At 49.7% G+C, this 138,787-nt stretch overlaps 10 protein-coding genes across 11 annotated transcripts; 7 read left to right on the top strand and 3 right to left on the bottom strand.

The window, feature by feature from the left end:
* Positions 1 to 17,768: 17,768 nt before the first annotated feature.
* On the top strand, positions 17,769 to 20,021 carry LOC136057479 (uncharacterized). The gene is made up of 3 exons (XM_065750203.1): positions 17,769 to 18,010; positions 18,384 to 18,582; positions 19,548 to 20,021. The coding sequence occupies exons 2-3, from the start codon at positions 18,419 to 18,421 to the stop codon at positions 19,996 to 19,998; spliced, it is 615 nt and encodes a 204-aa protein (XP_065606275.1). The 5' UTR covers positions 17,769 to 18,010; positions 18,384 to 18,418; the 3' UTR covers positions 19,999 to 20,021.
* Positions 20,022 to 21,152: 1,131 nt separating this feature from the next.
* Positions 21,153 to 27,396, bottom strand: LIG1 (DNA ligase 1). Its single transcript, XM_065750207.1, has 23 exons — positions 27,339 to 27,396; positions 27,197 to 27,238; positions 27,005 to 27,080; positions 26,216 to 26,427; positions 26,039 to 26,125; positions 25,537 to 25,593; positions 24,849 to 25,021; positions 24,610 to 24,776; positions 24,458 to 24,534; positions 24,275 to 24,366; positions 24,101 to 24,200; positions 23,547 to 23,632; positions 23,353 to 23,468; positions 23,182 to 23,277; positions 22,966 to 23,076; positions 22,814 to 22,885; positions 22,604 to 22,748; positions 22,448 to 22,530; positions 22,214 to 22,366; positions 22,049 to 22,102; positions 21,819 to 21,962; positions 21,653 to 21,745; positions 21,153 to 21,584 (listed from the first exon to the last, which is right to left on the bottom strand). The coding sequence occupies exons 1-23, from the start codon at positions 27,353 to 27,355 to the stop codon at positions 21,507 to 21,509; spliced, it is 2,331 nt and encodes a 776-aa protein (XP_065606279.1). The 5' UTR covers positions 27,356 to 27,396; the 3' UTR covers positions 21,153 to 21,506.
* Positions 27,397 to 28,815: 1,419 nt separating this feature from the next.
* ZNF628 (zinc finger protein 628) lies at positions 28,816 to 33,894 on the top strand. 2 transcript variants are annotated; one of them, XM_065750195.1, is made up of 4 exons: positions 28,816 to 28,888; positions 29,953 to 32,248; positions 32,621 to 32,710; positions 33,281 to 33,894. In XM_065750195.1, exons 2-4 carry the CDS (start codon positions 29,963 to 29,965, stop codon positions 33,707 to 33,709), a joined length of 2,805 nt encoding a protein of 934 aa, XP_065606267.1. In that variant the 5' UTR covers positions 28,816 to 28,888; positions 29,953 to 29,962; the 3' UTR covers positions 33,710 to 33,894. The 2 variants fall into 2 exon arrangements, with proteins under 2 accessions (XP_065606267.1, XP_065606266.1); XM_065750194.1 differs by having other exon boundaries at positions 32,621 to 33,894.
* Positions 33,895 to 37,532: 3,638 nt separating this feature from the next.
* LOC136057464 (soluble scavenger receptor cysteine-rich domain-containing protein SSC5D-like) lies at positions 37,533 to 46,044 on the top strand. Its single transcript, XM_065750191.1, has 8 exons — positions 37,533 to 38,209; positions 38,282 to 38,347; positions 39,176 to 39,490; positions 39,946 to 40,116; positions 40,400 to 40,714; positions 40,968 to 41,993; positions 44,740 to 44,943; positions 45,746 to 46,044. Exons 1-8 carry the CDS (start codon positions 37,999 to 38,001, stop codon positions 46,042 to 46,044), a joined length of 2,607 nt encoding a protein of 868 aa, XP_065606263.1. The 5' UTR covers positions 37,533 to 37,998.
* Positions 46,045 to 46,674: 630 nt separating this feature from the next.
* Positions 46,675 to 48,976, top strand: LOC136057463 (CD5 antigen-like). Its single transcript, XM_065750189.1, has 4 exons — positions 46,675 to 46,750; positions 47,457 to 47,771; positions 48,537 to 48,853; positions 48,939 to 48,976. The coding sequence occupies exons 1-4, from the start codon at positions 46,675 to 46,677 to the stop codon at positions 48,945 to 48,947; spliced, it is 717 nt and encodes a 238-aa protein (XP_065606261.1). The 3' UTR covers positions 48,948 to 48,976.
* Positions 48,977 to 53,048: 4,072 nt separating this feature from the next.
* LOC136057476 (uncharacterized serine/threonine-protein kinase SBK3-like) lies at positions 53,049 to 55,067 on the top strand. The gene is made up of 3 exons (XM_065750199.1): positions 53,049 to 53,220; positions 53,405 to 53,607; positions 54,156 to 55,067. Exons 1-3 carry the CDS (start codon positions 53,049 to 53,051, stop codon positions 54,918 to 54,920), a joined length of 1,140 nt encoding a protein of 379 aa, XP_065606271.1. The 3' UTR covers positions 54,921 to 55,067.
* Positions 55,068 to 65,193: 10,126 nt separating this feature from the next.
* LOC136057480 (uncharacterized) lies at positions 65,194 to 67,158 on the bottom strand. The gene is made up of 3 exons (XM_065750204.1): positions 67,122 to 67,158; positions 66,549 to 66,747; positions 65,194 to 65,878 (listed from the first exon to the last, which is right to left on the bottom strand). The coding sequence occupies exons 2-3, from the start codon at positions 66,710 to 66,712 to the stop codon at positions 65,428 to 65,430; spliced, it is 615 nt and encodes a 204-aa protein (XP_065606276.1). The 5' UTR covers positions 66,713 to 66,747; positions 67,122 to 67,158; the 3' UTR covers positions 65,194 to 65,427.
* Positions 67,159 to 75,017: 7,859 nt separating this feature from the next.
* LOC136057462 (deleted in malignant brain tumors 1 protein-like) lies at positions 75,018 to 99,172 on the top strand. The gene is made up of 14 exons (XM_065750188.1): positions 75,018 to 75,030; positions 75,653 to 75,856; positions 76,824 to 77,153; positions 77,602 to 77,916; positions 79,533 to 79,775; positions 80,730 to 81,044; positions 82,167 to 82,481; positions 83,216 to 83,530; positions 84,612 to 84,926; positions 87,222 to 87,290; positions 94,241 to 94,588; positions 95,576 to 95,908; positions 96,708 to 97,037; positions 98,832 to 99,172. Exons 1-14 carry the CDS (start codon positions 75,018 to 75,020, stop codon positions 99,170 to 99,172), a joined length of 3,786 nt encoding a protein of 1,261 aa, XP_065606260.1.
* A 7,297-nt stretch (positions 99,173 to 106,469) lies between these two features.
* On the top strand, positions 106,470 to 127,279 carry LOC136057482 (deleted in malignant brain tumors 1 protein-like). Its single transcript, XM_065750205.1, has 18 exons — positions 106,470 to 106,675; positions 109,981 to 110,310; positions 110,418 to 110,747; positions 111,493 to 111,819; positions 112,218 to 112,532; positions 113,060 to 113,389; positions 113,763 to 114,092; positions 114,653 to 114,991; positions 116,113 to 116,442; positions 117,168 to 117,497; positions 118,116 to 118,439; positions 119,798 to 120,127; positions 120,309 to 120,638; positions 122,710 to 123,042; positions 124,145 to 124,498; positions 124,829 to 125,158; positions 125,920 to 126,036; positions 126,186 to 127,279. The coding sequence occupies exons 1-18, from the start codon at positions 106,561 to 106,563 to the stop codon at positions 126,326 to 126,328; spliced, it is 5,337 nt and encodes a 1,778-aa protein (XP_065606277.1). The 5' UTR covers positions 106,470 to 106,560; the 3' UTR covers positions 126,329 to 127,279.
* Positions 127,280 to 130,603: 3,324 nt separating this feature from the next.
* On the bottom strand, positions 130,604 to 133,855 carry LOC136057474 (zinc finger protein 70-like). The gene is made up of 2 exons (XM_065750197.1): positions 133,664 to 133,855; positions 130,604 to 132,623 (listed from the first exon to the last, which is right to left on the bottom strand). The coding sequence occupies exon 2, from the start codon at positions 132,584 to 132,586 to the stop codon at positions 130,937 to 130,939; it is 1,650 nt and encodes a 549-aa protein (XP_065606269.1). The 5' UTR covers positions 132,587 to 132,623; positions 133,664 to 133,855; the 3' UTR covers positions 130,604 to 130,936.
* Between the last annotated feature and the right edge of the window lie 4,932 nt (positions 133,856 to 138,787).

Raw genomic sequence — 138,787 nt, 5'->3', positions numbered from 1 at the left:
CTCTCTAAACACCCATCTTTCTGAATGTGTTTTGAGAGATTTAAAACTGACAACAGTATTGTCATCCCAAATGGGATGTTCAGGCTCAAACACATTCAAACTTTAAAAGATGACCACTTGGCAGAGATACTGTGGGCAAGTAAGAATGGGAGTGGATGACGGATTATTGGAAATCACTGGGTAGTAATATCAGAAACTGATAAAAAAGATAACGAATGCATGAATAGGAAAGACAGCCAAGAGCAGAATGTCAAAGTTCCCTCCCTCTCTGGCCGCATGCCCATGAGCTCTTTCCTTAATGATGTTATATGCAGCTTGTTGGCAATGATAGTAGCTCCCACTTCACCAGGGAAAGCAGATAAGAGAAGATGGCTTTTAGACAGTCACTCATTCCCATCACTAAGGCTTCACCAGTGTGTTATGGATGTGCTAAATTTCTTGTGCTACTCACTGTACATCTACTCCCAGATGCCAAGGAAATTGTGACAAGATCAGTTGTTGGTTCTGGTAACAGAAAGGTGCTGTTTCCTTTAGATAAATAATTCCCCACTTATATCCAAGATACCCTTTTCTCTCTTGTCTGCAAGCTCTCTTACATATATATATACATTAACGGAAGCTGAGAAAACAGAAAGCAAGGTCTCTTAAGCACATAATTGTTTTCTGTTCATATGTCTTCTCAAGCTTTAGTTCTAAAAGCTTTAATCAAGAAATACCTTAAGACGTGCAACACACAAGAGACAGAATGTGCAGTGCCCTCAGTGTGAGAAGAGCTTCAGCCAGAGCTCTGCCATGGCCCATCCACCTGTGCTTTGTGAGCTGATGAACTTTAGAAATCCCTTGAGTAGAGGAAGACCTTCATAGCAAACTCATCTTTAAAGCATCCCTAAGAGCATAATCCTTCCCTTGAGAAGTGAAGCTGTGGTTTAATGCAGTGCAGGCAGCAGGGGGCGCTCACTGTAAAGGAGATGTGCCTCATAGTCTGTTAACTGGGAGGTATCACCGTGAGACCAGCAGGGAATGGTGCATGTATTGTCCTTGGGAGTCACGTTTCCCACTCCATTGCTCTGAGGAAATGTTCACATGTTCACTTGTGTTCATTCAAAGAGACAGCCTCTGTTGTGGCTCCTTACCTGCACAATCAACTGGTGAGGGGTCTGGAGCACAAGTCTTATGAGGAGCGGCTGAGGGAGCTGGGATTGTTTAGTCTGCAGAAGAGGAGGCTCAGAGGAGACCTTAGTGCACTCTACCACTTCCTGAAGGGGGGTTGTGGTGAGGAGGGGGTGGGCCTCTTCTCCCTGATAAATAATGACAGGACGAGAGGGAATGGCCAGAAGTTGCGCCGGGGAAGATTTAGATTAGACCTGAGGAAACATTTTTTTTCTGAAAGAGTGGTCAGGCACTGGGATGGCCTGCCTAGGGAGGTGGTTGAGGCACCATCCCTAGCGCTGTTCAAGAAGCGTTTAGATGAGGTGCTAAGGGATTTGATTTAGTAGTTGGGTAGGGATAGTGATAGGAGGATGGTTGGACTAGATGATCTTGTAGGTCCTTTCCAACCTTATGAACCTATGAACCTATCTGGGAGTATTCCAGGTTGACAAGACCACGGACCAAGTTCTGACAGACCAATGAGAGTGTTCCCCCTCTGATAAATGAGGATGGAGAATTGGCTTCCTCAGATATGGAAAAAACTGAGGTGCTCAGTAAATGCTTTGCCTCGGTCTTCACTGGTGGTCAGACTCCCCATGTCTGCCAGGACCGTGATCCTCTAGGTGTGGATGAAAGGAGTGGATTTTGTCCCACTGTAACAGTAGAACAAGTCCAAGACCTCCTCATGAAGCTGAATGTAAGTCACTTCTTCACAGTAAGGTTTATGGAGCACTGGAACAGGTTGCCCAGAGAGGTTGTGGAGTCTCCTTCTCTGGAGACATCTAAGATCATCCAGTCCAACCGTCCACCTATCACCAGTAGTTCTCCATGTCCCTCAACACAATGTTTAAATGTTCCTTGAGCACCTCCAGGGTCAGTGACTCTACCGCCTCCCTGGGCCACCCATTCCAGTGCCTGACCACTCTTTCAGAGAAGTAATAGTAGTATTTCCTAACATCCAGTCTGAATCTCCCCAGGCACAACTTGAAGCCATTCCCTCTAGTCTTATCACTAGTTACATGAGAGAAGAGGCTGACCCCCCAGCTCACCATAAGCTCCCTTTCAGACAGTTGTAGAGAGCAGTAAGGTCTCCCCTGAGCCTACTCTTCTCCACACTGAACAACCCCAGCTCCATCAGCCACTCCCCATAAGATTTGTGCTCCAGACCCCTCACAGCTTTGTTTCCCTTCTCTGGACATGCTCCAGGGCCCTTTCAGTGAGGGCTCAAAACTGAACACATCAGTAGAGGTGAAGCCTCACCAGAGCTGAGTCCAGGGGGACAATTACTTCCCTGCTCCTGCTGGCTGCACTGTTTCTGACACAAGCCAGGATACAAGCCATTGGCCTTTTTGGCTACCTGGGCACACTGCTGGCTCATGTTCAGCTGAGCATTGTCCAATATCCCCAGGTTCATGTCTTTCTAAACAGTCTTTCAGCCACTCTGCCCCAGGCCTGTAGCGTTGCCTGGGGTTGTTGTAGCCAGAGTGCAGGACCAGGCACTTGGTCTTGCTGAACTTCATCCCATTAGCTTCAGCCCAGCAATCCTGCCTGTCCACATCCTTCTGTAGGGCCTCGCTACCCCCAGTCAGATGGACATTCCCAGCCAACATGGTGTCATCTGCAAACTGACTGAGGGTGCACTCAATGCCCTCATCCAGGTCATCAATAAAGATACTGAAGGGGACAGGCCCCAGTATTGACCCCAGGGGAACACCACTCATGCCAGCTGGATTTAACTCCATTCACCATGGACTGCTGGATGGATTAAGAGCTGGTTGGCTGGTCACGGCCAAAGGATTGTAATCAATGGTTCCATGTCACCCTCTGGGTGGAGGCCAGTCACAAGTGGTGTCCCCCAAGGGTCATTCTTGAGACTGGTGCTCTTCAACATCTTCATTAGTGACATAGAAAATGGAATCAAGTGCACCCTCAGCAAGTTTGTGAACAGCACCAAGCTGAGCTGTGCAGTTGATATGGTGAAGGGAAGGGAAGCCATCCAGAGGGACCAGGACAAGTTGGAGAAGTGGGCCCCTGTGAACATAATGAGGTTCAACAAGGCCAAGTGCAAGGTGTTGCACTTGGGCTGGGGCAGTCCCAGGTATTTATACAGGCAGGGGGAAGGAATTCTGGAGAGAGCAGCTATGTGAGAAAGGACTTGGGGGTCCTGGTGGCTGAGAAGCTGGACATAAGTCAACAGTGCACAACTGCAGCCCAGAAAGCCAACCAAATCCTGGGCTGCATTAAGAAAGATGTGGCCAGCAGGGAGAGGGAGGGGATTGTCCCCCTCTACTCAACTCTTGTGAGGCCCCATCTGGAGTACTGCATCCAGGCCTGAGGCCCCCAGCACAATGAAAACACAGAGCTCTTGGAATCAAGTGATTTTTCTTCATGGTGCTTGGTACAATGGTATGTTTTGCCTTGAGGTTGACAACATTCATAACAGATGTTTTAGCCATTGCTGAGCAGCACTCTACAGAGCCAACTAGGGACATCTCAGTTTTAACATTTCTTGTACTGTCCTGCCAGAAGGTAGCTGAGGGGGCTCAAAGATTTGGGAGGGGAAAGAACGATGAGAAATCTATGGGGAATTGGCTGGAGCGGCAGCCAATGCACAGGGATTGTCTGGGCATCAGTTGGTGAGTGGTGAGAAATTACATTGTGTATCAATTGTTTTGCATATATATATAAATATATATTATGCATGTATATATGTGTGTGTGTGTATATATATAGCATATGCAGAAATGATAAATATACACAATTATATACTTACATACATAATGATATATGCACGTAATGATAATTACAAATAAATCTTTTCCTCAACTATTTCTATTTTAGCAAATAGTTTTTATCTCAACCCATGAGTTCTGCTTTTTTGTTGTTGTTCATTTTTTCTTAATTCTTTTCCCATGGGGAAAGGGGAATGGGAAAGAAAAGAGGAATGGGAAAGAGAAGGAGAAGTGAGGGAATGACTGTATGGTGCTTAGCTGCCTGCTGAGATAAACCACAACATTTGCTGCCTGCTAGACCAGATTGCCACAGCCACATCCAACACTTCCAAGGACGAGCCACCTCTCTGGGAAACATGTGCCCCACCGTTCTTTACTCTCTAAGTAAAGAATTTTCTCCTAATGCCTGGTCTAAATCTACCCTCTTTTAACTTTAAATCACTACTCCTTGTCTCATCACTACCTACCCATGTAAAAAGTTAACCTTCCTCTTAATTATAAGCTCCCTTTAAGTGCTTGAAGTCTGCAAACCCCAGAACCCTCTCGCCTCCAGGCTGAAGAAAACCAACTCCCTCAACCTTTCTTCATAGATGAGGTGCTCCAGCCCTACGAGCATCTTCATGGTGCTCTTCTGGACCCTCTCTATGCCTTTTTTGTGGGCCCCAGACCTGGATGTAATATTCCAGGTGAGGCCTCACAAAGTCAGAATCATCACCCTTGCCCTTGCCCTGCTGGCCACCTCTCTTTTAATGGGGATTTCTATGTCCCAAACTCACAGTGCTGACTTGAGTCAAGCTTTTTATTCACCTGAACCTCCAACTCCTTTCCAGCAGGAATGCTTTCTGTGTGTTCTTCTCTCAGCCTGTACACATACATGGGACTACCCTGACACACCTCACAATTGTTCTTGTTGAACCCCATTGGGTTCTCATTAGCCCACTTTTCAAGCCTACCCAGGTCCCCCTCTGGACGCCATCCCTTCCTTCTGTTATGTCAGTGGCACCATTCAGTTTGGTGTTGTCTTGCAAACTTGCTGAGGGTGCACTTGATCCTGTCATCTACATTAATGATGAAGATATTAAAGAATTCTGGTCCCAAGACAGACTCCTGGGGGACATCACTTGTCACCAGACCCACTTGGACTTGGAGCTGTGGAGTTCAGCCCTCTTTTTTTCCAGGTCTAATGTAATGTCTCATATCCTCTGCATTCTCTACTCCAAAACCCTATGGGTCAACCTCAAGTGTCCCTTTTGGCTTTCTACTTAGAGGCTCCAAGTGGAGCTATTATCCCCCGCTGCAGTGTAAAGTCTTTTCTTTACATCTGGTCCTGCTTGGGCTGACCCAAGGTCTACTGCATGAACTGTCTCCTGTTTAATTTGTTCAAAGGCTTTTTGTTGCTCAGTACTCCATGTGATGCCAATTTTCCTCTAGGTCACTTGGCAGAGGGGGTTTACAATCAGGCCATAATTGGGAATATTCTCCAGAAACACACCTGAGAAAGCTTTCAGAAGGATTTTTACTGTTTTTTTCCCTTCCTCAAAAACTTCCTCTGCTATGCTGCCCCACACAGTGATGTCATCAATGTATCACAGGTGTTCAGGAGCTGTCCCAGTGCAGTCTGGATCAATCCATGATAAATGGTGGAACTGTTTCCACCCCTGGGGCAGTCAATTCCAGGTGTACTGAGTGCCCCTCCAACTGAAGGCCAACTGCGGCCTGCACCCTGCCGCCACAGGGACTGAGAAATGAATTCACAGTCTCAGTTGTGGCATGCTACTTGGCTGCCTTTGAATTCAGTTCGTGTTGAAGTTCTAGAACATCTGGCACAGCAGCATTTCACAGTGGTGTTTCTTTATTCAGACCACAATAGTCCACCAGCAGCCTCCATTGGACTTTCACAATGACCTTGAGGAACTGTTAAAGGGTGAGTGAGTCTTGCTGGTTACTCCTTCACTCTCCAGTTGATGAATCAGTTTGTAGATGAGAGCTGTGAAGTCTTATTTGGTGCATTATTGCTGCCTGTGCACCACTGTAGAGATTGGCACCTGTTCTACTTTCAGCAACCCCAATACAAAAGGGTCCTCTGAGAGATTCAGTCAAGGTAAACAAAGGCCCTGTAGTCCTGGTTATTGTATTCATGGCTCACTTCTCATTAATGCAAACCAAAAGGCTCATTATCAAACTCAGAAATAGGATCAGATCATATTCTGTCTGGGAGACTGCCCACTGTAAACTGGAACAGCCATTTTCCTGAAAAAAACCTCTCTTATTGTCCTTTTTCACAGCTCTCATGACTCTAGATGGGTTTTCTCTCTCATTTCCACTTATCTTCTCTGTGGTCACACAGATTAAACCATAGGATGGGAAGTGGTGTGCACCCACTGTATCCTCTCTTGGAAGCAGAGAAACGCTTACTTCTAACAGGTGAGATGCAGGTGTGTATAGGTGAGGGGTAGGACAGTATGTCCTGAAATTGCTGAAAGTCCTTGGACAGTTTCTCCACAGGTGAGACATGAGCCAGGAGGGAGGAAGAGATCTCCATCATGTACACTAGACAGTTCATCCACCAGTGTATTTTCTTCAGCTTTCCAGGCCATTGCTTCCAGTGTGTGGTATACAATAATGATGCACACCACCATTAATTTTCACCACATAGATCGCAGTCACCTGCCATCATCTGGATCTTGGGATAACTGCTCATTGTCCAGGTCAGTATGGTACATCACCTCCAGCTCAGCCGGCTTCCTCAGGTATTGGGTACCTTTCTGCATGGTAGTCAACTTGCCTGGCTACTATCAGATCTTCCTTGAAGGGGTATCTTTCCTTCACAGCTGTCAAGACTCACCTCCATAAAGTATTGTGTCAGTTTTCCAATCCCTTTGTCAATGCTGCTTTCCCTAGAGAGGCATAACAGTCCTGCCCATTAAGCTCAGGATCCTGGGCCCATTATCCCAGTGCCAGAGCAGACAGGTGACAGTAGGTACACCTGGATGATTGTCCAAGTCTTTTTGCTCATCTTGCAGCTGACCCATAGTTGGGACTTGGACAGTTATTGACTCCTTTATGAGTTCTGCCTCCTCTTCCTCCTGTTCTTGCAATGACCCTGCTTCATCCTCATCCTATTCTTCCATCCTCACCCTAGTAGAAATTTCTTTCCTTAGTTGATTTCCTTAGTCTTTCCTGAGTTGATTTGTTTATAGGGGTGACTGGCACAGTTTGGTTATAAAGTTATAAAGTTTGGTTATAAAAAGTTTTGATTACAAAGCAGGGCCTGGAGCAATCACAGAGCCTGTTGCATTGCCATCAAATCTCTTGTCCTTTGAGGGTCTGAGTCATGTTGCAAAGGATTCAGCAGGCATAGACCAGGCCCCAGCATGTTGATTTGTGTCTCTCTAGGCTTGTAAGGGTGATCTCATGCCCTTTCTCCCTCTCTATGGTGATTGCTAAGTTACCTTGGTATAGCACTTGGCGCTCGGTATAGCACTGTTTGTAGATCTTACCCAACAGAGGTATCTCTAAGGGGAAAAGACAAGCTCAGATAATTGTTCCCAGCAGTCAGCAGTGTCCTCCTGACTGATCTGCAATGGTATCTTTCCTAAATTTCCTTCCATAGAGCCACTGACCTCAGCTCCCTGGCCACAACTGCAGTGTCTCGGGCACGGACTCAGATGCGAACGATCCAAATCCTTTATTACAGATTTTAACATCCCTTATATACTTTCACAAGTTCTCTCTTGTAACTTTCCCACCCGCCTTTACATATCAACAATGTAACTTCCCAAAACAGTCCTTAACCGTGCATACAGGCGATGATCCAATCAGGGCTGTGAATCTTCCCAAACCACGCACTCTTCCTCCAATTAGGGCCTGCCATCACGCAGCTTACTTGAACTTGTTTTCCTCTTCTTCTGGAAGTGTCCTTGGTTCTCAGCCTTCCTTTCTCATGCTGTTTATCCTGTTCCACAGCTGCAGCTCTAAATATACTTTTTGTATTCCCACAATTCCCCCTTTTTTATTTATTAGCAAACTATTAACATAGTACAAATGAATAGCACTCTGTAACAGTATTTATGAAGGCATTTAGGCTATCACAATTTAATCAAGGCTTCAATTAATAAAATGCTGAATGTAAGGAAAGAGACAAGGTTATCATATCGTAAAGACAAGAAATATTTTTAAACTTAATAAGAAGTGAACAAACACACCTTTCACCCATGGCTTTAGGTTCCTGCAACCTGGAAAAGAATCCCTGAGGGTCCCATTCTTTGTGTACCAGTAATTGATTGGAAGATATAAAGTTGCATGTCAAATGGGATCAACATCAGTGGGTAGGTCTGCTAGAGTATCACTAGGGGTATTGCTTTCCTTTGCCAGCTAACATCCTAACTTGGTGATTGTGGCTGAAGCTTGAGTGGTGCTGTTTCAGGGTATCCTGGATCTGAGAGACAAGACATCTCAAGAGCAGAAACAAGCAAATTGTGTATTCAGAGCAACACAGATGGTTAGGGTTTTAGTCAACATACACACACTTACACACATGCAGACATCCATTTTAGATAAGCAAGAAACAGAAACTCCCTAAGCAAACACATTATTAGCTATTGACCCTTGAGAAATGGCAAACCACCAGAAAGAAGAGAGAAAAGGAACATGCCAGCGGTGGACGTGATAGGTAGTGCCAGCAGGGCGTCCCCTGCTTCAAGGTGCACTTTTCCTCTCCCATCCACCACAGACTCCCCTCTGCTCCCACTCTCCTCAGGGTCTGCAGAGTTTTTTCCATTTGTACACCGAATCCGCGTGGCCAGTGCATGATGCGGAGCCCAAGTGGAACACCTGCTTGCAAAACAGAATAAACTATCAAGGTTAGCTCTCTTAGCATATGCCTTTGTCTCAAATGATGCATGGTTATAAAAAACTATTTTGATTAGTGAATTGAAAGAGAGTTGATCATTCTAAAACACAAAATCAACCCTTTGCCTAGGATTCTTTTCCAGGTTTTTGTCTTTGCAAATTAGAAAAAAGGCTAATTGATGGGCTAATAACATCATAACTGCACATTAAAAGTGCTATTTCCATAAACTCCAGCGTTGGCAACATCAAATCCTATCTTATTTACACTTGATCTACTACTGAAACAGAAAAAGCACACAACAACCTAGATAATGCCCAATAATTCTTCACACTCGATCTACCACTAAAATAGAAGAAACACACAATCCCAGTAATCATAAAGGCTGGATGCTATTTTCTGCCTTGAGATGAGGCCGAACATATCGTGCTGGAACCCATGTAGGACCAGTCCCTGTGGAAACACAAGCATATCCACGACCCCAAGTTATCAGTGGTAAGGGACCTTCCCAATGCCCTGTGGCCATATTCCGAACGTTAACCATTGGCCGTTCCTTGAGCATTGGGGAGGCCCCAAAATGATGGTCCACACGAGTTCTATCTGTGTGATCACGATTCAAAAAATTCAGCACAAGCAAAGCTTTACATAATCTTTCTTGTGGTGTATCCCCCGTATTCCCCCTCTTTTGTTTATTAAGAATGGATTTCAGTGTTTGATGAGCACGCTCAATGATAGCTTGTCCAGTGGGAGAATGAGGAATGCCTGTAATATGTTTAATGCCCCATTCTTGGAGGAAAGTTCGAGTGGCCTTAGAAGTGTACGCAGGCCCATTATCTGTTTTTATAGTATGTGGGATTCCCATAGCAGCATAGGCAGATAACCAGTGTTTACGGGCATCGCGACTGCGTTCACCTGTATGTGCTGTGGCGAATATGTATGAAGAATGAGTATCTATTGTTACATGGACAAATTTTAGACGGCCAAATTCGGGAACATGAGTAACATCTGTCTGCCACAGTTGAAGAGGCGCTGTGCCACAGGGATTTGTCCCAATTTGAGGCAAAGGGGCAATTGCCTGGCAGTCTGGGCATGTTAGAATAATGTTACGGGCCTGATCTGCTGTCAGTTGAAATTGTTTTTGTAAAGCTCTCCTATTCTGATGAAAAAATTGATGAGAGAGTTGCGCTTGCTGGAACAATTGAGGTGTAGCAAAGGCGACAGTGGCTTGATCAGCCTTATGGTTGCCCTCAGCTATAGGACCAGGCAATGTAGTGTGTGATCGAATATGCATAATAAAATAAGGGAGCGTACGGTGAGAGACATAATGTAAAACTCGCTTGAGCTGCGCAAACAAAGCAGGGTTGTTAACTTCCTTAAGAAAAGATCCTTCAATCCGCTGAATGATACCTGTAACGTACAAAGAATCAGTTATTATATTAAGCTTTTGATTCGAAAAAAGTTGAAAAGCTCGGGCTACGGCAGCGAGTTCTACAACTTGAGGTGATCCATTAACAACATGTACATCTGACTGCCACTGAGTAGCAGTCGCACGCCAGAGAACCACTGCTCGATGTGTCTTGCCGGAGCCATCTGTAAATACAGTAACAGCATTAGGTATTGGAACATGTGAAAGTAAAATATTAGGACAAAGGGATAGATCACTCAAATTATGCAGTAACTGATGTTTGGGGGGATGGGTGGAGATCTGTCCTCTATATCCTGCCATAGCAGTTTGTAAAGTGAGTGACTGTGCAAGCAACCAATCTAAATCTTTTTTAGTAGCAGGTATGTAGATGCAATCAGGGTCAAGAGCTCGTAAAATTTGTAAACGATGACGACCTCGCTGTATTAGCATTGCAAACATCTCTACCCGTGATGTAATGGTTTTTGAAAAGGTATGTGGTAAGAATATCCATTCCAGGATAATGAGAGGATCTTTTCTTGAGGTATCCCACTGACATAACAGGCTATATGGCTGATACGTATTTGATATTATTACAAGAGATACTGGTAGTGATAAACAAACACGATGGCAATATCGATGTTGCAGTGATGTTATTACAGAGTCTAAGCACTGTAACGCTTGTGGTGTTAGCTGTCTTTTAGAGGTTAAATCCGGGTCTCCTTTGAGTAGCTGGAACAGAGGGTGCAACTCTTGAGTAGTAATACCCAAAAGCGGTCGTAACCAGTTGATGGTTCCTAACAACTTTTGCAGATCATTCAATGTCTGTACGTGAGGTATTATTTTGAGGATTTGTGGCTGAATGGTGTGAGATGTAATTTTCCATCCTAAGTATTTCCATGGAGAACTAAGTTGCACCTTTTCTTCTGCTATTTGTAAGCCAACAGATTGAACTGCCTGCCTTACAAGCATTAAAGTGTCCTTTAGACTCTCTTCTCGTTCTGCTGCTATTAATATATCGTCCATGTAATGATAAATAAGGACGTGGGGTCTAGCTTTTCGTACTGGTTGTAATGCATTTGCTACAGTCAGTTGACATATCGTTGGACTATTAAGCATTCCTTGTGGTAACACAGTCCAGTGATAGCGCTGAGCAGGGCTTTGTTGGTTGATGGAGGGCACTGAGAAAGCAAATCGTGGTGCGTCTTTTGGATGAAGCGAAATGGTAAAAAAACAGTCTTTTAAGTCAATGACTGCTATAAGCCAATTCGATGGTAACATTGAAGGTGAAGGGAGACCAGGCTGCAATGCCCCCATGGGCTCAATTACCGCATTGACAGCACGCAGGTCCTGTAGAAGCCTCCATTTTCCACTCTTCTTGAGGATAACAAACACTGGAGTATTCCAAGGGCTGGTGGTAGGCACTATGTGACCAGCAGCCAGTTGTTCTTGAACTAGCTCATGTAAATGCAGCAACTTTTCCTTTGTTAAGGGCCATTGATCTACCCAGATTGGTTGTTCTGTTTTCCAAACTAGGGGTATAGGTTGCTGCCAATCAATGGCCCTTATTGAAAATTTGTTTGCAAAATCATGCCCCATTGACTTAAAAGATCACGACCCCACAGAGTATAGGGAACTGGCAAGATGTAAGGAGCAGTGTGAGCAATGCGACCATCAGGCCCTTCAAAAGATAAAATTCGGGCACTTTGTTTGGGCTGCTGTAAGCCCCCAACTCCTACAATAGCAGAACTAGGGTATTTTAGCGGCCATTCAGAGGGCCAATCGCTTGACTTAATGATGGTAACATCAGCTCCGGTATCCACTAGGCCTAATAACTGCCTGCCATTTACTAGACATGATAATAATGGTTTGTCTTTTGATACTTGTGTAGTCCATAGCACGGCAGGCTTGTCCGTGCTTCCAAATCCCCCAATTCGATCCCCAATACCAGGTTTAGTCATAGAATGAAAAGGGATTAATTGTGCTATTTTTTGGCCTTTGGGGATAAAGCAGGGGGGGGAGGGTGTCCATGCCATTATCTTAATTTCCCCAGTGTGGTCAGCATCTATAACTCCTGGTAAAACAAAAAGTCCCATCCGTGTAACAGAAGAACGTCCTATCAGAAGGGCACTGCGCCCGTCCCCAAGGGGGCCCATTACTCCTGTTGGAATAAGAGTTACGTCGGTATCAGTCAGCGTCACTGACTGGGCGGTGGCCAAATCCACTCCTGCGCTGCCGGCAGTGGCTGGTCTGAGTGCGCCTGATTCGGGACCGTATTTACTGTCATAGCGCGCGGTCTCGCGCTCTTCTTCCCGTTTCCCGGGAGATAGCAGGGCCGTGCAGCAACAGGGAGCTTAGATCGGCAGTCTCTCGCCCAGTGTAGCCCCTTCCCGCACCGGGGACAGGGTCGAGTAGGAAGAGCAGAAGCATTTTTATCTGCTTTTTTAGGCTTTTTACAGTCCCTTTGTACATGACCAGGTTCCCCACAGTTGTAGCACTTTATATTTTGAGCTGTCCCTGCACCAAGTCGGGCTGCCAGGGTGTCTGCTAGCGATGCCATTTTATAGCTTTCTGTCCCTACATCTTGACAGGCCTTAATCATGTCAGTAATGGATGGATCTGCATTCTTTAAGGATTGTAGGACCTTTCTACAGTCTGCATTTGCATTTTCTATTGCTAATTGCTTAAGCAAAGCCTCCCGAGCAGCTTGATTTTCTACTTGTCTCTCTAGCGTATTTTGTAAACGGTCAAGAAATTTTATGTAGGGCTCGGCAGCCTCCTGCCTAATTGATGTAAATGATGTGTTAGATGAATTAGTGTCGGGTATCCGACGGATAGCACGCAACACCAAAGTCTTAACTTGTTCAAAGCATTGCCTGTCCATTTGTGCCTGAGCCTGAGGTGTTGCCCGGACCCCCTCCCCCATGAGTTCCTCTATGCCAATGTGATTAAGGTTATTCAGATTATTCATAGTCTGGATGGTAGCCAGTTCCCGATACTCTGTCATAAACACGGGGTATTGCATGGGAGACAGAATTGTTCGTAACAAAATTTTCCAATCGTGAGGGGTCATAACGTAACTGTCACCAATTGCAGTCAAAAGATGATATGTAAAAGGAGACTGAATTCCATAATCTCTCACTGACTTCCTTAGTTCCTTCACTGCCTGGTAAGGCAGGGAGTCCCACTGGGGGGGCTGATTTGCATGATACAACACAGGGAAGGCTTGCAACGTATCAGCATCACCCTGTAATATTGCTTCTTTTCTGCACTGCTCTAAAGCACCATAGTATGCTGTAGGAAAATTTTTCTTTCCCACTCCCTTCAAATTATCATCAGGGGGGGAAATGTTCGATTTGTCGTCCGTATCTACTGAACCAGGATCTGAAAGATCCTCTGGTTCTGGTTCGTTCTCATTTTTTACCAAGTTACAGGCAGGCTGCGGAGCAGCAGCAGTAAGCGACGCAACAGGGGCGGAAGGCGGCAGGGGAGCGGCAACCATCGGGGGCGGAGCGGAGGGCGGGAGCGGCGCGACGAGCGACGAGGGCGGAACATAGGGCGGGAGCGCGGGGAGCGTCGGAGGCGGAGCGGAGGGCGGAGCGGAGGGCGGAGCGGAGGGCGGAGCGGAGGGCGGAGCGGAGATGAACGACGGACGCGTGGGGGAGGGCGGGAGCGCGGGGGGAGATTGCGATTTCTCTTCTCCCCCGTCGCGGGGGGGCTCGGAGCCGCGGATCGGGTCCGGGCAGGGGCTGCTTCCCGAATCGGAAGGCAGAGGCGGGGGTGGGAAGGAGGGCGACAGAGAATAGCCAGAAGAACTTCTTCCTTGTCGAATCTGTTTAAGCCCTTCCATTATTTGGTGCCAAGCAGGTAGAAGTTTGGCAGCCGTTCTGTCTTTAGTAACAGAAGCCTCCCACAGCTTTGTGCCAATTTTGTCCCAGAGTTCTGCATCAAGAGAGAACCCAGTTTTCGGAAACTCGGGGACATTTTTGCTTATCCATTTAAGAAAAGTAGCTAGTTCCGAATTAGATACAGGCTGATCCTGGAAGTTTAAAACTAACCGTAGTACTTCGAGATTTACTTGTTGCTTCTTCGTTAGTGAACTCCCCATGGTTCCCGACTGCTCACCTTCTGTCCTGCAGAACGGAGCGGGCGCGCGCGAAACAATCTCTCTGAAGTTCAGTGGGGCGACGCTGCCGGACCGGGCTCGCTCAGCCGCGGCTTGATTTGCACCACGCAGTGGGCGCCATTTGCAGTGTCTCGGGCACGGACTCAGATGCGAACGATCCAAATCCTTTATTACAGATTTTAACATCCCTTATATACTTTCACAAGTTCTCTCTTGTAACTTTCCCACCCGCCTTTACATATCAACAATGTAACTTCCCAAAACAGTCCTTAACCGTGCATACAGGCGATGATCCAATCAGGGCTGTGAATCTTCCCAAACCACGCACTCTTCCTCCAATTAGGGCCTGCCATCACGCAGCTTACTTGAACTTGTTTTCCTCTTCTTCTGGAAGTGTCCTTGGTTCTCAGCCTTCCTTTCTCATGCTGTTTATCCTGTTCCACAGCTGCAGCTCTAAATATACTTTTTGTATTCCCACACACAACCATACAAAACCTTCTCGCTATGGTTTAACACAGCAGGTGGCTTAGTACCACACAGTCATTCACTCTCATTTCCCCCCACTTCCCAATGGAGCGGAGGAGAGAATTGGAAAACAAAGTGAAACTCGTGGGTTGAGATACAGTTATTTACTGATAGAAAAAAGGCAGAGGAAAAAAATATAAGGATGATAGTTATGAAAACTATATATATACATATAAATAACAAGTGATGTAAAAAGCAATTGCTCACCACCCATGCCCAGCTAGTCCCCAAGCAATGGCTGCTTACCCAATCAACTCCCTGATTTTCAAGCTTTTATTTTTCCCATATGATATCACATGATATGGAATATTCGTGTGGCCAGTTTAGCTCAGCTGTCCCGATTTCTGTATTCATCAAGCAGGAATTATCTTGAACCTCCATTCTGCTTCCCTGTGCTCCCAGCTGCTTTTATGGACTATCTCCACCTGCCAGCACCCAGCGCACACAGTGTTTTTCCTCCCTCAGACTCATCCCGATGCATCAGGGAACTTTTCAAGCCAGGTTTGTCTGCTGTACAAACCTGGCATTGCAGAGGATCACACTTGTCTTGTTGGTGATCTCAATTCCCACACTCTGGGATTTGGGTGTGCTGAGGAGGATCTGCTTGATGTATGTGTGCTTCTCCATGGGGTCAGGATGCTGTAACATGGAGAAGGAGCTGAGAGACACTGGAAAGGCCAAAGGAGAAATGCAGTAGTGTCTGAGGGTTGTGAGTGCCCACAGAGGGTTCATAGGTTCATAAGGTTGGAAAGGACCTACAAGATCATCTAGTCCAACCATCCTCCTATCACTATCCCTACCCAACTACTAAATCAAATCCCTTAGCACCTCATCTAAACGCTTCTTGAACAGCGCTAGGGATGGTGCCTCACCCACCTCCCTAGGCAGGCCATTCCAGTGCCTGACAACTCTTTCAGAAAAAAAAATGTTTCCTCAGGTCTAATCTAAATCTTCCCCGGCACAACTTGTGGCCATTCCCTCTCGTCCTGTCATTATTTATCAGGGAGAAGAGGCCCACCCCCTCCTCACCACAACCTCCCTTCAGGAAGTGGTAGAGTGCAATAAGGTCTCCTCTGAGCCTCCTCTTCTGCAGACTAAACAATCCCAGCTCCCTCAGCCGCTCCTCATAAGACTTGTGCTCCAGACCCCTCACCAGTTTTGTTGCCCTTCTCTGAACACGCTCCAGGGCCTAAGGGCCTGGGCCATAGGGACCACCATGGATGACCACTTGGAGGAAACCAGCGTTCAAGTCACACCTTGGCTAAATTAATGCGACATATCTAAGTGACAGATAAAAGATAGATTAAAAGTCTTACTGATGGCAGAAGCAATTTTGGCATCTTGGCCCTTCCAGGAGTCTACTGCACAGCTCAGTGCTGGCAATATGTAGCCAGAAGCAATTTCCATGGTGTGCAGAATGGGAGGGAGCTGTGCTGAATGGCTTTGGGGGGAAAAAAAAGAAAAGAAGAAAAAAAACCCAAATAATTAGAAAAAAAATCCATTTTTACACCAATCACTGCAGAGGTTGCTAAAATAACAACTAAACAGCTCTCCCTAGAAGCACAGGGGACTCATTTCTCTTCCTCTCTTCCTCTAGCTGATGAGTTTCCTTCCTCAGAGCATAATGCAGCACTCAGTGCTGGAGCCAAAATATGTCAGGATAGGAAGGGAGAATGCTTCGTGACTGTACAGCTACTGTGTTTGTTGGAGGAGAAGCTCCCAAAGCCAATGCTTTGAGGAAAAGATGAAACCAAAACATTTCAGAGGGGCTGAAAAGCAGAAAATCAATGCAAGAATCATGCAGTTGTCAGCTTAAGGTGTTGCACAGGGGGTGTGTGCTCATTTCAGGATGCTTTGTTTTATGTTAAAGGCTCTGCCATAAACAGGTCGGTTGTGCATTAGCACACAGCAGGGCAGCAGGGCCACTCTGTGTACTTGGGATCCTGCACAAGGTCAGATCCCTCCTCTCTGCAAACTGTGATTCTGCTGCATGATATGGCTGATATAGGAAATAAAAAAGGAAAAAAAAAAGTTTTGGGGCAAAAGCATGAATAACAAGTTATAAGAAGTGAACTGAAGGTATTAAGAAGCAAACACTGCTCCCTGTACCCCCTTTTCCAGGAAGGACTTTGGTCCTAGATCAGAGCTGTACCTTTTTCTCTTCCACAAAGACCCCCCAAACCCTTGGCCAGGGGTTGTCTCTGAGCTACAGCAAGGCAGCAGGACACATTCTGTGCATCCCATGTCCCCTTGTCAGGCTGATGGTGCCATCCTGTGGATACAGCTTCTTTCAATAACACTGTGCCATCCTGCTGCATTAAAGGGTCAGTTGCCAGTTTGGCACTGGTCTGGTCACATCCAGGTGGGCTCACATAGAGGGAAGGAGTTTGTTCACACTCAGAGGGAACTCTCGTGGCTGCATTAGTGAGTAGTGCTGGTTACTGAAGCATCAGATTGCAGATTCTTCTCTATGGTGATAAATACACTGTCTGCAGAGCACGTGTGAGCATCAGTGATGTGAACAATACAGCCAGCTGAAAACATGCTAAATCATGGAATAACCCCATAGGGATTTCTAAGTTACCCAGGGAAGCATTTGGTACTACTGAGTATGTGAATCTCACGCAAGAGGTGTCCCTGCGGGGGAAGAGAGGTTCAGCTCATCGACTGGTCCCAGCAGCATCCTCCTGAGTGGTCTGTGGTGGTATCTTCCCCAAAACTCTGTCTCTTTTAAGCTGTCTGTATTATTTTCTGACTTCCAGGTGGAGCTTGAGTCAAAAAACACGTGTGTTTTTTTTTTAAAGTTTACTTGTTGAACATGTTTTTGACAGAAATGTGGAAAACTGACAGCTCAGGGCAACAACTCCGAACTTATCAGTCCTGTGGCACCACAACATTCACATCCGTGCAGTGTTATCACAGCACTTGGCTGTGATGTTCCCACTCTGCTCTACTATCCACCTCTCTGCCGCTAATCTAAGGTTTGCAGGTCCTATGTTGCTTAGGGAACTATCAAGGAACTGAAGAGCCACTGCATTCCACCCGAGAGGTTTCCTTCTCTCAAAGAATGGACATTCCAGTAGGTCATCTTCTGTGAAAATTCAATATAATCCACCCAGAGTCAGCACTCACTGAAGCATCATAATATTTAGTAGCAATTGCAGAGCTCCCATGAAGTTATGAGGATTAGAGCTCATGGGGCTCTCGGTCTGCTCACTGTTTGTGGGGTAAGATAAACAGCTGATACATCATACTATGTGGCAGGGCAGCATTATGTCCTGATGCTTGGGGCAGCAGGGGAAACAATGTCAGGATGTGGGAGCACTCCTTGTTCTCTGAGCATCAGCAAAACCTCAGCCCTGGAACTGTGGGCAGATGGATCCTTCCAGAGCCAGAGCTGGGGAAGAAGCAAGAGAACACAGCCCTCTGCTCCGCTCCACCCAGGAATTCCTCGTGCAAGAGCTGCACTTCATGAGACCTGCAGAGCCCTACAGGATGTGGGGGAGGAGCACCGCATGCCCTGCTCTGAGCTCCCATACCGGTAGTTGGCCTTACCCACCCCTTTTTGCTATTTTATGCACCACTGCACCACTTTTGCAGCTTCACAGCATTGCTCCCAGGACAGAAGGGAGAAGATGCCACTCAAGGAGAAAGAAAAGGAGAAGCCTCGCAATGACAGCTATCACCCCAAACGACAGGGTGAGAGCGTGGAGAGCCTGATGAGGAACATCAACGTGTGTCGCAGCGTGGGCCTGGAGATCATCAACAGGACCAAGACAGTGACACTGAGGAACTTCAGGTGGGTACCCCCCACTCCCCTGCTGCTTTCTGTCATCTCTGAAGTGCCCTTGGTGTTAGAAAACCAATGGAGAGAGGCTCAGTGCCAATTGCCACAGCGATTCCCTGCACGTCCCTCCAGCTCGTGGTGGACCTTCCTCTGTTTGCACTGTACTGCTGCACACAGTTCCCGCAATTCCTTCCTTGTCCTCACCCTTTCCCAGTTCTTTCCTTTCCTTATCTTTAGTTTTTCCTTATTCCTTTGGAGGCCTTGCTCAGATGATCGGATGTCCTCAGGGTGAGCTCTCATCCCTTCCAGCTTGGAGAGCCAGTCATGAGCACACATTTAAACCATGCAAGCATTACTGCTCCTTTTCCTAACCCCCTCTCCCCCTCATCAGATACCTATACCATTGCTGAGAATCCCTCTTCTCCTGGATCGAAGGTTCCAGCTCTCCCAATGGGACAGGTTCTCCTGTTCCTTCACTGTCTGTGGACCTCTATAGAATTATTCACGTGTCTGCCTTGTACTGGGGGCAAGAACTGGGCACAGCACCAAGGACACACTGCTGGTCTGTCCTTTTCTGACACCTGCTTCCAGCTGGGTGCCCCCAGCACATCCCTGTTCTGGGGTTATTCCTCCCCAGCTGCAGAACCTCCACTTCTCCTCCTAGGACTGCATGAGGTTCCCATCAGCCAAACAGGTCTTCTTATTTATAGCAGTAGAAGACGCACAGACGGCACAGCTTGGGTCCATCAAGGCTGGGTAAAGAGGCTTGGGAGGGACACTGAGCTCCCTGCTGTCATGCTTGCTCTGGTGATGCTGGGAGTGGTAATTCTGGCTGTGGTGATGCTTGGCATTGGCAACACTTGCACTGATGTTGCTTGCTCGTTAGAGACCCATTCAGCACCTCTGCAAATGAACTCTCCTTGTGCCTCCATCCACTGGGCTCCAGCTGCCCTTCCTCACCACCCCTCATCCTACAGGAGTTATTGCTTCAGTGGTAAGAACGTGGACCCTCCGCCCTTTGACATTGGCCCAGACTCCAGGGGAACGTGTACCTTTGCAAAAACTCCCTACAGCCTGCGAGGGAGTGTGGGGATTGTGGTCTGCAAGGCTGACACTTTCTTGTTGGGAATCACATTCTCCAACCCCTTGGACTACATCCTTTACAAGATTGAGTTTGCCTTGGAGCTCTTCTCAGTGGAAAACCACCTGGGAAATCTCAGTGAAGTCTTGTCCAGAATGTTGAAGAACAAACCACACTGCGGCTCCTCGCTCTTTCAGCGAGCCGTGCTTGGGTATGAACATGAAACCCTGGAGGTCTCCAAGGGGAACATTCGTGTGCAAGCCAAGATGTCTAACAACCAGAAAGCCATCCTGAAAGTCCAGGTTGAAGAAATGGATCCACCACCACCCTACCACCAAGACATGTGAGGGAAGATGGGCACCGCTGCTGCCAAGAGCCCATGAGTGATATTCAGCAAGGATGCAGCAAGGCTCCTCCAGAGGTGGTGGACGGTGATGATGGATCCCATGGGATACAGAGCCACCACCTTGCTGGCTTTGCCATAGAGTTAACAGTGCTCTCCAGCTTGCAAACTAGCTCACGATTTCACATAACCAATAAATATGTTCTTACCCTCACAAGTTGCATATATTCTTGCAGAAAGGCTTGGTGTATGGAGAAAGACTCCGACACTGTCACTGTGTTCCTCCCTTTCTGGTGTCCTGGCTCTTCTTGGGATGACTTAGATCAGCATAAATGCTGATGGAGAGCAGCTCCAGGGGGAGGTGGAATTTAAAGTTAGAGTTTGGGTTAAGATTAGGAGTAGAGGAAAGGATTGCATTTGGCACCAGGAGTTGGGTTAAGAGCATGGTTAGGTAAGTCTAGGGCAACGGTTACGGGCATTAGGGGTAGGCTCTGGGCCAGGAGGGGATTCCCTGCTCAACAAGGCATGACTCTGCCACCCCCACACACCTCCTTTTGCTCCTTGCACTGGGAAGGAGCCACTACACCCCTCAGTTTGGGTGTAGTGGCTTTTATCACTTTTATCAATGTTGCCATTTTTTTTCTTGTTCAAGTTATTTAACACCACTCTCCACCTCTTTCTCGGAAATCAGGCATTAGAGGAGAAGTGGGAGGTCAGAATGTGCTCTCTTTTGAAAAAAAAAACAAACAAACAAACAAAAAAACCCACATCCGGACCAAGACATAAATCAATTTGTAGTAGAAAACAAAATGTGTGGGACCAGCTGATGCGCAGCTCAGGCAAAAGAGAAACCACACTCCTTCCTGGAGAACACATTTCCTGCTCTCCTCCCACTTCCTCCAATTTTCCCTCTGGGATGCCAAGCATGGCTTGTGCTGGGAAAGCAATGACCCATGGAGGTGCATGATGCCCTCCTTCACCCCATAGGGCTACACAGTCCCACAGGGCACCCTATGGAGGAGTACAGCCCCAGCTGGGATCAATGGGGCAGGCACAGGCATGGCCCCACCCAAACCCTCTCCAAACTCACAGCATTCCTGTGCCTTGCTGGAGTTCCACCCCATGACCACAGCTCCACCCAGGACAAAGGGTAGACAGTTTATTGGGGAGTGGACACGTGAGCACCTGTAGGGATGAGGCAGAAAGGACTGGGAACTCCATGCCATAGGTGACATTGGATATGGGGTGGGGGCATACAATGGATGGTTATCACATCCTAGCACCACAGGGGGGCACATGGGGACCCTGGATGTGAGGCAGGGGTTGACAACAGATGGAAGGTAGCAAGGGCTTGGGGACACTGGGAAATAGGGGAAAAATGGGTGTGGGGTGGACTGAAAGGATGGAGGTTGACAATGTCCTGGGGTCCCCATGCCATAGGGGAACACAAGGGGATACTTGCTATAAGTCCCCAGACAGCACTGCCCATGTCCCTGTCCCCGTAGGGTGCCATCAATAGAACTCCTCGTCGCCTTTCTCTGCCTGCTGCTGGTTCTGGATCTGCTGCTGCTTCTTGTAGAGCTCAGCCACCTGCGGAGGAAACAGGTGTGGGATCCCCCTCCCTGCTTTGTGTCCCCTCCCTGCTCCCAGCCTGTCACCTGTATGCTGCTGGTGGCCTCCTCAGGTTTCTTGTCCCCGCGCACACGCAGGAACCGTGGGAAGCGCAGCGAGATTCCCTTGTCTTCATCCACCTTGACAGAACATTGTAGTCAAAGTGCCACCAAGGACACGTGTCCCCTCTCCACATCCCTCTGTCACACTCACCAGCCCCACAGCTGCCCTATAGACAGGGGAAATGGAGAGGTCTCCACATTTCACCTCCCAGACCTGCACGGCCGCCAGCCAACGGTCGGGGGCCACTGCACTGTCCCAGCGGTAATAGGGACGTGGTTGAGTCAACACGTGTTCCTGGAGGGGACAACATCATCAGATGGCCCAAATTGTCACCAAATGGCCCAAGTTGTCCCCAGGGTGCTACAGCTTCAGCACTTCACCTTGAGGAAGTTATAGTGTTTCTCCAAGCTCTCCTCGGTGAAACCAGTGCCTATCTGCAGTGGGACAACAGTTAGGGACAGCCCCCAGCAGTGTCCCCAAGCCCGCAGGTGCTTCAGGATGGTCACCAATGGTGTCTCCAAGCCTGTAGGTGGCCCCTGTGGTACCTTGCAGATGCTCTGGTACTCCTCACTCTCATCGTCATAGCAGGCCAGCAGGAAGCCTCCATACATGCCTGCACGCTTGCCCTTGCCTAGGTAGGCACCTATGACAACGAGGTCCAGCGTGTCCCCAAGGCCATCCAGGTAGTCCTTCTTCAGCTGTTGAGACAAGCAGGGGATTGGGAACATGGGCAAATCCACACGGGGGGGGACAGAGAGACAACAGGCTCCAGTGCTCACCTTCAGCCACTTGTGGGACCGCTTAGCAATCTCATAAGTGGCCTCCACCTCCAGTGTCTTCACCATGAGGCCCTCGCAGGAGGCTGAGGACAACCTGCGGTCACCCAAGGATGGGGACGTAGTAGGGAGTGGCACTCACTTGGTGGTATTGCTTACCCTTGATGGCTTTGTCGAGGAAATCAGAGACCTCATCAGCACTGCAGGTGTCCATCGAGGTGGCAAAGAGGAATTCACCCTCCACTTCCTCAAATGACTGTCGTAACAACCGACGTCGCATGGCCAAGGGCTCCCGCACCAGTGGCTGTTGGGGACACAGTGTCATCCCATCTGGGGACAAGATGTCAACCCTCTGGGGCATGCACTCACCTCCCCATTGAGGTACAGCAGATCAAAGGCATAGACACACACTTGCACCTTAATGGCAGCAGCATCCACATCCTGCAAGCAGCATGAGACACAGTGAGGGCATCACTGCACCGTCCAGCTGCCGTCCCTCACGTCCCCAAGCCTGCTCTCACCTTCCTCTTCCTCGTCATCAGCACCTGGAAGGGCTGCAGCTGCTTGGTGACCTTGTCCCAAGCCACCGCTTCCGCATCCAGGATGCACGAGCGCACGCCAGGCTTCAGCATCTTTGAGGCGATTCCAGAGCTCAGCACTGCATCATCACCTCTGTCCCCATGTCCCACATGTTTCCCTTGGTACCCTCACACTCCCCCTTGAAGACCCCAACTTGCCTTGGGGATGCGCTGGACGAGGTCAGGGTACTTGGTGGTTGTGTTCTCCTGGTTGCGGCTGTAGATGAAGACAGCCCCGCTCTCCAGGACGTGGATCTAGGAGTGGACACCGAGGTGACACAAAGGTGACAAAAGGGTGAAGGGTACCCTGTGACACCCCCAAAACTCTACCTGAGTTCGTTCTCCATCGTATTTGTACTCGCAGGTGAAAGCAGCCTCCTCAAAGCGCTTCAGCAGCTCGCTGACGCAGCGGGCAGGTTGGGCCAGCATGGGCTTCAAGGGAACACCTGGGGACAAAAGGGGACACAGTGATGGTGATGGGGACAGGATGAGGCCGGGACCACCCGCCTCAGGCCCCACGGTACCTGGAGTGATGCCACAGTGCTTGGGGAGCTGCTCCAGGCCGTGCTCCAGCAGCACTGGGACGATGGCGGCGTAGTCTGGCAGCTCGCTGTGGGAACAAGGGGACAGACACAGTGTCACTCTCTGTTCCCATGTCACCAAGACTTGGCCCTAATGAGCTCACAGGGTGGTTATTAAACCCAGGAGGGTTCAGTGGGCTGGTAACATCACCCAGCAGCACCCACAAGAAGCAGAGACTCCATAAAATTAAAAGGTACCAAGGGGGACACTAAGGGACACCCAAAACAAGGGCCCCAGAAGAATCAAGAGGGAGCCTATGGAGAAAGGGATGTAAAGGCGACTCAGAGGGACAAAAGGAGACCTACAAGGATGACGGGACAAAAGGGGACCACAAGGAACAGGAACCCCAAAAGAACCAAAGGGGACTCCAGGTGACACAACAGGATGAAAACTCCAAGATAACAGCCTACTCAAAGAGCGGGGACCCCAAATAAACAAAGACAACCCAGGGAACCTAAGAGGGAACCTATGGGAACCCATGGAGGACAGGCCTCACCAGAAAGTCTGCTTGAGGATGCGGCTCTGCTCCTCCAACCAAGTTTTGCGGGCGTCAGGTGCCATGCTCTGCCCAGCATCCACCACAGCCAGCGGCCACTCTGCCACACGACACAGCCCCAGGGTCACCACCCCAGTATCCCCACACCTTCCCCAGCATCCTCACAGCTCTCACCTTGCCATGGTGGGGTGAGAGCAACGGCGTGTGCCAGCGCAGTGAGCACTGACTGCTCAGCCAGCCCAATGCGCAGCTTCCCACTGAGCGATCTGGAATAGGGGACACCAAAGGACACCAGTGTCGCTATGAGGTCAGTACAAGGCGATCCCACAGCTCCCCAGTGGCCCTTCTTGTCCTCACCGGACAAGGTATCGAGCCTCCGAGTGTCGGCAGGCAACGAACAGCCCCTTAATGATGTCAATCTTCTTGCTGGAAGACTGTAAAAACCAAAGCAATGTTAGCAAAGCAGGGAGGTGACAGACAAGTGCCACACTCACAGTCCCCAAACTCACCGCGCTGCCCGACATGGCAGCCATCTCCCGCAGCTTGCCAAGGACACCGCTGGCACTCAGCGGGGCCGGCGGCACCACCGTGCGTTGAGTGCAGCGACTACTTTCGGCCACCAACCCCAAGTCCCCTTTGTCCTGAGCTTCACTGCGGATCTGAGCCAGTTGACGGCCTGTGGGGGTGTCAATGCCATCGTCAGAGCCAACGCCATCATCAACGCCGTGGGGAAGACCCCAGGTCTTACCAGTGGCCTGGGCGAGGGCACGGGTGAGCAGGGTCTCGCCGATGCCCAGCTCCAGCCCCTCAGAGGCAGCACCGGGACGGTTGAGGCACAGAAGAAGGCAGGGGAGCAGCTCGGAGGGGGACAGGGCCACCACGGAGCGCAGGAAATTGGTGAGGATCTCAATGATCTTCAGCCTAGAGTGGAGGTTGGGGGGTGGGGAAAGCAAAGCTCAAAAGTTTGGGGTAAAGGTTGGAGACAGAGGGGAAACTGAGTTGTCTCCATGAACCCCAAATCTTTGTAGTTTGGAGGAGGAGTGGAGAATGCGTCATGTCCCCCAGCCTAAAATTATCAGGGTTTGGAGGAGAGGTGAAATGGGGTCATTCTTCCCCATCTAAAAATCACTGTGGGTCAGGCACTGGGGTTAGGGGGAGATGAGGTCATTCTCCAACCTAAAATCATTGGGGTTTGGGGTAGTGCAGAGATGAGATCATATCCCCCAGCTCAAGATTACTGGGCTTTGGTGTAGGGGGGAGCTGAGGTTGTTGCCTCAACCCTAAATTATTAGGGCTTGGGGTAGAGGGGGGATTAAGATCATCCCACATATCCAAAATCACTGGGGTCTTGTGTGTGGGGTCAGTGTTGGGGTTTGGGGAAAGATGGGGCTGTGCCTTCCCAGAAAAAAAAAAAACCTAAAAAAGTGAGGTCTTACCGGGCTGAGGCTTCTTCAATGTGCTCAAAGGTGCGAGCCACTGCCAAGTAGGGGACACTGAGAGGGAGAGGGTGACATCTCCAGAGCCACCCCAACACCCACATCCTGTCTTCCCATCACCCATCACGACACCAATGTCCTCATGTCCCCCATCACACCCCCCCATGAACCAGCCCAGTGTCCCCACGACCCAATGTTCCCCCCACCACCACACATCCCACCCTGTGACCCTTCATCCCCCATGACCCCCCCCAAGTCCCCCAGCACCCACCACGTCCTCCTATCTCCCTCCTCAACCCACCCCATGTTCCCCGATAACCTCATTTCCCACCCCATGTCCCAGTGTTATGCACTCCAGTGTCCCCCATAACCTCCCACGATCCCACATCTCCCATCACCCCACATCCTGACCTGTGACCCCAACACCCCCTCCCCCCCCACACCATGACCCACATCACGTCCTCCACCATTCCCGTTCAGGGTCCTCTCCCAAAGTCCCCACCTGTGCCCACGCCCCCAGCACGCATCCTGCACTGGGTGGTAGCCGCTCCTACTGGGGTCATACTGGGACGGCTCCACTGGTATATGGCTGCAGGGACACAGATGGGGGGGGGGGTGGGACACACAGTGGTGGCACCACCAGGGACCCCTGTGTCATCCCCCCAGCACTGTCACCCACCTGTTGGGGGCTGGAGCTTTGGGGACAGGGGGAGGTCCCCTGTCCTGGTCGCCAGGTGACTGACGGCAGCGCTTGGATGCAGGGGCACCGTCCCTGTCCCCATCACTGTCTCCATTCCTGTCCCCTAGCTGCTGAGGGGAGAGGGGACAGCAGGAGGCACAAGGGGATGTGGGGGGCACAGGGGTGGAGCTGCTGCCAGGGGATGGGGCATCCTGGGGGCAAATATGGAGGGTTAAAGGGGGACAGTGATAGGGCTGGGAGGGGACAGGGACCACCAGTATAGGACTGGGAGGCACTGGAATGGGGCTGAGGTGGGGCTGGGAGATATTGGGATAGGACTGGGAGATACTAGGATGACAAAAGAAGGACCATGGCTGGATTGGGAGGCACTGGAATGGGACTGGGAGGAACCAGGGTGGAAATGGAAACAACAGGGTAGAGCAGGGGTGTACTGGGATGGGACAGGGACCAATAGTATAGGACTAGAGGTGCGGGGACCAGTGGGATACTGGGAGATACTGGAGTGACAAAGCAGGACAGAGGCTGGACTGGGAAAGACCGTGGTGCATCACATGGTCACTAGGAGATGATGGGATGGGACTGGGAGATACTGGGGTGACAAAGCAGGACCATGGCTGGACTGGGAGAGCAATGGGGCAGGACTGGGAGACACAGGGATGGGGCTGAAGCGGGACTGGGAACGAACAGGGTGGCACTGGGTGACAGAGTAGGACTGGGGCCAGACTGAGAGGCAATGGGAGGTACTGGGCATGCACTGGGAGATCTCACCACGCTCCCATCGGGGTCCTGACGTTCCTGGGGGGGCTCTTCGGGGGTGCTCCGCTCCAGCTTCTGCGCATGCGCACTAGGAGGGGAGACGGCTCAGAGCCGGGGTGAGCGGGGTGGGGGGGGAGCAGCACCCCGATCCCCCCCCTCCAAAAATAACTTCCCGGTCCCGCAGCCCATCCCCGTTCCACTCACGGGACGGCGACATGTGCAGCCCTGGGAGGGGCGAAGAAAGACCTGGGGGAGGGGAGGGAGAGAAACAAAGAAAGGGGATGTCAATACGGGGATGGGGGGGGAGGGGGGGAAGGGGGGGGGGTCCCCGTGTCGCGCTGCTCACGTGATCCGCCGCTGCATCGTTCCGCCGCCGTTTTCGCGGGGAAAAAACGGAGTGGGTGACGTCACTGCCGGCGGCCGGAAGTTGGGGGCGGGGAGAGGCGCGGGGGGTGACGGGAAGTGTAGTTCGCTTCCCGCGGCCGCGCTCGGCGGAGTCCCACAGTGCGCGCGCGCGTGCACCGGCATTAACGATCCATACGGACCATAGAGACCCACTGGGACCCACAGGTCAGTTCCAGTGCTCCATCACCTGCACTGTGAAGAACAGACTCATAGCAAGCCATGGAGACCCTCTGGGAACCAAAGAGATCCATTGGGACTCATAGGGCAGTTCTAGTGCTCCATCACCTGCACTGTGAACAACAAACCCATAGCAAATCATAGAGACCCATAGGGCAGTTCCAGTGCTCTGTCACCTGCACTATGAAGAACAGACTCATAGCAACTCATAGGGACCCATAGAGATTCACAAGGACCATAGAGATCCATTGGGACCCATAGAGACCCATTGAGACTCATAGGGCAGTTCCAGAGCTCCGTCATCTGCACTGTGAACAACAAACCCATAGCAACTCACAGAGATCCATAAAGACCCATAGGACCTGTAAGGACCCATAGAAACCCATTGGGAACCACAGAGACCCATTGGGCAGTTCCAGTGCTCCATCACCTGCACTGTGAATTAGTTCCCATACACATTTGTCCGGAACTTCCTATGCTTCTGTTTATGGCCATTCCCCCTCATCCTATCACCATGCAATGCAGAGAAGAGTCCGGCCTTGTCCCTTTGCCTCCCCCACCATAGAAATTTATAGACGTGGATCAGATCCCCTCTGAGTCTTCTTTTCTTAAGGATGAACAGCCCCAGGTCTCTCACCCTTTCCTCATAAGGTGTTCCACATCCTTAATCAGCTTTGTAGCCCTCTGCTGGACTCTTTCAAGGAGATCCCAGTCCTTTTGTACCAGGGAACCCAGAACTGGACACGCAACTCCAGGTGAGGCCTCACCAGAGCAGAGTAGAGGGGGAGGATCACCTCCCTCAATCTGCTGGCCACAAACCCTTTAATGCATCCCAGGATCCCATTGGCCTTCTTGTCCACCAGAGCACACTGCTCACGGCCAACATGGTCACCCAGGTCCCTCTCCTCAGAGCTCCGGAATAGCACCGGACTCAGCACCGACCGCTGAGGAAACACCGCTGAACACCGGGAAGACACGGAGCGCCAAAAACCCGACGGCGTCGCGCAGTGATGACGTCGCGGCGCGGTGACGTCGCGGCGAGATGACGTCACCCGCATCCTCCCTCCCTTCAGACGCCAAGATGGCGGCGAGGCGGACTCCATTTCCCAGGCGGCCCCACGCGGCGGCCGCGCCCAATGGCGTTGCGAGGAGGGGGCGCGCCGAGGCCGTGCGCGGCCGACGCCGTGCGCGCCGCCGCCGGGGGCGGGCGCGGGCGTCGGGGCCGCCGGGAGGGCCGGAGCGGGGTCGGGCCCGAGCGGGAGGGGCCGGGCCAGACCGGGCCGGGCCGTGGAGCCGCGGGCCCTCCCCGCCCAGGTGAGCGGCGGCGCGGGGGAAGAGGGCCGGGCCGGGCCGGGCTGCGGCGGCGGAGCCTGCGCCCGAGGGGGCGGGGCGTTAAAGGGCTCGCGGCCGTGCGTGTGTGGGGAGGGCCGGGTTCTGCGCTGCGCTGTGGCCACGCCCCCTGTGCTGTTGCCACTCCCACACTCGGCTGGACACGCCCCGTGGGCCCTGGCACCGTCCTTTGGGCTCCGTCCATTCAGACCCAGGCTTTGACCTCGCCCTGGGTCCTGTCCCCATCCCTTGTCATCCATCCCAGGCCCTGACCTTGTCCCCATTCCCCAGGGTCCATCCGTGTAGCCCAGTTGGGCCCCGGCCATGTCCCCTGGGTTCCTTTCTTCTGTTGAGATTAGGCCTTGTCCCCATCCCCAGCCTCCTTGTGTCGGTTCTCATGGCCATGCTCTGTCTGTTTCCATTACGCTGGGGTCCTGTCCCCAGTCCCTTAACCATGACCTTGTTCCCATATGCCAGAGGCAGTCCCTGTAGCCCAAACAGACCCTGTCCCCATTGCCTGCGCTTCATCCTTCTATCAGGACTGGTCTTGTCCCTGGCCACATTACCTTGAGGTCCAATCCTGCATTCCTTTTCCTACCCTCTCTGTCCTGTCCCCCTCTCCTGGGCTTAATTCCCTGTCTCCTTCTACCAGGTTCATGGTTGTGCCCACCCCACACTATTACCTAGGGTCCCTCCTGTGTCCATTTGTGCCTCCCTTCCCCCTTCCCTGGGTCCTGTCCACATTCCCTGACCTCCATCTTTCCTTTGGGCCTGTCTTCCCCGGGGGGGGGTCTTTCCCTGAGTCCTGCCACCAGCCCTATTCCTTTGGGGTCTGCAACACCACCCTGTGGATCCCCATCTCTTGGAGTCAGTCCCCATCCCCTGCTTCTTGTGCCCATCCTTCCCTGTATCCTTTTCCTATTTGCTGGGCTCTGTCCTTCAATCAGGACTGTGCCTGTTGCCCTGGGGTCCTCTCCCTGGTCCTGTCCCTGGGTTCAACCCTTGTCTCATTTATGTGCATGTCCCCATCACACCCTGTGTCCCTGCAGGGCAGCAGCTATGGTGGGTGCTCAGCAGCTGGAGCTTGCTGCGGGCCGGGCAGCACCAAGCACCGGGGAACACCCCTATGAGTGCTTGGAGTGCGGCAAAGCCTTCAGATGGTCCTCACGCCTCGTCCACCACCAGCGCACCCACACAGGTGAACGGCCCTACAAGTGCTCCGAGTGCCCCAAAGCCTTCAAGGGCTCCTCAGCACTGCTCTACCACCAGCGCAGCCACACGGGTGAGCGGCCCTACAAATGCTCCGAGTGTCCCAAAGCCTTCAAGCGCTCCTCACTGCTGCAGATCCACCAGAGCGTGCACACGGGGCTGCGTGCCTTCAAGTGTGCGCTCTGCGGGCTGGCCTTCAAGTGGTCCTCACACTACCAGTACCACCTACGGCAGCATACGGGTGAGCGGCCCTACAAATGCACCTCCTGCCCCAAAGCCTTCAAGAACTCCTCCAGCCTCCGCCGCCACCGCCACATCCACACGGGTGAGCGTCCCTACGTCTGCACCGCCTGCGGCAAGGCCTTCACCCAGTCCACCAACCTCCGCCAACACCAGCGCACCCACACGGGCGAGCGGCCCTACGCCTGTTCCCATTGCTCCAAGACCTTCACCCATTCCTCCAACCTCCTCCTCCATCAGCGAACCCACTCCAGCACTCGGTCCCACAAGTGCCCGGCTTGCCCCAAAGCCTTTGTCTCGGATGCCTGCTTGCAGAAGCATCTGCAGAGCCATGCCGCCTCCCCATTGTCCTCATCCCCGCTGTCCCCGTCCCAGCTGTCCCCACCACCGCTGCTCCTGGGGGCGGTGGAGATGCTGTGGAAGTGCTCTGAGTGCCACCTGGCTTTCCCCAGCCAGGAGCAGCTGCTAGGCCACCAACGCGGCCACCCACAGCCAGCAACAGCGGGGGACATCACCGCAACAGCCACCCATCGCTGCCCCACCTGTGGCAAGACCTTCAAGAACAGCTCAGGGCTGGCACGACACAGGCACAGCCACAGTGCTGAACGGCCCTACAAGTGCTCACAGTGCCACAGGAGCTTTGGGCAGCTGGCCGGGCTGCTGGGCCACCAGCGCGGTCACTCGGCGGAAACACCACATCCCCCTCCGGCAACCCCAACCCCGACAGCGTTGGAGCGTCCCTACCAATGCACCGAGTGCGGCAAAGCCTTCAAGGGCTCCTCGGGTTTGCGTTACCACATGCGGGACCACACAGGCGAGCGGCCCTACAAGTGCTCCGAGTGTCCCAAGGCCTTCAAGCGCTCCTCGCTGCTCGCCATCCACCAGCGGGTGCACACGGGGCTGCGCGCCTTCAAGTGTGCCGAGTGCGGCCTCACCTTCAAGTGGTCCTCGCACTACCAGTACCACCTGCGGCTGCACACTGGCGAGCGGCCCTACGCCTGTCCCGACTGCCCCAAGGCCTTCAAGAACACCTCCTGCCTCCGCCGCCACCGGCAGCTGCACACAGGCGAGCGGCCCCACGCCTGCCCCATCTGTGGCAAGGCCTTCACCCAGACCTCCAACCTCCGCCAACACCAACGCACCCACACGGGTGAGCGGCCCTACGCCTGTTCCCACTGCGGCAAAACCTTTACCCATTCCTCCAACCTTCAGCTCCACCAACGCACCCACTCCAGTGCCCGGCCCCACCAGTGTCCCCTGTGCCCCAAAGCCTTCGTCATGGCCTCCTACCTCCAGCGGCACCTCCGCACCCACGCAGCCAGCCCCAAAGGGTCCCCTCGCTCTGTCCCGACACCACAGCGTGACAGCCCTGTCCTGCAGGCTGCCCTCAGCCTGGAGGTGACAGCTCCTGATGCCCACACCTTCCTGCTGCTGCAGACACCACAGGGCCTCCAGCTCATCCCCAGCCCTCCGCCAGCCCCACAGAAGCTCATCCTGCTCCCTGCAGCCCCCCAGCCACTCCCCAAACACCAAGGGGAGTCCCCAGCCCCTGGGCAGAGCCTTCTCCTTGTGCCCAGCACGGGGACCGCACTGCCCACATTGCGGCTGCAGGCAGTCACGGCTGTCCCACAGGGGACTGGGACTGGTATCCTCGTTCTGCAGGGCCTCCCCGAGCAGCCCGTGCAGCCTGCAGGCATCCCGCAGGGACAGTCCTCGGTGGAGGGGACAACTGTCAGGCTGCAGGCCAGTGAAGTGACAAATGTCCAGTTGCAGGCGCTGCCACAGCCCACAGATGTCACCAGCATTCCGCTACAAGCTACTGAGGTGACAAATGTCCAGCTGCAAGCGCTGCCACAACCCACAGATGTCACCAACATCCAGCTCCAAGCCACTGAGGTGGCAAATGTCCAGCTGCAAGCCCTGTCACAACCCGCAGATGTCACCAGCATCCAGATGCAAGCCACTGAGGTGGCAAATGTCCAGCTGCAAGCTCTTCCACAGCCCTCAGATGTCACCAACATTGAGCTGCAGGCTGCCGAGGTGACAAACGTCCATCTCCAAGCTCTCCCGCAAACCTCTGAGGTCACCAACATCCAGCTGCAAGCTGGTGAGGTGACAAATGTCCAGCTCCAAGCCTTGCCACAGCCTTTGGATGTCACCAACATCCAGCTGCAAGCTCTGCCACAGTCCACAGATGTTACCAATGTCGAGCTGCAAGCCACCGAAGTGACAAACGTTCAGCTGCAAACCGTGCCTCAGCCATCAGAGGTGACCAGCATCCAGCTCCAGGCCACCGAGGTGCCCAGCGTGCAGCTCCAGACCACGGAGGTGACCAGTGTTCAGCTGCAGGCCACTGAGGTGCCCAACATCCAGCTCCAAAACGCAGACGTAGCAAATGTCCATCTTGAGACCACGGAGGTACCCAGTGTCCATCTTGAAACCATGGAGGTGCCCAGCATCCATCTTGAGACCACAGAGGTGCCTGGTGTACATCTCCAGGCCACAGAGATGGCCAACATCCAGCTCCAAGCCACTGAGATGGCCAGCGTTCATCTCCCAGCCAACGATGTGGCCAGCACTCATCTCCAAGGCACAGAGGTGACCAGTCTCCATGCTGAGTCCACTGAGGTGCCCAACATCAATCTCCAAGCCACCAATGTGGCCGATGTCCATCTCCAAGCCACAGAGGTGACCGATGTCCAGCTCCAAACCACAGAGGTAACCAGTGTCCATCTGGAGACCTCAGAGGTGCCCAGCATCCACCTCCAAGCCACCGATATGGCCAATGTCCATCTCCAGGCCACCGAGGCACCCAGTGTTCATCTTGAGACCATGGAGGTACCTGATGTTCATCTTGAGACTGTAGAGGTACCCGAAGTCCATCTCCAGACCACTGAGGTGACCAGTGTCCAGCTGCAAGCCGTGGAGGTGCCCAACATCCAGCTCCAGACCACTGAGGTGCCCAACATCCAGCTCCAGACCCTGGAGGTGCCCCCAGTCCACTTACAGCCCCCATCAGGAGCCCAAACAGCCCCTCCACCCTCTGGGGTGCCACTGCCAGCGGGCCCAGAGTTGCTGCTGGTGCAGGGGGGCCCAGAACCAGCCATAGGGCTGGGTGTGCTGCAGACATCTGAGGGGCTTCGCAGTGTCCTGGTGCTGCGGGGTTCCGGTGACCAGTCTCCGGTACCCACCCCGACACCCCCAAAAGTCCTGGTCCTACGTGGAGAGCCTCGGCAGGGGGGAGCTAGTGAGGGTCCTGCTGTGGTGCAGCTGCTCCCTGGCTCCCCGACCCCACAGCTGCCAGCTGTCCAGGGGGTGCAGGTGCTGCCGGGGTCACAGCTAGTGCACACTTTCTGAGGGGGAACACAGACCCCACAGCCATGCCCGGGCTCACATTGCCATCCTATGGCCCCCACAGTCACCACATGGTCTCTAGAGCAACGCAGTGGCTACCCCAGGGTCACCCAGAGGCCTCCACATGGACGTCCACAGCTGCTACAACCACTATAGCCACCCCATGCTCTCTCCTAAGGATCCTATGGACACCTTACGGCCACCGCAGCCACCCCACAACATCCTATGGCTCCCTATTGGCCATCTTGTGGCCACTGCAGTCATCTCGTAGCATCTCCTGTCCATCCCATGGCCACCTCTTGGACATCTTATGGACACTGTAGCCATCCCATGGCATCTCATGGCCCTCTGTTGGCCACCTTATGGCCACTGAAGCCATCCCACAGCACCTCATGGTCAGCTCTTGGACTTCTTATGGTCCCACAGCACCTGCTGGCTAGCTTATGGCCACTGCAGTCACCCTATAGGACCCCTTGGCCAACTGTTGGCCACTATTACCACCACCAACATCCCACAGCACTTCATTACCATCTCATGCCCTCCACAGCCACCCCATAGCCACCTTGTGGCCACCCTACTGGACCCCATAGCCACTTTTTGGACATTTTATTTATGGGGGGTCCTGGGTGCTGCCCCCATTAACCACAGCACTGAGGGATCCTGGTAGGATGAGGTTTAATGCGGGGGGTGGGGGTGGGCTGGGTTAACACATGCAGCCACCCTGCAGCCCCCTGAGACCATCTCCTGGCCATCTCATGGCCACTACATCCACCTCATACCCACCTTATGGCTACCACAGCACCCCATGGCCACCCAATGGCTGTCATACCCCTCCTGTAGCAACTCATGGCCACACCATATCCATCTCATGGCTGCCACACCCACCCTATAGCCACCTTATGGTCACCAGAACACCCTACAAGACTCCACAGCCGCCTCTGGGCCACCCTTTAGCCGCTTCATGGCCACAACAGCGTGTGGACGAGCAGCACGGCGGGCCGGTGAGCAATGGGGTGCGAAAGCCGGGGGGGCCGGAACCGAGAGTGCACGGTTTCCGCCCGGACCGGATTAATAAATGGAGCGTCCTTTGCGCACTTCCTCCTTCCGACGCGGAGCGGGGGGCAGGGGAGAATAGGGCAAACCTAATTGGTCATCGCGGGGGGGCGGAGCCTTGGAGGGGGCGGGGCCATGGGGAGGCGCTTGCGCAGTAGGTGCTGTGCGGGTCTATAAATGGTGTTGGGCGGGGGAGGTGGGGGTTAATCGGACTGTGGATCCTCCCCGGGGTTGGGGAGGGGGTGGGGGGATGACGGTACGTGGTGTGGGCTGTGCAGCCCCTCAGGGGCCGGTATGGTCTTGCTGGTGCCCGGTATGGTGCATGTGACTCTCAGCGTGTTCTGACTGTTACCTGTATACCCCAGTATGGCCCCAGTATATCCCGGTCTGACCCTGCTGTCTCTCAGAATGCCTCCATTCAATACCATTATGGCCCCTAGTGCCCCCCACTATGCCTCCAGTGTCCTCTAGTAGGCTTTCAGTGTCCCCAGTATATTCCCAGTATGCCCCTGCTGTCCTGCAGGATGCCTGCAGTATGCCCCATGTCCCCCAGCATGGCCCAATGTCCCCTTGTATTTCGTCAGTATGGTCCCAGTATCCCCCAGTATGGCCCCAGTGTCCCTTAGTATGGCCCTGTATACCCCAGTGTAGTCCCAGTATACTCCCACTGCTCCCTAGAATGCCCCCAGTCTGATCTCATTGACCTCCAAAACGCCTCCAGTTTCCCCCAGTATACCTCAGTATGTCCCCAGTACGTCTCCCAGTGTCCCCCAGTATGCTCTGAGTGCTGCCCTTTCCCCCCAACACACAGTGGCTGCATACATGTGTGTGCGTGCGTGTGCCCGCTGACCCGCAATGTCTCCTGTGCACGCACACGTGCACAGCCACTCACACGCGGCCCTGACCCATGGCCACGTGCAGCCCCATCCCCCTGTCCCACCCCCCTCCCCCCCACCAGTGCCACGCGGGTGCGTGGGCGCCTGCACGTGTTAACCCAGCCCCCCCCCTCCACCACCATTAACCCTCATGCCCCCAGGACCCCTCAGTGCCTCAGTTAATGGGGGCAGCACCCAGGACCCCCTATAGCCGGACCATCCTCCCCCCTCTCCCCCAACCAGATGTCCCACAGCAGGGGTGTCCCGTTCCCCAATCTCCAGCCCCCTCCATCCCAACCCCGGGTGGGGGAAGGGGGGGGGGGAAAGCGAGCGGCTGCACTGAGTCATCCCTCGCCTCGCCGCCTCCATCCTGGCCTCCTCCATCCTGCTCCAGCACAAGCCATGGCCCCGACCCTGCTGCTGCTGCTGGGTGAGCACCCGGCTCTGCACTTGCACACGCCGCGTGGCACTTCAATGCACTGCATGGCACTGCATGGTGATGGCATGGGCTACGGCATGGGTACATCCTGGGCACGGTGCAAGGGGAGCTGAGTGCTGTGCTGTGCACGGGCACTGCTCTCAGCACTGCATGAGAACTGCAAAGATTCAGGGCAGTGGGCTCTGCATGGAGCACTGCACGGGGCAGTGGGCACTGCATGGGGTACTGCAGTAGTGCTGCAGCGGGACAGCAGGCAGTGCAGTGGGCACTGGGAAGTGCTGGGTGCTGGGCACTGGGCTGTGGGTACTGGGAAGGCTATGGGGGAACTGGGCACTGGGAAGGGAACTGAACACTGGGAAGGGAAATGGGTGATGGGTATGGGGCTCTGGGCACTGCTCATGGGGCAGATGGCAGTGGTGTGTGATTGCTGGAAACTGGAAGGGTAATGGGCATTGGGCACTGCTCATGAGGAACAGAATGGGTCTGGGAATGGGACACTGATAAATAGTAGGAATCAGTCAAGGGTCAAGTGGGTAGTGGGAATGGGACACTTGAATGGCACTGGTCATGGGGCACTGGGAATGACACTGGGATTGGGACATTGGGAATGGCCCTGGGAATGAAACTGGTCATGGGACACTGGGATTGGGACACTGGGAATGGAACATTGGTCATGGAGTACTGGGAATGGAACTGGTTGTGGGACACTGGCAATAAGACACTGGGAATGGCACTGGGAATGGGACACTGGGAATGGAACATTGGTCATGGGGCACTGGGAATGGAACTGGTCATGAGACAGTGGGGATGGAACTGGTTATGTGACACTGACAGTGGGACACTGGGTATAGAACACTAGTTGTGGAGCACTAGGGATGACACTGGGATGGGGACACTGGGAATGGCACTGGGAATGGCACTGGGAATAGAACACTGGGGATGGAATTGGTCGTGAAGCGTGTGAAATGGCATTGGAAATGGAACTAGTCCTGCTAACTGGGAATGGCACTGGGATGACAGTGGTCATTGGGCACTGGGAATGGGGCGCTGGTTGCTGGTTGCTGCACTCTGGGTGCTGTGTACTGGGTAGGACCCCTGGCACTGAGCCCTTTGTGGCCCCATGGCCCCATCCTGGGGGTCTTGGAGAGGCTTGGCCGGGTGCACCCTCCCCTCACTTCCTCTCTCGGCTCCAGTGGGGCTGCTGATCTTCTCTGGCACAGGTACTGGGATAGGGCTGGGCTGAGGATCCCTGCCCCATGGCATCCCTGTCATTGACAGTGCATCCCAGTGGGTTCCAGTTGTTCCCAGTAGGCCCCAATAGGTCCCACTAGGTCCCGGTGTAGGCAAATGACCCCAGTGGGTTCCCAAGCATACAGGGGTCCTAGCAGGTCCCAGTGAGTCCCAGTAGGTCCCAGTGAGTCCCAGAATGCCCCAGAGCACACAGTGGTCCCAGCAGATCCCAGTGGGTTCCAGTAATCCCAGCGAGTCCCAGGGCATGCAGAAGGACCCAGCAGTTCCCAATAGATCCCAGCTGGTCCTAACAGATCCCAGAGCATGTGGGGGTCCCAGAAATTCCCAGAGGGTCCCAACAATTCTCAGGGGGTCCCAGTTGGACCCAGAGCATGCGAGGATCCCAGGAGTTCCCAGAAAGTCCCAACAGTTCCCAGTGGGTCCCTGAGCATGCAGGGGTCCCTGTGAGCTCCACAGCATCCCACTGGGTCCCAGCAGATCTCAATGTGTCCCAGCAAGTCCCAGAGCCCACAGTGGGTGCCGGTGGGTCCTGATGGTGTCAGTAACTCCATACCCATTGGCATTTTCCAGCCCCATTCCCACTGCGCCTGGCTGGGGGTCCTGGGCGCTGCGTGGGGCGTGTGGAGCTGCTGCACTCTGGGCGCTGGGGCACAATCTGCGACGACGACTGGGGCATGCCGGATGCGGCGGTGGTCTGCAGGCAGCTGGGCTGCGGGACTGCACTGGCTGCCCCATTGGGGGCCTGGTTCGGGGAAGGATCCGGCCCCATCTGGCTCAACCACGTGCGGTGCAGCGGCGATGAGCAGCGCCTTGCCCAGTGCCGGCACCGAGGGTGGCACAACCACGTCTGCGCCCACGAGGAGGACGCCAGCGTTGTGTGCTCGGGTGGGCAGCGGGCGTGGGGGTAAGGGGGGGGAGCGAAGTGGGAGCCCCACATCATGGTGTGCATCCCTACAGCTCATCCACTGCTGTCGCCTGGAACCATGGAGCCCACTGGGACTGCTGGCAGCACCCCAACGGGTGGTGAGTGTTGCACGGCCACGAGTGTTGCATGGGGTGCAGGGTGCTGGGATGGGATGGAGGTGAGATGGATCTGGCTAGGAGCATGGAAGGAGAAGGGATGGAGAGGGGTGGAAAAGGGAATTGGGAAGGGAGGGAGTGGGAAAGGAGAATAGGAAGAGCAGGGATGGAGCCAGGAAGGAGAAGGGTTGAAGATGGGATAGATCTGAGGTGGAGTGGGGATATAGTTGGAATCAAAAAGGGTAGAGAAATATGGAGAAGAGAGTGGACATAGCAAGAGAAAGGAAGGGAGGGGGAAGAGAGAAGGGAAGGAGAGGGGAGGGAAGGAGTGAGGATCAAACAGGGAGTGAGATGGGATGGACATGGAATCAAAAGAGATAGACAGAGATGGAGAGAGGATGGAGGTGGGAAAGACAGGAGCTAGGCTGTAACAAGGAAAGAACTGGGGATGGAGCCAGGTGGGAGCAAATATGGAGAGGGAATGGAGTGAGAATTGGGAGAGATGGAGAGGGGATGGATTGGAGATGGATTAGAGATGTACCGGGGATAGAGATGGGAAAGGAAGGAGGGTGGAAGAGTCTGGAATGGAGAATACATGAAGAGGAGTTGGAGTAGTGAAGAAATGGAAATGGGAATGGATAGGTGCAGGTAGGTGGACAGAGGTGCAGAGGGAAGGAGTGCAAATGCAGCAGGGATGGAGATAGGATACAGCAGGAAAGAAGCAGGAATGGAGAGGATTACAGCAGAGAGAGAGAGCTGGGACACAGGCTACATCCCCAAACCCGGCAGCGGGGTTGGTGCTGGCGGTGATGTGTGTGCCCTACTCCCCAGCCCCATACCCGCTGCGTTTGGTTGGGGGCCCCGGACGCTGTGCGGGGCGCGTGGAGCTGCTGCACACCGGGCGCTGGGGCACGGTCTGTGATGATGGCTGGGGGCTGCAGGATGCGGCCGTGGTCTGCAGGCAGCTGGGCTGTGGGGCTGCGCTGGTTGCACCTGGTGGGGCTTTTTTCGGAGAGGGCCCCGGCCCCATCTGGCTGGACAACGTGCGTTGCTGGGGGAACGAGTCGGCGTTGCTGCAGTGCCCAGCTGCACCATTGGGTGTCTCCGACTGCCACCACCGGGAGGATGCATCTGTTATTTGTGCAGGTAGATGCCCATGCAGCACGTATGCAGGCTGGTGCTCTCCTGACTTGCATGCAGTGCATGCAGAGCTGAGCAGTGTGCTCCCAGCGTGCATGTCTATAGAAATCTGCTCCTGGCACGCATGCAGTTCTATAGAGTCATGCAGGGACAGCGCAGCTTGCACACACCTCACTGTGCTCTGGGCATGCATGCAGCGTTGTAGAGAAATGCATGGTTCATGCAGCATGTATGAAGGTTCTGAGCCCATGTGGTGCTCCTGGAGCAGCGTACATGCAGCTAGTTTGCAAACTGAATGGCAACAGGATGCGCTGCAAGCAGCAGCATTAAGGTGCAGTGCAAATGCTATGTGAGCCCATGCAGAGAGCAATGACTATATGCACTGATGGGGTGAGGTGCATTCAACGGGCGGGTGTGCACAGTGCACCACCGGGCTCACACTGCTCTCCTGCCTCTCATAGATGAGCTGAGCAGGGTAGACCATATGCAGCCCGCTTCTGAGCAGCTACCCACCAGATCATTGCTGGTGTCCCCCTCTGCTGTGCCACGGGTGAGTGCCCGTCCCCTCAGCACCAGCTCCCCACAGCCTACACCAAGCAGTCGGCCCACAGTGGGGACATCATCATGGACAGGTAGGAGGAGAAAGGGTGGAGTGGGAATGGAGAAAGATGGAGCGGGGATGAGGATGGGAATGGAGTGTGGATGGAGAGAGGATGAGGGAAGGGATAGTGGGGAATGGGGAGGGGTTGGAGATGTGCAGAAGATATGTGGAGAGGGAATGGAATGGGCATGGAGAGGGGATGGAGTGGAGATACAGCACGGATGAAACAGGGAAGAAGCAGGGATGCAGCCCCCATCCCCAAACCCAGCAGCTGTGTTGGTGCTGGTGGTAATGTGGTGCCTGTCGTTCCCCAGCCCCATTCCTGCTGCGCCTGGCCGGGGGCCCTGGGCGCTGTGCGGGGCGTGTGGAGCTGCTGCATGCCGGGAGCTGGGGCACGGTCTGCGATGATGGCTGGGGGCTGCTGGATGCAGCTGTGGTCTGCAGGCAGCTGGGCTGTGGTGCTGCACGCAAAGCCCTCCGCAGCGCCCACTTCGGCCCTGGCATCGGCCCCATCTGGTTGGATGAGGTGAAGTGCAGCGGGTCGGAGGCTGCACTGTGGCACTGCCCAGCTGAGCCCTGGGGCAGGCACAACTGTGATCACCAAGAGGACGCCGCTGTTATCTGCACAGGTAGGGTGGCCCTGGTAAAAAGCAGTGGTTGTATATCTTGTATGTGTGTCATTTCTGGAGGCATAGAGTCCACAGTGCATGTCCCTGCCTGCTGGGGTCCCTTCCAGTGCTCCCAAAAACATCTCCCCAAAGCTTGTTTCAGCCTCTTGGGTGCCTGTGGGGCTGGACATCATCCCCAGGGATCACCTCATTGAAGGGAAAGTGGGCAGAAGGGCTGTGGGAAGGAGACTGAATTTCCCCTCATTGCTTTCAGAGCCTGAAAGATTGTCACCTGTGAGGACCTTCCCATCTCCCCCAGGATGGGACCCAGCCAGCACCATCCCCCAACGTCCTCTAGGACAGGTTCTAGCCACAGTCATTCCCACACATGCCCAGAGACAGAATCCAGCCACCAGTGTCACTACTACCACTGCACGATCCTCAGGAGATGATCCTGCCACCAGTGTCCCCAGCACCACCACACGATCTGTAGGACAGGGTCAAGTCAGTGCCACTTCAATCAAAACAGGGCGTGATCCCATCCGTATCATCAGGATCACCCGACTCAAAGCAGAACAGGATCCAGCCGGCATCATCCAGAGCACCAAGCCCAAGGCAGCTGGTGTCAACAGGCTGAAGGCAGGGCGGGAGCCTGGCGGCCCCACCAGATCCAAAGTGGGATGGGATCCAGCTGGCACCAACAGGTCCAAGGTGGGGCGGGATTCAGTTGGCAACAACAAGACCAAAGTGGGACTGGATCTGGTTGGCACCAACAGGTCCAAGGTGGGACGGGATTCAGTTGTCATCAACAAGACCAAAGTGAGATTGGATCTAGCTGGCATCAGCAGGTCAAAGGTGGGACGAGATTCTGCTGGCATTAACAAAGTCAAAGCAGGACAGCATCTGGTGAGCATCAACAAGACCAAAGCAGGACAGGATTCAGCTGGCACCAACAAGTCCAAGGCAGGGTGGGATCCAGTTGGCTCCATCCATGTCACCCGACCCAAAGTAGGATGGGATCGACTTGGTACCACATGGATTGCCCATCCCAAAGCAGAGCGGACTGTGGTAGGAGCCAACCAGAGCACCAAGAGTTGGGTTTTGGTGGAAACCACTCCAGACACCAAGCCCCAAGCAGGACAGGATCCAGTTGGTTCCACCAGGAGCACCCAGGGGCTGGCAGGACAGGATGCCTTTAGCACCATCCAAGGCAATATGGAACAGGAGATTACTGGTGTCACACAGAGCACCAGATCCAACACAGAGCAGGAATCATCCCCTGCCACGAGGTTCCAAGCAAGTACTGCCGAATGGAGTAACCACAGTCTGGGAGAACCAGGTCCAGGGAGTCCCGTGGGGAGCACACATCTTGCAGTAGTACCAGATCCAGAAGGAACCATGAAGAGTGCAGTTCCTACAGCAGAACAAAGTCAAGAAGGGACCTCATGGGTTTCACATCCCTCAGAAGAACTGGGTTCTGAAGGTCCCACAAGGAGCACACAACATGCAGCAGAACTAAGTCCTGAAAGTACAATATGGAGCATATATCCCACAGCAGAGCCAGCTCCAGAAGGTACCATGAAAAGCACAGTTTCCCTAACAGAACTGGACCCAGATGGTAACATGAGGAGCATGCATAATTCAGTAAAACCAGATCCTGGAGGTGCCATGAATAGCACGGATCCTTCAGCAGGACTGGATCCAGATTATATCATGGGGAGCACACATCCCACAACAGAACTAGGCCCAGATCATACCATGGGGAACACACATCCTGCAGCAGAACCAGGACCAAAAGGTACTATGAAAAGCACAGGTCCTACAGCAGAGTCAGTTCTGGAAGGGACCGTAAGGAGCACACATCCCGCAGCAGAACTGGGTCCAAATGTTACTATGTGGGATGCACATCCTTTGGCAGAACTGGGTCCAGATGTTCCCATGAGGAGCACACATCTTCCAGAAGAACTGGATCCAGGTGTTACCATGAGGAGCACACATCTTCCAGAAGAACTGGGTCCAGATGTTACCATGAGGAGCACACATCTTCCAGAAGAACTGGATCCAGGTGTTACCATGAGGAGCACACATCTTCCAGAAGAACTGGGTCCAGATGTTACCATGAGGAGCACACGTCCTGCAGCAGAACTGGGTCTGGATGTTACCACGAGGAGCACACATCCTGCAACAGAACTTGATCGAGAAGGTACTGTGTGGAGCACACATCTTCCAGAAAAACTGGGTCCAGGTATTACCATGAGGAGCACACATCCTGCAGCAGAACTGGGTTCAGATATTACAGTGGGGAGCACACATCCTATAACAGAACTGGGTCCAGATGTTACCATGAGGAGCACACATCCTGCAGCAGAACTGGGTTCAGATATTACAATGGGGAGCACGCTTACTACAGCTGAACTTGATCCAGAAAGTACTGTGTGGATCACACGTCTTTCAGAAGAACTGGGTCCAGATATTATCATGCAGAGTCCACGTTCTTCAGCAGAACTGGGTCCAGATGTTACCATGAGAAGCACACATCCTGCAGCAGAACTGGGTTCAGATATTACAATGAGGAGCACACTTGCTACAGCTGAACTTGATCCAGAAAGTACTGTGTGGATCACACGTCTTCCAGAAGAACTGGGTCCAGATATTACAATGGGGAGCACACATCCTGTAACAGAACTGGGTCCAGATGTTACCATGAGAAGCACACATCCTGCAGCAGAACTGGGTTCAGATATTACAATGGGGAGCACACATCCTGTAACAGAACTGGGTCCAGATGTTACCATGAGAAGCACACATCCTGCAGCAGAACTGGGTTCAGATATTACAATGGGGAGCACGCTTACTACAGCTGAACTTGATCCAGAAAGTACTGTGTGGATCACACGTCTTCCAGAAGAACTGAGTCCAGATATTATCATGCAGAGTCCACGTTCTTCAGCAGAACTGGGCTTGGGTGTTAGGATATGGAGTGCATATTCTTCAGCAGATATTTCCACATGGAGCACACACTCTTCAGCAGAACCAGATGTAGAAAGTACCATGAGGAGCACACGTCCTGCAGCTGAATCAGGTCTAGAAGGTACCACATGGGACATGCAGTCTTCAGCTGATTTTGATCTAGATGGTACCATGAGGAGCAAACATCCTTCAGCAGAAGCAAATCTTGAAGACACAATGGTGAGCAAACATCTTGCAGCAGAGCCAAGTCTGAGAGGTACCATGTGGAGCACTCATCCCACAGAAGAACCAGCATCAAGTGGAATCATAAGGAGAATGCTTCCCACAGCAGAATCAGGTTCAGACTACAAAGTGCTGGAGGGATGGGGTGGGTGGACAGCAGGGAGTCTGCGTGGTTGGTTGGGGAGGAGGAGTATTTGAAACAACAGAAAGGGGGAAGGAGGGAAGAATAGAAAGTTTGGAGGGAGTATGATTGAATGGATGGAAAGATGTCAAGGAAGGATAAATGGGGGAATGGATGGATGGATGGATGGATGGATGGATGGATGGATGGATGGATGGATGGATGGATGGATGGATGGATGGATGGATGGATGAAGTGGCAATGATAGGTTAGGAAGAGGAGGAAGGAATGGAGGAAGGCCAAAGCAGTGGGTTGGCTGAAGGTGGAAGTGCTTGAGAGGGAGGGGAAGAGGAAGAAGAAGGGGTGCAGGAGAGGAAGAAGAGGCAGTGGATGGCTGAGGGGTGTCAGAGGGGATTTCATGGTTTCTGTGTCCCCTCCCCAGGTGCCGGTCCAATGGGAATCTCTGCTCTGCCCACTAGAGTTCCATCACCTTCCCCATCTCTGGCCCCCACCCTGGGGCTGGCTGTCTCTCCTGCCCTTGCTGTCCAACTTAGTCCAGGCTCCAGTACCCACTCACAGCACCATACAGAGACCTCCAGTATCCAGGGACCCCCAAAACCTACCCAGTATCCTGAGATCCCCAACACTCAGGGACCCCCAGCGTCCATCCAACACCCTGCAGAGGGTCCCACTGCCTGGACAGAGCTTGTGCACTCCCAACATCCCCCTGCAGAGCCCTCTGGCTCCTGGATACCTCCAGATCCCTTCATCCAGACCCCACCAAGGAATCCCGGCTCCCAGAGCCCCCCAGCACTCACCATCCTCCCCCTAGATTCCACCAGTCCTTACATGAAAGCTACTCATTCCAAGCACCTCATGGATATCCCCAGACCCCAGAGCCTCCCAGCACCCTCTGAGGACCCCATGGAGACCCTCAGTACTCAGAGACCCCCAGTATCTGCCCAGCATCCCACAGAGACCCTCAGCACCAAGAACGCCCCAGCACTCCCTCATTATCTAGAAGAAGAGATCCTCAGCACACAGAGCCCCCCAGCACCCACCCAACATCCCATAAAGACCTTTGACAGCCAGCCCCCCACAGCATCCACTGAACAATCCATGGAGATTTTCAGCACCCAGAGGCCCCCAGCATTGTCCCAGCACTCCACAGAGCCCCCCAGCACCCAGAGCCCCCCATCAACCCTACAAAACCTCATGAAGACCTTTGGCACCCAAAATACCCCAGCATCCCTTAAGCATCCCATGAAGTTGCTCAGCACTCAGACCCCCCCAGCATCCCACCAGCACCCCAAAGAGCCCCTGAGCACCCCGACACCCCCAGGACCCCTTCAGGACCTCGCACACCCCACCAGCAACCAAATTCCCTCAGCACCTCTCCAGCATCCAGTGGAAACTTTTGGCACTCCAACTCCCCGAGCACCCCTCCGGCACCCCATGAAGTTCTTCAGCACCCGGCCCCCCCCAGCACCCACAGAGACCCTCCGCATTCATTCTGCAAGCCCTATACTGCCTGGACCCCCATGTGCAGGTAGGTCTTGGGGTTGTGGGTGAGACTTGGACCCTTGAAGTGCTGGGCTTGCACACACTGAGAACCCCAGGCTCTGGACAGAGGAGGAATGAGTGCTGGGGGGTCCCTAGCTCTGAGAGGAGTTGCCCCGGAGGGGGCAAACGTATACACATATAAAGGATTCAGGGGGTCTCCGATTCTCGCCCCACAGGTCCAGCGCAACCAGCACCGCCGATGCCAACGCTCTCTGCACTGTGGGTCCGGGGGGGTCCCTGTGTGGCCCCCGCACTGCGGGCACTGCTGTGGGAGGTGCGAGGGCTGCGGGGGCAGCTTCGGACCCTGGCTCGCAACCAGCGGAGGGGAGCTCAGCGCCTGGAGGCCATTGCCCGCCGCCTGGGCAGGCTGGCTGCCCTGGGGCAGCACCTCTTGGAGGAGCCCCCCCGGCTCCGGGGGGCTCCCGGGGGTGTGGGCATCCGAGGGGGGGCATTACACAGGAGGCAAGGGAAATAAAACTGGGCTGGTTCACCGGGGAATCTTGAGTGTTGAAGAGGGAGAGGGAGGGGAAAGGGGAGGAGGAAGAAGAAGGGAGAGTGGGAGGGGGTAGAGTGGAGGTGAGGGAGACAGAGAGGAAGAGGGGGAGGGAGAAAAGAGGGAGAAAGGAGGGAGAGTAGGACTCATCTCATCCTGGCGCCTGGTTGGCTGCTGCAGTGTTCCCCTTCCTGCTCTCAGCTTTCGATTCCTCCCCTTGCCCCCTCCTCCCCCCCCCCCCCCCTTCCTTAACCCCCTTGTTAAAAGGGTGGCCCCAGGGGCTGGGGAGGCCCAGCTGACAGCATGGGGTGGCTGCCTGGCCTTGGACTGTGCCTGGGTGAGGACTAGGGTTTGGGGGAGCACATGTGGGTGTGCAGAGGTGGGGGTAAATGGAAATCGTAAACATGGAGGCACAAAAGAGGGGCACAGAGGTGGAGGCACATGGGGAGCCAGAGCTGGGGTGCATGGTGAGCAGAGCTGAGGGAAATGGAGGGTGGAGGGGGGGGGGCGGGGGGAGGGCACAGATCTAGAAGCACACAGAGGCAGAACTGGGGTAAAATGTGTTGTGTATCAGTGGGTTAAGGAGTCCAGGAGGGTCTTGGGGGGGGGTCTATGGATATTTCTGTCCCTTTCCAACTCCTCTCTCTCTCCCCCTCAGCTTTGTGCTGTGGTGCCGTGACTGGATCTGGTACGTTGGGTGTCACTGGGTGTCAGTGGGGTTCACTGGGTGACACTTGGGTGTTACTTTGGGTCATAGTGTGTCCTGGATGTCACTCAGGGTCACTGGGCATCACGAGGGGTCACTAGGTGTCCTGGGATGTCCCACAGATAACACGTGGGTGTCCTGGGGACAGCAATTGCTGGATGGGGCTGGCATTGAGCATGGGCAACAGATAGGATGGTTTGAACTGGGCAGACTGGGGCTGTGCTGGGCAGCCTACTGGGCAGACTAGAACTGTATGGAAAAGACAGGGGCTATATTGGGGCTATGCTGTGTCACTGTACTGGGACTGTGCTGGAGTTGCTCTGGGCATACTGGGGCTATGCTGGGCACACTGGGACTGAGCTGGGCACACTGGAGCTGTACTGGGACCATGCTGGTGCTGTACTTGGCAGACTGTGACTGACTGGGACCAAGATGGGAAGACTGAACTGAGCAGAGTGGGGCTGAACTGGGCAGAGTGGGGCTGAACTGAGCATGCTGGAGCTGGGCTGAGGCTTTACTATGACTACACTGGGCTGAGACTTTACTATGACTGCACTGAGCAGACTGAGTGCTGTGCTGGCCAAACTGGTGCTGCACCAGGTAGACCAGGGCTGTGCTGGTCAGGCTGGTGCAGCACTGGGCAGGCCATGCAGCCCCCTGCCACGCTTCACTTCCATGCTTTCCCCAGCGGTGCCTGCCCGACTCTCTGGTGGCCGCTCCCAGTGCCAGGGCCGCGTGGAGCTGCTGCAGGCCGGTGCCTGGGCCTCGGTCTGTGCCGTGGGATGGGACCTTGCAGCTGCCCGCGTCCTGTGCCGCCAGCTGGACTGTGGCCGCCCCCGTCTCGTCCCCGTGCCCTGCAGCCCGCCCATGGCTGAGGGGAACGCGATGGGCCTGCGTCAGGTGCTGTGTACAGGGCTGGAACTGGACTTGGAGCACTGTGAACTGCAGCCCGGCAATGCTGCAAACTGTCCCTCAGACCGCGTGGCTGCTGTCAACTGTGAGGGTGAGCATGGGGCGGGACTGGGTCTTGCAGCCTGGCAGGGATGTGGTGGGACTTGGTGTCATGGCAGGGCCTGGTAGGGGTACATTAAGGCCTGGTGTCATGATGAGGCCTGGTGTCACAGTGAGGCCTGATGGGGACTCAGCAAGGCTTGGTGTCATGGCAGGGCCTGGTGGGGGCACAATGAGGCCTGGTGGGGATAAAGCAAGGCCTGGTGTCATGGTGGGGCCTGGTGGGGACACAATGGGGCCTAATGAAGACACAGTGAAGCCTTATCTGGACACAGCAAGGCCTGGTGGGGACACAGTGAGGCCTGGTGACATGACAGGGCCTGGTGGGGACACAGTGAGGCCTGGTTGGGACACAGTGAAGCCTAATGTGGACACAGTGAGGCCTGATGTGGACACAGTAAGGCCTTGTGTCATGGCAGGGCCTGGTAGGGACAAAGCGAAGCCTGGTGTCATGGCAGAGCCTGGTGGAGACACAGCCCTGATGGGGCCTTGTTGGGACACAGTGAGGCCTAATGAAGACACAATGAGGCCTAATGTGGACACAGCGAGACCTGGTATCATGGCAGGGCCTGGCTGGGACACAGCAAGACCTAATGGAGACATTGTGAAGCCTAATGTGGACACAGCAAGGCCTGGTGGGGACACAGTGAGGTCTGGTGGGGATACAGAGAGGCCTGGGGTCATGGTGGGACTTGGTGGAGACACAGAAAGGCCTGGTGTCACATCAAGACTCGTTGTCACTGCCATGTTCCCACAGAGCCCTTCAGGCTGCGGTTGGCCGACGGGCCCAGGCGCTGCGCAGGGCGGCTGGAGGTGCAGCGGGCTGGGCTCTGGGGCACGGTGTGCAATGATGGATGGAGCAGAGCCAACGCGGCAGTGGTGTGCCAGGAGCTGGGCTGCGGAGAGGTGCAGGGACTGGATGGGGAGCGGCCACGTTTTGGGCCTGGTGCCGGGCGCATCTGGCTGGATGATGTCCGATGCCGAGGGCAGGAGAAGAGCCTGCAGGACTGCGCGCACCGTGCGTGGGGGTACCATGACTGCACCCACCGCGAGGATATCGGAGTCGTATGCCAGGTGTGGGACCACTGCTGTGGCTTTGTGATGGCCACAGGACCCTGTGGAGCAGGGATTGGCCATGCTTAGTCTGCTCTCCTTGCAGGATCCCTGAGCATCGTGGCTCTGGCCCCAGGAGCATCAGGACTGCACCTGGCCCTCCTGCGGCATCTGCATGGGGAACCCAGACAGGACCCCAAGACCAAACAGGACAGCAACTCATCCTGAGTCAAAACAGGATCCAAAACCATCAAAACCCCGAGCCTGAACAGAACTCCCTGCCCATACAGGACCTGATATACAGACAGGACTCCCAAAACCAGACAGGATCCGAAATAAAAAGGACCAAGAGCCCAGTCACGACTACATATCCAGACAGGATACAGTGCTCAAAAAGAACCCCAGCCCAAACAGAAACTTAAGCCCAAACAGGATCCCCTGCCCAAACAGGATCCTGAGTCCAAACAGAACTGAAAACCAAACAGGCCCCCAAGTCTAATCAGCACCCAAAATATAAACAGGACCCCCCCAAAACAGGACAGGTCCTCAAGCCCAAGCAAGATCCCACATCCAGACAGGACTCATAGCCCAAACAGAATCCTGAGCTCAAACCAAACCCCCAAACAGGCCCCCATGCCAAACTACAAACAGGACCCCAAAACAGGATTCAAAATCAAAAGGGACCCAGAGCCCAAACAGAACTAAACCCAGACAGGATCCAAACCCAAACAAGACTTGAACCTGATCAGGACACCAACCCAAACAGGACCCTGAGCCTCAGATTGGATCCAGATCCAAAACAAGACCCCAAACCCAAACAGCACCCCAGTCATTGCCATCTTTGCTCCTCTGCAGACCACCGATGGCAGCAGACTGCATCCTCAGCCCCATTCTCTGCCCCCTGCCCCAGCCCTATCCCTTTAATGGTGTCATTAAAAGCAAGCAGCATCTGCAAGCGTGGAACCTGACCTGGGCTGTGGGGTGACACAGGGATAGAGTGCCACACCAGGTTGTGGGGTCCTGGCAAGCCCAGGTGTGCTGCTGAAGTCCCCCTGCCCTGTCCTCCCCCGTGGCCTCTTGACCCCGTTATGAAACTTCTTGTTAGTGCTAATCCTATCAGCCACCTGTCTGCTGCCGGCACGCGCTGCCAGGGCATGGGGTCGGCACCCAGCCAGAGGCTCTGGGATGTGGGGCTGGGGCCAGACCCTGCTGGGGGGGCAATGAGAGGGGAGATAGGGAGTGAGTGGGTGGGTACGGGGGCAGTGGGGAACCATGGGTTGGGTCATGGGGTGCAGGAAGCCATAGGGTTGTGGAAGGGCAAGGAGTGGGGGTATAGGGAGCTGTGGGAGGGAGAAGGGAGTGGGACAGTGGAGGGCTGGGAGGACAGAGATTAGGGCAATGAGGGCAAAAGGGCAGGGAGCAGGGCAGCAAGGACAGGGTCTGCAGATGTCACAGCACAGAGCAACAGGCAGCAGCACAGCAGCTCAGCAATGGGGGCACTGGGGTTTATGGAGGGGGTGGGAGTGGAATTTGCCCCCAGCAGAAAGGGATGTGGGGTCGAACCCCAGGGGCACTGGGATGGCCCCAACCACTGAGGCTTGGCATGGGGCCTGGTCCTGGCCCCATCCCCAAGGCTGAGCTCTGACACCTGGCTCTGGCTATTTCTGTGCCCCCGCAGCTGTCAGTGCCCCCACCCCCGGCCACCCCCGCAGGGCTGTGTGCCATGGGGCTGGCACTGGGCCTTGTCTATGCTTTGGGCCCTGTTGATGCTTTTCAATAGGGCAGGAGGGTGATGGAGGGGTCACCCCCACATGCGCTGCACCATAGCAAGGGGACACCCCCACCAGCAGCTTATGTTCCCTGTAGTGGGGTTGGAGAGGACAGGGTGAGAGATGCAGCTGAGTGACCTTTCTACGTGCCAGCAGGGCCTGCTAATGTGCTGTCAGGTGTTAATTATGTGTCAGGGGTTAATTATGGCCCAGACAGCCGGGGTCAGGGCAGGCAGGAGCAGCTGGGATAGGGGAGAGAGCAGGTGGGGAGGGAGAGGGAACAGCCATGGGGAGAGAGGGAAGGATGGGGCTGTGGTCGTGGGAAAAAGAGAGAGTGTGTGGGAAAAGGGGAGATAGAGTAGCAAAAAGTTGTAGGAAGAGGGGCAAAAAGAAGAGGTATTGTCATGGGAACTGGGGAGAGGCAGGGAGAAAGGAGAGGAGAGATGGCACTGTGGGAAGTTGGGAAGAGGGAGGGATAAGGATGTGGGAAAAAGGGAAAGAGGGGAGTGTGTGGTTATGGGAAAGGGGAAGGGGGAAGGATAGGGATGTGAGGAATCACAGAATGGCTTAGAATGGGCTGTAAAGCCCTGTTCCACATCCCCTACCATGGGGGGAAAAGGGAGAGGGAGGGATATGAGCATGGGAAGAGGGGAAAGGATGAGGGAGAAGTGGGAGAGGGATGTGGATACGGGATATGGGGAGAGGGAGGCATAAGGATGTAGGAAAAGAGGAGGAGAAATATGGGTGTGGGAACTGGGGATAAGGAGGGATATGCACATGGGATAAGGGGATAGATAGAGAGATGGGGCTGTGGGAAATTGGGGAAAGGGAAGGATATGGGTATGGGAAAAGGGAGGAGAAGGGATGCTGGCATGCGAAAAAGGAGGGAGATGGAAAATTAGGAGAGGGAAGCATAGAAAAGAAAGGGATGTAGAAATAAGGGAAAAGGGAGATGTAAAGGTGGGAAAATGAGGGGAGAGGGATATAGATTTGAGAAGTGAGGAGAAGGAAGAATATGGGGAAATGGGGAGAGGGAGGCATAAAGATGTGTAAATTTGGGGAGAGAGATAAAGTCGTGGCAGCTGGGAAGAGGGAGGGATGTGGCTGTGGGAAATGGGGAGATGAAAGGAGGAAGGCCTGCGAATTTGAGGAGGAGGAGAGGATGTGGGAAAAGGGGGAGAGGGAGAGATGGGCACCAGAGCAGTGGATCAGTCCTACATTTTTCTGTGGCACAGGAACAAGTTCAGTTTCGGGGTGCCAGGCAGCCCATTCTGGGTACAGAACAAGGGGGGTGGCCCAGCTGCACCCTCCATGCTCCCCATATCTGTGCAACCTGGTCTGGGGAGTTTCTTTGGCAGGGGGCTTGGAGTAGATGATCTCTAGAGGTCCCTTCCAACCCCTACAATTCTGTAATTCTGTAATATTGAGTGAGTTTAACCTAATTTGCTTTTCTTTAACCTATAGAACACTGGGACATACAACCTCCCTGTCTATGGAGAAGCTAAACGTTTGCTCTGTGCTGTTTCATGCTCCACGCTGTCTGCCTGTCCCCAGGCAGCACCCTATCTTTGCATCCCATGCTGTGTGCTCTCCGTTCGTCCCTGCACAATGCCCTCTCTCTGCATCCCATGCTGCTTCTCTGTCCCCATGCCCTGTCTTTCTCTCTTTTTGCATCCTGTCTGTCTGTCCACACGTTGTGCCCTGTCTGTCCTGCCCCTGCCTATCTTTGGCTCTCGGCACGCCTTGTGCCTTGCACATGTTCCCACTCCATTGGGACAGATTAACACGGCCCAGCGCTGCCCTGGGTCCGGCGGTGTCGGAGTGCGCAGGAAAATCTGAGTCACGGCCGCAGGCACTGCAGGGCTGGTGGCACAAAGCTGTGCTGCAGGGACACTTCAGGGACTCAGGTGAGGCTGTTTGCTTGTCCTCGTGCAACCCCAACCTGTGTTTTGCTTGTGACTTCCTTACAGCCCCGCAGCAGGGCTATGGGAAGCACAGGGTTCTTGTTGCTGTCCCATATATCTGGTAGTGGCACTGAGACAGGATGGGCAAAGGGCAAAGATCCTGCTGCACAGCTGGGGATGGAGGAACGTGGAAGTGACAGCCCTGACCCACTGCCATGTGGTGATGTGGGCTGAGATGTGGGGCTGACGTGGGGCAGAGTCCCAGCTCTGTTTGCCCCCCACCTTGGGACCCCCTCCTTGGGATGCTCCCTATGTCAGGATAGGGGCTGTGCTAAGCTAACTGGGATGGACTGAGCTCATATGCAGTGGACTGAGCTAGACTGGGCTGATCTGGATTGAAGTGGGATGAATTGGATAACATGGGCTCAACTGGGCTGGACTGGGCTGTTTTCAGACAAGACTGGTCTGAGCTGCACTAGGCTGAGCCAAACTGGTGTGCCATCTGGGTGCTCCCTCTGCATGCTATGGGGCCATTGCAGGGCCATGGCAGAGCCAGAGGAAGATGAGGAGGGCAACGCGGCAGCTCTGGAGCAGCTGATGGTGCAGGCAGGTCGAGCACTGCAGTGGCATGAGCTGGAGGAGCAGTTCTGTGTGCTGGGCGAGCTGGGCAGCGGCACCTATGGCCACGTGGTGCTCACCGAGCCCCGGGACGGTGGTAAGGGGCTGAGGGGTCTCTGCCCCAATGCTGCACCTTGTGCTTGTGTTAGTGCATGAGGACATCCTTTGTAGTGGGGTTGCATGCTCTTGGGTGCATGGGGACAACCTTTGCATTGGAGCTTGCACGCTCATGGAATGCACGGACCCAAACCTTTGGTGCTGACCTTCTCCTTGCATCCCAGGCTCACCTGTGGTCCTCAAGCTGATGCTGAAGGAACGGACTGACAGACGTGCATTCCTGAGGGAGTATTGCATAGCCCGGTGCCTTTCTGGCCACGCTGCCTGCATCCATGCCCTCCCTCTTGCCTTTGAAAACTCCACACATTTCGCCTTTGGGCAGGAGCTGGCTCCCGCTGGGGACTTGTGCAACCTTCTCACACCAGGGGTGTGTGTGCCTCAGGGCTGAGGTTTGAAGGAAAAGGGGATGGGAGGGGGTTGCAGTGAGGACAGGGAGGGGGAGGGAGCAAAGCAGACATTGCAGTGATGTGAGATCACGGGAAACGTGTGCCCTTTTGCAGTGGAGAGCATGTTTGCGTGGTGCATGGGGACATCATTTGCAGTGGGGTGTGTGCCTATGGTGTTCACGAGGGGACCCTCTGCAGTGGGGTGCATGCTCACGCAGTGCATGGGGACATCCTTTGCAGCAGAGTGCATGGCTGTGGTTTTCCTGAGCAGCTCCTTTGCAGTGGGTTGCACAGCCACGTATTTTACAGTACAGCGCATGCCTACACGGGAACATGCAGTGCACGCATGGGTTGCATGCACACGATGTACATGGAGACACTCTTTGCAGTGCCGTGTCAGCTCATGCACTCCACCAGGAGCCCCTTTGTGGCACAGGGAAACCTCTGGGGGCTGCTATGGGGTGCATCCCATACTGGTGACACCAGGCAGCAGCCCCTCTGAGGGAGGTGACATTGCTGCCTTCCCCAGGAGGGTCTGCCCGAGGTGCTGGTGAAACGCTGTGCCTCTCAGCTGGCCGAGGCACTGGATTTCATGCACAGCCGAGCTCTGGTGCACCGAGATGTCAAGCTGGACAACGTGCTGCTCTTCGACCACGAGTGCCGCCGTGTGAAGCTGGCTGACTTTGGGCTCACCCGGCTTCAGGGTTCGGAAATTGGTGCCATGTCCGGCGCGCTGCCCTACGCCCCACCGGAGCTCTGCTTGCTGCAGGGCTCTGACACATTGGAGCTGGACTCCAGCCTGGATGTTTGGGCTTTTGCTGTGCTGCTCTTCTGCCTCTGCACTGGCTGCTTCCCATGGGCTGTAGCTGCCAGCCCTGACCCACAGTTCGAGGCCTTCAGTGCTTGGCAGAGTGACACGGGGGGACGGGAGGCACCAGAGTCCTGGGGTGGCTTCAAGTGTGGGGCACAGGAGATGCTGCAGCGCCTGCTGCGACTCGACCCTGACCGCCGCAGCCCAGCCATAGAGGTACACAAGTACCTGGCCCTGCCCTGGCTGACAGCACCGAGCAGCAGAGACCAGACCGATGGCACTGATGGGCTGAGAGCGGTGGATGGTGGTGGACGTGGAGAGGGAGATGGTGATGCACATGGAGAGGTGGATGGTGGCCCTCAGTCACCCCTTGCCCAAGAGTCTCAAGGTTCAGGGGATGATGGGGAGTGTGGTGACAGCAGTTATGGGGAGGGGAACAGCGTGCCTGCAACACTTGCCAGCGCCATGGCACTGTGCCACTAGCATGGCACAGAGGGGTCCTTGGGGCATGGGCTGGTGTCTTCTTCTTCTTGCATTGCAGCACGAGAAGGACATGGAGCTGTTGGAGATGATCCAGAGGAGGCCACAAGGATGCCCAAAGGGCTGGAGCACCTCTTCTATGGAAAGAGGCTGAGAATTGTGCTTGTTCAGTCTGGAGAAGTCTCCACCAGGGAGATCTCATTGCAACCTTCCAGTACCTCAAGGCAGCTTATAAACAGGAGAGGGAGTGACTTTTTACACAGTCTGATTGTGGTAGGACGTGGGGGAATGGTTTTTAAGTAAAAGAGGGAAAACTTAGGTTAGATGTTGGGAAGAATTTCTTTGCTGGTAGGGTGGTGAGGCACTGGAACAGGCTGCACATTGAAGCTGTGGGTGCTCTATCCCTGGAGGGGCTCAAGGCCAGTTGGATGGAGTCCTGGGCAGCCTGATCTAGTGGGTGGCAACCAGCTCATGGCAGTGGGTTGGAACTAGATGGGCTTCAAGGAACCTTCCTTAACCAAGCCACTCTATGGTTGCCACTCTATGGTTCTGTGTATCTTATGGGCTGGGATGGAAGTCTTGGATTTTACTTGGTCCCCTGGGTGAGAACATCAGGGGCAGGAAGCCAGGCCAGGAGCACGCTGTGAGCAGGGGAAGAAGGAACACCTGGGGCGGTATTTGGAGGAGGTTAGGGACCCCAACCTCACATTTCACACCCTATTAATGAATGCAATGGCAAAGCACCCAAGCAACAGATGAGCAAGGGAAAGCTAAGGAAGGAGCAGCCAGAAAGGCACAGAGAAATGGGTGGAGACCAGTCACTCAAAACTGTTAAGGCTGGTGCAACAGCTTGGTGGAGGCGGGTGGTAAAACTGCTCAGCAGTTCTGCAGGGGAACCCAGAAATGGATCTGACATTCACTCCTTGCATACGTGTGTGAGGAGGATGTCACACTGCTGTAATTAGTTAAGATGCCAAAGGATTTCCTTGGGGTTGATGTGGTGAGGAGACAAATGTAAGCACTCCAGGCACACAGATAGTGCTTGAGGGAGAAGAGATTGACCTGGAATACAGCTTTCTCTGAACAAAGCACATCTCTGCCAAGGACAGAAAATTTGCACTGAGGATGGGATGTGGGTTGGTCAGTAATACAAAAGAGCCAGAGGGAGAGTATGTTGGGTTGGCTCTGTGAGTGGAAGACAGTGGAGGGCATGAGAACGGACTTTGGAGTCCTGGAGGGATGAAGATGTTCTTAGCGTCCCTTCATCGGGGAATGAAGTGATGGGGTGAGGGGTAATGGGTTTGAATGGAAAGAGATGAGATTTAGGTTAGATATTAGGAAGGAATTTTTGAGGATGAGGGTGGTGTGACACTGGCACAGGTTGTCCAGAGGAATTGTGGATGCCCCATCCCTGGAATTGCTCAAGGTCAGAATGGATGAGGCTTTGGGAAGTCTCCTTGCCCATGGATGGGCTTGGAACTGGATGGTCTTTAAAGTCTCTTCCAACCCAAACATTTCCATGATTCCTATGATTCTATGATTAGAATTCCATGGCTCTATGATCTTGGACTAAGCAAGAACACTGCTGCACAGTGGAAGGAGAGCTGGAAATCAGCTGAAATGCTGAAGCTTAATAAAACTCTCTGTGTTTTGCCTTTTTTATAACTGATTTCCCACAAGACAGTGGCAGGACAAATAAATAACTTTTATGTAAAAGAGGGGAAAATTAGTTTATATATTAGGTATATATATTAATCAGAGGGTGGTGAAGCACTGGCACAAGTGGCTCAGTGAAAAGCTGTGGGTACCCCATTCCAGGTTGTGTTCAAGGCTACATAGGATGGTGCCCAGGGCAGCCTGATCAAGTGGGTGGCAGTACTGCCCATGGAAGGGGGGCTGGAATTGAATGGGCCCCCATAAACCCCTTAAAAGGTCCCCTCCAACCCAAGCCATTTTATGGTTCTGTGATCTTCAACATTCCTTCCAATATACACACCTTTGTATAATTCTACTATCTTTAAGATCCCTTCCAACTCAAGCCGATCTCTGATATTTAATGTCCTTTCTAATGAAAGTCATTCCATGATTCTATGAAGGAAGGGGACAGGGGAGGCATAGAGACTGCAGAGGCAGAGCCCGGCAGCCGGGCCGCACGCCAAGCGCCCGAGATCGGTAGCTGAAATGCGTGCGGATGCTTTTCATTTACACCTGCCTCTCCTAAATCACAGCCTGAGGGCTCTGGGATTGGCAGGCAGTGACTCCAGGCTGCAGGAAAATCCCTCATCCTGCAGAAAAGCTTATTAATTTGCGGCTTCACAGGCTGAGATTTCACCTCTGCAACTTTCAGTGCCCAAATCTTGGTGAGGTGCCCACAAACCATCTGCAGCCAGAGGGATGGGGTGGAATCCTGCAATCAGTTTCTGAGTTCATCCCAAGCAGCTTGGCTTTGCAGGTGCAGAACCCCCCCCCCGAGCATCGTGGCTTACCATGGTGCAGCCTCACGGTGGGCAAGATATTGGGTAACATTTGCAACAAGCAATGCATGGAGGAGCTTGCAGCACACAGACCTTCTGAAGGAGATCTATGTTCTGCACAAATGTTGAGTGCCAAGCAAAATGCACAAGAATGCCAAGCATAAAGAGGTGACCTGCTGCTCCCCAGTTGCTCAGGCAGAGCCAGCAGGAGGCCACTGATGCTATGTACACATGGAGACACAGGATGCTGCAGGTGATGATTCCTTGAGCATACCCTACAATGTCCTGATCGGTTCTTTTCATTGGGATTTGCCTCTTGATGTGTAAGGGGGATGCTCAGTAGATTGAGTGGTGCAGCTGGGCTGTGGAGCTGCAGGATTAAATGTGAACTCCATGAGGGAGACAGATGTGCCCCATGTGATCCAAAGGAGGGTCCTGAGGATTTTTTGGGGGAGTGCAATTGTGCAACAACACCTGGCATCAGCTGCAAGTTGGAACGGTTGTAAATGGTAAAAGCAGGATGGGGGAAGCCTCACGGACCCCTAAACGCAGCTCTAGAGTTCCACTTTCAGGGTGGGCTGTAATAGCAGGAGAAAGAAGATAGGAATTAAACAGGAATAAACAGACCAGCCACAGGATTACTGACACAGACACAGTGTGTATGGAAAATGCTGAATCGCAGCATGAACCAATGATTGGTCACCTGAGGTGAGCCCTGAGTCAGCTGCAGGAGTGCAGGTGAAGGCAATTCACCTGTGTGACCAGGAAGAGTGGAGTCTGACCCCTCCTCTCCCAGACCCCATTTAAGGGCTGACCACCACTGGGGAAGGGTCTCTTTCTGGAGATTGCTCCCTTTGGAGTTTCTTACTGCAAGCCTAGGATGTGGATATGCATTTCATTTATTTTTTTATTATCTCTTTCCACTAATCTTTCTAGCTATACAATTTGTAAAATACCATCTTAACTAAAATGCTTTTTGGAACTGTTCATTCTGTTAACTATACACAGTGCAATGTGAATTTAAACTTCTGAGTGTTCCCAAATCATTCATAAAGTGCTTTGCTCCCTGAACGTTCCCCAGTTAAAGATAAGACCTTTGGGCGAAGTCAGAGCGTCCACTTTTCTTTGTCTCTCCATGAGGTGAGGCATGCAGGGATACAATCATCCCTTTTGGAAAGCTGCTTTTTGGAAAAATATGCCTTTTTTTTTCTTTTTTTGGGGGGCAGGGAGGGTTGAATTTTAAGGCTTTGCTCTGCTGAGGAATGAATGTTATTTACAAGGTTTGCTCAGCTTCCAGACCTTCATGCTTGGAAGAAATAGCTAATTTCCTTGCCCATTGCCAGGGAAACAAGCAGACACATTGGATTCCAAGCTGGCTTTCCCAGCAGGAGAAAGTCCTCAGACCTCAGAAAGATTCAGTCTTCAGGCAGCCACATTTAATAGTTTTCTTGTATGAAAATGCTGGAAAGAATGTCTTTCACTGCACGTTTACTGCCGTTCAGGCTGTTGTTGTGGGCTGATGCAGAGCTGCTCTTAGTGCCCTCAGAATGTATTGAATGGAACAAATGATGGATTACTGGCAAGACCAGTGATTTAGTGTTATTTTTCCTCGATTAGTTTTCATTAATTCTGATTTGTTTATGGTGTTTCTCCTCCTCAAAGGATGTGAGTGGTGCAGATAAACAGTGTAATGCTCCCTGAAAGCCGGGGACTTTTCTTGAGAATAGCAGTAGGTCACTACAAAGTTCTGTTAAGTTATTCGTATACATTACACTATATATCAAGGATCTGGCTATTAAGGTCTTTGGGACTGCTTTAAGGGATTATGTTGAAACCAACCCTGCTCTGACAGTCCTCTTATTGCTTTCCAGATTCTGAGTAACTCCCTTAAACCCAGCTATGAGGCCACCCTGAATTAAAAGCAAAACACTTCCTTGTTCCATTGGTGACAACGAGGAATGGGTTATTTTTTAAGATTTTATCATTTACTAAAATATGTATCAAAATATTTTATCAAAATATTATTTTTAAGCAGGGGAATTTGAGTAAAGGCAGTGTCCTTTCACTCTGTTTCCCTTGGTATCACACAGACACACAGTGCCCCAGCAAACTCTAAGAGAAGGAGCTTTGGTGCTCGGCATCTCTGTCTCTTCCAGGCTTGGAGATGGAAACAAAGCAGTTGTGCATGGAGGGGAGTGCAGTTGTAGGAGAAACATGCTGACTTTTGCTCTTTTCTTTGCTACACAAAATTGTGAGAGACAGAGATGTTACAGCAATTGCTGAAAGCCACAGAGGCAATATTCTTTCTTCATATTGCTGTCTTCTTCCTTATGTTTTCAGGCTACAGGCTTGAAAAACAGCTGATGAATTTCCCTCATAAGCCAGGAAATCTTCTTTCCCCGAAGGAGAGAAGCCAGAACTATGAACTGAAGTAACTAAAAGGTACCGAAACTGCTGATTTCTTAATATCATTCCTGGTGGGTGCTTAGAGCCCAAGTTACAGAAGGAGACTTGGGAGAGATGAATGCACCTTCTGTGCACTTTATTTACCGCTCCTGGTAAATTCAAAGGGTTCTTTTCAAATCCAGATCCAAAAAGAGCTCAGCACCTCCAACTGCAGTTGACAGTGCTGAGATGCATTTTGACCCTGCATTCCTTTCACCAGAGTACAACTCTTCCATTTTAACAATCTCACCATGCAGAAAGGAGGAAAAAATTAGGGATTCTATTTAGAGGCCATTAGGACTGTGAATAACAAATTCTACTGTTAAATGTGGGAGATTGGGTATTGCATCTATAGGGCTGTGTTGCAATCTGGTGAGAGAAGTCATATGGTGAACAAGAGTACAAAGGTTGTCAAGCTGTGCTGAAACTTCATTTCTTTTCTCCTTAAAGCTGGGAAGTTCTCTTTCTCATTTCCTCATGAATATCATGGTTATAGAATCATAGAATAGCTTGGGTTGGAAGGGACCTTAAATGTGACCCAGTTCCAACCCCCTGCCATTGGCAGGGTTGCCATACACTAGACCAAGCTTCCCAGGCCCCATCTGACCTTGAAGATCTCAAGGGATTGGTATCCCCAGCTTCTCTGGGCAACCTGTGCCAGGCCTTTCCCTTGTGATAATGCACCTGTAGAATTTCTTCTTATTTTTCACATTCCTCACCAATCTATGCCTTGGCTTTCCTGACCTCATCCCTGCATGTCAAGGCAGCATCCCTGTATTCTTCCTGGGTGACATGTCCTTGTTTCGACTATGTGTACATGTCCTTATCCCTCAGTTTGTCCAGCAGGTCCTTGCCCAGCCATGCCAATTTCCTTCTTCCTCTGTTAGTTTTCCTATACCAGGGGACAGAGAGTTCTTGTGCTCTCAGAAAGGCATCCTTAAAGAGTTCCCAGCTTTCCTATGCTCCTTTGTCTCTAAGAACAGCTTCCCAGTGGATCTCACCCAGCAATCCCTTAAATCCCTTTGCTCTCCTGAAGTTCTGAGTCCTAACTTTACATTTTCCCAGGACCATCCCCCTCAAGATCACAAAGTCTACCAGGGCATTCTACAGCTCAGAGTGCCTCCAGCCTCTTTAATCAGCTCCTCTGTGTTGGTGAGTACCAGGTCCAGAAACACTTCTCCTCTAGTTGGTTTGTCTAATACCTGGAGCGGGAAACCTGGAGAAGATGCATGACAGCTCAAGCACCCTAACTGTTTGAGCTGGCCAACATGCAGTAATTGTGAGGTGCCTGCATTTGTGGATGTAGTCCCGAGTCTCTGTGTTGTGGGGTTCACCTTTCTACCAGGTTGCAGAGCATTTGAACAGTTATATTAAAACCTAGAATTCATGCTGTCCAAATCTCCAACATCCTTTGCATACCACTTAACTCCTATTAAATTCCCAGAGTTGGGTACCTACTGGATTTCTTGTAGTACCTCAGTGGTGGCTGAGGTACCTACTGGATTTCTTGTAGTACCTCAGTGGTGGCTCAGTGGTTTCCTCCACCTTTCCATCTGACTCCCTCCAAACTTCCTTCCTGATCAGGTCCCTGTTTCCTTCCCTGCAGAACCCTGACCCAAAGGACCTCAGGTGCGTTGTGATCTTGCACAAAAACTGTTGGCAAGTTCTACCCAGAGGTTACCTAAGCATATATGGTCCATAGGCAGCAGAACAGTGACCTCCTCTGCTGATTTCAATTAGCCAATGCAGTATGAGGCCGTACAGGAGCATAGTAGCGGGGGTGAGAGATGCTGTAGATCTAGATTTTGCCCCAGGATCCTCTCTTTCACATCCTCTTTACTTTCTCAAATCACCCAGGGTCAATCTCATCCCCTGATGTAGATCCCACAGGACTATGAAGAGATAATGAAGGAACCATGCACCACTGCTGTTCAGTGCCCATTTCAGTTAACTGAGAGATAGGCATTTATGTAAACATTTTCCATCATCTCTTACATTCAGCGCTGACTCCCCAGTTTCCTCCTTTTGCTCTCTCCTTTTGCATAGAGACAGGTTGTCTCTCTTCCCTTGCATTCACTCCAGCTGAGGTTCTCCCCTGGCTTTCATCTTTTGTGATGTTTATCCACTAGGTGGTGTTGGAGGAGCTCTTGGGCAGCAATTCCATGTAAGCTCACCTTCATGGCTAAGACTAATGACTGCAACACTCTGCTCTGCAGCCTCTCTGCAAAACCTATTCTAGTGCTCCATCACCTGTGCTGGAAATAAATACTTCCTGATGTTTAAACAGAATGTTGTGTTTAGTTTGTGCCCACTGCCTCTTGTCATGGCCCTGTGCACCACTAAAAATATCCTGTCTCTGTCCTCTTTCCACCTTCCTTTTAGGTATTTACACACATTGGTAAGATGCCCCTGAGCCTCCTCTTCTCCAATCTGAGCAGTCCCAGCTCACCCAGCTTCTCCTCATAGGAGAAATGCTCCAGTTCCTTCATCTTGGAGGCCAGGTCTCTCTTTTACTGGGGGGGGGGGGGGGAAACTGGACCCAGAGCACCAGGTGCAGCCTCACCAATGCTATGGAGGGTGAAAGGTTAATATCTCTTGATCTGCTGGTGATATTTTGCCTAATAAAGTCAATAAGATCAATGACCTTCTCAGCAGCAAGGGCACATTGCTTTTCCTCCATCTGCTTCCAGTTGGGTGCCCCAGCATGTCCTCACGTGCTGAGATTGTTCCATCCCAGGTTCAAGACTTTGCATTTCTTCTTGGTGAACTTGATGAGATTTTTGTCTGCTCACATCTTCAGCCTGTTATAGGATAACAGAACTACAGAATCACAGATTGGCTTGGGTTGTGAGGCACCTTACAGCCCACACAGTTCTAAACTCCTGACTTGGGCTGATTGCCACTCACTAGGTTCAGGTTGCCCAGGACCCCACACAGCCTGTCCTGGAAGATCTCAAGCTGAGTGGTGCAGCTGACGTAGGAGAAGCAAGGGATGGCATCCATAGGGATATGGACAGGCTTGAAAAGTGGGTCCACAAGTACCTAATGAGGTTTAACAAAGCCAAATGCAATGTTGTTAGCTGGGGAGGAAATTACCCCCCTCTATTCTGCCCATGTGAGGCCCCATCTGGACCACTGATCCAGGCTTCGGGCCCCCAGCACGAGAAGGATATACAGTGTTCAAATGGGTCTAGAGGAGGGCCACTAAGAAGATCAGAGGGCAGGAGCACCTCTCATAATGAAAGGTTGAGTGAGTTGGGACTGTTTATCTTGGAGCAGAGAAGGATCTGGGAAGACGTCACTGTGATCTTCCAATACTTGAAAGGAGTTCACTAGCAGGAGAGGGACTGACTTTTTACATTGGCATTGAAGGTCAGGTTGATCTAGTGGTTGGCAACCTTGCCCATGGCAGGGTGGTTAGAACTATATGATTTTTGAGGTCCCTTTCAACCCAAGCCAATGGTTCTATGAATGTTCCTTTCAAGGTCTACTGCCACCAGGAAGTCCCTGGTTAAGAATATTAAGTATTTATATTCTTCTGATAACTAATACAAGGGTATTTTAGTTAGTTTAGAATTAGCCTTCAGCAACCTGTTGTAGTACCTCACCATGCTCTGAGTGAAAAATTCCAAAGACTCTCTTAGTACTCGCATGGCCTTCTTGTGAGTCAGCCACACACCCCCAGTTTTGTGTGAATTTATTGAGGCTGCATGTTATCTCATCATCCAGGTAGTTAATGAAGATGTTAAACAGGACTGGAGCCCCTATTGACCTTGAGGAACTCTGCTCATTACTAGCCTTCAAGAAGACTTCACACTACTCACCACTATCCTCTGGATCCAGCTGTTCAGACAGTTTTTGATCCTTCTCACTGTTTGCTCATCCTGCCCCCACCCAACATCTTCCCTCTTATGGTCTTATGGGGGAGTGTCAAAGGCTTTCCTGAAAGACAGTACTAACAACATCCACATCATCCATTGGAGAATGCTGCAGATTTCATCATAAAAGCATTACTGGAGAAACATGTATTCCCCTTGGTGAATCCATGCATGATTTTCTTTGTTCTTCAATGGTGCAGCCTTATCTCCATCACTGTGAGCAGCTTGGGCTCCGCAACATCAAAATGACATAAAACTATTTAAGAGCATCCAAAGGAGGGCTATGGTGTTGGGGAAGTGTCTGGAGGACACAGTGCATGAGGAGATGATGAAGGCACTTGGTTTGTTTGTCCCAGAGAAGAGGAGACGGAGTAGAGTCCTGAAGGTGGCCTGTAATTCCATGACTCTGTGACTATTATTTATTAGCTCTACAACTCTATGATGTTATGATGTTATGGTTCTCTGAATCTATGATTTGATTATTTTATAACTTCATGACTTTACAACACCATCATAAGGCTGCAGCTTTGAGGTATTGAACTACATCTGTTCCTCCCCCTGGGAGCATGCTCCCACCAAGAACCAATGCTGAGGGGATGTCAGGCCCTGATGGGAGTGACGTGAGAGCCCACAGTGCCTTTCACAGTAGCCCAGGACATACGTGCTTATCACAGTATCTTCCAGTTCTACCACAGTATCTCCCAGTGTCCCTCTGGTCCTCCCCAGTCTCATGCCAACCCCATCCCAGGGCCACTCAAACCTATCCCTGTACATCCACGACCCCTCCATATTTGCCCAGAGGACTCCACACCCCCTGGCAGCAAGGTGTGATGGCAGGAATGATAGGAGGACAGGGTGTGGGGATTGTGAAGGCTCTAGAGTGACACAATCCCAATTCTGTGCTTCCACAGTGCTCCTGAGCTTACTCCACAATTCTATCATTCTGACAGTTAAGGATTTTTTCCTCATGTTTATACGGAACTTTTTGTGTTTCAGGTTTTGCCCATTGCCCTTAGTTCTCCAACTGGGGCTGGAAAGAGCCTGGCCTCATTCACTTGACTCCTGTCCTTTTAATATTTATAGGCCTTGGTCAGATCTCCTCTCAGCCTTCTCCAGGCTGAACAGTTCCAAGTCTTTCAGTCTTTCCTCATAGTGGAGATGCTCCAGGCCCTTCATCATGTTTGTTGGCCCTTCAAACCCTACTCCAAGACCTAACACTACTCCTACCCCTAAACACTCCCCCTAAATCTAACATGAACCCTTACCCCAGCTCCACCTCTACCCCTTATTTTTGCCCTAATTTTAACTTCCACCTACCCCTGGAGCTGCTCTTCACCAGCTTTTATGCTGACCTAACATATCCCAAGAAGAGCCAGGACACCAAAATGGGGAGAACACTGTGTCACTGCGTCTTGCCATGATGCTGTCTGTAGGCATTTTTCTTCATGCACTGAGCCTTTCTACAAGAATATATGCAACTTGTGAGGGTAAGAACATATTTATTGGTTATCATGTGCAATCATAAGCAAGTTCACAAGCTGCAGAACACTGTTAGCTCAGTGGCAAAGCCAGCAAGGTGGTGGATCTGTGTCCCATGGGATCCATCATCACCGTCCACCTCCTTCCACCACCTCTGGAGGAGCCTTGCTGCATCCTTGCTGAATATCTTGCTAAATATAGGCTCCTTTTGGTAGCAGTGGTGCCCATCTTCCCTCACACGTCATGGTGGTAGGGTGGTGGTGGATCCATTTCTTCAACCTGGACTTTCAGGATGGCTTTCTGGTTGTTGGACATCTTGGCTTGCACACGAATGTTCCCCTTGGAAACCTCCAGGGTTTCATGTTCATTCCCAAGCATGGCTCGCTGAAAGAGCGAGGAGCCGCAGTATGGTTTGCTCTTCAACATTCTGGACAAGACTTCACTGAGATTTCCCAGGTGGTTTTCCACTGAGAAGAGCTCCAAGGCAAACTCAATATTGTAAAGGATGTAGTCCAAGGGGTTGGAGAATGTGATTCCCAACAAGAAAGTGTCAGCCTTGCAGACCACAATCCCCACACTCCCTCGCAGGCTGTAGGGAGTTTTTGCAAAGGCACATATTCCATTGGAATCTGGGCCAACGTCAAAGGGCAGAGGGGTCAGGATCTTGCCACTGAAGCAATAACTCCTGTAGGAAAAGGGGTGGTGAGGAAGGGCAGCTGGAGCTCAGCGGATGGAGGCAGAGGTTCATTTGCAGAGGTGCTGAATGGGTTTCTAATGAGCAAGCAACATCAGTGCAAGTGTTGCCAATGCCAAGCATCACCACAGCCAGAATTACCACTCCCAGAATCACCAGTGCACAACATCATCAGAGCAAGCAGCTCAACATCCTTCCCAAGCCTCTTTACCCAGCCTTGTTGGACCCAAGCTGTGCTCTCTGTGCATCTTCTACTGCTATAAATAGGAAGACCTGATTGGCAGATGGGAACCTCATGCAGTCCTAGAAGGAGAAGTGGAGGTTCTGCAGCTGGGGAGGAATAACTCCAGCACAGGGATGTGCTGGGGGCACCCAGCTGGAAGCAGGTGTCAGAAAAGGACATGACCACTGAGAAGCCCTCGATGTCAATGGGGCTGAGGGTGCTCTGGCTGCGTCAGGCAAAGTTTTGCTAGAAGCTGGAAGACATCCTGCCCTTCTGCTCAGCATGGGTGAGGTCACACCTGGAATGCTGTGCCCAGGGAATCACTCTGGCACTTGGCACTGAGCCTCTCTCCATTGGTTTTCTAATACCAAGGGCACTTTAGGGATGTCCCTTACAGGCAGGGTGACAGAAAGCAGCAGGGGAGTGGGGGGTACCCACCTGAAGTTCCTCAGTGTCACTGTCTTGGTCCTGTTGATGATCTCCAGGCCCACACTGTGACACACGTTGATGTTCCTCATCAGGCTCTCCACGCTCTCACCCTGTCGTTTGGGGTGATAGCTGTCATTGCGAGGCTTCTCCTTTTCTTTCTCCTTGAGTGGCATCTTCTCCCTTCTGTCCTGGGAGCAATGCTGTGAAGCTGCAAAAGTGGTGCAGTGGTGCATAAAATAGCAAAAAGGGGTGGGTAAGGCCAACTACCGGTATGGGAGCTCAGAGCAGGGCATGCGGTGCTCCTCCCCCACATCCTGTAGGGCTCTGCAGGTCTCATGAAGTGCAGCTCTTGCACGAGGAATTCCTGGGTGGAGCGAAGCAGAGGGCTGTGTTCTCTTGCTTCTTCCCCAGCTCTGGCTCTGGAAGGATCCATCTGCCCACAGTTCCAGGGCTGAGGTTTTGCTGATGCTCAGAGAACAAGGAGTGCTCCCACATCCTGACATTGTTTCCCCTGCTGCCCCAACATCAGGACTGATAACGCTGCCCTGCCACATAGTATGATGTATCAGCTGTTTATCTTACCCCACAAGCAGTGAGCAGACCGAGAGCCCCATGAGCTCTAATCTAATTCTGGGCAGATTATATTGAATTTTCACAGAAGATGACCTACTGGAATGTCCATTCTTTGAGAGAAGGAAACCTCTCGGGTGGAATGCAGTGGCTCTTCAGTTCCTTGATAGTTCCCTAAGCAACATAGGACCTGCAAACCTTAGATTAGCGGCAGAGAGGTGGATAGTAGAGCAGAGTGGGAACATCACAGCCAAGTGCTGTGATAACACTGCACGGATGTGAATGTTGTGGTGCCACAGGACTGATAAGTTCGGAGTTGTTGCCCTGAGCTGTCAGTTTTCCACATTTCTGTCAAAAACATGTTCAACAAGTAAACTTTAAAAAAAAAACCACACGTGTTTTTTGACTCAAGCTCCACCTGGAAGTCAGAAAATAATATAGACAGCTTAAAAGAGACAGAGTTTTGGGGAAGATACCACCACAGACCACTCAGGAGGATGCTGCTGGGACCAGTCGATGAGCTGAACCTCTCTTCCCCCGCAGGGACACCTCTTGCGTGAGATTCACATACTCAGTAGCACCAAATGCTTCCCTGGGTAACTTAGAAATCCCTATGGGGTTATTCCATGATTTAGCATGTTTTCAGCTGGCTGTATTGTTCACATCACTGATGCTCACACGTGCTCTGCAGACAGTGTATTTATCACCATAGAGAAGAAACTGCAATCTGATGCTTCAGTAACCAGCACTACTCACTAATGCAGCCACGAGAGTTCCCTCTGAGTGTGAACAAACTTCTTCCCTCTATGTGAGCCCACCTGGAGGTGACCAGACCAGTGCCAAACTGGCAACTGACCCTTTAATGCAGCAGGATGGCACAGTGTTGTTGAAAGAAGCTGTATCCACAGGATGGCACCATCAGCCTGACAAGGGGACATGGGATGCACAGAATGTGTCCTGCTGCCTTGCTGTAGCTCAGAGATTTGGGAATGGTGGCACAAGCCCTGCAACCCCTGGCCAAGGGTTTGGGGGGTCTTTGTGGAAGAGAAAAAGGTACAGCTCTGATCTAGGACCAAAGTCCTTCCTGGAAAAGGGGGTACAGGGAGCAGTGTTTGCTTCTTAATACCTTCAGTTCACTTCTTATAACTCATTTTCCATGCTTTTGCCCCAAAACTTTTTTTTATTTCCTTTTTTATTTCCTATATCAGCCATATCATGCAGCAGAATCACAGTTTGCAGAGAGGAGGGATCTGACCTTGTGCAGGATCCCAAGTACACAGAGTGGCCCTGCTGCCCTGCTGTGTGCTAATGCACAACCGACCTGTTTATGGCAGAGCCTTTAACATAAAGCAAAGCATCCTGAAACGAGCACACACCTCCTGTGCAGCACCTCAACCTGCACAATTGCATGATTCTTGCATTGATTTTCTGCTTTTCTGCCCCTCTGCAACATTTTGGATTCATCTTCTCCTCAAAGCATTGGCTCTGGGAGCTTCTCCTACAGCAAACATAATAGCTGTGCAGCTATGAAGCACTCTCCCTGTCCTAATGTGTTTTGGCTTCAGCACTGAGGAAGGTAACTCAACTAGAGAAAGAGAAATGAGGCCCCTGCACTTCTAGGGAGAGCTGTTTAGTTGTTATTTTAGCAGCCTCTGCAGCGATTGGTGCAAAAATGGAAACTTTTTTCTACTTTCATCTCTTAGCACAGCTCCCTCCCATTCTGCACACCACAGAAATTGCTCTGGGGCTTCCAGGTGCCTGCTGCCAGCACTGAGCTGTTCAATGGGCTCTGAAAGGGCTGAGATGTTCCCTCACACGTTGATTTAATTTTGACTGGATTTTTATAATTATGTATTTATCTGTCTATTAATTTCCCTTTCCCCCTTTCCCTTCCTTTTAATATGTATTTTTAAAGTTTTGTTACCAAACTGTAGCATTGCTCTTTAGTCTCATTATTTTACCCACCTCTCCCTGCTGTTCCCTGCAGGGAGCATGGGCTTTCTGGTCCTGGCATTAAAGAAAATAATTCCAAATTTACAAGAAATGCATTTTAATCTCCTTCTTCAGCAGCAGCAGCAGCAGAAAACTAGCAGCTAAGGAGCAAAAGATCACTGGACCATTTGGGGTCACTCGTGTGCTTGTGTCTCTCCAATTCCTGCAGCATGACAAGCTGAAGAGTCCTTGGCTCTGTGCAAGCACTGCTCTGCAGAAGCAACAACAGCTGCGTGCACTCATTGTTTGCATCATAAATCCAAACTCCAGCATGACACCATCTGCTAAGAAAGGAAATTAACTCCATCCTCACCAGAAGCAGTGCAGGATGCATCTGTCAGCTTCGGCAACACATCCTGCTTTACCCTGCCGCTCTGCCCTGGGTGTGGTCGGGTGTTTGGGGCTGAGCAGGGCACACCCAGGAAACTCCAATCGTAGCCATGGGGCCCCAGGAAACAACAGGTTTCTTCTCCTCTTCACAATGTGGGCGGACTGGTTAAGGGTTCCTCTTTGTTGCTCTGTGTCTCCCAGGAGGGGTTTAACTTTGATTTACTTGCTGCCTATTTCCCTCTCTTGCTGATCTCTGCTTTCAGACCCCACCTCCAGACCAAGCCATCTCATTTGGGTGGGAGTTTCTAGCTTTGTCTCCTCCAGTAAACTCACACCAGGCATTTTTGTTCTTCTGACATGGCCTGGGATATCCCAACCACCAGAACATCCTATGAGATATCACGTGGGACTCAGAGGATCCCCTTCTGGACCAAGCTCTTTGGGGCCTCTCCAGCCAATGGAGGGTTGGATCGTCTCATCTCCTCCCACTGCTCCAGTGAGAAATCAGCAAACTGGATCTCATAGCTTCTGCTGCCCACCCATGTACAGAGGGACTTTGGTCCTTTTACCACAACCTATGTACAATCCCCTTTGATTTGTAGCCAGAAAGACCCAGAATGGCCATGGTCACCAGCTAATGTGAGGGGGTTATACTCTATCAAGGAAAAAATAAACTTGTCCACTGTGGTTACACATGTATATACAAAATGTATACATGTGGGACTGGGATAGAGCGTCATGTCTTCCCTTCTTGAGGGGAATAGCTAGAAAATAAATTCAGATATAGAATGTTCAGTGAATCTACATATGGAAAGGACACATGAGGTATAACATCCAGTAGTTTCTCTGGCTTAGGAGTGACGAAGCATTGTGCCACCAAAAGGTGGCACTGGTGGTATAAATTTACTCTGATGGAGCCCACTGCTGTCACTTGCCTTTAGTAACAAGGAGTTTATGATTAAATTTGTAGTTGCATTGGCCAAAGCATGAGAACCTTGTGCTGCAGAAATACCCTGTGAACACTGGAATACCCCGAAGTCTATTTTAGGTCTAAATTTGTTTACTTCAGCTTTCCATGGGAATGAAATCTGCTTGAAGGATGAACAGGGTTCATCAACATGAGCCACTTGTGTTGGATAGCTAGGCTCCATGTCATCTCAGGGTAGAAAACACAAATTGGATGCTGAGTAATTAACGGGTCTGCTTACCAAAGACCCAACAGAGCTAGAACAGTATACACTCCTTTCTTTTAAACCAGAAAACTACAACAATTGCTATGAAATAAAATAACCAAATTTAGAATGCTGAGATAATTTCACTTTTATCAAACCTACAACTGCATAATTTATTTGAGGCTTTATATGCACAGATTTACTACTTGCCACTATTTGAATTTATGATTGACATATGAGGTATATGGAATATGTATACCATGGGGTTGTCGTGGATCCATGCCTACACTGATTATGAAGGATACAAGTCAAATCAAATGCAGTAGCATTAGGAAGCAATGTTAACTTTTCTAGACAGAAATAGGTTATAAAACATGAAAATCAGCAGATTCTGTCCCTGACAAGGGAAACTTGAGACACCATTTCAATAGGATGCAGAACTGAAAACAGCACTGAATGTGCAACAGCCTCCCACATTACTGTAGAATATCCAGAAATGAACTAAAAAAACCTTAGATTCCATACTTTCCTGTCCTTACGGATGCAAACGTTGGTATATCTTAATCCTATCTTATTCAGTGCTCTTCACTTGTTTCTGGGCCATTTCTGAGGTCCATTTCTGCCCCACACTCCAGCTCAAACCTAAGGAAACCAGAACACTCCTATCAGCCTTAGGAGCAAGTCAATGGCTCTTGTCTGACATTTTACCCAGCTGTGAAAGAATTGGAGAAAATGGTCTGATTATAAGAGACCTCAGAACAACCCAAGGTGATACTTCCCTTGCCTTGAGCTGCATCCAAGCACCCTTACAGATACGGTCTGTAGCAGCAGCAGTTGGAGAAGGAGAGAAGAATCTCACCCAATAAAATTTGAAAATTGATATAGGACTGCACCTCAGAATTTTGTGTCCATTAGTCAACTTTAACTATTGTGCAGTAATATTTGTATGAGAACCTGTTTTGTTTTGATAGTCATACATACACTACTACTACTACACAGATATATTGCTACTGTAGATATAGAATAGCATAGAATCAAAGAATAACAGAATTGTAGGGGTTGGAAGGGACTTCTGGAGATTATCAAGTCTGCTAAAGCAGAGGCCCCAAAATAGACCACACAGGAAAGTGTTCAGATGGGTCTTGAATATATCCTGAGAAGAATCCACAGCGTCCCTGGGCTGCCTGTTCCAGTGCTCTGTCATCTTCACTGTAGGGGCAGAGTAGAGGTGGAGAATCACCTCCCTTGACCTGCTGGCCACATTCTTTGTAATGCATCCCAGGATACCATTGGCCTTCTTGGCATGCTTCTGCCTCATGGACAACCTGCTGGCCACCACGACTCCCCCAGCTAGATGAATCGGGCAGGGCAGTGTTCGTGAATCTGTGATATCCTTCACTGGAGGAAATGGTTGGTCTGGAGGGGCTGGATGAAGGAGCTTAGGGGATCCTGGGTGACACTGTGGTAGAATTGCTTATCTTGATGTTTATATGGGGCTGTCCCCAGGTGCCCAATAGTGACAGACATCTGGCAGTCATCCCCATGGGGCCGTGATATGGCTCGGATAATACCAACATGCACCTTACACACCCCATCAGCTGGGTCAGCTGTATGAAGCTGCTCTGGATATCAGGCATGCAGCCAAAGCTCTGAGTGCTTCTGAGGACAGAGATTTTATCAAGTGCAATTTCACTCAGAGAAAATGAGAAACAGCCGAGAACGCACTGTGACAGGAGTTCAAGTAACAGCAAGGCCTCCTGAGCAGAGATGGCTCAGGGTCATTGCAACTCCTCCATGCCTTTTTCTTCTTTTTCTTCTTCTTTTCTTTTTCTTTTTCTTTTTCTTTTTCCTTTTCTTTTTCTTTTTCTTTTTCCTTTTCTTTTTCCTTTTCTTTTTCTTTTTCTTTTTCTTTTTCTTTTTCTTTTTCTTTTTCTTTTTCTTTTTCTTTTTCTTTTTCTTTTTCTTTTTCTTTTTCTTTTTCTTTTTCTTTTTCTTTTTCTTTTTCTTTTTCTTTTTCTTTTTCTTTTTCTTTTTCTTTTTCTTTTTCTTTTTTCTTTTTCTTTTTCTTTTTCTTTTTCTTTTTCTTTTTCTTTTTCTTTTTCTTTTTCTTTTTCTTTTTCTTTTTCTTTTTCTTTTTCTTTTTCTTTTTCTTTTTCTTTTTCTTTTTCTTTTTCTTTTTCTTTTCCTCTTCTTTTTTCTCTTCTTTTTCTCTTCTTTTTCTTCTTTTTTTCTCTTATTTTTCTCCTTTTTCTTGTAACTTTATTGTTTCCAGTGTGTTAGATGAGCATAAAGCACAGCCTGTCCCCTACCAAAGCTGCATGCAAAACCAGAGAAAGGGTGCCCATGTTCTGTGAACCTCCAAAACTGGGATAACCCAATATCTCCCTCTGTCCCTTCAGCCCATACTATTTCTTGGCCATCATCTTGCATTCCTTCCTATCTCCATCACCCCCCACAACCATTGACCAAATACCATGCTATTACTGGAGAGCAAACAGGTGATAACAACTGGTGTTCTGAACAGTTTTTGTGTTCAGAACTTCCCTTAAAAGGCTTGCACCCCTTTTCAAAACCTTTATCCCGCTACAAGAACTGCATACTATTATAAGACCTGTATCCCTTTACAGGATCTGCATTCCATTGCAAGACCAAGGGTTTTCTTGCATGGTACTTCTCTAATTCGGAGCACATTTTTTCCCCTGAATAATGAGTGCCCTCTTCAGGAATGCAAGAGCATAAAATTTGCATCCACAAACAGGAAACTGCATGAAAAAAAAAATGCACAAGCGTGTGGAATTCTGTGAGTTGGTCTGTTATTGTTGCAACAAGCCATGGGCTGGTGCTTGGCCCCAAAGAAATGGGGGAAACACAAGAAGATATTGAGCAAAACAATGCCCTGTGCATGGGAAGTAGCTGGAGACCCAAGTGAAGTGGTTATAGCAAATTTTTACTTAATTTGATTGCACCTTGGTAAGAATGAAGAAATCTTATCTTATTAAGACCGTGGGCTCCATCTTTCCTTGAATGAAGACTAAAAAGTTAATTTGGAGTCTAAGATTTTCTGGCAGAGGAAGATTTCCTTTCAACCTCTACTCCAGAGGTTGAATCCTAAAAACAACCCAAAGCTAGTATCAACCTCAGCCGTTTTCAGTATGTCCCTTGCAATACATGATTGAAGGCCATGGACCATGAGAGTCCTCTACCCGGGGAGGAATAACTGCATGCACTGGTGCCGCTGAGAGGCTGACCTGCTTGAAGGGAGCTCTGTGGATAAGGATCTAGGCATCCTGGTGGTCAACATCTTGGACCTGGGTGAGCCAAAATAGAAGAAGAGTTGTTGCGGTTGATGATGCCATGGCTTTTTACATGGTTTTGTCCCTACCGGGTGCTGCATTTCCTTTGTCTATCTCCTTGGAGAGAAAGAAGAAGAGCTGGGCAGGATGATGTGCCTTCAAGCCTTGCAGCTCCCCTACCCTCTCTCTGTTGTCCTCTTATAAAATTCACCCAGGGGACATGACCCCAAATGCCCACAATGTTCCCAGAACACATTTGCTCATCACCATGGATAAAGCTGAAATTGGAAGATTCAGTTCCCCTTCAGAAACTCAGCTCTGTGTTATGCAAACACAAGCAGGGGAGCAAATGGAATGAATTCTCCTGCAGCTGTCTCCATGGAGCTTTGCTGAATTTCCTCTCCATTTGCTGATGGTGGACTTGAGCTCAGTTTCTACAGAGCCCGTCTCCTGCATCCCACTAGGTTGGGAGCAGCTTTTCCAAGTTTTCTACTGCTGGCTGGGCAACCCATGGGGCAGAGGCTGCTTGCATGTACTTGTCTGGGAACTGGAGGGATCCTCCTCATCCTTGCAGGGATTTGTGGTGAGTGCCTTGTGTTCCCACATTTTGGGAAAGACCATGCTGGAATGATGTTCTCCTCTTCATTTATCTGCAGCTTAATTACTATTGCACCAAGTTAATAAGGTGCACACTCAGAGCAACCTGTGTGGCTTTCTTGGGTACTGGTGGAAGTAGGGTGCCGAACCTCCAAATCCAGCTGTAGTAGACTTGAGTTTCCCTCAAAAGTGCTGGTGCCTTCTAGAAGGTGAATGTCACAGGGGAGACATTTTTACTGCAGTAGAATTGCATTACAAATTAAGAATGAGCAAGCAGCCTACAGGAATTGCAGGGGAGTTCTGCCCAGTTATCCAAAATAAATAGATTTATGGTCAAAAGAAACCAGAGTGAATTACAAAGAGATTATATAGGTGGTAGAAATCATATGTGCTGAGTGAATGTGTTGCTGCCATCTTGATAGACTCAGCTACGAGTTGCAGAGCTTGAATGGTTGAAAAAAGAAGGGGGAATGGGAATTACCTGCCCTGTGATGGTAGTTTTAGTGAGTTGATGTGCTTGGACCATGCTGATTCAAGGTAGCAGAACAGATGTTAGCAGAAAATAAAGGAGACCCTAGGTTTCCTGTGCTGTGGTCAAGGCTGTTCATCCAACAAAGCCAAGTGTGATCTGTGAGTGTAGCATGTGAGTGCACAGTGTTGCTCAAAATTGCCCCCACAAATGAGCCTGCAAATCACCCGTTTAGTTGCTGAAGTATGATTAGGCATGTAAGTTCATCCTGAAGCACACACACTTAAAATTGGCAAGATGTCGTAATGTATTTTGGAGTTTTCTGTTATGAGGAACTGTATTCTTGTCTGTTTGTAGGTGGAAAATCTGGGCTTTGCTCTAGGGCTGATGTGTCCTTGTTAAAATTATTACAATAAAATTATAACCGTGTCTTCCTCTTGCTTATTCCTGTAGAATAGAGAAGACAGATAGACACAGTAAAGATACCTTTCTGTCAGCTCCTCAGTCTTTTTTTTTTTTTCTTTTCTCTAAGATCCCCAACTAACTTCTCCTTCCCTTTGCTCTCATTGCCAGTGTCAGGTCCTGCCCAAGTCAGGCTGGTGAATGGCCCTGACTCCTGCACGGGGAGGCTGGAAGTGTTTTACAACAGCACATGGGGGACAGTGTGTGATGACCACTGGAACCTTGCAGGAGCCCACGTGGTGTGCCGGCAGCTGGGCTGTGGCATGGGGCTGTCTGCCATTGGTGGGGCTCGGTATGGTCGAGGAAAAGATCCCATCTGGTTGGACAACGTGCAGTGCACTGGGATGGAAGCTGCTCTTTTTGAATGCCGGGCACGACCCTGGGGAACCCACAACTGTGGGCATGGAGAAGATGTCAGTGTTGTGTGCTCAGGTGAGGCTTGCTCTGGTCTTAGATCAGATGACCTCCAGAGGTCCCTTCCAATCTGAAGTATTCTTTGGTTTTGTCTTGTACCAACTGCTGGGGACAGGCAAAGGGTTAAATGACAGGCAGAACTGTCCCTCTTTTGATGTGGCTGAGCTTTTGGAATGTACAGAGCATGGGGCTGGGAAAAGGTCCCACTAATGCTGTAGAACCACAGAGTCACAGAATCAGAATCTCAGAATCAGAAGATCATAAAACCATAGAGTCATAAAATCATAGAATAAAATAAAGTCTTCCGTTGGAAAGGACCTTTAAGTACATCTATTTCCAAAACTCCTGTTGACTTTCACTAGATCAGGCTGCCCAAGGCCCCATCTGTCCCTCAGATACTTCCAGGAACAGAGCACCCACAGCCTCTCTGGTCAATCACCACCCTCATAGTAAATAATTTCTTCCCTATATCTGTATTCACCTCTTTGAATATCCATGCCCACAGTCATCATCTCCTTTTGAACCAAGTTCAGGACATTGTTATGATAAGTTCTAGACAATATGACTAAGCATCTGAGACATGTCACGCCATCCTACTGTAGCCTTTGATGGAGCACCCAGTTCTCCTATAGCACCTCCTTTAGAATGAGATAGACCATTTGTCACCCACAGATGTTTCAAATGAATGCATGCCCAGCAAAGATTCTGGCCATTTATTCCTAAACTTTGATGGTGATTGCATGCCCACAAAGTTTCAGTAATTCATTTCTAATTATTATATATGAATGCATGCTCAGCATATTTTCCTATCATTTGCTCCTAAACATTGTATGAATTGGTATTGAATGCCCAGCAAAGTTTTTGATCACTTGCTCTTAAGCATCGTAGATGAATGTGTGAAAGTTTGTGATCCTTTGCTCCTAAACACTGTAGGTCACTGCATGCACAGAAAGACTCTGATTCTTTGTTTTCTGGGGTTTTGCAGGGGCACCCACGCCAGGTGAGATCCAGGTCAGGCTGATTAATGGCTCAAGCCCTTGCTCTGGCAGAGTGGAAATCTTCCACAATGGCAGTTGGGGCACTGTGTGTGATGATGGCTGGAACATGACATCTGCTGAAGTGGTGTGCAGAGAAGTGGGATGTGGCTCAGCTCTGTCAGCCCCAGTTGGGGCTACTTTTGGGCAAGGGGCAGGACAAATCTGGCTGGATGACGTGACCTGTGCTGGTACAGAGGCTTCCCTTTCTCTGTGTCAGGCCAGTTCCTGGGGAAGCCACAACTGTGGCCACAGAGAGGATGCTGGAGTTGAATGCTCAGGTAAGTCTAAGTTCTTTCTTATCAGGGCTGACATTTATTATTATTATTATTATTATTATTATTATTATTATTATTATTATTATTATTATTATTATTATTATTATGTTTTGTTAAGGAAATGGGTAGAGGAAATGGGCAGGAGAAGCTTGAAATGGTCATAGGTGTAGATACTGACACTGCAGCCCTGCAAATGGAGATGGAAGGAACTCCGTTGTGGGCTGATGTGTGTGACAGGGAAAGGAAAGGAACAAGGAGCTTCAGAGGGGACATTCATCCAGATGTTACATTGGGTGATGAGTAACCATAGGGAACCTGCTCTTCTCAGTTCATATCTGCAGCATCTCAACCCCCAGCTGTGAGATTCACTTAAGCACTGGACTCCTTGGTCCCGGGGCAGCTCCAGTCCCTTCCTGGGTCATCCAAACATTTGGCACTTGTATCTTTCCAGAACCAACGCAAGTACGTCTGGTGAACAGCTCCAGCCGCTGCTCAGGGAGAATTGAGGTACACCACAACCAGCGCTGGGGGACAGTGTGTGATGATGGCTGGGATCTGGCTGATGCTGAGGTGGTGTGCAGGCAGCTGGGCTGTGGGACAGCAGTGTCAGCCCCTGGCAAAGCTATGTTTGGGCAGGGGCACGATCCCATCTGGCTGGATGAAGTGAACTGCATGGGGACAGAAGGGGCCATCACTGAATGTAACATGAAACGCTGGGGAGACCATAACTGCAAACATGATGAAGATGCTAGTGTTGTGTGTTCAGGTAAGTGGTCAGCTCCTGAGTTTGTGGAGAAGTTTTTCTGCAGGTACTCTGTCATCTAATTTTAGTTTGCTTCCTTCCATGCATGTTGTTTTCCTTTGTCTATAGTGCTACTGCAAGCAATAGTGCTTGAGAGAGAATTCCATTATTGTAGGCGTTCTATCAACAGATTATCTGGGCATGCAGTTGTGCTAATCCTCTGACACCTTATCAATTCTCAAGTGGTGTGCCGGCAGCTTACCACATCCATCATGCAAGGTTGCTTTGAATGTTTCAACGTGTGCACACATTCATTAGTCCAGTAATGCTGAATGCAGTCTGTTCCATTTTCATGACCCAAGTTTCATCTGGATCTCTAGAGATGATCCAAGATTGAAAAATATTTGCCTATTTTCCCCAGCTTGCAATGGGATGCCATCCTGGTGTACAAGAAGAGAAATTCTAGGTGCCTTCAGGCAGTATTGACAAAGAGCTTTAGTGGATGAGACTAAATAGTATGGAAGGACACAGTGACACCACATTCCCACAATATCTTCTTTTTGTTTGAGTAAACAAATGCTAGATGCGTTTTCAGAGGGAGATGTGGTCACATTATCAGCACTTTGAAGCTTGTTCTGACGTTTAGGGTTTGAACATGGATGTCCAAGAGTCTTCCGAGTGTTGCCCATAGGAAACACTCCAAGGCATCCTGATGTTAACTTGTGAATGAGATTGGTTTCTCCCAAGTCAAGATACTGATTCAGATGGGGAAACACAGTTGTCAAAATCATAGAACCACAGAACCATAGAACCACAGAATCATAGAATGGCTTGGGTTGGAAGGGACCTTAAAGCCCACCAAGTTCGAAGCCCCAGCTGTGGGCTGGTCGCCACATCAAATTGCCCAGGACCCCATCCCATCTTGAACACCTCCAGGGATGGAGCATTCATGGCTTCTCTGGTCAACCTGTTTCAGTGCTCCCCCATCCTCTGAGTAAAGAATTTCCTCCTAATATCTAAACTAAATCTCCCTCCCTTTAGTTTAATAAAATTATTCCTCCTTGTCCTATCACATTCTGCCTGTGTAAAATGTTAGTCTCCTTGTTTATAAGCTCCCATGTGTATTCCATCCAAGCTGACACCAATTTCAAGTTGCATCCTACACCAAATGCTGAAAACAGTATCATCTGTAGGCTCTTTGCTTCTGGATAGAAGTTTGGGTTGGTGGGTCAGTGTGTGGTTTTGGGGGGTGGGGAAAGAGGTACTTTGGAGTGAAGTGTGCTCTGCGTGGAACAAATGTTGGTTCAAGAGTGGTTTCTGCAAAGTAAATTTCATGTTGGCAGGGCAACACCAAACCAAAATCCCTCCCCTTTTATTTTTAAACCATTCCCCCTTGTCCTGTCACTATCTGCCGACGTGAAAAGTCAGTCTTCTTCCTGTTTTATAAGCTCCCTTTAAGTAGTAGAAGGCTGCAAGGCTCTCTGGAGCCTTTGAATCTCCAGGCTGAGTAAGACTGACTCCCTCAGCCTCTCTCCACAGGAGGGGTGTTCCACCACTTGTACATTGTACAGTTGCACCTAGTTGCAAGCCTCAGAAGACTGAATGTCCCTGTTAACTCATTTTTCTCACACTCCTTTTAGAACCCTCAGAGTTACGGCTGGTGAATGGCCCAAACCGCTGCGCTGGACGAGTTGAGGTGCTTCATCACGAGCAGTGGGGAACTGTTTGTGACAACGAGTGGGGAATGGCACATGCAGAAGTGGTGTGCCGGCAGCTGGGCTGCGGTGCTCCAATATATGCTCCAGGCTGGGCTAGGTTTGGCAGAGGCTACGACCCCATCTGGCTGGAGAAAGTGACCTGCTCAGGGATGGAGTCTGCCCTTAGTGAGTGCACAGTCCAATCATGGGGACAACACAGCTGCCACCATGGGGAAGATGCCAGTGTGGTGTGCACAGGTAAAGCTATGCCGCATTCTTTTTGTCTGTCCGTATGGAGAACTGCACTGCCACTGGGAATAAAGGTGTTCAGGAGGCAAAGGGATGATACCATTCTTGGTGCCAATAAATGATGCAAGAAGGATCATCTCTCTGCCACTTCTCCTGTTTTTCCTGGCTCATTTTTTTAACTCAAGTGAATAGACACAGGGCTTCTCACTTGACTTCCATCTTGCTGAGTCCCACGGGATTTTCTGTCTATAAAAAACATTACATGGTGGAGCTAAGATTCATTGTTCTTCACAATATCTGTTTCCAGGTTGACCACAGAATCTTAGGATGGCAAAAATGGGAATATTTAAAATATTCATCTAGTTCTAATCCCTGATTTGAGTTGCTAACCACTAGGTCAGGCTGCCCAGGAAGCCATTTAACCTGTCTTTGGACATCACCATGTATATAGCATCTACAGCTTCTCTGGATGGTCTGTTCCAGTGCCTCACCAACTCTCAGTAAATTCTCAGAATTTCCTCTAGTATCTAATCTAGATCTCCCCTCTTTTAGTTGAAAATCGTTCTTCCTTGTCCTATCACTATCTCCCCAAGTAAAAAGTCGGTCTCCTTCTTGTTTAGAAGCTCGTTTTAAATACTGGAAGGCTGCAAAGTGGTCTCTCTGGAATCTTCTCATCTCAAGGCTGAACACACCCAGCTCCCTCAACCTTTCATCATAGGAAAGAAGCTCCAGTCCTATGAACATCTTCATGTTCTCCTCTGGACCTGCTCTGACAGCTCCACATCTTTCCTGTGGTGGGGGTCCCAGGCCTGGATGCAGTACTTGTGATGGGTGGGTGGTCATCTCCAGCAGCTCTTCCAGATGTTTTTGTTTTTCTTTTCTTCATTTCAGATCCAATGACAGTCCAGCTGGTGAACGGCCCAAGTCGCTGTGCTGGGAGAGTTGAAGTGCTGGAGCAACACCAGTGGGGGACAGTGTGTGATGACAACTGGGACATGAGAGATGCCAATGTTGTGTGCTGGCAGCTAGGCTGTGGTGTGGCCATTGCAGCTCCTGGGTTGGCTCACTTTGGAAGGGGAAATGGTCCCATCTGGCTGTCTGAGGTCAACTGTACAGGGACAGAAGATAGCCTCTCCAAATGCAGGGCCCGGTCTAAAGGACTCACTGGGTGTCACCATGGAGAAGATGCCAGTGTGGTGTGCTCAGGTAGCTGCTGTTCACAGCTAATGAGCTTATGGGTACTAGCACAGCAGGAGCTCAATGGTTTGGTTTTCCTTTCTCACCTGTGACAATGTTCTTCCCATATGTGGATCTTTGAATATCTAACTCTGCGGCAAGATAAATCATAGAATCATAAAATCACTAAGGTTAGAAAAGACCTCTAAGGTCTTCAAGTCCAACCGTCCACCTGTCACCAATATTGCTCATTAAACCATGTCCCTAAATACCAGATCTACACATTTATTGAACACCTCCAGGTACAGTGACTCAATCACCTCCCTGGGCAGCCTGTTCCAATGTCTAACCGCTCTTTCTGAGAAGTTTTTCCTAATATCCAACCTTAACCTTCATTGGCACAACTTGAGGTCATTCGCTATTGTCCTGTTGCTGTCCAGGAGAAATAATCCCAGTTTCCTCAGCTGCATCCTGCAAGACTTGTGCTCCAGACCATTCACAGCTTCATTGCCCTTCTCTGGGCATGCTCCAGGGCCTCAGTGTCTTTCTTGTAGTGAAGATCCCAAAACTGAACACAGTACTCGAGGTGTGGCCACACCAATGCTGAGTATAGAGGGATGATCACTCTCCTGCTCCTGCTGGCTGCACTGTTTCTGATACAAGCCAGGATGCCATTCACCTTTTTAGCCACCTGGGCACTCTGCTGGCTCACGTTCAGCTGAGTGTTGACCAACACCCCCAAATTCTTTTCCTCTATGCAGCCTTACAGACATTTTGCCCCTAGCCTGTAGCATTGCCTGTGGTTTTTATGACCAAAGTACAGGACCCAGCATTTGGTCTTGTAAAAATGTTGAAGATGTGGGAATTTTAATCTAAAGAGGGGATATTTAGGTTAGATGTTTGGAAGCATGGTGAGACATCAGAACAGGCTGCCCAGAGAAGCTATGGATGCTCCATGCTGGAGGAGTTCAAGGCCAGACTGGATGTCACCCGAGGTAGAATGATCTTGTGGGTCACAGTGCTTTAAAGTCCCTTCCAACCAAGACCATTTGAAGATTCTATGATTCACTCTTCATGTCATATCAAGCTCTTGGTCTCTGATTACAAGGTTTACAACCATGAGGCAATGTTCTCTACCTCTTTACATTTCAGACCCTACTGAGGTCCGGCTGGTGAATGGCTCAGATCACTGCTCTGGGAGAGTTGAAGTGCTGCATAACCAGCGATGGGGAAGTGTATGTGATGATGGCTGGGACCTGAATGATGCAGAAGTGGTGTGCCGCCAACTGGGCTGTGGTACAGCCATATGGGCTCCATCTGCAGCTCGGTTTGGACAGGGCTATGAACCTATCTGGCTGGATGATGTGAACTGCACAGGATCAGAGGCTGCCCTCTCTGAATGCAAGACCAGACCATGGGGAGTGAGTAATTGCAACCACAAAGAAGATGCTGGTGTGGTGTGTGTAGGTAAGAGACTCACATTCCTTTGTGGTGCAGCTCTGGAAGGAGTAATACTAATGGACTATGTACTTTGCTGTGTCCCTTAAGGGAAGCATATGGATAGAGGAATGGAGAAACATCTTTATTTTGCTCATGTTATATCTCTTGCCTCTGTATAGGTATCTATTTCAGGTTGTCTGCTAACTGACTTTTTCCTAGGATAGTGTCTGTCAGTCTTCAGCCATCACTTTACTATATTCCATAGCTCACTGATTGGTTCCTTGGGCTCTAAACATCATTTCTGTTTCCATACATTCATGATGCTATTGTGATATATGGTTTCCCTGTACCATGAAGTCTCTTTGCACATTGAACCTCCTCTCTACCACGGGTCCACCCAGTCTAATTGGACTGCCATGGCATCCTCTCACTTTGTGTTCCCTCAGCACAAAACTGATGTGTTTACACTCCGGTTCCCCCATGTAAACTAGGTAGCTGAGTTTCCCCCATTAAAATCTAGAGTGACCTAGTCAATACAGCTAAATAATGCCCAACACAGATCAGCTCACTGTAAAGCAATCATGGATATTTGGCTGGATGAACCACGCTTTTTTTGGATGCCTGTGGACACCTTAAATGGGATTAAATGTCTATATTTATTCCAGTGATATTCTCCATGTCACATTGCATCTGAATGCAGTTTGAGGTTCCCATCTTCCACATTTATGTGTTTGTCCTTCATGTGTCTTTCTTAATTCCAGGACCAACTCAGCTCCGGCTGGTGAATGGCTCTAACCGCTGCTCTGGGAGGGTTGAGATCCTTCACAATCAGCAATGGGGAACAGTGTGTGACAATGGTTGGGACCTGAATGATGCAGAGGTGGTGTGCCGACAGCTGGGCTGTGGGGCAGCCCTGTCAGCACTGGGCTCAGCACACTTTGGGCAAGGATCCAACCCTATTTGGCTGGAGGATGTTGAGTGCACAGGGATGGAAGGTGCCTTCTCTGAATGCAGGTCCAGGACAGAGGATCCCAGTAAATGCAATCACAGTCAAGATGCTGGTGTTGTGTGTTCAGGTAATTTTTTTCTTGAAGAGCATTATTCACTATTCCAACTAAAAGAGTGGAGATTTAGATTAGATATCAGGAAGAAATCTTTTACTCAGAGGGCTGTGTGGCACTCCTCAGAAAAGTAGAGGATGCCCTGTTTCTGGAGGTGCTCAAGGCCAGGCTGGATGGGGCCCTGGTTGTCCTGATGTAGTAGGTAGCAACCAGCTCATGGAAGGGGGATGAGCTTTACGGTCCTTTCCATCACTACCCATTTTATGATTTTATGATTCAGGAGTGTGTTGGGCTGTGCAGGAGGAAGGAAGTGTGTGACATTGCTGGATAGCATAAAACCCCACAGAAAAATTCAAGTCACTGTTGTGCAGAGGCCTGTTCATTTGGTGGCTGGGCTTGCCATCAAATCTTTGGGGAGGTGGGAGGCAAGATCCACCCAAGAGCTGCTGAGCTGGTGATGGGCACTAGTATCTGAGCAAAGCAATGAGAGACATGCAACAAAGCCTTTGAATGATGGGAAGAATGAAGCTTTTCTTAGGGACCTAGAGAGGACTAAAAATGTGATGCAATCAAAAGAACAACTTGTAGCTGCTGCATTGAGAGCAGTGTAGGTGTGAGGGGTCTGTTGCACAATGACACAGCAATCAGAAAGAGAAATCTTTAAAACTTCCATTGTATTCTTCTCCAGTAAGCATGGGAATATCTTCTCAGAAGTTTTCTTGTTCTAGCTGATGATAACAGAAGGCTCGCTTTTAATATTCAAAGTTTCTATGATATTTAGGTGTATTTAGTGTAACAACAAGAGCATGCAGTTCCATCCTAAAGATTCAGGTGATTCAACACCCCTGAGCATCATGACTGCATAGCATTTGGGCACAGATACCTACTAGTGTTTTGGTGCTAAATGTTCTTTGGTCATTGTCAAAGCTTTCAGCCATGTCATTTTTAATGACTCAAAATTCATAGTAAAATTCCTTGGTTATAAATGCCAGAAAAGGAGAAAAAAAATCAGTGACAAACTTCAGTAGTATGATATTACTGTGAGCAGTGAAGGCATGGAAGAAGGCTTCCAAAAAACACATACATCTTGTTTCAGATCCCACAGCAGTGCGACTGGTGAACGGCTCAAGCCTCTGTGCTGGGAGAGTGGAAGTGCTCCACAAGGAGCTGTGGGGATCTGTGTGTGATGACAGCTGGGACATGGAGGATGCAGCAGTCGTGTGCCGGCAGCTGGGCTGTGGGACGGTGCTTTCGGCCCCTGGCAGAGCTTGGTTTGGGCGAGGGCATAATGCCATCTGGCTGGATGATGTGAACTGCACGGGGATGGAAAACAACCTCTTGGAGTGCTTGGCCAGACCATGGGGAGAACACAACTGTAATCATGGTGAAGACGCTGGTGTGGTGTGTTCAGGTAACGTGGCCCTACTAGTTTAGAAAAGGGGCTGGGCATGGCGATGAGATCTCTTTGTTCAGGAAGCAAAGACTAACGGAGAATGAAGATGGAGTATTCCTTCAAGACAAACTGAGTCCTACATTTCCAGACTCCACCTGAGCAAATGGAGTCATTTGCTCATGATCACCATGATCAACTCATGGGAGATTAGATCAGGGCTCCCCAGAGGTCTCTTCCAATCAACACTATGGTAACCCATGATCGCTATTCACCTTGCTCAACTGAATCATCCCATAATGTGGTTCCTGAGTTCCAGTTGGGACTCTGGCCAAGTCTATGGGTGGAGGAGTGTTTAAGGTTTGTGGAAGCATTTTTTTGGGAAGTAATTTTGTTAACCTTATAATTATCCTTGAATGAATAGTTAATTCTCCAGTTGATAGTGACGTAGGGAATATGTGATTAATGCCTGCAGGGATGTGTGTCCTGGTCTCTATTAAAGGAGGAAAAAAGGACCTACTCAGGGTAGCTTATTTACACACTCCCAGGTTTCTACCACTTTCTCTGGCACTTCATTCATCTTCCCACTCTTCACTCCAGCTAAGGATCAATGGCACCAATACAAGGAGGCTTAGCAGAGGGTTATCACTTATCAAAACATTTTTCCAAAGTAAGTGCAATATTCACGGAGTTAATTCTGTCTCCTGTCTTCCTTACTTTTTCATATTCACCTATTTTTACCAATTTTGTGATTTTATATTTCTGACATACTGTTTGATCTTTCCTTATTTATCTGCAAACCAATCTTGCATTCAAATGGACTGCATACTGCACTTTCATCTGCTCTGGGTCCTTGTTCTCTTTGTTCTCTGGACTTGTTTTGGCCAGATCCAGGTCTGCATGCTGACAACTGGCAAGTTGCTTGTAGCCTTGGGATTTCCAGTGCTTACCATGCTCTACACACTTCTCAAGGCCTCTGGTGGCATACCGGGTTTATGGTCCTACAACTCCATATCCAACTTGCACTGGGAAAACAGACGTGATGGTGTTTCCTGCCTGTCTTCTGCAGCATGAATTCTCATATCAGAGAAATAAAAAAAAAAAGAAGGTACAGCCTGAACTACAAATTGGAAGACACTGAGGCCTAAGGTTGTACATTGCGTCTACTTACACATCATCATACTCCTCCATTCCAACCAGTGGTATCTCTCAGATGATACTAGATGTGGTTTGGAAGATAATACTATTTATGGGCTGCTTATGAAGGGTGGGAAAACCTACAGAAGAGCAGGAACATTCTCCCTTTGTCATTACCCTTATGACCCAGAGACTCCCAAAAGGTCATGGTAATGAAAAGATCCATCTCTAGACTGCAAGCAGGCTTTGCAGAGTTTGCTTTTCTTGTTCTTGTTCCTACAGCTGTGGTTCTCACCCCTTTTGACATGTAGTTATTCTCTAACTAGGAAGCACAGTTCCCTTTTCATAATTTTCCAGGCATGGTTTTGAAGAGTTCAGCTCCAGGGACCCCCAGCACAACTGGGCAGTGACATTATGCTTCCAGTCCTTTAGCTAATCAGCAAATCAGCAATTCTGGAATCTTAGAAGCATAGGATCATGGACTCTTTTGAGTTCGAAGGGAGCCTAAAAGGTCATCTAGTTCATCACTCCTGAAATGAACAAGGACACCTACAGCTTGATCGGGTGCTCACAACCTCATCAGTCTGACCTTGAATGTTCCCAGGGACAGGGCAACCACGAGCTCTGTGCCAGTGCCTCACCACTCTTATTGTAAAAACTTTTTCATATCCAATCTAAATCTCACTTATTTTAGTTTGAAGCCATTTCTCCTTGTCCTGTCACAAGAGACCCTACTGAAGTGTCTATTTGTACTATAAAGTTTAAAGCTACGAGTTTCCTCTGTCCCTGTTATTTTAACCATCTCAAAGTATCCCCTGAGCTCTCTACCTCTATTCTAGAGACAGTTTGCAATAGTTTTGCTCATCAGTGAAATGGAAGTTGGGAAATTTCATATGCTGAAGATTAGAAAATATATTGAGATGCAAAAATTTCTCATGTCTTGTCTCCCAGTCTTGAAGAGAACTGTTCACATAACTTCACTCTTTTCAAATATGTGTTCTTGAAAGTACATGTGGAGACTGCAGGGTAGACATAGGATAGTGTTTCTTGAGATTGCTTGTCTTTGAATAATAAAGTGATTTCCTGCCATCTAGCTATGCATCCATGAAATGCAATTAAATGGAATTTGTTGTGCAACATATCTGGCTTTGAATGTTTTATTTTTCTGTTCTATCATAGAATCAGAGAAGATCCCCAGTCCGACAGAACCACAAGGACCATCAAGATCAACTCCTAGCTCCTCACCAGGTACAGCTGTTAACAAGTTATCTGAAATAGTTGTTTCTGTGCATTGTAGCAGAAAAAAAGAATCCAACAAAAAATTGTATACTTTAAGAGAGGTGTTGAGGAGAAGACTCAACATCTGCTGGAACTGCCCGTGCTGAGCAGGATTGTGATGAAGAAATGGTCATGACCAAGGCTTTTTGTGTGCAAGGCAGATCCTCCTTTTCCCTTCCCTTCCCTTCCCTTCCCTTCCCTTCCCTTCCCTTCCCTTCCCTTCCCTTCCCTTCCCTTCCCTTCCCTTCCCTTCCCTTCCCTTCCCTTCCCTTCCCTTCCCTTCCCTTCCCTTCCCTTCCCTTCCCTTCCCTTCCCTTCCCTTCCCTTCCCTTCCCTTCCCTTCCCTTCCCTTCCCTTCCCTTCCCTTCCCTTCCCTTCCCTTCCCTTCCCTTCCCTTCCCTTCCCTTCCCTTCCCCTCCCCTCCCCTCCCCTCCCATTCCTCCTCTCCCTTTCCCATACTTTCTTTCCTACACTCTTCTATTCTGTAATGTTTTAATCTGTTCTATTCTGGTTTTCTGAGGCTGAGAAATTAACTTTCCCAGGACAAACTTCACCACACCTTAGCATGCAGGTCTAAAAGTGAATCACTCACTCTTCCATCTAGCTCTAAATGGCATCTCAAAGGACAAGCATGAACGGAGTCACAGACATGTAAATTAAGGTAGATGATTCACACTCAAGTAAACAAGCCAAACTGCGCATTTTGCAGGGTTGCTGGTTGTTAAGGGCATTTACTAAGAGCAGGGAGGCTTGGTTTCTCCCAAGTCTACAAACTTTAATGTAGGTGAAAGCTGTGAATTCTGTTGTAGGACCAGAGCTGACTGGAGGACAGGAGATGAGGACGGCAGGGGGAGCCTAAGAGCTACAGCAGGCAGGCCACCTCAGCTGCTTCAAACTCAATTGCCAAGGCACAGGGAAATAAAGGGAGGAGGGATGAGTGCATGAGGGGTTCTGTGCATGAAGGCTTGATTTAGGTCATCAGCAGAAGTCATCTTGTGCTATATCCATGACTCTACCAGACCACCAATGCGCCCCTGGGGCTGGCACGTAAAACACGGGACATAGGTGCAGCGAGGGTTGTGTTTGCTCTGTGCTTTCCTGGAACTGCTCTCTATTTCACAACACAGTGACAGGAGCAGGCTGTGGCATGGAGCAGAGGGTCACCTGCTGGCACAGCTTCACACAAAGGGGCAGAGGAAGAGGAGGGCTGGCAGAGCAGGGAAAAGACCAGAGCAAAGGAGGGAACAGGAAGAGGGCTCATTGCTGAAATGCCTGTCACTCCCATCTGCCCCAGTTCCTCTCTGTCCCTCCCAGTTGGCTGGTGGGACCCGGAGCTCGGCTGCTGGCTCTCAGCAGGGTATTCTGCTCCAGCTTCCAGCCCATGGACGTGTGAGCATGGGGCTGCCAGGTGGACTCCATCCCTCGCCCAGGTTCCCCTGGGGCAGATACCAACCCACCTACACTGGAGCCAAGAGCTTGGGGGTCCTCCTCCTGATGGTGTGCTTTTGTGGTGAGTGATGTTTTGCTTCTGATCACAGGGATCCCATTTGCAATGTGTGCTCCTCCGTCGGATTCACCCAGGGCTTCTTGGTGTACAGCACAGGCTGGTCAACGGTGCTGAGATTCATCTCTTGAAGAGAGAGCTCATTGAGTCTTTTCAGTACGTAAAGGGAGCTGATAAACAGGAAAGAGACTGCTTTTTGTCATGTTCTGATAGTGACAGAAGAAGAGGGAATGGCTTTAAATTAAACACGGGAAGATTCAGATGAGGTGTTTGGAGGAATTAGAATGGTGAAGCCTTGACTTGGGCTGCCCATGTGGTTGTCCCATCCTTGGAGGTGTTGAAGGTTGAAAAGGTCCTTGGGCAGCCTGATATGATGAGGGGCAACCAGCCTATGGCAGGGGTGTTGGGACAAGATGGGCTTTAAGGGCCCTTCCAACCCAAGCCATACTGTGAGCATATGATTGTATGTTCCTATGTTCCTATGTTTCTATGGTTCTATGATTTGGAGCAGGAAGGAATATCTTGTGATGGTTTTGGAGGCAGGAGAAATGTCTTTATGTGAGGCTAGCCCTGCAGACTGAACTCCCAAGGCTGTGTATCATCTCCGTACTCCTGCACAAATTATTTTGTTGGAGATCAGAGGGGAACATGCACAGCTGTCATCCTGAATGAGTTCCTTGACACCCAAGGTCTTCTGTCCTACCAAACCATGCTTTATTCAGGGCTGAGTTCAGCAAATTGGTGGTATTGCAGAATGGAAGGGGCTCAGGTGAGCTCAGCTGCCCTGTGCACGGGGAAGGGTGGCCAAGTCCAATCTTATCATGCAGGGTTTTTTATGGGAGCAGTGGAGAAAGGGCTCAGGGCTTTGCCCAAATTCCCACAAGTCAGAGATGAAATAGGTTACTGAAGTGTTTTTTCATCTCTGCCTTCATCTTCTGATCGTGTTTGGAGGAAGTGAAACTAGGAATGTACTTTCTCTGCCAGTACAGCCTTAATTTCCTAACTGATTGTTACTAAGCCAGCTTGTATCACTTCCTCATAAAAAATGAAAAAAATACTATAACGTGTTTGGGTTTTCTTCCTCTTTGGTTATCAATTCATGAGCTGTGCAAAATTTCCTTCTTTCTGCAAATCCTACTGCTGGACGTTTCACTACAGTGACTGCATCTTCAAGAGCCAGAATCTCCTGGATAGATGGAGTCACCTGGGATGGGACTGCCTAGGGTAGCCATGACATTTCACTCCTTGCCCAAGGCAATTCAAGAACGATACCAAGCAATACATCTGCTCTTCTAATTCTCAACTGTGAGGTTGACTCACTATTACTTATAAGAGAGTAGTTTCTAGTACAAATGAGAAAAGAGAGCAAATGCCCGTGAGATTGAGAATGGAGAGCTTGCGATCTGTGATATGAGCACCTGCAAGTGCATCCATTTCAGACTCATCATCAAAGTTAATTGTAGGGGTGTCTTTGCAAAGACATTTTCCTACTCCCTGCCCTCACTAAATGAAAGAGCTAACTTACTGCTGTCTGCATGCAGCAGGCCAGCTTGTCCCTTTCATGAAGCCTGTAGCTCCCAAGATCCAGTTTGTGCCTGAGAATGATGCAGGGATTTTATTTCTACACTGTTTCTTCCTCCATCTGGCCTCCATGACTTTCCAGGTGCACTTTCCTGACCATGAGCATGAGGTCTTCTCTGAGGATTCTAACTCAGGCAGAGACACTGAGAGTGACATGACCCTGCAGATGGCAGGTCCCATTTTGGGTGGACAGTGTGAGCCTTTACTGTGCACTGGTAGAAGAAGGATAAAAGGAGGATGAGGTGTTCATCTGCTCAGATTTAATCACTTTTGGAAGATGGGTTACCTGGCAGAGGTCAGATAACAGGTCCTGACAGTTTATGACTCAGCACTGGGAACAGCAAAATTGTGCTGGACCTGAGCACAGATTGGTGCCTGAGTTCTTTGGAAATCATTATCCATGGTCAAACATCTCTTTACAGAATGCAATCACATTCTTCTTTAGCATTTATTTTTATGCTGACCGTTAGGCTATCTGCATTAGTCACTTCCAGTTAATGTATTGCCCCACTTTGTGACTGCTCATTCTAAGTGTGCATAAGGAACTAGAGGCAATCTTGCTGCAGGTCTTGCAGACTGAGGAAATCTTCCCATGATAAGAATTTTTCCTGTTCTTCAGACATTCCTTTAACTCTGGCAAGTTCAGTGCCATGTCCACTGCCCTGGGCAGCTTGTTTTATGCCTACCACTCTCTAGTGCACAACCTTTCCCTAACATGCAGCCTGATCCTCCCCTGATGCAGCTCCATGCTGTTCTCTCAGATCCTGTTGATATGACCATAAAACAGAGGTCAGTGTCTGCCCCTCTGCTCCCCTTGTGTGCAACCTGTAGCACAGGGCAAACACAAGGCAGGGCTTTGCAGAAGAGGGAACAAATCATATCACTTCTGACTTTGTCATCACCCAGCTTAGCTTGCAGCTCTTGCTAGGATGATCACCCACCCTAGAAGCAGTGGTATGAGGCATTTGGTGCATATTCTGCCTCTGCAGTGCACTCTGGCTGGTTATGCTTTATCAGAGCTCCTCATCTTCCTGTCATGCCTCATTGGTGAGTACACTTGCATGGGAAAAGGTGCATCCCACTGGAGCATGTGTATGATCTGCAGGAATGGGGAGACTGGGCTTGCAGACAAACTGGGCAAAGCCTCCTTTTACCTGCCAGACTTTAAAAGGAAGGGAAAGTGGTAGATGGGGAAGGAGGCCTTAAAGTTTGGATAATTACTTTGTCCTCTGTGCTGTTGTCCTCGCGTAGAGCGGTTGGGAAATGTTTGGAGCCTTACCAGTCAGTCTGTCTCAAATTGCGTGTTTGTGTTGGCCACTTCTTCAGGGCCAGGCTGTTCATTTACAAAGAACAAAAGTGGCCCAAAGTTCTCTTTCCTTTGACACAAATGGGAACAGGAACTTCTACTGCTCTTCACCTCATAGATGAAAGATGGTTTTTGCTACAATTTTTTGATAGCTGAGGTGTAGTTGTTTCTTGTTGGTGCCTACTTAGTCTTATGTTCTCTTCTTTCCAAGTAATGTCCCTTTGCTTTTCATCCCATCAAAATTCATTATTTTTGTGCACAGCTGGAGCACTTGCTCTTGTGCATCCACCCACTGGCTCTTGGCTCCAAACAACATCATGCAAATGAGTGATTAAAATACAAGGCTGAACACAGACAGCTCCCTCCATTTTCTTACCACAGAACAACAGAATCATAGAATGACAGAGTAGTTGAGATTGGAAGCGACCTCTGGGTCCATCAGGACTGGTCCTTTGCTCAGGCAGGGACATAGCTCAGGACCATGTCCAGATTGCTTTTGAAATTCTCTGAGGAGAATCTCCATTGGCAAACTGTGCCACTGCTCCATCACCCCAAAAGTAAAGAAGTGCTTCATGATATTTAGGCCTGATTATGTTCCAGTCTTGGCCATTGCCTCTTGCCCTGTTCCCAGACAGCATGGGAAGAGCCTGGCTCCATCCTCTTTCCACCCACCTTCTGGGTTTTTACGCACATTGGTAAGATCCCCCTGAGCCTTCTCTCCTCCAAGCTGATCAGTACCAGCTCTCCTAACTGCTCCTCATAGGAGGTGTGCTCCAGTTCCTTCACCATCTTTATAGCCCTGCTCTGGACATTTACCAACATGTCTGTATCTCTGCTGTGCTGAGGAGTCCAGAACTTGATCCAAAGCTCCAGGTGCATTCTTAACCAGTGCTGAACAGAGATGAAGGATCACCTCTCTTGACCTGTTGGTAGTAGATCAGTTCAACAGTTGACTGGTAGCTACTCCATACATCTAGAGTTTTCCATCCACTATGCATTGTTTTCATTTTGTTCCTGTACATGTTTGGGAAAGAACATCCAAATCCCCTTTAAAGACAGTTGTCCTTTATTAGGAAAATGGAGTTTGCAGAGCATTTTCTATCCTAGATCTGGATCTTTTTTGGAGTTGCCTACCAAAGGAGAAGTGCTTCATGTTGCTGGTTGCAGAGACTGTGTGAAACTAGTACAGGTGGTGTAGGCATTCTAAGCTCTTCAGGCAATTCAGGACAGGATCTGGACCTATCTATGGTTGGACAATATCAACTGCGCCAGGACAGAGGTACACTTTCTTATTACAAAGCAAATGACTGGGGGAAGGACAGTTGCCACCATGGTGAATCAAATAATAGAGTCATTGAATCACCAAGGTTGGAAAAGACCTACAGGATCACCGAGTCCAACTAGCCACCCATCACCAATAGTCCTCACTAAACCATGTCCCTCAACACAATATCCAAACATTCCTTGAATGCCTCCAGGGTTGGTGACTCCACCTCTTCCCTGGGCAGCCCATTCCAGTGCCTGACCACTCTTTCAGAGAAGTAGTATTTCCTAATGTGTCGACTGAACCTCCCCTGGCGCAGCTTGAAGCCATTCCTTCTAGTCCTGTCACTAGTTACACGAAAGAAGAGGCCATCTCCCAGCTCACTACAACCTCCCTTCCATCTTCTAAAGCTCTTGAGATGCTGAACAACCTACGTAGATTGCACAGGGGCCCTTTGCACATCGCATGTCTCCATGGTCAGCAGAACCCTTGTTTTGGTTGAATTTCTGGGGGAAAATGCAACATTGGAGATGAAGCTACCCATAGTGTTTCTTAAGCACTGCGAGACTCAACTTTAGGCAGTGGAGAGGGACCAAAAGAGACATCCAGATACTTCCTCACTTATACTAATAGAAGGGATACTGGATGGTTCATGTGCTTTAACCACTGGCATTGTGAAATCAGCTTGAGAAATCTTTTGGAACCACAAACTATGTCATAGTTGGAGATTTGGTGCTTTATCACTGTACAGGCAATTGCTGGATGCTGTAGCTCCCTATGATAAAATTGTTGCAGTTGATAGTCATGGTCTGATAGTGATAGGACAAGGCAAGTGGTTTAAAACTAAAAGAGGGAGGATTTAGATTCTATGTTAGGAAGAAATTCTTTACACAGATGGTGGTGAGGCACTGGATCAGGTTGCCCAGAGAAACTGTGGGTGCCTCCATCCCTGGAGATGCTCAAGGATGAGTTGAATGGGGCCCTGTGCAACCTGATCTAGTGTGTGGCAAACATGCCTGTGGCAGTGGGTTTGGAAATGGATGCACTTTAAGGTCTCCTCCAACCCAAGCCATTCTATGATTCTAGAATCACTTGGGGAGCTTTTCAGCTGCTGAAGGCATGAATGGCATAAAGATAAGCTTGTAACAAGTGGATATGATGCTACCAACCCAAGCCATTCTATGATTTGATGATTCTATGATCCTATAGTTCTATGAAATGAAGGGCATAGGAGTTTTCATGGTGCACCTCTTTACTTCTTGTAGGCTCAGACAGTCACCACCTGGATCCCAGCACTGGTTCTGCAGAGCTGCGCCTGGTGAATGGCTCGAACCGCTGTTCTGGGAGAGTGGAGATTATGTATTATCATGAGTGGGGAACTGTGTGTGATGATGACTGGAGCTTTACTAATGCCCAAGTGGTGTGCCAGCAGCTGGGCTGTGGTTCAGCAGTATCAGCCTATAGCTCAGCACATTTTGGCCAGGGGTCAGGTCCCATTTGGCTAGACAATGTTCAGTGCATTGGGATAGAATCTGCCCTGTCTCAATGTCAAGCCAGGCCACTGGGATTAAATAACTGTGACCACGGAGAGGATGCTGGAGTTGTGTGTGCAGGTAACCTCTGATAACATCATGCTTGCATACCAGGAGAGGTTCAGTGGAGGGTGCATTTCTCCAGGGATTGATACCATTTTCAAAGCTCCAACAAAGGGATGGGTGGCAGACAACTGGGTAGAAGGGTGACATTGTCCTTTCTCTTCTCTACTGCAAAGTGTGATTCCACACTTCTTAGTAGAACTCTTTGGGGTGCATACAGAAATCTTCTTCCTTTGGAGATTGCTGGGGTCTCCAAGCCAATAAGACAGGTTCCTGGACTGATTAAAAATAGATTCCAGAAGTTGATGGGGACAGTTTAATGTTCTCACATTGAACGTGGATGGGCTCTGAGGCTGCACTGCTTTGTGTGCATCTACTCAACAGCTCCAAATCCTCTTGTATGAAACACTGGGAGCATCGTTATAGGGATGATCAGAGGGCTGAAGCACTTCTCCAACAAAGACAGGCTGAGGGAGCTGGGCTTTGTCATCCTGGAGAAGAAAAGGCTCTGGAGAGGTCTCTCTGACACCTTTCAGTATTTAAAAGGGGCTTAGAAGTAAGGAAGACTTTTTTTTAAACTGTCCAATATTCCCAGATCAAGGGGGAATTGTTTTCAAGTAAAATAGGAGAGATTTAGGTTAGATGTTAGGTGGAAATTCTTTGCTCAGATGGTGGTGAAGTCCTGGCACAGTCTTCCCAGAAAAGCTGTGAATGCCTCATCCCTGGAGGCACTGAAAGCCAGGTTCAATGGGGCCCTGGGCAGCCTGATGTAGTGGGTGGCAACCAGCCCACAGCAGGCATTTGAAGCTGGATGATATTCAAGGTGCCTTCCAATCCATACTAGTCTATGATTCTATGATCTTCAAGGTCCCTTCCAACCTAAGCCATCCAATGATTCTATGTTCTTTAAGATCCCTTCCATCCTAAGCCACCCAATGATTCTACGATCATTAAGTATCTTTTAACCTAAGGCATTCTATGTTTCTCTCTCCATTTTGCCAACAGAAGGCGCTGTCACTGAAACACCAACTCAGCTGCGCCTGGAGAATGGCCCCAGCCGCTGTGCGGGGCGTGTGGAGGTGCTGCACAACCACCAGTGGGGCACAGTGTGTGATGACGACTGGAGTCTGAGTGATGCCACGGTGGTGTGCCGGCAACTGGGCTGTGGGACAGCTGTCTCAGCCCCAGGCTCAGCTCATTTCGGGCAAGGCTCTGGCCATGTTTGGTTGGATAACGTGAACTGCACAGGGGCAGAATCTGCGCTCTCTGAATGCCAGAGCAGACCATGGGGATCCAACGACTGCACCCATAGGGAGGATGCTGGTGTGGTGTGCTCAGGTGAGCCCTATCCATTTACTGTTTGAAACTAGATAATTTTTAAAGCCTCTTCCAACCCAGGTGACCCTATGTTACTGTGAAGGGTTGGTGCAGTGGCAACCCAATCACATCTTCGTATTCAGATAGGTGTCTTTTCCACACGCTGGTGAAGAGTAAAATAGAATCATAGAATGGTGTGAATGCCACACCAGGAGATGCTCTTCATTCTGCAAGACCTCAGCAAGCTGTTAGGAAGATTTTGTGCAGTAAGAACCACCCAGAGATAATTTTTCTCCCATTCTGATAACTCTAGTTGCATAACTAGCGCCGGGGAAGATTTAGATTAGACCTGAGGAAACATTTTTTTCTGAAAGAGTGGTCAGGCACTGGAATGGCCTGCCTAGGGAGGTGGTTGAGGCACCATCCCTAGTGCTGTTCAAGAAGCGTTTAGATGAGGTGCTAAGGGATTTGATTTAGTAGTTGGGTAGGGATAGTGATAGGAGGATGGTTGGACTAGATGATCTTGTAGGTCCTTTCCAACCTTATGAACCTATGAACCTATAAACTCATCTTCAACACCTCCTGTCACTTTACATGATCACTATTGACCCTAGAACCCTTTGTCAGGCACTTGAGCTCCAAGCTCTGGAACTGTGGTCTCTTTTTATGTGAGTAGATGAGAGGAAAATCCCAGGACATCTTTGATAATGTAGCACATTTCCTAAACATTTTGCAAGGTGTACTACTTTTCCCATGGCTTAATGCCTTTGGAGCTGTAGCTGATGGCCAAGTGTGAACTTGCACTTTGTTCCCTACACAGATGAAAGTACTCCAGAGCACCGTCTGGTCAGACTGATGAATGGATCGAACAACTGCATTGGGAGAGTTGAGGTTTTTCATGACCATAAGTGGGGGACCGTGTGTGATGACACTTGGGACCTACAGGATGCTGCAGTCGTGTGCCGGGAGCTGGGTTGTGGGATGGCGATGTCAGCACCAGGCTCAGCTCATTTTGGTCAAGGCTCAGACCCGATCTGGATGGACAACGTTCATTGTACAGGAACAGAGTCCACCCTTGTGGAGTGTACACAGAACAACTGGGGAGAACACAACTGCGGTCACAGTGAGGATGCTGGCGTGTTGTGCACAGGTAACACTATGGGCACAAGAGTGGGACATCCAGGATAGTCCCCATCCAAGGAGAACTGATGTGGGGTTGGACACAAAGATGTTGCTCTGCCCGGGGGTTGCAGTAGACTTTCTTTTCCCTTCTCACTCTTCCACAGATTTTCACCCAGCCACTTGGCTTGAAGTGCAGCAAAAATGCTGCCATGCCTTTTATAGCATTTTTTTGCTTTGGCATAGATGCTTCCTCCCAGGTGTATCCTTGACTGAGGCAGGAGCATGAAGTGGATTGCAGGTTCTGAGTCATGTCTGAGAGCCTGCGCAGACATCCAAGACAGTGTAGGGCTTTACAGGCAACCTAACCCCTGTCTTCAGCCAATTGGACCCTGAGCAATGTCACATTTTCATATCTCATGGTGTTTCCTAAATTGGTTGGAAACTAAGGTACCAAATGTAGATGCCTATCTATAGGACTACACATGGGATTAGCTGGCCAGACTTGGGGCACTGTCACAGATTATCTAGTCAGCTGAGTCAAGAGTGGCTAGAGAGATGCTCAGGCTGAAGACACCATGAAGCAGATTACATTTGCTCACCTGAATTGCTGCTTAGGTTCCACTGCCTGCACGTGGACAGGACCCTATTCCTCAAATATCAATGTTTCATTCTCCTTAATGTACCAAAACACATGCACAAGACTGGAAGATGTTGCTTACCAGTTCCTCTATAGATTTCACCTTATGGAGAGATGCATTCTGCTCCTGAAGTGCCTTGAGAGACTTTCTGGAGCCTGATCTTTGATCTCTTCCATGTAGGGAACACTCAGCACTGCAAACACCAACTGTTGGTTAGATGAGTCCACCTCAGAGGTGGATCACGAGCAGTGTGCACTGTCCCACCTTTTCTGTTCCAGCATGAAAACAACTGTGTTGTCACTTCTTGTCTGGGGACAAATTCTGTAGGTGAACATATTTAGGATTGACTGTCTAGGAAGTCTTGATCTTCTGACATAACTTTAGCACATAGTGGGCTGGGATCTTCATGACCAACAGTTTTTGGCAGACTTTTGGGACAGCTATTCGTTTTAAGTCATAACATGGTAGGGAATCCATCATATCTACAGAGAAATTGACCCAGTGAAAAATTAACATCACTGCTGGTATTTTCTACAATCTTTTTTAAAAAAGTATATCTGGATTGAAGTGTTAATTCAATTTTACCTTTGCCTGAAGAACTGAAGTGCCTTGTGCTATCAGACATCTTCTACTTTGGCACGTGCAGAACAGAAAACAGCCTCCCCATCCCACTTTTTTTGGTTCAGCTCAGTATTTAGGAAGTCCCATGTCTTCTCCTGGGAAAGAAAAGATTGCAATATGTGTGTGCTTGAGAGAAGGGTACCATAAACATCTTGAAAATGATGAAGTATTGTAATAGATGACTTCTGAGAAGTTTCTTTGATTGTGAACCATTTATGAATGCTTTATAATGCTTTTGCATATTCATAGGTGTATAATAATATGCCTTTGCAAGGATTTGTGCACCCAACTCATACTGCCAACCTGCAGTCCCTTTAGCTCACCAGTGACAACACCTTCTGATGGGCAAAGCGTTGTTAAAATCCAGATGCATGTTTCCCAGACAGGAGAGTTCAATGTCAGGCTGTCCTAGAATGGTGTGGGTCTCTCCATTTCATCTACCACTCCTCTGGTGATGTTGCTTATTGAGGAATCTCATTCATGCCACTCTCCTTCCAAACTCTCCATCTCACAAGTGTGGAGGGCCCAAGGAAATCACCTCCCTCCTCTGCTCTCCATTGCAGGCCCTAACCCCTTGCAGCTGCGGGTGAAGGATGGTCCTGGTCCTTGTGCGGGGCGTGTGGAGGTTCTGTACAATGCTACCTGGTATGGCGTCTGCGACAGCAGCTGGACCTTGCTGGAGGCCAAGGTGGTCTGCAAGCAGCTGGGCTGTGGACCAGCAGAGTCTGCACCCATTGGAGCACAGTTTGGCCAAAGGCATGACCTTACCTTGCTGGAGGGGCTGAGCTGCCATGGCACAGAGTCATTCTTACTGGAGTGCCAGCAGAGAAATATGGGCCCAGGGCAGTGCAGAGGTGGCATGGCAGCTGGTGTGGTGTGCGCAGAGATGAAAGGTGAGTGCTAGGAACCTCCATCATCCTACTACAGTTGGCACCACTCTGAACTAGCGTTGAACCAGGTCTCCAGAACAGGCAGTGGTCCCACTTAGCCATAACACAGAAGGTGTGCTGGGGTGACAGCCCCTCTCCCTGCTCCTGTCCTAGTCTTACTTCCTTTCCAGGCAGGCAAAAGTGCTGCCAAACCATTGGATAGGATAGAAGCACCTAAAAGAAGTAGCTGTAGACAATCATGTGGAATGCATTTCAGCAGCTGTGGCTGGGACAAGTCAAGACAGTTTCCAGTGAGCTTTGGTTTCGGCAAATGCATAGTCTACTATTTCTTATAGATCTCTGCAATGTCTTGCTGCCTACCATGGGTGTCTGGAAATGCAGAGGTTTCCCCTGGTTCCATTAGTCCAAGGTGGGGTTCCACACACTCAACAAAGATAAGTTGATAGGGATAAGCCCAATCCCTAGGGAGAGTTGTGATGGGAGATATTGAAATTTCCCAAAAAAGTGTAGCAGAAAGGAAGGGTGAGAAGGAACTCTAAAGGAGAGCATGGGTCCAACATTCTAACCAAACTCCTCCACACTGAACTCTTTCTGCAGACATGCATTCCTGCTCAGTGTTGTCAGGTCTGCTTGGTGGGGTGGCAATGCTCTGTGGGATCCTGTTGGTCATGTACTTGGCAGTGAGATGTAGAAGACAGGCTGGACGCATCCTGGGTAAGAGCAAGACCACTGTGCATGATGCACCTTGTCTCCCTACAGGGCTCATTGTGCTTTTAAATGCACTTCTGGGGTTGGGGTTTGTACCCCTTGCACATCACCCTACTCCTTTATTTTGCAGACAAATCACATGTAAGGAAGATGGAGGATGTTGGGATGTCTTAGCCACACTTCTGGCAATGAAGGCAAGATTCTCTCAGGACCCCAGAAGGAAGCAGAGGCACTGTTCTGTGGAACCAGAGGAGCAGAGCTACCCTAAGGGGACAGCAGAGAAGATCTCGTCTAACAATCCCATAATATGTGCCCTGTAGCCCCTGGCTCACAGCACTCAGCCTCTTGGTGTCCCAGTTCCACCCTTGACCACACACAGCACCATAAGTCCCTCAGTCTCCAAGCAAGGTCTTCTCAGAATGATAACCCCTGTCTGGTCCTCCATGTAGGCTCCAGAATCCCAACATCATCTGCCTTCACAACCCCCTCATTCTCACACCTACAATCCTGCAGATCCCATTCCATCACCCTGACAGTGATAACACATTTTCCTCTAATCTCCCATGGAAATGATTTCCTGAACCAGGAACAAACGAGCAGGATGCTCTACTGCACTATAAGTAGCTAATTTTGCAAAATGAGCAATGCGCTTCAAAACCTCTCCAAAATGGGCTGAGAAGTACCTCACCCACTGTATTTATTCAATCCAATTTTTGAATACTAGTAAAAAAAACATGAAACCTAGAAGAACAAGAATGCAATATTATTTATGTATTCTGGGGTATGTTGTGACTTGATCTGAAGTCTGGGCAAGGTGGATGTGGTGGAATTTTTTTTTTTTTTTTTTTGGCTATGGAGGGGTAGTAGACTGATCAGATATAGGAGTCTGAAAATTGCTGACTTTGGGTAAGATATTGTGCTGGTCACAAAGAAGGGTTTCTGTGTGATCCCACTCCTAATGGATCAACCCATGGAGACAAATCTGAGCCCAAAACCATTAACTGGTCCATGGCTGGGAGAGGGGAATGTCCCAGTGCCAACAGGAAGAGAAGAAATGATGAAGGTTTGACATTCTATGGTTCTGTGATTCTATGACTCTGTGGATTCTATGATTCTATGAAGCTGGACTTAGGAAACCAAGGGATCTGTTAGATGTGGTAACATCTCAAATAAAATGTTGAGAAAGCTGGAAATCTAGGAGCTCACCAGTCTGAATATAGAAGAGAAACAAAGACTAGAGATGAGGAGAAGATGGTGTGTACACACAGAAGAATATGAATATTAAGAGCATTGAGAGTCGTAGATGAGGATATGACCATGAAATCCAGAGGCTAGATAACGGACAGTTGGGCACAAGGCTCTTTGAAATGTAGTGCCATGAAGCAAGCTGCACTCAGTTTGGCAGGTGTAGGGGGAGTAATAAATTCAGTATTTCATAGAATCATACAATCATAGAATCACCAAGTTGGAAAAGACCTCTGACGTTATTCAGTCTAACCATCCAGCAGTATTTGCCCACTAAAATGCATTCCTTAGTACAACATCTAAACATCTCTGGAACACCCCAGGGACAGTCACCTTCCTGAGCAGCCTATTCCAATGCCTGACCACTCTTACAGAGATAAAAGATTTGTGCTCCAGACCCCTCACAGCTTCATTGCCCTTCTCTGGACACAATCCAGGGCCTCAGTGTCTTTCCTTTAGTGAGAGGGCCAAAACTGGACACAGTACTCAAGGTGTGGACTCACTTATGGCTGAGTACAAGGGGATGATCACTTTCCTGCTCCTGCTGGCTGCACTATTTCTAATACAAGCCAGGATACCATTGGCCCTCTTGGCCACCTGGGCACACTGCTGGCTCATGTTTAGCTGAGTGTTTACCAACACCTCCATATCCTTTTCCTCTATGCAGCCTTACAGACATTTTGCCTCTAGTCTGTAGTATTGCCTGGGGTTATTGTGGCTAAAGTGCAGGAATCACAGAATGTCAGGGATTGGATGGGACCTCACAAAATCATCTCATCCAATCCCCTTGCTGGAGCAGGAACACCTAGATTAGGTCACTCAGGAACACATGCAGGTGAGTTTTTAATGTCTCCAGAGGAGACCCCACAACATCTCTTGGCATTTTGTTCCAGTGTTCTGTTACACTTACTGTAAAGAATTTTTTACTAGCATTTATGTGGAACCTCCTGTGTTCCAGATTGCACCCATTTCCTCTTGTCCCATCACTGCACGTCACTGAGAAGAGCCTGGCTCCATCCTCCTGACACCCTGTACATATTTATAGATGTTACTGATGTCACCTCTCAGTCTCCTCCAAGCTAAAGTGACCCAGCTCCCTCAGTCTTTCCTTTTAAGGGAGATGCTCCACTCCCTTAACCATCTTCATGATTCTGCGCTGGACTGTCTGAAGCAGTTCCCTGTCCTTCTTGAAATGAGGGCCCAGAACTGGACACAGTATTCCAGATGTGGTCTCACCAGGGCAGAGTGGAGGGAAGGGGAACCTCTTTTGACCTACTAACCACACCCCTTTTAATACACCTCAGGATACCATTGGCCTTCTTGGCCACAAGGGCACAGTGCTGTCTCATGGCCATCCTGCTGTCCACCAGGACCTCTACGTCCATTCCCTCTATGCTGCTCTCCAACAGGTCATTCTCCATTCTGTACTGGTACCTGGAGCTGTTCTTGCCCAGATGCAGGACTCTACACTTGCCCTTGTTCTATTTCATTACATTTCTCCCCATCCAACTCTCCAGCCTGTCTAGGTCTCACTAGACAGCAGCACAGCCTTGGTCAGCACTTGGTCTTGTTGAACTTCATCCCATTGGCCCAGAGATCGAACCTATCCACATCCCTCTGTAGGGTCTTCCTAACACCAGGCAGATGGACACTTCTAGCCAACTTGGTGTCATCTGCAAACAGGTCTGGGGAAGAAACAAAGGAAAGGACTGGAGCCTGTGTATAAGGCAAGCATCATAGGTTCATAGGTTCATAGGTACATTAGGTTGGAAAGGACCTACAAGATCATCTAGTCCAACCATCCTCCTATCACTATCCCTACCCACTGAACTACTAAATCAAATCCCTTAGCACCCCATCTAAACGCTTCTTGAACAGCGCTAGGGATGGTGCATCCAACCCCTCCCTAGGCAGGCCATTCCAGTGCCTGACCACTCTTTCAGAGAAAAAATTTTTACTCAAATCTAATCTAAATCTTCCCCGGCGCAACTTGTGGCCATTCCCTCTTGTCCTGTCATTATTTATCAGGGAGAAGAGGCCCACCCCCTCCTCACCACAACCCCCCTTCAGGAAGTGGTAGAGTGCAATAAGGTCTCCTCTGAGCCTCCTCTTCTGGTCCCATGGACTTGTGGCAGTTCAGATGGAGGAGCAGGTCTCTGACCATCTCTGCTTGGATCACAGGGGGCGTATTATGTGCTCCGTCCCGGACTTCCAGGTTTGGGCAAGTACCCTGTGGATAACTGCTCTGTCTATTAAAGACAGATGTGAAGAAGGCATTGAGAACCTCAGCCTTTTCCTTATCATCTGTGGTTACATTCCCTGCCTCATCAAGTAAAGGAGAGAAATTCTCCTTAGTTCTATTCTTGCTGTTAATATATTTGTAAAAGGATTTCCTGTTCTCCTATACTGCAGTAGCCTTAGGTTTGAGCTGGGCTTTTGCATTTCTAACTTTCTGCCTGCAAATCTTGGCAAGTTCTCTGTAGTCACCCCAAGTAGCCTGTCCCATCTTCCAGAGGACATAGACTCTTCTATTCTCTCGGAGTCTCAACAGAAGTTCCCGGTTCATCCACACTGGTCTTTTTCCCCTCCGGCTCGACTTACAGGACTCAGAGACAGCCTGCTCCTGTGCCTTTAAGATTTCCACCTTGAGGAGCATCCAGGCTTCCTGGACCCCTTTACCCCTCAGGAGCGAGTCCCAAGGGACCCTTGCAACAAGTGTCCTGAACAGGTCAAAGTCTGCCCTCCAGAAGTCCAAGGTTTTGCTAGTCACCCTCTTGAAATCACCAAGAATAGCAAACTCCACAATTTCATGGTCACTCTGGCCAAAACAATCCCCAACCTTCACATCTCCTACTAGTCCTTCCCTGTTAGTGAAGAACAGGTCTAGCAAGGCATCTCCTCTGGTAGGCTCTTGCTCCAGCTGTGTCAGGAAGCAATCTTCCACACACTCTAGAAATCTCCTGGACTGCTTCCTCTGCGCAGTATTATATTTACAGCACGTATCAGGGAAAGTTGAAGTCCCCCATGAGAACAAGTGCTGGCCATCATGCAACATCTACTAGTTGCTTATAGAACACCTCATCTATTTCTTCATCCTGACTAGGCGTCTATAACAGACCCTCCCCACAATTTCACACCTAAAGACCATCCCCCTGATCCTTATCCATAGACACTCTACTTTATCATTTCCAACCTCAAGTTCTTCAACATCAAAACACTCTTTGATATAGAGAGCTATGCCACCACCCTTTTTTCCCTGTCTATCCCTTCTGAAGAGCTTGTAGCCATCAATCCCAGTGCTCCAGTCATGGGAGAGGTCCCACCATGTTTCTGTAATAGCCACAAGGTCATAGTTAGCCTGCCTCAAAATGGCTTCAAGCTCCTCTTGTTTGTTGCCCATGCTGTGTGCATTGGTATAGATGCACTTCAGCTGAGACATCTGCCTCACCCCTTTCTCCAACATAGCCTCCTTAGGCTCTTTACTGGTGAGCTTTGTTTTATTCCTTTCCCCTATCACATCAACTATTAGCATCATTCTGTGTGCATGTAAAATAAAATATGTGCACAGTTTGTAAAATGTCTTTATAATAGGAACATGTTTGCATTCCTTGAGGCAGGATCTGTTATCAAAGCACACCTGAGTCATGCCCTGCTATTACTAAGGTAAGTTTCAGTTTAGAAACATTGGGTTACTGAGGGTTCTTCATCATGTAGGACCAGCACCTCCTACATCTGAGCTTGGGCTCATGGTCTGCTCCGCCGAGATGCTCTGCAGGGACTGAAGTATCTCAGGAAGGAAGTTCAAAATTTCCATAGGGATGCAGCACAAGAAATCAAAAGGGACAGAAAGGACACAGGATCACAACTCACTTTCAGAGCAGCTGTTTACCTAAGCTATGAAAACAGAAGCACTCTTCCTCACAGCTGCATTGGCCATGTCAGGCTAGGACAGTTCATAGCATTTTTGAGACAGTCAGTGTCGGGAACCTCTTTGTTGCTGTCCTGTTTGTTGACAAAGCAGGGGAACAAAGTCCTTAGGTACACCAAGCCTTGTTACAACAGAAAACAGTCACCTTTCCCTACTACTCTTCTTTTTATGAGCTTGGACTCATTTCCAGCTTTTCACCCACCCATTCTTATACTAGTATTTTCCTTTTGTTTCATGTACATCTTTTTCCTTTTGCTCTGCAACCCTAACTGCATGCTCTCACCATGCCTCTGCAGTTTCTCTTATTTATTCTTCTTACTATCTTCTCTACAACTCCATTGGTTTCTGCCAGGCTCAGTTCAGCCTGAGACCATCCTGGTCACACTAGATCCTTCTCCCACAACATGCTCTGGTTTCAGTTCTTATTTCTGTACACACAGGGCAAGAACTCTCCACCCTGTCCCTAGTGGGGCCACATCCTTCCTCATCCCTGTCTTCAATGCACCATTATCACAGCACCCACTGCAATCTTAACATCCCCATTTGGCACAATGAGGGACAATTATTTACTGATTTTGCAAGATCCTTTTTTTTTTTTTCACCCAATGGCATGCTAACTCTGGCTTCTGACCCTCTTCTTGCAAAATTGCATGTCATCAGGTTGTGCATTTTTCAAGGGATGGGAGATGAAGGGCAGCAAATTCCTGCACCTCACCTGCTAATGTCCTTGAGTAAAAGAGATAATTTTGTCCAATTTCTCTCAAACTGAACCTGAAAGGCATGGCACCTATACAAATGCCTTAGCCATGGGTCATGTTGATTATTCTAGTAGAAACTCACACTGGTTTGGGGAAATCTATGGAGCACAGAGTACACATGTATATGTGGGATTTCCTTTTCTCCTTTCCCTCTAGCTTGAGAGCTGTTTCGAGGCCATCTCAGTGTCATGCTGGCACCAGTTTCCATAAAAAAGGCATTTTCAACATTTCATAGCTTATTTTCTTGCAATGCTCTCTTATTCCCCCCAAAAAAGTTAGATACTTTTTAATGGAACAAAAAAGACAAAATTTTCCCAGTCCAGTAATGCAGGCTTGATTTAGGTCATCAGAAGAAGTTATCTTGTGCTATATGCACGACACTACCAGACTGCCAATGCACCCCTGGGGCTGGCAGGTATAACATTGAACATGGGTGCAGCGAGGGTTGTGTTTGCTCTGTGCTTTCCTGGAACTGCTCTCTATTTCACAACTCGGTGACAGGAGCAGGCTGTGGCATGGAGCAGAGGGTCACCTGCTGGCACAGCTTCACACAAAGGGGCAGAGGAAGAGGAGGGCTGGCAGAGCAGGGAAAAGACCAGAGCAAAGGAGGGAACAGGAAGAGGGCTCATTGCTGAAATGCCTGTCACTCCCATCTGCCCCAGTTCCTCTCTGTCCCTCCCAGTTGGCTGGTGGGACCCGGAGCTCGGCTGCTGGCTCTCAGCAGGGTATTCTGCTCCAGCTTCCAGCCCATGGACGTGTGAGCATGGGGCTGCCAGGTGGACTCCATCCCTCGCCCAGGTTCCCCTGGGGCAGATACCAACCCACCTGCACTGGAGCCAAGAGCTTGGGGGTCCTCCTCCTGATGGTGTGCTTTTGTGGTGAGTGATGTTTTGCTTCTGATCACAGGGATCCCATTTGCAATGTGTGCTCCTCCATCAGATTCACCCAGGGCTTCTTGGTGTACAGCACAGGCTGGTCAACGGTGCTGAGATTCATCTCTTGAAGAGAGAGCTCATTGAGTCTTTTCAGTACGTAAAGGGAGCTGATAAACAGGAAAGAGACTGCATTTTGTCATGTTCTGATAGTGACAGAAGAAGAGGGAATGGCTTTAAATTAAACACGGGAAGATTCAGATGAGGTGTTTGGAGGAATTAGAATGGTGAAGCCTTGGCTTGGGCTGCCCATGTGGTTGTCCCATCCTTGGAGGTGTTGAAGGTTGAAAAGGTCCTTGGGCAGCCTGATATGATGAGGGGCAACCAGCCCATGGCAGGGGTGTTGGGACAAGATGGGCTAAAAGGGCCTTCCTTCCCAAGCCACACTGTGAGCATATGATTGTATGTTCCTATGTTCTTATATTTCTATGGTTCATATATTGTAGATTTGGGGTAGGAAGGAATATCTTGTGATGGTTTTGGAGGCAGGAGAAATGTCTTTATGTGAGGCTAGCCCTGCAGACTGAACTCCCAAGGCTGTGTATCATCTCCCTACTTCTGCACAAATGATTTTGCTGGGAAATATACCCAGTTGTCATCCTGAATCAGTCCCATAGACACCCATGCTTTATTCAGGGCTAAGTTCAGCAGACTGGTAGTATTGCAGAACGGAGGAGGCTCAGGTGAGTTCAGCTGCCTTATGCATGGTGTAAGATGGCCAAGAACAATGTCACCACACAGGTTTTTTTATGAGAGCCGTTAAGAATGGGCACAGTTGCCACAAGTCAGAGCAGAAGTGGGCTATTTGATCTGGCCACTGTTTAAGTGCTTTTTCAGCTCTCTTCTTTTCTGGTCGTGTTTGAAGGAAGTGAAACTAGGAATGTGCTTTCTCTGCCCATGGAGGCAACTAGGCTTGTTGGGGTCATCTGGGCTGGGTCTGCCTAGGATAGCCATGACATCTCATTCCCTGCCCAAGTCAGCGGAAGAAAGATACCAAGCCATATATCTGGTCTTCTAATTCTCAGCTGTGAGGTTGACTAATTACTATCACAGTTGTTTCTAGTAAAAATGAGGAAAGAGAACAAATGTCCATGAGCATTGACAACAGAGAGCTTGTGATCTGGGAAGTAAGCACCTGCAAGTGCTTCCATTTCAGTCTCATCATCAAAGTGAATTGTAAGGATGTCTTTGTAAAGACATTTTCCTACTCCCTGCCTTCCCTAAATAAAAGAGCTGAGCTACATGCAGCAGGCCAGCTTGTCCCTTTCAGGAAGCCTACAGCTCCCAAGTGCCAGCTTATGCCTGAGGATGATGCAGGGATTTTATTTCTTCACTGTTTCTTCCTTCTTCTGGACTTTATGACTTCCCAACTGTGGCAGAGAGTGACATGCCCCTACAGACAGCGTGTCCCATTTTGGGTGGACAGTGTTGGCCATTGCTGAGTACTGGTAGAAGAAGGATAAAAAAGAGGACGAGGTGTTCAGCTGATCATATTTAATCAGTTTTGGAGGATGGGGTACCTTGCTGAGGGAACACACAGACAACAGATCCTGGCACAGTTTATGACTCAGCACTGGGAACAGCAAAACTGTGCTGGACCTGAGCACAGATCGGCGCCTGAGTTATTTGGAAATCATTATCCATGGTCAAAAATCTCTTTACAGAATGCAGTCACATTCCTCTTTAGCATTTATTTTTATGCTGACCGTTAGGCTCTCTGTATTAGTCACTTCCAGTTAACGTATTGCCCCACTTTGTGACTGCTCGTGCTAAGCGTGCATAAGGAACTAGAGGCAATCTTTTGCTGCAGGTCTTGCAGACTGAGGAAATCTTCCCATGATAAGAATTTTTCCAGTTCTCCAAACTGTATGTATAGCTGGATCGCATTACACAACATTTTGTCAACTGCATGAGCAGGAAGAGGACTCCTAGCATGTGGGATCCATATTGATGTTAAGAGGAGTAAATTCAGGCATTTAGGTACACAGATGGCACTCAGTAGCCTACAAACAGGGATGATAGAAATGCCTCAGGGGTACCAGTCTGTGTAGAATCATAGATTTTATTTGTAGATTGAGTTGGAAGGGCCCTGCAAAGACCAGACTAAGAGTTAAACCATATATCGAAGAATATTGTCCAAATACTACTTGTGCTCCCTCGTCTCTGGGCTGTGATCATTGCCCTGGACAGACTGTTCCATGCTGACCGCTCTCTAGTGCAGAATGTTTTCCTATTGCCCAGCTTGATTCTCACAGAGTAGTTCCATGCCTTCCCTTCAGGTTCTTTTGATATCACTGAAATTATCAGCACCTATCCCTCATGAGGAATCTGCTGGTCACCGCACTCCCCCTCAGTCCTCACTTCTCTGAGCTGAACAAAACAAAGGGCCTCAGCTGCTCCTCATTTATCTTTCCCTCTACACCATTTACTGTCTTTGTTGCCTTCCTTTGGACACTCTCTAGTAATGAGAGAGATCTTAGAGTCACAGAATCTCAGAATGGTTTTGGGTTCCAAACCCCCTTCTATAAGGCAGGGACACCTCTCACTAGAACAGTTTGCTCACAGCCCCAGCCAGCCTGGCCTTGAATGCTTCAAGAGAGAGAGCATCCACAACCTCTCTGGGCAACTTGTTCCAGTGTCTCACCTCTCTCACAGTTAAACATTTCTTCCTGATATCTATTCTAAATCAACTCCCAATGTTTCTCTTGATGCAGCCCTGGATATGGTTGACTTTCTGTGTTGTAGATGCACATTGCCTATTCATGTTGATTCTTTCATTAGCTGACACACTCAAATCCTTATTCTCAGGGCTGCTCTCAAGCCATTCTCCTCCCAGACTGTATCTGTGCTTTGGATTACTCTGACCCAGGTGCAGGATGGGACTCAGCTGCCTATAAACAGATATACAGGGCCATGCCACGTACAATCATAGAATATTCTGAGTTGGAACGGACCTGCAAGGACCTGAAATGTAACTCTACACAGGATGACCCAAGTTAAATCATGTATCTAAGAGTGTTGTCCAAGCTCTTCTTGAATACTGACAGAACTGAAGCCATGACCACTTCCCTCAGGCTACCATGAGTCCTCTCGTGAGATTTCTCTAAGCTGAAGATTATTATGTTCAGCAGTTTCTCTGAAATCTCTGAACAACACCAGGGGGCAGGAGTCAACTCAAACATATGAGTAGCTTAGCCCCATCCACCTAGGATGACATTTGACAAGGTCTCTTTCTCCTCTTGGTTTTGCAGGTGCAGTGTCCCCGCACCCAGTGGAACTCCGCCTGGTCAGTGATCATGGCCGCTGTGTTGGGCGAGTGGAGGTGCTCCACAATGGGACATGGGGGACAGTGTGCGGTGACAACTGGGATGCCCATGATGGCCAAGTTGTGTGCCGGCAGCTGAGTTGTGGAACAGTTCTGTCTGTCTCACAAGGGGCTCGGCATGGAGAAGGAACAGGACCCATCTGGTTAGATGACGTCAACTGCACAGGGACAGAAGCTGCCCTCTCTGAGTGCCAGGCCAGTCCTTGGGGACAGCACAATTGTGTCCACTTAGAGGATGCCAGCGTGGAGTGCTCAGGTAGGCCCAACCAGCCTGTTTTATGGCACCTCCATACCTGTCCCCCTTCCTTGTGCACCTCATTGTACACAAATGGCATCCGACCATTCCTCTTGGATTGTCTGCAGAATCCCACATCCCCAAGATCGGTCGACTCCAGCTTCTTGATGGCCCTAGTCGTTGTGCAGGGAGAGTGGAGGTGCTCCATGACCAAAGATGGGGCACCATCTGTGATGATGGCTGGGACCTTGCTGATGCTAATGTGGTGTGCCGGCAGCTAGGCTGTGGAACAGCAGTGCTGGCCACTAAAGCAGCTCACTATGGGAGAGGCCAAGATACCATCTGGTTGGATGAGGTGAACTGCACTGGTACAGAGGAATCCATCTTTGACTGCAAGGCAAGTGCATGGGGAGACAACAACTGCTACCATGGAGAGGATGCTGGAGTGCTCTGTTCAGGTAACTGTCACTCAGACCCAAAGATTAAATGACAGCATACAGAGTATTTCAGGGTTGGGTAAGGGATCTTGATCACTGAGTGCATTCTCAGAGCACTCGTTGCAGTGTCCCTTTGTGGTGCTGCGTGCAGGCAAGTTACCATGGAAAGTCTTCTCCTACCTCTGCTGCCTCTCACTGTTTCTGAGTTGCAAGGCAAGTGATCTATCTGGGCTTCCCCAGATTCAAAATGGTGGTTGCAGCTACATGCATGAATTACCAAGCACCTACACATGTTTGTCTTGGAGACAACTAACTTATACTATGCAAAGCTTTCTACAGGTGTTCATAGAATTTTAGAATGGTTTGGCCTGGAAAGGACCTTCAAACATCGTCTAGTCCAACATCTCTGTCATGGACAGGGACAATTTTCAGGGTGCTTGAAGTCCTGTCTAACCCAACTTTGAACACTTCGAGTGATGGAGGATCCACAACATTGCTTGGCAACCTGTTCCTCTGTCACACCTCCCTAATAGTGAAGGGTTTCTTTTCTGGTTTAAAACCATTACCCCTTTTCTTTTCACAACATGCCCTGGTAGATAGTATTTTCTTACAAGCCATCCTTAATTATTGAATGGTCATGTCTGTCTCAACCATCTCCTGCTCATAAGATGTTTTAAAAGAGCTTTTGTTGTAAACTCACTGTGCACAGAAGGATGCACAGCTCCATCAAGCAGGAGCAGCCACGTCTCTCTCCTTTTATTTGCAGATTCAGGCGTTCCTACTTCAGTGGAGCTTCGCCTGGTCAACGGTTCGACTCGCTGCAATGGCAGGGTTGAGGTCTTTCACAATGACATGTGGGCAGCATTGTGTGACAATGGCTGGGGGATGGCTGAGGCTCAAGTGGTGTGCAAGCAGCTGGGCTGCGGTGAAGCGCTGTCGGCTCCTGTTGGGTCACATTTTGGGAAAGGATCTGGACTGGTGTGGCCAGGCAATATAAACTGCAGAGGCTCAGAAAGTGTCCTCTTTTCATGCAAGACTAGACTCTGGAGCAACAACACGTATCCTTGGACATCAGCTGGTGTGGTGTGTGCAGGTACCCACCTTGGGAATGATATGGGATGAGCCATATCATTAAGGTCAATCACATTAAGGTCAATCACCTTAATTCTCTGCATCTGCAGTAGATAATATGCCCTCTTTGGGGCTTTCTTATTGTTGAGGGGCATATGGAGGTTGGATATACTTTGTCTTTTCCCCTTGTCATGATTGCAATGGGAAGTTTCAGCTTCCAGCCTCTTGTCCCTCTACCAGAAGGTGCTGGGGGCCATTGGTCTCAGGCATCCTTTTCGTGGTTATGAAATGTCATGGGCATGAGGTCATTAAACGAAATGATCAACTCCAGCGGCAGGATAGTCTTGCCATGCTGCAAAACAGCTTGTGGATTGCAGGGTGCCAACTCTTCTCCCCTTTTTACTCTTTCATTTAACACAGAGGGTGACCAGATCCGGCTGGTGAATTACGGGAACCGCTGTGCTGGCAGGGTTGAGATCTTACACAACAAGTTCTGGGGAACTGTGTGTGACAACAACTGGGATTTGCTGGATGCCAATGTGGTGTGCAGGCAGCTGAACTGTGGGAGAGCACTGTCAGCCCCTGGACAGGCTCAGTTTGGCCAAGGGACTGGAATTGTGTGGCTGGATAGGATTAATTGCACAGGGTTTGAGTATGCACTGTCTGCCTGCTCGGCCAAGCCATGGGGAATCACCACTTGCGACCACGGGGCAGATGCTGGCGTGGTGTGCTCAGGTGAGCACTGGTCCTTCTGCATTTCACTTCTGAAGCAAGTCAGGGGGCTTGTTGGAAGGTGTGGAGCAAAGCTGAGAGGGGTTCAGCATTAGTAGTCAGTGTGATTTCCCTAAACTTGTCCTGTAGCTGGTGAATGGGGAGGGTCTCTTCCTCCAAAGCCAAAGTGTTTATTTAAGAAGATGGGAGGAATTCCAGGAGGCAACTTTCTCTGTGAAGTCTTGAGGCTGACCATATCCAACAACAGGAAGAATAACACCAAGGGGGAAAGCCTGGTGCAAATAACACGCCCAGTGAGATTTCCATGGTGGGAGTGGGGCTAACAACTTGTGCAGTGCAAGCTGTGGGAGCAGTATCATGTTGCAGAGAGAAGCCTTCCTATTCTCACCTTCTCTTTGCCTTTTAGTGACTGGAAGGGGAGCCAGAAACTTAAGCATAAGCAGATAAGCATGGAAGGAATTCTGTAGCCATAAGAAGGGATTTATGGAAGAAAATTTCCAGTCATTTATAACATTCTTTGGTATTTGCAGGCTCAATCATTCCAGAGCCTGCTCATCTCCAACTGGTGAACGGCTCACATCGCTGTGCTGGCCAAGTTCAGGTGTTTCACGAGGAGATGTGGGGAGCTGTGTGCGACCATGGCTGGGATAAGAAGGATGCTGAGGTTGTGTGCCGGCAACTGGGCTGTGGGACAGTTCAGTCGGCCTCAGGTGTAGCACACTTGGATGCTGGATCTCTGCACGTGTGGTTGGACAATGTGAGCTGTGAGGGAACAGAACAAGCTCTTACGAAATGCAGAGCAAGCCCATGGGGAAAAAGCAACTGCAGCCATGGAAAACATGCTAGCGTCGTGTGCTCAGGTGGGTTTCGGTGCATAGGATAGGGTTCGGAAGCACTAGTTGCTCCAATATGGTCAGGTCCTCTTCTACCAGCCCATTGGACAGAAGATGCCTATTGTTGGAACTGAATGATCTTCAAGGTCCTTTTCAACTCAAGTCATTCCATGATTCTGTAATTTTGTGATGTGATAATTCTTTTATGATCTATCCAACTTTCTGCTGGAACAAATATTCTCAGATCCTTTGACGAGTGTGTACACAGTGCTGTGAACTCAGGGGCTGTGTAACCACAACGCTCTGTGCAGCATTGCCCATGAAAATGAACATCCTTATCTTTCTCCACAGAGACTGGATGAATGTGCAGTGTTTGATTGCATTGCTTCTCTGCTTGCAGGCTCAGTTATTTCCAGTTTTGCCCCAGTTCGACTGGTGGATGGCCCAGGTCGCTGTGCTGGGAGACTGGAAGTGTTTCACGATGAGCAGTGGGGAACGGTGTGTGATGACAGCTGGGAGTTCCAAGATGCTGCAGTGGTGTGCCGGCAGCTGGACTGTGGGGTGGTGATATCAGCTCCACTGAGGTCTTACTTTGGGCCTGGTCAGGGACCCATGTGGCTAGATGATGTCAACTGCATGGGGACAGAAGCTGCCCTCTCTGAGTGCAAGTTCAAGGGATGGGGCATCCACAACTGCAATCATCATGAAGCTGCCAGTGTGGTGTGCTCAGGTAACCATTGTCCATCACACTGCAGCAAGCATTCCTGAAGCTTGAATTGGTGATTCCACATGGTTGTAAGGCCTTGTGGTTCAAGAACAATTTGCAGCCAGTCTGGAGATCCCCTCCTTTGAAATCAATTCCTCATCCCTTTGGATGCAGGATGGCATGTATACTGAGATAAAACACAAGAAAATTAAATGGCTATAGCCCATTTGTACTGGTGTCTCCACAAGTCTCTGGCATGCTTTTGACTGGTGTTGTTTTGCACCTAGCGTTATCCAGAGATCATTCCCATCAGTCAAATAGCCTGAACTATATTGCATTTTAGTCCAACCAATCCCAGTCTAAACAAAAAAGCCTTGGGCAGCAGCTCCTGCTTGGTTTTTTTTTTTTTTTTTTTTTTTTTTCCAGCCAGTTGGCATCACATCTAAAAGTCCTCCCAATCTCTCACTGTAAGAGCATCCTTGACCTTCAAAGCTGAATACATTGTGTAAATGCATTCCTGGCACCTCAAGGTTTCACAGAGCAGAAGGTGTCCTCTAATGTGTTTATTCTTTCTGGTGTTGCAGGATCAGGCATTTCTGACCTGGGAAATCTCCGCCTTGTCAATGGCTCCGATAAATGCTCTGGAAGGCTTGAAGTGTTTCATGAGCAGAGCTGGGGAACCGTCTGTGCTGATGGCTGGGATGTGGCCGAAGCCTACGTGGTTTGCAGGCAGCTGGGCTGTGGGGCAGCTCGTTCTGCTGCAAGCTCTTCCCAGTTTGGGGAAGGACCTGGTCTGACCTGGGTTGATGCTGTGGAATGCACGGGGATGGAGCGAGCCCTCTTTGAATGCAAAGTCAAGCTCTGGGGAGCCCAGAGCTGCAAGTCCAAGGGATATGCAAGTGTCGTGTGTTCTGGGGCTGTAGGTCAGTGTTGGTGAGTCAGGTATCAGCCCTCCCTTTAGGAGGTCATGCCACTTGTCCTTGTAAATTCACCCTGTCCAGCTCCTCATCTTGTCATAACCACTGCCTGATTCTATAGACCCACCAGGGAGCACAAAATGTTTCCTTTTTAGCAGGCTTAGAGCAGACAAAGTCCTTGGAAATCCCAAAGTTCCTTCTTTTTGCCACAGTATTTCTTGCATGTGCATTTGGTGTCTCATTCCCTTCAGTAATTAATGTCTTTCTCCTCCCAAGCAGCATGCTCACTCTTGGCAAAAATGAAGCAGGGAAAGGGGTGCTGGTACTGTGGGCAGGCAGAGGGCTGCTTTTATGCAGTACCTTTATCTGAGTGGTTGGTGGCTCTCTGCACTGATCAGCTGTGCATGCCTGTACATTACCTGCTGCAGTTTACCTTGGGTGAAGATATGGCCCCATCTGGAAAACTGGACAGAAATTGTCCACTTTGAGTACCATGTAAGGTGTGCAGGAAACCATCTGTGTTTTCATCAGGGTTGTATCCTCAGTTACACCCTTATCTCATTGGTAGATTGAGGAACAGGAGAGGGGAACTGTGAAAAAAACCACGTGCCAGCTTTCACGGTGCACATGGACCCGCCATTGAGGGTGGTGGAGAATTAGTTGGAGCTACCATTGAAGCAGACACTTCATGTGACATAAGCAGATTGTTTCACTAATGCCCTCACCTGTCTGCTGTGAGTGACACTGACATCTCAGCATGTGTGCTGAGGAGAAGATGAACATTCTTTCCACGCTGGTAGGACTGAGTGTGCTGCTGGTGCATAAGGTTCTGCGAATGCAGTACTTCTCAGCATCTCAGCACCTGTGTATCAGCAGCCTGGAGACTTCAGATTTAATTTTTTCCCATAGAACATGCCTTTGGTCTCACATATGACTTGGCCAGTGTGTAAGGCACAGTCAAAACACTCTTGATCTAAAGTTTGTTCATGCATGTATGTGGCATTGACAAAAGTACTATGCAAGAGTGCATGAAAGATTACTGGATGGAGAGGTCGAACATGCTGCTGGCAACCAGACAGGCAGGAATTTCTGGCCAGGATCTATTCTCACCCTGATTATGATTTCAGACATAGACCTGCGCAGCCCAGAAGCACTACGACTGGTGAATGGCCCACACCACTGCTCTGGACGGGTGGAAGTGTTTCACAGTCAGCAGTGGAGGACGGTGTGCCATGATAACTGGGATCTGAATCATGCCAGTGTGGTGTGCCGGCAGTTGGGCTGTGGATCAGCAGTGTCAGTGCTGAGGATGCCTCCTCTTGGACCAGAGTCTAGCTCCATCTGGCTAGAAGGAGTGAGATGTCTTGGGACAGAAGCTACCCTGTCTGAATGCCCAGTCAAGACTACAGAACTCCATGAATGCAGCCAAGTGGAAGATGCTGGTGTTGTGTGCTCAGGTAATTATTGAGTGATTTCTTTGCAGATGGATCAAACCCTATCCTTTAAGCTGAGGGTTGGGAATAGTGTGACGGCAAGCTGGTCAATAATTATTGTGTCCAGGATTTCTCAGGCTGGTGAGAACTGTTAAAAAAGAGAGCTATTGAACACATAGACAAATATGGAAAATGTGACATGGGCAGCAGGAAAAAGCAGCATGGCTTAAGACACACCTTAGTGCCTGAAGATGTCCAAGAGTGTTCAAGTTTTCATGGGGAAAAGCACCTGCAGTCTTCTTGGTGTGGTAGCAGAAGAGTATAGCAATGCTTCTTCAGCTGTCAGCAGATGTACCAGCTCCCCATTCTAAGTTAAGAGCAGGTAGAGTGACTTCCAGCACTGCCAAATGTCAGGTCATGAAGATAAATATGGAAAGATGCACTGGAACATGTCAGAGTGATATGATGCACACTTTCAGCTAGCTACTCTCACCTTGGAAGGGAAACCTCCATGGGTAGATCAGTGCAGTGGTCAGCAGTCAGGAAAGCAAAAAGAACAAACAGAAAATGTCTTTTGCCATTTCCTCTAGTCCAAGAAGTGGGTAACCATCAGGTGAACCCACATCATGCAGCTTGCTGCATCAACACCACCTAGACACACTGCAGGGGTGTTCATCCTTCTAGAACCCATCAGATTTTACGGTATATGAGCATAACCTTTATAATGCCTATTTCTGTGTATTTTTCAGGCTCGGGGAATTCCACTATTTCCAAACTTCGGCTGATGAATGGTTTGAGTGAGTGTGCTGGGAGGGTGGAGGTGTTTTACAACAATGAGTGGGGGACAGTCTGCGATGACAGCTGGGACATGAATGATGCAGCAGTGGTGTGCCGGCAGCTGGGATGTGGGACTGCACTGTCAGCCCCGGGATCAGCTCGGTTTGGGTGGGGATTCAGACGCATCTGGCTGGATGAAGTAAGCTGCACGGGGGAGGAAAATGATATCTCACAGTGTAAAGCCAACACTTGGGGTGTCCACAACTGCCATCACGGAGAAGATGCTGGTGTGGTGTGCTCAGGTGAGACCTGGGGTTGTCTGCTTATAAGCAGGGCTTATAAGAAAGGTTGAGAAAGACATTTTACCAGAGCTTGTAGTGATGGGATGAGGGGCACTGGTTCTAAACCGAATGAGGGTAGATTTAGGTGGGATAGGAGGAAGAAATTTTTTTTATGTTGAGGGTGGTGAGACACTGGAACAAGATCCCCAGTGAAGATGTGGAAGCCCCATCATTGGAAATGTTTGGTTGGGTTGGATTTGGTTTAGAGCAAATTGCTCCAGAGAAAAATGTTCCTGTATGGGACTAGATGATGCTTACGGGTCTCCTCTAAGCCAAAACAATCTTATGGCTCTCTCCAGAGGGAATGCTGTGCATGGGGCAGGATCAGGCATGCTCCAATTTGCATTTCCTACTCTTGGTACCCGCATGCATCATCTCAGCCAAATTTCACACCTGGCAAAATCTGGGGTTTGCTCCTGCGATTAATCAGCAGGGCCTAGCCATGGAAAATCCTTTTATCTCTAATGTTCTAACGCAGGTGCTACCCTGCTGCTTATGTGGGATGAGTTGGGATGGGACAGAAGGAGATGTTCTGCAATCATACACGCATGAATTTCCTTGGGGTGTCTGCAAATGCAGGAAACTTGAGCTCAGTTGATGTACGGCTGGTGAATGGCCCAAGCCGCTGCGCCGGGAGAGTGGAGGTCCTGCACAATGGGCTGTGGGGGACGGTGTGCGACGATGGCTGGGACCTGAACGATGCCAAGGTGGTGTGCAGGCAGTTGGGCTGCGGGACAGTGGTGTCAGCTCCAGGCAGGGCTCGCTTTGGTCAAGGCACTGGGTACATCTGGCTGGATGACGTGAGCTGCACTGGGACCGAGGATGCACTCCCACACTGCCAAGCCCGTCCATGGGGACAGAATAACTGCAACCACAGAGAAGATGCTGGTGTGGTCTGCTTAGGTAAGTCCTGCAACATGTGGCATTGCAGGGACCAGCATCGTGTTTGAGGATCCTGGAGTCCATAGAAGGCTCTGCACTCTTGGAGGCAACGCAAGGGCTTTCTTGCTCCAGTACCAGGATTCACAGGACTGCTCCCTACAGGAGTAGGACCTGCTCTGGATTTGAGCCAGCAGTGTGTGCTTGCAGCTCAGAAAGGCGGTCGTATCCTGGGCTGCATAACAAGAAATGAGGTCAGCAGGGTGAAGGAGGAGATTGTCTCTGCTGTGCTCGAGGGAGACTCTATCTGCAGTGCTGCATCCAGATCTGGAGTCCCCAGCACAAGAAGTACATGGATCTAATAGAGTCTAGAGAAGATAATGAGGATGCCCAGAGGGCTGGTACCTAACCTGCGACAAAAGGATGAAAGAATTGGGGTTGTTCAGCTTGCAGAAAGGCTCCATGGTGACCTTACTACAATTTATCAATACATAAAGGAGGCTTAGAAGACAGATTTTTTTTTTTCCCAGTGCCTGTAGTGACAGGTCGAGAAGCAATGGATTTAAACTAAGAGGGGAGATTTAGATGGGATATAAGGAAGAATTTTTTCATGATGGGAGTGGTAAGGCACTGGAACAGGTTGCCCAGGGATGCTGTGGCTGCCCTATCCCTGAAAGTGTTTGAAGACATTTTGGACAGGGCTTTGAGCAACTTTGGTCTAGTGAAACGTGTTCCTGTTTATGGCAAGAATGTTGGACTATGTGATGTTGGAAGGTCCCTTCCAACCCAAAACTTTCAGTGATTCTTTGATTCTATAATTCTACGAATCCATGAATCATGAATCTTATGATTCTATGATTCTTATGGTTCTATAATTCTTCTGATTCCATGATTCTTATGGTTCTCTGATTCTTATGATTCTCTGATTCTACTGATTCCATGATTCTTATGATTCTATGATTCTTATGGTTCTATGATTCTTATGATTCTTATGGTTCTGTGATTCTTATGATTCTTATGATTCTATGATTCTTACGGTTCTATGATACAATGATCCCATGATTCTACAGTTCTATTATCCAATGACCATGACTATGCCCAGTATCATGACTAACTCCAAGCCTGAGCTGTAATCAACCCCAAGCCCAACATCCTTGCCCCTAAGGATGGATTCATCTTAAAGGATGGAACCTAATAGTCCAGCTGAGTAGCACAGGATGCAGCCCAGAGATAGCCGTCTAGACAGTCCTACTGCTGTGTGCATCCATGGAGTGTACTGTGCAGCAAGAGACTTTCCCTACATGAAGACACAAGGATAGGAATCACGGAGGTAGAGACAGGCATGAATTAATCCAAGGACTCATCCCAGATTGTGTTTTCAGTGACAGACACCTCAGAAACCAACTCCCTGCGCCTAGTGAGTGGTCCCAACCGCTGTGCTGGCAGAGTGGAGGTGCTGCATGATGGGCAGTGGGGCACGGTATGCGATGATGGCTGGAACATCCAGGCTGCCACTGTGGTGTGTCGACAGCTGAACTGTGGCAGGGCTGAGTCAGCCCCCAGCGGCGCTCGCTTTGGTCAAGGCATTGGGCTCATCTGGCTGGATGATGTGAACTGTGCTGGGACTGAAGATGACCTTCGCCAGTGCCGAGCCCGTCCATGGGGACTGAATAACTGCAACCACAGAGAAGATGCTGGAGTGGTGTGCTCAGGTCAGTTGAGTTCTGCAAAACGGTACCACCGGGGTCAGGTTGGTGATGGGGTCTGTCCTGCGTCTTACAGCCTTCATGGTGATGCTGCAGCAGGTCAGTCCTGGATCTGTGTATTTTTGAGGGGTTGAGAGAGGAGTGCAGGAATTTTCTGGAGGTTTTATCACCCCTATCACATTTTCAGACTCACAGTTAGAGATTACAGCCAAAGTCCGGCTGGTGGATGGTCCACACCGCTGTGCCGGGAGGTTGGAGGTGTTTCAAAATGAGAGATGGGGAACCGTGTGCGGCAACGGCTGGGACATGAATGACGCCATAGTGGTGTGCCGACAGCTGGGCTGTGGCATTGCTCTCTCGGCTCCTGTTCAGGCTCACTTCGGCCAAGGGTCAGATCCCATCTGGATGAACAGAGTGTCCTGCATCGGGACAGAAAGTTCCATTTCGGAATGCCTGTCGTCTCCATGGGGAATCCAACTGTGCACTCACTTGGATGATGTTGGTGTGGAATGCTCAGGTGAGCTATGGATGCCCCATGGTTGCAGGCAGGTTGATATGGGACATAACTAGGGAGAACTAGAGTAGGATGGTGTGATAAGGGTGCAGTTCAGTGAGAGAAGAGCTTTTTCCATTCTTATATCCATAACAATGTAAATAATGTAATGAAAGAGTGTCTTAGATTGAACTCCCTCTCTAAATGGTCCTTGCACACCCTGCAAGGCAGCAGAATTTCAAGGGTCACTGAATCACAGAATTACACAGAATGGCTGAGATTGGAAGAGACATCTGGTCTGATCTGAGCACTCAGAGCAGGTTGCCTATGTTCAGGAGGCTTTTCATGGAATCAATCATAGAATCATAGAATCATAGAATCATAGAATCATAGAATCATAGAATCATAGAATCATAGAACCATAGAATCATAGAATGGCTTGAGTTGGAAGGGACCTTATAGACCATCCAGTTTCAACCCTCTACTATGGGCAGGGTTATCACCCACTAATCAGGTTGCCCAGGGCCCCACACAACCTGGCCTTGAACTTCTCAAGGGATGGAGTATCCACAAAAACTCTGGGGAACCTGTTCCTGAGCTCTGTCACCTGAATGATTCCAAAGGACCATCCTTTAAATGTGAAGGTGTCTGCATGCTACAGACAGGTGGACACCTTGCTCCTGCAGATGCTGAGGCAGATGGTGGTCAAGCCCTCCCTTGGATGCGTTTCCCCACCTCACTAGTGCAGATGCATAGTCTCCCCACCACATTTTGCAGTGTTGTCAGATGACACATAAACTCTTTGCCTGGTAAATGGCCCACACTGCTGTTCTGGTAGAGTTGAGGTGTTTTACAACCAGCAATGGGGAATTGTTTGCAATGATGGCTGGGACATGAACAATGTATGGTGGTGTGCAGACAGTTGGGCTGTGGGGAAGTGCTGTCAGCTACCACACAAGGTTCCTTTGGAGGAGAGATGGAGCCCATCTGGCTGGACATATTTGCTTGCACTGGGAGAGAAAATACTCTCATACAGGGCAGTGCCAGGCCCTTGGGAATCCATGGCTGTACACATGAAGAAGATGCTGGTGTTGTGTGCATGGGTGATGCTTATACTCACAGATACTGGGGTCCTGAATAGCACGAGTTGGATTTCCCTTACCCAAAAGCTATCTCATCTCTGAAGTGACCACTGTACTCCACGTAATCAAGATTTGTTGGGCAAATATCTTCCCTTTTGAGATGCTATTGACCCCTCAGTGCAGGTCTACCTGATCTCACAGTTTCAGAATATTCTGAGGTGGAATGGTTGCACAAGGACCATTGAGTCCAGTTCTTGACTCCATACAGGGAAACCTGAGAGTTAAGCCATATATCCAAGACTGCTGTCCAAATGCTTCTCATTGACAGGTCACTGGGGTGCCTGTGCTCATGACTTTCTGGTGGAGAACCTTTTCCTAGTACCCAACCTGACCCTTCCCTGATGCAGCTCCATGCCGTTCCCTTGGATCCTGTCACTGTCACCAGAGAGCAGAGATGAGTGCCTGCCCCTGCTGTCCTTTCATGAGAAAGCTGGAGGCTGCCATGAGGCCTCTCCTCAGTCTGCTCTGGGCTGAACAAACCAAGTGAACTCGTAGGTCTTGCCCTCTAGACCTTCCACCAACTTTCTTGTCCTTGTTGGCATACATTTATTAATATTATATTTGTTCTGATCTAACTTCCAAGTTTTGTGTCTGAATGTGTAGGAGGCTGCCATCCTTTCATGATGTGGGCTGCACTGAGATTGTGTAGGACCTATAGGACCCCAGGGGAAGAGTAAGGTACTAAGAAAGGGATTTATTTCCATCCCTACAGGGTACTGAGTCAGAAGGCTGAAGGTAGGCATTGGTGCTGTTTAGGAAGACCCCAAATACCATCTTGGCATGAATGTTACTGCAGGCATGCCAGGAGAGGTTCTGCCTACTGCCATGGCTAGGGATCTAGCCCAAGTTTACACTCTGGTCACTGTTCACCACGTCCTTGCCCTTACTACTGCCAGAAAGTTTCCCTGGATAACTGTTCCTCTAAACACTGCATTGCCCGCATCTGCTTGCAGGCAGAAATATCACGCAGGAGGCAGCAGAGATCCGCCTAGTGAATGGCCCCAACCGCTGTGCTGGCAGAGTGGAAGTGCTGCATGATGGTCAATGGGGCACAGTGTGCGATGACGGATGGAACCTCCAGGCTGCCACTGTGGTGTGTCGACAGCTGGGCTGCGGCGGGGCTGAGTCAGCCCCCAGCGGCGCTCGCTTTGGTCAAGGCGTTGGGCTCATCTGGTTGGATGACGTGAACTGTGCTGGGACCGAAGATGCCCTTCACCAGTGCCAAGTTCGTCCATGGGGACTGAATAACTGCAACCACGGAGAAGATGCTGGAGTGGTGTGCTCAGGTTAGTTGAGCTTCTGCAAAACAGGGCAATCTCTTCTTGGCTGGATTCATCTCCAGTCCAGCACAGACCACCATGCAAAGCAGGCACTGAGCCCTAAAGGTGGCTGAGGAAGCCAAGCATGTGTGGAACATCAGCAGATACTCAGTTCACAACCAACAAATAGAAATGGCACTTGGCACCAAGAGAATTTAGCGTGGGTCTGGCCACTCAACTTGGCTCCCTGGAGGGTCTGGCTCCCCCTCCTGACCAGCCAGGTCACCACTGGCACTTTTATCTGCTTCACATAATTTCATGGAGATGACACTAACCTTGTAGGGTCTGAAGCTGGAACTGAACCCTACCTACAGAGCCAGGTGAGATGAATTCCTCAGAAAGAGTTGAGGAACCTTGTCTTATTTTCAGCTGAGATCGAATTGGTTTTCTTCATAGTGTCTGCTATGGTGTTATGTTTTGTTTATGGGAGAAAAACAAAACCAGTAACACAGTTTCTAGTTGTTGCTGAGTAGTTCTGTACAGAGTCAAGGATGTTTTAGTTTTCTCAGCTTCTTGTATTGCCCTGCTGGCTAAGGGTTGGAGGGGCACAAGAAGCTGGAAGGGGGTAGAGCCAGGACAGCTGACCTCAACTAGTCAAAGGGATATTCCATACCATATGGCTCCATGCAGAAAGTCTGAAAAAGATGGTAGTTCATCAAGCTTCCTTCCACTGCTCCAGGACTGGTTGGGCATCAGTTGGTGTGTAGTGGGCACTTGCTTGTGCATCACTTGTTATATATATATATATACATATATAATATACTCTCTCTCTCTCTCTATATATATATATATATGTATAAAAATTGTTCTTAGTAAATAGTTCTTATCTCAACCCACAAGTTCTACTTCGTTTTTTCCACAGTTCTCTCCCCCATCCCACTGAGAAGGAAGAGGGGGAGAGGGGGGGAGGTAGGGGAAGTGAGTGTGTGTAGTACTTAGCTAAACCACAATACACCTCCAGCCAGGGGAATCTTAGTAACTCTTAGAATTTTCTTGGTTTTTATTTTCTATTTTTATTTCCAGTGATGCATGGTGACAGATGACAGATGCCTTGCTTTCTCTTCAACAGAAAACAGCACATTTCCCCTTGCAGAAGACTCCAACACCACAGAAGTGCAGATTCAGTTGGTGAACGGCCCAAATCGCTGTGTTGGCACAGTGGAGGTGTTTCACAACAGGCAGTGGGGAACAGTGTGTGATGACAACTGGAATTTAAAGAGTGCTAAGGTGGTGTGCCGGCAGCTGGGCTGTGGGACAGCAGTGTCAGCCCCAGGCAAGTCTTACTTCGGACGAGGGTCTGGTCCCATCTGGCTGGATGACGTGGAGTGCAGTGGCACTGAAGCCAGCATCTCCCAGTGCAGACTGAACAACTGGGGAAGCCACAACTGCAACCATGAGGAAGATGCATCAGTGGTGTGCTCAGGTGATCACAGGGGTGATGCTGGAAGCGTGCTCAGGAGCACAGAGGCTCTATACAAGATTATCTTGCATTGGGATGTAGTCAGCTCTGACTTGGTGTCACAACACCACATTATGTGTGATGTGTGAGACAATGGGGATGGGGATGTTCTTGCATGGTTGAATTGCAGGGGGAATTCATGCATGGTAAAGATGCAGTGAGCATAGGTAGCATACAGCACCCCTGTCCATGCCTGCTGGGGTGCATGGGCATGCAAAGCACATGTATCTTGCACATCCCTCAGTCACCTTCTGCTTGAGAAGCCCACCTCACACCCTCTGCTCTTCCCTGCAGGCACCAACCCTTTGCAGCTGAGGCTGCGGGACAGCTCAAGCCCGTGTGCAGGGCGTGTGGAGGTTCTGTACAACGCTACCTGGTACAGCATCTGTGACAAAAGCTGGAGCTCACTGGAGGCAGAGGTGGTCTGCAAGCAGCTGGGCTGTGGACCAGCAAAGGCTGAAAGTGCAGGAGCCTGGTTCAGCCACGGTCACAACTACATCTTTCTGGAGGGGCTGCAGTGCCGTGGTGCAGAGTCACTCCTCCTGGAGTGTCAGCAGAAAAAGATGGGCCCGGGGCTGTGCCAAAACGGTGCGGCAGCCAGCGTGGTGTGCACGCAGCCAAGAGGTGAGTGTCAAAACCCTCCATCTGCAGCAGTAGGGAGCGTGGCCCAAGGGGTGGATGCAGCCTTTTCACTTCAAAAGGAGGGGTATAAAGGTTGTGGCACAGGCTTGCCTGAGCAAGCTTTTCCTTGTCAGTTATTGTTTGTTTCCTACAAGCAGTGAACCCAGATAGCTCTGATTGGAGCATCTGAGATGCTTTTCTGATCTGAGAAGAAGCCAGTCAGTCCAGTTTCCTCTCACAACTCAAATTTCTCAGCCCTCAAGGACTCTCTGTGCTCTCCTGCTGGCTTTTCTGAAATAAATTAGAGCAGAAAGGATGAATGGGGGTCAGACGTATGCCCTTCTTTTCTATGCAAAGTCTTGGATTCCATATAATAAAGAGGACAACACAACAGTGAGGTGACAGTGGCCTTGTATGATTAGCAGAGCAGCAGGACCAAGGATTGTGTAAGTTTTCTCAAAGCCTACAGCCTCTCAGATACCTGGGGAAATGATTTTAGGTGAGGTACAATCCACACAAAGGGCATCATACAGTGCTGCAGGCACCACAGCATTGCAGGCAGCGCAAACTGGATCAGAAAGGGATTGGCTGTGGGGAGGGTAGATCACTCAGCTCTGGCTATTAAACACAGATTTTAATATAAAATCTAAGGAAAGCCCTTCTGTGCCACTGAAATGCTGAGGTATGAGGCTGTTTGGTGTTAGATTCTCTCCCATCTCTGTTGCTGGATGGAAGAAGGATCCTGACCTGGGCTCTCCCTGCAGGTTCTCCATCGTCCTGCTCCACGCTGGTAGCACTGCTCACCCTGATGGTGATGGTGAGTGGAGTCCTGCTGTGGCTCTACCTGAAGAGCGGGTGCACTGGAGCAGCCCAAGCTGCAGGTGGGTCCCCTCACCTTAATTCAAGGTCCCCACCCCTGTGCACCAACACGTTGCAACTGTCCTGAGACTGGGCTTGAGCTCAGGTCAGGGGAATCAGTGGTTCCCAGACCAGTAACAGCAGCATGTCCTTATCTCTATCTGCTCTGCAGACTTAGGGAGTTCCAGGGAGCAAGGTGCCTCTGCAAAGCCCTTCCAGACTGCAGGAGCCATCTACCATCCGCCTGAAGGACAATTCCACAAGGATGCTGACACAGAGACAACTGAGCTCATTAGGGAAGATGCTCTCTTGTGATGCTGGCACAAACCCTTCTGCAGAAACAGCACTATCAGCCCACGCTGCGGGGTCATCAGCCAAGCTCATTCCTCTTTTCCTCCTGCATCTCATTCTTCAGAGCAAATATTTTTCCCCTTAACCTCCTGCACAACTGCAGGAGGCCCTCACATGCTTTCCAGGAGACTGCAGAGCACCAGCTGATGAGCTGGACATTTATACAACACTCTGTATTAATGACTTAGAATCCCCAAAACAGCTTTCCAAAGTCTTCTGAAGCTTATTTGAGTTTTTCTGGTGGCACACACCAGACAGTGGGACAGCCTGGTGGCCATGTGGACAGACATCAGGCTGAGCACAGTACCAGGGAAGCTGAAACAGGACTAAACATGCTAACAAATTAAAGAAGTGTGTCCCCAACCCTTCCAGTTGTGTCAAGCATGAATGCTGTGCGATATAATGCTCTATGGTCCTTTGTAAGGGAGCTGGCCAGGGCTGGCTTCCCTCCACCTTGCAAACATAGGCAAGCCCCCATTTCTTGGATTCAAAGCTAAGAATTGTATTGCTAGTAGGTCAAGAAGTGATCCCTCCCTTCTACTTAGCACTGAGGCTGCACCTGGAGTGCTGGATCCACACAGTTCTGGGGCCACCAATACAAGAATGGTCATGGACACACTATGAAGAGTCCAACGGAGTTCAAAGAGGCAGATCAATGAACAAACCCAGATGTGCCTCTGCAAAGGTGCTTTCACAGACAAGACATAGAGTGCCAAATGTGAAAAAAATCAGCTCCAGAAGCCATTTGGGAAGACCTCCTGAGGAACTAATTACTTTGACTTAATGATAATGTCTCAAATACATCAGATAAGTGTTTCCGACCAATGGTTTCTTGGTTGGAATTTAATGGCTGTGAGTTGTCTAGAGCTCTGTCTCAGGCGTTTTAGGTAGAGACAGCACAAACACTCTGAACTAAGGCAGACAGTCTTCTGTGAAATCTTCAGTGACTCCTGTGCCTCAAGGGATGTTAAATGGGATGGGTTACCAAAGGTGACTGGGTGCAGAGAGGCAGAAAGCTTGGCACCATTCTGCCTCTTTCAGTCTTTCCAGCTCAAGGCAATACAGGTAGGTTGTGCCTGAACACATCCAGTCCTACCTGCAACTTTGGAGGGGCTGGTTTCTTTCCTTTCTAATGCTCATCAGTGTTAGCCAATATAACAGTTATTTTCATTATTTACAAACCATATTAAGCAAAATAAATTTCTCTTGCTATTGCCTTCATTACTCAGCCATATGATGAAGAACAGTGATCTGGAGCATCATGCAGACACCAGCCAGCTACACAGACATGCTATAGGTGCTTCATCTACAAATAAGTGACCCATTAAGAGATTGAGCCAAGTTAATCAACTGCATCTAAAGGAAGATAGTTCATGGACAAACTCAGTGTCCTTCTTAAATCAAACATTAGGAGCAATAACAAAAAATAAACCCTATGCAAACCTTATGACCCTTGCTTCTCACTCCAGGTAAACTGTCTTCTAGATCCCACAGGAGAGTAAACATGAGATCATGCCCTGAGAGGGCAACAGGGGGTCCGCAGGACATCCAGGTGGCACAAAAACAGAACTCCCTTTCCCTGTTAACTACTGAGCTGTCAATCATGCTTTCATCACCCGGTGACACATGAATGTGGCATATGAGAAAAATCTTTAATTCAGAAACAGGTGTCTGGTAACAGCCATTCTGGAGATTACACCACCATGATGCCATTACAGCATGGTATCTTTCTCAGGTACCATGAGAGTACAGCCCAGCGAGACCTCATGAGTGGCACCTGAGATGCTTTCAGTCACCCCAGACACTGGCACATGGGATATTGAGTCCGTAAGAAAAAAAGGAGCTGGATAGTCCAGCTCATCTGTAATGGCCTTAGCAGTTTATTCAACTCCAGGTCTCTACTCCCTGCTTGTAAGGCTTCACATGCTCAATCCAGCTCCTCCTACCCAGGCAGAAAGTGTCAGTGGAGTTATTTTTAGCTATATGACACATCTGCAGAAGTAAAATGTGACACAAAAGGCATCTGGCATACGTTGCAGTTAAGAGATGCCCTGCACAAACATTAAAGGCAGCCCCACAGCATGATGCAGGTGATGAACCTGACACAAGAAAAGCCTGCAATAGGATATCTGGGCTGAATGCTGGGGACAGGGAAATGTGGATACAGCATGAGGATATGGGGTCTGCCCTAGCACTTCATGAGTATCTATTCCTAGGAACATGTATCCCCACTTTAAAGCAACATCTGGGTGCAGGTACAGCTCAAATAAGCCACATTCTTAGGTAGTTACACAAAGGTTTGAGTTTTTAAACCCCAGCCCTCTTCCTTCTGAGATGTCTGGACATAATTTCAGCACATCTCTTACCATGGAGGATGAGGCAGTCCCATACTCATCAAAGAAACAGGACCAGACATATCTGTTTCATAAACCACCAGGTAAGTGTACACCACAGAGCAGAACAGCATCATCCCACAGCTCTTGGACCTGGCCCGGATGAGAATGCCACCAAGGATTTCTCCACATTCCTTGCCAACAAAGCCAGTGTTTCCTTTGCCCTCCCTCACAGAAGGGCAGGCTGACCATCAGGCAGGTTTGTCTCAGACTCAACCCTCAAGTCAAAGCACAATCTCGTGAGCTGTGTGAGTGCTCTGCAACTGGTGACAGTGCTAGGAAGAAGCCAAAGCTGCTCCAGTGCTTGTCACAAATGATGAAATGGGAGGAAGCTAGGAAAGTGTGGGACAGGGGATTCACACGTGCAAAGCCTAAAGCTTGCTGATAAGTTTTTGCACAGAGTATGCTGCACACAGGCTTGGCAGTATCTGGTGAACCAGTCACCAGGATCACCCCAGAAACCCAATGTAGGGATTTAGGAGTGCGCTCAAAGAAGAAATGATGCAGGAGACATCATTAAATAACCATCCTTTAATTAGTGTGCAGAGTGCTGAGGAGTGTACACCTGCTTTCAAACCGTACAAAATAGGGACAGGGATCATGATGAGTTCGAGGGTTGGCACCTTCAGTCCCACAGACTCAGTGTGCAAGAAGGTGACTGTGACTCCAGGTCCTTTCAAGGCGGCTCAGATGCGAGGACAAGGCTCTGCTGGTGCCCCCAAAATGGGCTTGGGTCTTACTTTTGCAAGAAAAGGTCTACATTCCAACCTCTTCCCAGCAGCAGCTATCAGTCAAAGAGAACATATTCAGATTTCAGCAGCAGCTCAGGTGGCTCTAGATCTGGTGCTGCCACTGGGGATGCACTGTATGGAAACAAAGAGGACCCAAGACTGGTTTTCTGTTCTCCCTCATACAGATCCTGCAAACAATACGTGTATCTCCCCCCTTTTCTGCTCACTACCAGCCTCACCAGCACTGCTGCACAGAAAAGAGGGTAGATGTTCCCAGCTCGAGATGCCAGGCTCCTTCCTCCAGAGTGGGAGAGGTGAAGTGTCTCCTGTGTGGCTCAGTACCTCCACTCCATCACCTCCAAGAGATGCTCCACCAGCAGCACAACGGGGACAACACTCTCTCTTCTCTGCACTGGCTCCTCAGGGTCACCTAACTCTTTCCTTCTGCCTTGAGGTCAAATTTTAAAGCACACACAGTTTGTAGCCAGCAGAATGCCGACTGCTTTATACCCACTGGGAGCAGTATTCTGTACCAGCAAAATGCCCACTTGGACCCTGCACAGCAGGGAAACAGGCATCGTTGTCAGTAACCTGATCATCAGTAGCAGAGTGAAACATGGACGGGACATTTACACTGTAAAGGAAAAGGGAGGTGCTCAGTCATTGCTGTTCCCAAACATACTTTACACAATCTCCTCAGAAATTGACAGCTCTCTCCTCCTGCTGCAGGACTCACTGTACCCCTACTACAAGGGCATCCGCAGGAGCTCCCAGCCCACATCTTGCACTCAAGGAAAATGGCAACATGGTTCCAACCTCAATGTGGACGTGTTGATGGAGCCTGCTGTGGGGCAAGACTGAGCTATGGGAACTTACCGGGATGACTGGGGCAGCTCTCCTTGAAACACTGAGGGGAGGAGCATTCTTTAGTATCACCTAAATACAGGACTTCCTTCAGTGTTGTCAGAGATCTGGATGTCATGCCTCAGCTGCACCGCAGCCTTGGCCAGCACGGCTTGCCTCTGCAAGCCACTATGCCATAAGACTCAGTGTCACAAGCTTCAGCTTGTACCACCAGCTAGCCTGCAGGAAGAAGTGCTTGAGGACAGCACGACACCTCCCTTCAGGCCAGGGGACAGAAGTCTGCAGCAGCCCCAGCCTGAGAGCTCAGTGACCATCCCTGTGAGATCACTTCGCTGGAAGCAGGAGAGAGAAGCGTACGTCAGGGTTTGACAGAGAGAAGCCATGCAGCAGAGACCCCACCAGGATGGGAGTCAGAAGAAGAGCTGCAGCAGCGCCCACATTTTGGCCTCCTCTCCAAGTTCCCTGCACATGGCTTACTCATGTAAGTGGGCCAGACTGGGGCTGCGTGCGTACTTCCAGCATGCTCACCTCTTCCTTTGGACTTCTTGGCCTCAAAACACTCACGCTGAGCACGCTGCTCTGGTTCAGCCGTCGCGGTGTACGCGCTGGTGCTGCAGCAGGTTGGAGGGGTGAGCAAAGCCCTTGTCACAGACACTGCACTTGTAGGGGGTCTCACCTGTGTGCACCTTCTCATGCACCGCCAGGTAGGCCAAGTCCTTGAAGAACTTGTGGCAGAAGCTGCATTTGTAGGGCCGCTCCTGGCTGTGCACGCGGTGGTGCTGAAGCAGCAAGGAGGGGCGGGCAAAGGCTTTCCCACACGCTTCGCATTTGTAGGGTCGCTCCCCGGTGTGTGCCCGCTCATGGATCACCAGGTAGGATGACTGCTTGAAGGCCTTCCCGCAGGTTTTGCAGACAAAGGGTCGCTCGCCCGTGTGCACACGTTCATGGGAGGAAAGCGCGTTGGACTGCTTGAAACCTTTGCCACAGAGCGGGCAGACAAAGGGGCGGTCGCCCGTGTGCACGCGCTCGTGAACCTTGAGGCTGTGGCCATAGGTGAATTTCTTACCACAGACACCACAGACGTGGGGTTTGTCATCGCAGTGCTGCCTCTGGTGCAGGAGGAGAGCATTGGAAGTGGGGAAATCCTTCCCGCAATCTGCGCACTTGAAGGGTTTCTCGGTGCAGTGGGTGAGGGTGTGACGCTGCAGCTCGTAGGGTGTCTTGAAGCTCTTGTCACAGCAGGCGCAGTGGAAGGGACGTTCGCCTGTGTGGATGCGCCGGTGCTCCTGGAGGTTAGAGGAACGCTTGAAGCGCTTCCCACAGAGCTCACATCGGAAGGGACGCTCCTCCGTGTGCACCAAGCGGTGGCTCTTGAAGTCCGAGTGTCGCTTGAAGGAAGCCTCGCAGAGATCACAGCGGAAAGGCCGCTCCTCGTTGTGCACAACCTCGTGGCTGAACAGCTCCCAAGCACGTTTGAAGGCTTTCTCGCACACACCACACTGGAAGGGCTTCTCGTCCACAATCACCTCCCGGATCTCAAACTCAGCAGCCGCGCTCGCTCCACGCTTCAGGTGTGGGGGCAGCACCACCGCTGCCTCCTCCAGCTCTCCCGCCGCGCTGCCCAGCACCAGCTTGGCCGTGGAGTAAATACCGTGCTCATCAATCAGTTGCACAAAATCTGGCTTGGGACGAGCATCCCCGTGAAGAGGTGGCTCGGGGGAGCAAGACCGAGAAGCTTTTCCCTCCTCTTCCTCGTCTTCGCTGCTCTGTGGCACTACGGGAGCTTCCTCCAGCCCGTTCTCACCAAGGTTTTTCTTCCGTTGGAAGTCACTGGACTGGCCCCAGATCAAGCGCAGCCTTTTTCCCCGGGAGGGCCCTGGCTCTTCAGCTCTTTCCCCTTCTCCTGGAGATCTCGGGACCAGGCTTGTTTTGGGCTTCAGGTTCAGTCGGTGTTTCCTGCATGGCTGCAGCTCCTCAGGTTTCTCTCCCACCTTTTGGCCAGGGCCTTCCACGCCCTGTGGGGTGAAGGAGCCATGCCCTTGCCAGCACCGCACTGAACATCGAGGAGAACCAATCCTGTGTTGCTTCACAGAGCCTTTCTCAATCTGTACTTGGGTCGTATCCTCCTCTGGAGTCTCCCCCTGCTCTTCATCTTCAGGTTCATCTTCAGAAATGCAGACACGTCGCAGAGAAAAGGGAGAATCAGAAGCTGGAGAAGAAGGCTGCTCTTCCATAGCTCTGGATGCTGGATACCAACCCAGACAGGAGTCTCTGCAAAAATAAGGAGAGGTGAGCCATCAGGGAGGAGAACTACAAAACAAGGGCTAGGAAGGCAGTGTGGAAGGAGGCAGTTCACACCTGAGCCCATGTGCAAAACTCATCAGCAATTCCAAGTTGGCAGGGAGGTGCTAGTGGCAAAGAATCAAAAATATCTCTTGGAAATCTTTTTACTCATTAACCTATTATTAGACACTGAATCAAACTGCTGCTGGTTATTCACCCACACAGACCTCCTGTAAGTTTATCCATAGCTACCTGACTGGAGCAGTGGTTGAGAGCTTCACTACTATACCCAGAAGCTGGGGGTTGTACCAGCTACCAGCAGCTTCCAGGCAGAATTTGAAAAGCACCTCAGCCTGTGCTTGGCCTCACTAGGTGTCTGCACAACCCTGCAGGCTGTCTACCATGAGAAGCCACTGCTCTGATGCATTCAGAGGATGCCAGCATGTGCTGGTGCCCTTGGACAAAATCAACCCCTAGTTTATCAGCTTCTGTGGATTCAACAGCACAGCTTGTCTCCTTCTACAAGCTTATTGGGCAGTTTGAAGACAGATGCTTTCTTTGTACACCTCTTTATGCCCCATGTTTCTCTGGGCTCCATCCAAACCATCCACTACTTCTGCTTAAAGGATCTCAGACAAAATGGGGTTTGTGACACCAGTGTGTGGCTCTGCGTACAGAGAGCCAGTGTCTTCAGTAAGGACAAAGTGACCTTCAGCCTCTGCAGTTGGCCAATGAGGCTGCCAGCTTTTGGGCTCAAGGACACTGTCCTTAGCGCTCTACCAGGAGGAAAGCCTGGAGATGCAGTCACAGACACGCAGGCTGGCTTTGCTGTCCCAACTCAGATGCCACACAGAGATCAGTTTAGACCTGACTGATAAGCAAGGGTGGAAAACAAGGCTGAAACACGATCCATCCCCTTGTACAGCTGTTAACAACACATGAAATCACACCCTGCAAATGTCTGATGTGCAACTATCTAAAGTGAGAAGCTCTTTGCAAATAGCCACATTTGAAAGACCCAGTTTCACCTTTGAAGTCATGAGATATCACGATAGGAGGAAGCAGTGGAGAGGATTTCAGGAGCAATCACAGGGATCAGCATCCAGAGACTGCTGGTGGTGTTGAATCTGCAAGAGCTGATAAACTCTGGGCACAAAGACGGAACTTCAGGCAGGCTGAGCTGTGAGTAAACACAAAGTTATTAATAACAGAGTGGTTCCATTAATAGTAAGAGCTTAAATGAATAAAAGTTGTTCCGGGAAACAGTGTTTATTGCCTGCTCCTCCTACCCCTGTTGGATAGTTACAAAAAAGAAAACAAAACGATTCACAACAGAACTGAGTGAATTTCAATGCAAGATTGAGCTTCAGTGCCACAGAGAATGTTCAGCATAAAGCTTTGTCCCTCATCTAAAAACAACAGTGTCACAAAAAGGGGAACTCGGGGAAAAAGTGACAGATAAATGAGACTGGAAATCCTAAAAGACAAAGTGAAGGAAATCCAGGTTAGTTTACGATGGTAGCAAGTTAAAAAAAGGAGATAAGGTAATTGTTAATTATATGATGAAAAGAGGGAAGGGGATGGAAGAAGGTACTTGTAATAGATATTATGAAAAGGGTAAAGGGGTGTGAGTTTCAGTAAATCAGAATTGGAGCAAAGGAAACCAGAGAAGGATAAAATGAGAAGAAATCTGAATCTAGCCCAAATCACTCATTGAGATAGCATCTTCCCATCAGATAACACCAAGGTGTTTTAGATTTCTTCCCCAGATATCTATGATGGGGCCACATCAAGAAAGAGGTCACACACTTTTGTTTTGGGCATGTAGACAGTTAAAGTGGCTGTGGTTTTATTGCTTCTAAAGGGGTAAAAACAAAGCACCATGGGCAAGGTGCAAAATGGGAAGGGTTTGCTGAAGCAGAACTGCTAAAGCAGAGAACCTCTGGGAAAAGTCGGGCGAGCACAGGTTGGAGAGGTGTTCCCAGTTCAGGCAGCAAGCAAAATCCTGATGGAAAGCACTTTGGAGAAGATGGTGCAAAGCTGGTTTTCTATATAAGAGGTGGTGAAGTAACAGAGAATCATGAGGGTGGGTCAGGTAACCCATGAAGCAAGAACTTGGGCTACTGCAGGCACAACCCATGGGTCAAATGTGTCCCAGAACAGCATGTATGTATCATATATCTCATATACAATATATGCATTATGTATAATATATATATTAAATATCGTGTATCTGCAACACCATATTCAGTCAACATAAATACATCTCTCAAATGGATCACAAAGAGTTGCTATCAGATACTCAACTCAAAAATCTGATCACGTTCTCTTCACCAGATTGAAATATTTAAGATGAATTAGCTCCAACTCCAACTTGGAAGGAACAGATGAGTTTGTTTTTTTTATTTGTCCTCCTCAACATGCTTGGATCACTTCAGCCCAAATTCTCCCAGTGTGTTCAGTTTCCTTCAGTACCAACAGGGATCTTCCAGGCATACCACAGTACTCCTAAAGGAACAACACAGTCCAGCATGTCCCAGTCCCACCCCAGCACCAACACAGTCTCTCCCTGCTCCGCTCTTCTCCTCCCCACTTTACAGCCAATACACCCCAATCAATCCCAGTATCACTCAGACCTACCCATCTCACTGCCCTACTCCATCCCATTCCAACCAGACCTTCCCTGTATATCCGAGTCCTGCCCTAGTATCAATATCATCTCATCTCATCCCCATCCCAGTTACAACCAGGCTCTCCCAGTACTTCCCAATCTCCCCTGTGAAAAATCTCTATGAGTATCTAAATGTCCCAACCGTTGGTGCAATGCTGAGTGAGGAAGAAGGAACGGAAGTGGTGTGCTTAGTTTGCAGTTCATGAAGTTCTGCAGGACACCTCCAGAACTGTTTCGATGTCCCAACTACTGACACATTGCTCAGCAGCCAAGAAGGAACAGAAATCTTGTGCTGAATTTGCAGCTGGAATTAGGGAACCAAAAATGCTTGCCACACAGGGATTAGAATACATTGGAGGATGGACAACCCTACCCACAGGTTTAGGTAAGTTCTTTTGTTGCAAGAGATGCCAAAGAGACCAACATGACAAGGGACAGAGTTTCTATGTCTCCCTACCCACGTGCAAATACTGAATCCCACCTGCTCCCATCTCATGTGCCAGTTAAGGATACATGTATGAAACACCCCCCTCTTTGCAATAAACAGAAAGAAGATTATGACTCAACAGTCGGGTGTCCATGCTACGCTGCAACCAAGAGTGGTGATCCAAATCCTCCTTCCCTGCCTATCTAATCTTTCTTCTCTCCTCTCCTTTTCTCTCTCTTCATCTTGCATTAGAATATAACAGAAGACATATCATCATAGCTTATCATCAACAAGGTATTGATATATGAACACAGCCCAAGACACAGAGCGTGTATAAGTATTGTGGGGTGATAAATAAATATTTAATCAATTGCTTAGTGTCATTTCACTTTAATTTAGCCTGAGGGAGGGGAAAAGGGAAAGTCATAGTTTGTGCAGTACTGGAAGCTGAATTAGTGGCAGCCCAGCAGGAGAAACACGTGATAAAACAAGCAGAGACACTGATGCTTTAAACAGACGACCTTGGCATCAGGTCTTTCGGTTCAAACATCTGATCCCCTAAAATTACTGATATGCCATAATATCCAATTCCTGCTGTGGCATGAGGTGGAATTTCTGAAGTTAGAGTGGATTAGGAAAACAAGAAATCATCTCTCCCATCCCACAGTTGTTTATGCAGCAGATGATCAACTTCTACAGTTTAACTCCCTAAAGATGCAAAATGGCACCAACGTAAAATAAGACTCCAATTAAAGGCTTCCCTAAAAAAGCAATGGAAGCAGCAGCAGTACTGTGGCTACCAACTGTCTAACTTGGCACAATCTAAAGAAACAGAATGATGATATTCTTGGTTCTCAAGTCTAACTACTCCTGATGTTAGCTGAAGTGATAATGGCTCACATTCCTCAACCAGGAAGTGCAAAACAGAGCAATACAAGAAGGAATTCAATCACTGTTTTAAACCTCACACTGCTCCCAACCAAAAGGGGTGGTAGAAATAGAAAATAATTATTTTATGACTCTACAATACTACCCTCTTAATGCTCCTTCCAACCAAAGACATTCTGGGATTCAGTGATTCTATAGCATGACAATATGCATACTACTCACTTTAAGTGGCCTTGAAGGATAAGAGCAAGCCAGTATTACAGGTCTGGATTGCATGCATTTCTTTCCAGGTGGGATCTAAACATCACAAATGCTTCAGAGTGGAGAAGAGAGATGACACTGCCAGCCAACATGCGTATGACATTCATTCAGCCCAAACAAAAGCCATCTTTGAAGACCAATGAACATGCAGTACAGAAGCCAATCACTAACACGCAGATCTATCTCACTGAATTGCAAGTACCAAGTTGATGTGCAAAAATCAAAAGCATTGATGGCCCCCTCCAGCTAATGAAGACAGGCAGTCACACAGAACTGTTGGGAAATGGCTGCAGGAGCAGGGAGGTCATGGTATGAGAATAGTTTGCACTGCAGCACAGACTATATACTCATGGAAAAGTATTAGATGTTGATAGGTCACGATGTCCCTGGGCCAAGTGACAAACAACTCAAGGTGGACATTAACTGCTTCAGCTGAGCAACCCAAATTGCCAAGATGTCTATGGGAAACTTCTGTGATTATGTTGTTCAGCCTGCCTTCAGCCAAGAGGGCCTCACAGGACTGTTGATAATTGTAACTATAGGTATTTTTAGAGTAAGCTGTCCTTGGTAGTCTATTCTGTTTAGCTAGCAGGTGTTCCCTTTGGGCTTTGTGTTATGCACTGGCCACGCTGATACGGTGCTCGAAGGAAACTACACTGTTTGAACCTTGAGAAAAGTAAAAGCAGGAGATGGTCTGTGATGAGTGGGAGAGGAAAAGTGCACTTTGAAACAGGGGACGCCCTGCCAGCACAGCCTTTCACATCCGCTGCCGACGCATTCCTGCCTGATTTCTTAGGATTAGGATGATATCAAGAGTTACCTCCCTCAGGATGGCTTCTCACTGCTGCTAATTGTTGGGAACTGCTTAAAGTTGTCTTTCTCCGAGGCTCTCAGCCAATGATTGTGTGCTATTCTCTGTACACCCCTGTTGTGCTTCCCCACCCGAGAGCAATCCACTCGGACCCTGATATATGTGGCACAGAACAAGTCAGACCAGCTTTTGTTTGAATTGCTTCAGAAGTTTCTCTCTCTACTGACTGTAAATTAAGTTACTGCCTGACACAAATCAAGTTTCCAGACATATTCTCTCTGGGATGGAGGAAATATCTGCAGGATATAAGTGGGTGCTTGAAGTCAGCTTGCATCTCTGCAGCATCTCACATCAGCCTTCTCTGCCTGAAAGGTCACACAGTTCCCATGCCACTTCATCCTCTGCCCATGATACTGCCTCTAGTCCATAAAAGCTTTCTTGTGCTGTTTGCAGGTATATATTATATCTTGAGGTTCTCTTGTGCAGCCAGAACCCTCCTCCAGAAGAGGTTTACCTGCTGTCATAAATTCCTCATGCAACCTTTCCTCTGAGCCTCTTGGCCTCTCTGCAACATTCCCTCCAAGCCTTGAGCTATTTCTGTGCAGTTTCTTACCTTAATCTCCCCCCACATATATTTGTAGATAAGTGACATTTCTGTCTTGCTCCTGTGAGTCTGTCTGATGCTCTTTATCATGATCTGATCACCATCAGCTTCACCTTGTTTCTGCTCTGATGATGATCAGCCTGTCCCCAAGCAGTGCTCACTCTACCAGCCAACTACTCCCCCAATTTAATTGCTGGAGTAAAGCATTCATGGTGGGCTGATGGGCACAAAGCACATTGCAAGAAATCACAATAATAGTAATAAAATAAGATCCTAAATCTTGATTGGACATCCTCAGTATGGGAAATGATGGGTGAAATAGAAACACCTTTTTCTTCTAACATTCAGTTGCTCAACTGCCATTCAGTGACACCTGGACAGGCTGAAGTGTTGGACAGGCAGGAACACTGATTTTTGATAAGGGCAAGTGTGGAGTCCTACACCTGGACAGGAATAACAACATACAGGTTCAGGTTAGGGCTTGACCTGC

Source organism: Cyrtonyx montezumae, unplaced genomic scaffold (genome assembly GCF_038088225.1).
Source record: "Cyrtonyx montezumae isolate F1298 unplaced genomic scaffold, pur_monq_1.0 scaffold_67, whole genome shotgun sequence".
NCBI classification, from domain to species: domain Eukaryota; kingdom Metazoa; phylum Chordata; class Aves; order Galliformes; family Odontophoridae; genus Cyrtonyx; species Cyrtonyx montezumae.
This window is presented reverse-complemented; position numbering and strand designations above follow the sequence as displayed.

What these genes read in the sequence shown, in the direction of transcription:
- LOC136057479 (XM_065750203.1), top strand. Translation starts at nt 18,419, where the DNA reads ATGCCACTCAAGGAGAAAGAAAAGGAGAAGCCTCGCAATGACAGCTAT. An exon ending in GTGACACTGAGGAACTTCAG is followed by an intron (nt 18,583 to 19,547) that starts GTGGGTACCCCC and finishes CTCATCCTACAG; the next exon opens with GAGTTATTGCTTCAGTGGTA.
- LIG1 (XM_065750207.1), bottom strand. An exon ending in TCGTCCAGCGCATCCCCAAG is followed by an intron (nt 23,077 to 23,181) that starts GCAAGTTGGGGT and finishes ATCGCCTCAAAG; the next exon opens with ATGCTGAAGCCTGGCGTGCG. An exon ending in AGTACCAGAGCATCTGCAAG is followed by an intron (nt 22,103 to 22,213) that starts GTACCACAGGGG and finishes GTCCCACTGCAG; the next exon opens with ATAGGCACTGGTTTCACCGA.
- ZNF628 (XM_065750194.1), top strand. Translation starts at nt 29,963, where the DNA reads ATGGTGGGTGCTCAGCAGCTGGAGCTTGCTGCGGGCCGGGCAGCACCA. An exon ending in TCCAGCTCCAAGCCACTGAG is followed by an intron (nt 32,249 to 32,620) that starts GTGGCAAATGTC and finishes CAGCCATCAGAG; the next exon opens with GTGACCAGCATCCAGCTCCA.
- LOC136057464 (XM_065750191.1), top strand. Translation starts at nt 37,999, where the DNA reads ATGCCGGATGCGGCGGTGGTCTGCAGGCAGCTGGGCTGCGGGACTGCA. An exon ending in GGGGACATCATCATGGACAG is followed by an intron (nt 40,117 to 40,399) that starts GTAGGAGGAGAA and finishes GTCGTTCCCCAG; the next exon opens with CCCCATTCCTGCTGCGCCTG. An exon ending in TGCCACGAGGTTCCAAGCAA is followed by an intron (nt 41,994 to 44,739) that starts GTACTGCCGAAT and finishes ATCCCCCTGCAG; the next exon opens with AGCCCTCTGGCTCCTGGATA.
- LOC136057463 (XM_065750189.1), top strand. Translation starts at nt 46,675, where the DNA reads ATGGATATTTCTGTCCCTTTCCAACTCCTCTCTCTCTCCCCCTCAGCT. An exon ending in TGGTGCCGTGACTGGATCTG is followed by an intron (nt 46,751 to 47,456) that starts GTACGTTGGGTG and finishes TGCTTTCCCCAG; the next exon opens with CGGTGCCTGCCCGACTCTCT. An exon ending in GGCTGCTGTCAACTGTGAGG is followed by an intron (nt 47,772 to 48,536) that starts GTGAGCATGGGG and finishes ATGTTCCCACAG; the next exon opens with AGCCCTTCAGGCTGCGGTTG.
- LOC136057476 (XM_065750199.1), top strand. Translation starts at nt 53,049, where the DNA reads ATGGCAGAGCCAGAGGAAGATGAGGAGGGCAACGCGGCAGCTCTGGAG. An exon ending in CACCGAGCCCCGGGACGGTG is followed by an intron (nt 53,221 to 53,404) that starts GTAAGGGGCTGA and finishes CTTGCATCCCAG; the next exon opens with GCTCACCTGTGGTCCTCAAG. An exon ending in GCAACCTTCTCACACCAGGG is followed by an intron (nt 53,608 to 54,155) that starts GTGTGTGTGCCT and finishes TGCCTTCCCCAG; the next exon opens with GAGGGTCTGCCCGAGGTGCT.
- LOC136057480 (XM_065750204.1), bottom strand. Translation starts at nt 66,712, where the DNA reads ATGCCACTCAAGGAGAAAGAAAAGGAGAAGCCTCGCAATGACAGCTAT. An exon ending in GTGACACTGAGGAACTTCAG is followed by an intron (nt 65,879 to 66,548) that starts GTGGGTACCCCC and finishes CTTTTCCTACAG; the next exon opens with GAGTTATTGCTTCAGTGGCA.
- LOC136057462 (XM_065750188.1), top strand. An exon ending in AGGGATGGAGTCTGCCCTTA is followed by an intron (nt 79,776 to 80,729) that starts GTGAGTGCACAG and finishes TCTTCATTTCAG; the next exon opens with ATCCAATGACAGTCCAGCTG. An exon ending in CGCTGGTGTGGTGTGTTCAG is followed by an intron (nt 84,927 to 87,221) that starts GTAACGTGGCCC and finishes GTTCTATCATAG; the next exon opens with AATCAGAGAAGATCCCCAGT.
- LOC136057482 (XM_065750205.1), top strand. Translation starts at nt 106,561, where the DNA reads ATGGGGCTGCCAGGTGGACTCCATCCCTCGCCCAGGTTCCCCTGGGGC. An exon ending in TGCTGGAGTGCTCTGTTCAG is followed by an intron (nt 110,748 to 111,492) that starts GTAACTGTCACT and finishes TTTTATTTGCAG; the next exon opens with ATTCAGGCGTTCCTACTTCA. An exon ending in GGTGTGCACGCAGCCAAGAG is followed by an intron (nt 125,159 to 125,919) that starts GTGAGTGTCAAA and finishes CTCTCCCTGCAG; the next exon opens with GTTCTCCATCGTCCTGCTCC.
- LOC136057474 (XM_065750197.1), bottom strand. Translation starts at nt 132,586, where the DNA reads ATGGAAGAGCAGCCTTCTTCTCCAGCTTCTGATTCTCCCTTTTCTCTG.